Source organism: Somniosus microcephalus, chromosome 31 (genome assembly GCF_052327205.1).
Source record: "Somniosus microcephalus isolate GS21.2 chromosome 31, FLI_Smic_1.0, whole genome shotgun sequence".
NCBI classification, from domain to species: Eukaryota; Metazoa; Chordata; class Chondrichthyes; order Squaliformes; family Somniosidae; genus Somniosus; species Somniosus microcephalus.
This window is the reverse complement of record NC_141017.1, coordinates 35,589,486-35,715,474: the sequence shown is the minus strand read 5'-3', so window position 1 is coordinate 35,715,474 and position 125,989 is coordinate 35,589,486. Positions and strand designations below refer to the sequence as shown.

The following is a 125,989-nucleotide window of genomic DNA, read 5'->3' as shown; positions in this document are numbered from 1 at the left end:
GAGCTGCGATTGGATGCATACTGGAGCGTTCGCGATGCTCGGGACGTCGTGAATAGCACGTTTACGGAGTTGGACACACCGCAGGTAGAGGTTGGACAGGCAGAAAGGGAACGGGTGACCAACAGGCAGAGTACTAGGTGCAGGCAGGTAGTGCAGGGGTCCCCTGTGGACATCTCCCTCTCAAACAGATACACCACTTTGAGTGCTGTTGGGGGGGATGGCTTATCAGAGGAAAGCAGCAGCAGCCAACTTCCTGGCACCAGGGGTGGCTCTGCTGCATAGGACGGGAGGAAAAAGAGAGGTAGAGCTATAGTAATAGGGGATTCTATTGTAAGGGGAATAGATAGGCGTTTCTGCGGCCGCAAACGAGACTCCAGGATGGTGTGTTGCCTCCCTGGTGCAAGGGTCAAGGATGTCTCCGAGCGGCTGCAGAACATCTTGGAAGGGGAGGGTGAACAGCCAGTTGTCGTGGTGCATATAGGCACCAACGATATAGGTAAAAAGCGGGATGAGGTCCTAAAAGCGGAATATAGGGAGTTAGGAGGTAAATTAAAAAATAGGACCTCAAAGGTAGTAATCTCAGGATTGCTACCAGTGCCACGTGCTAGTCAGAGTAGAAATAGAAGGATATTTCAGATGAATACGTGGCTAGAGGAAAGGTGCAACGGGGAGGGATTCAAGTTCCTGGGACATTGGAACCGGTTCTGGGGAAGGTGGGACCAGTTCAAACCGGACGGTTTGCACCTGGGCAGGGTTGGAACCGATGTCCTAGGGGGAGTGTTTGCTAGTGCTCTGGGGGAGGGTTTAAACTAAAATGGCAGGGGTTTGGGAACCTGAGCAGGGAGACAGAGGAAAGGGAAACAAGGATAAAAGCAAAAGATAGGAAGGAGAAAAACAAAAGTGGCAGTCAGAGAAATCAACGGTTTAAATCAAACATGGCCACAGTAAATAATAATTCTAATAGGTCTAAGAGCGTTAAAAAAACAAGCCTGAAGGCTTTGTGTCTTAATGCGAGGAGCATTCGTAATAAGGTGGATGAATTGGCTGCGCAAATAGAAGTAAACGAATATGATTTGGTTGGGATTACGGAAACGTGGCTCAAGGATGGCCCAGGCTGGGAACTCAACATCCAGGGGTATTCGATATTCAGGAAAGATAGGCAAAAAGGAAAGGGAGGTGGGGTAGCATTACTGGTTAAAGAAGGGATTAACACAATTGTAAGGAAGGATATTAGCTCTGATGATGTGGAATCTGTATGGGTAGAATTGAGAAATACTAAGGGGCAGAAAACGTTAGTGGGAGTGGTATATAGACCTCCAAACAGTAAGGCGGAGGTTGGGGATGGCATTAAAAGGGAAATTAAAGAAGCGTGCAATAAGGGCACAGCAGTCATCATGGGTGACTTTAATCTACATATAGATTGGGCTAACCAAATTAGTAACAGTACTGTGGAGGAGGAATTCCTGGAGTGTTTACGGGATGGTTTCCTGGACCAGAGATCAGGCCATCTTAGACTGGGTATTATGTAACGAGAAAGGATTAATTAGCAATCTTGTTGTACGAGGCCTCTTGGGTTGGAGCGATCATAATATGATCGAATTCTTCATTAAGATGGAGAATGAAGTAGTTGAATCAGAGACTGGGGTCCTAAATTTAAATAAAGGAAACTACGATGGTCTGAGGCGCGAGTTGGGTAGGATTGATTGGGGAATGTCACTCAAAGGGTTGACGGTGGATAGGCAATGGCAAACATTCAAAGACCGAATGGATGAACTACAGAAATTGTTCATCCCAGTTTGGCATAAAAATAAAACAAAAAAGGTGACTCAACCGTGGCTAACAAGGGAAATTAGGGATAGCATAAGATCCAAGGAGAGGACATATAAATTGGCCAGAAAAGGCAATAATCCTGAGGATTGGGAGTAGTTTAGGATTCAACAAAGGAGGACAAAGGGATTAATTAAGAAGGGGGAAATAGAATATGAGAGTAAGCTTGCAGGGAACATAAAAACTGACTGTAAAAGCTTTTATAGATATGTGAAGAGTTAAAGATTGGTGAAGTCAAGCGTAGGTCCCTTGCAGTCAGAATCAGGGGAATTTATCATGGGGAACAAAGAAATGGAAGACCAACTAAATACATATTTTGGTTCTGTCTTCACAAAGGAGGACACAAATAACCTCCCAGAGATGCCGGGGAACATAGGGTCTGATGAGAGGGTGGTACTGAAAGAAATCAGTATTTGTAGGGAAATGGTGTTAGGAAAATTGATGGGACTTGTTGAAGTTCGAGCAAGACTCAGACGCCTGGTAACTGGCAAACAATACCTTTATTTACTTGTACAAGGGGAGAGCAGTACAATCAAAGGTTGATACTTACAACTCCAACGAACGTTTGCAAGAGGCTCATATTTATACATTGGAATAAACAAGTTCCAGATAATCACGTGGATATTACATCATTGGTTTAGCAACACTAATTTCTTTAAAAACAACTTTCATCAAACAAAGCCTATTCTTTCAATTCCGCTTCTTATCCCTACTAATCTAACCACCTGGATCACAAGTTCCTATCTTGTCTTACCACAGCGTGTGCCTTTCTGAGGTGCCGAATAGTGATTGGATGCCGTACAATAGCTAGTTGACCATATCCTGCAGTGATTCAATCTTCTACCTAAAAGTTAAGCCCTTGTGACCTTTATTGTTCCTTAATACTAAACCACAGGCCAATGAGCAGGTGTCCCTCTTCCTTCTTACTTCAGTTGGCAAACTGCCAGTTCAGCTATGCTTGTATTTTTCGAAGCTGAAATTCCTCTTTGATCCCATTCCGAAACTAAAAACATCTATTATTACTTTGTGCAATTCATTCCTATGCGAAGCCATTTGCAAAGCCATTTTGTTAGCTAGATTGTTGGCCATTTTATTTACATTTCCACAGACTGAAGGCCGATAAATCCCCTGGGCCTGATAATCTACATCCTAGGGTACTTAAGGAAGTGGCCCTAGAAATAGTAGATGCATTGCTGGTCATTTTCCAGAACTCGATAGGCTCTGGAACAGTACCCATGGATTGGAGGGTAGCTAATGTTACCCCACTATTCAAAAAAGGTGGTAGAGAAAAAGTGGGGAATTATAGACCAGTAAGCCTGACATCGGTAGTGGGGAAAATGCTAGAGTCCATTATAAAAGATGTAATAGCAGAGCACTTGGAAAGCAGTGGCAGGATCGGACAAAGTCAACATGGATTTACAAAAGGTAAATCGTGCTTGACTAATCTACTGGAATTTTTTGAGGATGTAACTGGTAAAATGGATAAGGGAGAACCAGTGGATGTGGTGTATTTGGACTTTCAGAAGGCTTTCGATAAGGTCCCACATAAGAGATTAGCGTGCAAAATTAAGGCACATGGGATTGGGGGCAAGGTATTGACTTGGATAGAGAACTGGTTGGCAGATAGAAAGTAAAGAGTTGGAATAAACGGATCGTTTTCCGAGTGGCAGGCAGTGACTAGTGAGGTACTGCAAGGATCGGTCCTAGGACCCCAGCTGTTCACAATATATATTAATGATCTGGACGAGGGAATTGGATGTAATATCTCCAAATTTGCAGACGACACAAAGCTGGGTGGGAGGGTATGCTGTGAGGAGGATGTCGTGAAACTCCAGTACGATTTGGACAGGTTGGGTGATTGGGTAGAAACATGGCAAATGCACTATAATGTGGATAAATGTGAGGTTATCCACTTTGGTGGCAAAAACAGGAAGGCAGATTATTATTTGAATGGCAATAGATTGGGAGAAGGGGAAGTGCAAAGAGACCTGGGTGTTCTTGTGCACCAGTCGCTGAAGGTAAGCATGCAGGTGCAGCAGGCGGTTAAGAAGGCAAATGGTATGTTGGCCTTCGTAGCAAGAGGGTTCGAGTACAAGAACAAGGATGTCTTGCTGCAATTGTACAGGGCCTTGGTGAGACTGCACCTTGAGTATTGTGTGCAGTTTTGGTTGCCTTATCTGAGGAAGGACGTTCTTGCCATGGAAGGAGTGCAGCAAAGATTCACCAGGCTGATACCTGGGATGGCAGGAATGACGTATGAGGAGAGATTGTGTCAATTGGGCTTATACTCACTGGAGTTTAGAAGATTGAGAGGGGATCTCATCGAAACCTATAAAATTCTGTCAGGCCTGGACAGACTAGATGCAGGAAGGATGTTTCCGATGGCCGGGGAGTCCAGAACCAGGGGTCATAGTCTAAGGATAAGGGGTAAGCCATTTAGGACTGAGATGAGGAGGAATTTCTTCACCCAGAGAGTGGTGAACCTGTGGAATTCTCTACCACAGAGGGCAGTGGAGGCCAGGTCATTAAATATATTCAAGAAGGAGTTGGATATATTTCTTAAGGCTAAAGGGATCAAGGGATATGGGGAGAAGGCAAGGACAAGGTACTGAATTTGGATGATCAGCCATGATCTCATTGAATGGCGGAGCAGGCTCGAGGGGCCGAATGGCCTACACCTGCTCCTATGTTTCTATGCCCAGTGACTCCCCTCCTGTTAGCCTGCTCTTCCATATTTTCTTTCCTAGTTTTAAGCCGCTCCTTAAAACCTACCTCTTTGACCGAGCTTTTGGTCACCTGCCCTAATATCTCCTTATGTGGCTCGGTGTCAAATTTTGTTTGATAATCGCTCCTGTGCAGCGCCCTGGGACATTTTACTATGTTAAAGGCGCTATATAAATACAAGTTGTTGCTGTTGGTTTCTTTATATCCTGTATTTCTCTGGGCTTTCCTTTCCATTTTCACTCCTTCCTCTCCACTCTTGCCTTCGTTTTACGGAACATCCTCTGTGAACAGCGAGGCCTGGCCGTCATCCTAACCTTATCCTTCCCTCAGCTTAACTCCCAACATTAACACCCATCGATGCAGTAGCTCCCAAGCCCAGGGCTGACCTGATCGAAGTCTATGAGGTTACGATAGGGTAAACGCAGAGCGGGGGTGCAGGGGGGGGGGTAGAAATTGGTCACGGGCGGTGGTGCAAAGCGGGGGGGTATTGGACCGGCCGCCCGTGATACGCTGCGCCTGATCTTCAGTTGTGTTGCGGTCAGTATGGAACTGAAGATCAGACGCTGCGTATAACGGGCGGCCGAGCCGATACCGCCTGCTTTGCGACTCTGCCCGGGACAAATTTCTACCCCACAATGTTACCTTTGTTGGGGGGGGGGGGGGGGGGGGAAAGAGACCAAAACTAGGGGCCATAAATGCAAGATAGTCATTATGCCTTACTCTTGCTTTTCGCCCACACCCCTTTTTTACCGTAAACCCAAGATTTACGACGACACTGGCCCTGGAGCTTGCAACCTTTACCCTTGCCCTAGCTTTTAACCCTCACCATCGCCAGGGTCGTACCCCTAAGCCAGGCATTACCCCTAGCCTTAGCCCCAGTTCCAACATTAGCTCCCAGCTTAACCACAACCCTAAGTTTCACAACCTGCTCTCAGAACATAGAACAGCAGCTCGATATGGCTGGGTCATGTGTGTGTTGCAGTCTTGGTCACCTGGTGGTGAATACATATAATGAAACAGGCCAATCGGCCCAACTGGTCCGTGCCGGTGTTTATGCTCCACACGAGCCTCCTCCCACCCCTCTTCATCTCACCCTATCAACATAACCTTCTATTCCTTTCTCCTTCATGTGTTTATCTAGCTTCCCCTTAAATGCATCAGGTGAGAACAGCTAACTCCGCACAGACCGGGGACTGAACGTGACACCCTTCCTTCCTGACCTACTGGCCACAGAAGTGGTGCCTTTACCTCTACTTCTTATTTAATGCTTTGTTTTCAAATGGCCTCCCAAAGATTCTTCTTTAAGATATAATTTGGAAATTGTAACATAGAATTACATAGAATTTAAAGCACAGAAACAAGCCAATCAGCCCAACTGGTCTGGACCGGTGTTTATGCTCCACACGAGTCTCCTCCCACCCCTCTTCCTCTCACCCTATCAGCATATCCTTCTATTCCTTTCTCCCTCATGTGTTTATCCAGCTTCCCCTTAAATGCATCCATACTATTCGCCTCAACCACTCCCTGTGGTAGCGAGTTCCACATTCTCACCACTCTCTGGGTAAAGAAGTTTCTCCTGAATTCCCTATTGGATTTATTAGTGACTATCTCATATTGATGGCCCCGAGTTTTGGTCGCCCCCCACAAGTGGAAACATCTTCTCTACATCCACCCGATCATAATCTTAAAGACCTCTATCAGGTCACCCCTCAGCCTTCTCTGTTCTAGAGAAAGAGCCCCAGCCTGTCCAATGCTCTCAGGAGCTGTAGCAAGGAAGCAGAGGTTGTGTCCCTCCAATACCAAGCAGGTACAGTCCGTCTATGCAACCCAGAGGCTAGCCGCCACCTGAATTCAGATGTGAAGGTAGATACTTGGGACCCTGCAGCCACCAACGCTGGATCAAGCCTGATTTCAAATCATTAAAAACTCTATAGGGGTGAATCGCAGCAGGGATTTCCCCGCTTGACCACCTTAACTTCACTGGAAGAACCATGGAAACAGCACAAACACCATTTTCCAGGGATTTTGCAGGTTTTCCTCCGGGCTGTGGAACATAAAGACCAGCATGGATCAGTTGGGCTGAATGGCCTGTTTCTGTGCAGTACATTCTTTGTACTTCAGCTGCCTAGGCTCTGGGGTTCCCTCCTTAGACCTATCCCCTCAAATGAGACGCTCGAGACCCTAAGCTCTGGAATTCCCTTCCGTCTCTCTCCTCCTTTAAGACGCTCCTTAAAACCTACCTCTTTGACCAAGCTTTTAGTCACCTAGCCCAGCGTCTTGTGTGGTTCGGTATCAAGATTTGTTTGGTGATGTCCTGTGGGACGTTTTACTGCATTGGAGGCGCTATGTAGATGCAAATTGTTGTTGTTGTAATTGGACAGCTCTTTCCAGAGCTGCGGATTCAATGGGCTGAACAGCCTCCTTCTGTGCTGTATGATTCTATGAACTAACCGAAGATAACGGAGGCGAGTGCTTGATGCGGGAAACCCTCAGGAGAATCTTGAGACGTGACTATCTTGCCTGGAGAGATGGCATCGGGAGACAGTAGCGGGAACCGGATACAAAAAAAGGCCAGCACGGCGACTCTAAACACTGCTTAGCCCAAGTTCGCAGAAAACTTGCCTCCCAAAGCATCTCATATGATGCACAAAGGTGTGAAAAAACACCAAGGATCCAGCCCAGAATGAGATGCTTTAGCACAGTTGCTGCGAGACCACCGGATTGAAGGTGTGAACATTGAAAGAAACAGCAACCCAGCCAGTGATGTTGCTGTGCATCGTGACAAGGTAGTTTCATCCCAAGAACACGCCTGTGTGTCTATCTCTCTGATGCTACTTAAAGTAAGTCACTCTATAAGGACATGTTCTTGCCATGGAGGGAGTGCAGCGAAGATTCATCAGGCTGATACCTGGGATGGCAGGAACGACGTATGAGGAGAGATTGGGTCGATTGGGCTTATATTCGCTGGAGTTTAGAAGAATGAGAGGGGATCTCATTGAAACTTATAAAATTCTAACAGGACTAGATGCAGGGTGTTCCCGATGGCAGGGGAGTCCAGAACCAGGGGTCACAGTCTAAGGATAAGGGGTAAGCCATTTAGGACAGAGATGAGGAGGAATTTCTTCACCCAGAGAGTGGTGAACCTGTGGAATTCTCTACCACACAAGGCAGTAGAGGCTAATTCATTAAATATATTCAAGAAGGAGTTAGATATATTTCTTAAGGCTAAAGGGATCAAGGGATATGGGGAGAAAGCAGGGACAGGGTACTGAATTTGGATGATCAGCCATGATCTCATTGAAGCAGAGGAGGCTGAGGGGGGACATGATTGAGGTGTACAAAATTATGAGGGGCATAGATAGGATGGATGCTGAGGAGCTTTTTCCCTTAGTAGAGGGGTCAGTAACTAGGGGGCATAGATTCAAGGTAAAGGGCGGGAGGTTTAGAGGGGATTTGAGAAAGAACTTTTTCACCCAGAGGGTGGTTGGAGTCTGGAACTCACTGCCTGAAAGGGTTGTGGAGGCAGAAACCCTCACAACATTTAAGAAGCATTTGGATGAGCACTTGAAATGCCATAGCATACAAGGCTACGGACCAAATGCTGGAATATGGGATTAGACAGGGCTTGATGGCCGGCGCGGACACGATGGGCCGAAGGGCCTCTATCCGTGCTGTATTACTCTATGACTCTATGAATGGCGGAGCAGGCTCGAAGGGCCTACTCATCTTCTATGTTTCTAGAAGCATTATTCTCATCCTTGTTTGCAAATCCCTCCCTGGCCTCGCCCTCTCCCCGTCTCTGTAACTTCCTCCGGCCCTATAACTCTCCGAGGTCTCTGCGTTCCTCCAATTCTGGCCTCCTGTGCATCCCCCGATTTCCATCGCTCCACCGTTGGTGGCCGTGCCTTCAGCTGCCTGAGCCCCAAGCTCTGGAATTCCCTCCCTAAACCTCTCCGCCTCCAAGACGCTCCTTAAAATCTCTCTCTTTGATCGAGCTTTTGGTCATCTGTCCCAATATCTCCTTACATGGCTCGGTACCCCATTGTGTTTGAGAACGCTCCTGTGAAGCACCTTGGGACGCTTTAGGTTAAGGGTGCTAAATAAATGCAAGTTGTTGTTATACCATATAATGGACAATGTATTACTCTGCGGCTGAATAGCAATGTGTAACTAGGCACATCTCCTTATGACAATGTACAATTACTGCGCCTTCCTTGGGTCAATTAGAGGTTGACTGCCCTCAGTAGATCCTTGGGTCATGTAAGAGGTCAGGCTGCTCATTATATTGCTGGGTCTTTTTTTTTAAACCTTCTTACCCTATTTCAATTCTTGTATCGTAAGATCATTCTCACGGTTGAGTCCCCGTACATGCATCTTTCGAGAGCCGAGAGATCTTTCAGAAATGTGCCCAGAGAACAAGTAGACATTTTAATTTGATTAGGCACTTTACAGCCGTCCGAGCTCAACACCGAGTTCAACAATTTCAGACCATAACCTTGGACACATTTTTTCCGACGGCAGCTGTTGCTGATTCTGCTATTTCCATTTACACCTAGACCCATCTTTTGTCTTTTAATCTCTCCTGCCTTCCACCCCATCACAGAACGTCCCTTCTGTTCTTTCCTCCCCTCCCCCCACCTCCGCACTTGCTTAAAACCCGTTAGATCTCTTAACCTTTTCCAGTTCTGACGAAGGGTCATCAACCTGAAACGTTAACTCTGCTTCTCTCTCTCCGCAGATGCTGCCTGACCGGCTGAGCGCTTGGTTTTATTTGAGATTTCCAGCATCTGCAGTATTTTGCCTTTGCGAATATTTTAATTGCTTGATCATTGAGCATAAATCCGCCGTCAATAGGGAAAGACACTTTATAAACCGCAGGATTTCTTGGGCCATCAGTTCCCCATTTGACACATGGTGAAGAAGCGTTCACATGCAACCTACCATCAGAGATCAACACTAAAACCTTACTAGAAAGAGCTGCAAGGAATTTAACGTGTCTTTTATTAAGCAGTCAGATCACAGAAGATAGGATCAGGAGTAGGCCATTCGGCCCCTCGAGACTGCTCCGCCATTTAATGAGATCATGGCTGATCATCCAAATTCAGTACCCTGCCCCTGCCTTCTCCCCATATCCCTTGATCCCTTTAGCCTTAAGAAATATATCTAACTCCTTCTTGAATATATTTAATAAGTTGGCCTCCACTGCCTTGTGTGGTAGAGAATTCCACAGGTTCACCACTCCCTGGGTGGGGCATAAACCAGTTGGGGTGAATGGTCTGCCTCTGTGCTGTAGACTCTATGTAATATTGTGCAAGTTTGATTATTACACCCTTTTAATATCTATCTGCGTCAGTCACCATCCGTGCATTGTTCAGTGTGCAAATAAACTCCATGTATAGTCATTTTAGCCTGTGAGGACTGAACTAGTGACAGATTATTTTGCACTTTCAGAAGTGACCAGCAGAGCAGGGGAGGGCATCCCATGCACTGTCCAGTCAGTGTTTCACCATTATGGGTTACCACCCTGGGCAAGCTACCCTGTACACGGCGGTGAATACAGGACGCACCTTTTGGTTCACTGTGCGTGCTTACGGAAACTACAGCCTGGTCGAGGACACGCGAGCGAGTGCTGGGAAGAGCCGGACCCACAACAGGAGCTTGTACACGGAGATTGAACAAATGAAGAATAACTGGTTTGAGGGACAAAATTTTAGGAAACAATGATGGGACACTCCAGCATTATATACAAAAAAGATTTATTGTCTTTTGCACAGTACATTGTTAATTATTTCCCAAACTATTTTTTTTCCTTTAGCTTAATCAATCAAAATCTGCTACCTCAAAAGTTAATTTCTGTCCTACCTAATATTACCTTACCAAGTTTGTTCTTTGCAACTGACCCTGTTCCTGGGTGGCAGATGACTGCTAACTACGTCCAGTTCAAAACAGAAGCAGGGGACACTGGCCAACCATTGGAATGGATTGGAAAAGCGCTCCTCTTGCCTTTTAATTCAACACAAATTTTAAACTGGGTGCTCATGTTTACCCAGCTGATGTCTGGTGATGAGAGTTAACTCAGTTGGAGTTCCAGCATCCAAGGGGTCAGATTATATATCAATCTCAGAGGCCACCGTCCACTAAACACACAGCACAAAGTTCAGATATGTACAACCAGCTCAACTGATGCAATGCGCGCTTGCAAATACCCTGCGGGTGAAACTCTCAGGAGTTCCGGTCAAACTGCGAGTTCTTGGTCCGTTACTGAACAATTTGCCAATCTGTCATATCGGTTCAGTTCAATTAAACAGGCACTGACCTTTATCAAAATTGGCGTGGCTTAGATGGAAATCCTGCTTCTGTAGCGGCAGATACTAGTGCGGCATCGTAACCCGGACCCTAACTCACCGCCCGCGTCCCAATCGAGGACGCTGGTCCCAAACTCTGCTGGAAACGAGGCGGAACCCTCGAGTGGTACGAAAGGAGGTGCTTCAGGGTGGAGGGAGTCATGCCTCATGCAAGACTTTACACAACATGGCAGCAATATAAAAAGCACCAACAGCCGGAATGTGAACAAAAAGTAACTTCGTTTTAAAGTCAGGACGGGACCTCACTGAAAATTACAACAGAAAATTTGTTTATTTACAATAACTAAACTTTCCCCAAGGACCTCATTATCCAACTTATGGTTTTAGAATTTTTTTTTAAACCGTCATGTCACTGCAGTATCTCAGAGATATCACACTCCGGTGCTTTGGCTAAGCTTTGGTTCCTGTTTAAGACAGGAACGTCTCCCGAGATGCCCCGAGTCTGTGGGGAAGGCCGGGAGGGGGGTGGAATTACAAAATTAACATTTTCCATTCAAAAGGCTGGTTGGAGAAGCAACTGGAGGTGGGGTTTTTTTGTAGAGCAGGTGGGCTGGGATCAATAAAAAAAAAAGGGCTCGTGGGCCTCAAGAGACTTTCCCCTCCATCCCTACACGTCCCTGTGCGATGCTAAGATAATGAATCAGTGCAGGTGTCTATGGCAGCATCCGGTCCACCTCGATAGTCAGCTTGCTTGCTGCAGCCTCATCGATTAACCAGTGCACTTCGCCGTTCTCCGGCTGGATACGGGCAGCAGGCAGCGGGTTTTCACTGTGGCCTTCTAGGATGTCCTGCGGGGCGGGAGAAAGACAATGGCGGATTATTTAGAAATCCAGTTGTAGGTCGCTTCAAATATTATTAACATCGGGGCAGTCTGCTCGGTTAATTAGCCAGCTACGAAAGCCCGGGAATTTTAATTCCAACATCTAAGAGAGTCTTTGGATTTGTGTTGCAAATTCAATCTCCGCCATAGCACGTCACCGAGACCATAGGGACATACAGACACAAAAAGCAAAAGGAGCTGGAATACAAAGGGGTGGAGGTTATGTTACAGTTTTATAAAGCTCTGGTTAGACCACATCTGGAGTCACTGCCTTCAGTTCTGGACCCCACACCCCAGGAATGTTATACTGGCCTTGGAGGGGGCAGCAGCACAGATTCACCAGAATAATGGGGCTAAAAGGGTTAAATTATGAGAACGAGGCATAGACTAGGTTTGTAGTCCCTCGAGTGTAGAAGATCAAGAGGTGATCTACTGGGGGTGTTTAAGATGATTAAAGGATTCGATCGGGTGGATAGAAACTATTTCCTCTGGTGTGGGGGGAGTCCAGAACAAGGGGGCAGAACCTTAAAGTTAGAGCCAGGCCGTTCAGGGGTGACGTCAGGAAACACTTCTTCACACAAAGGGTAGTGGAAATCTGGAACTCTCGCCCCTAAAAAGCTGCTGAGGCTGGGGGTCAATTGAAAATGTCAAAACTGAGATCGATAGACTTTCATTAGGCAAGGGTATTATGGGTTACGGAATCAGGGCGGGTAAATGGAGTTAAGATACAGATCAGCCACAATCGAATTTAATGATGGAGGAATTGAAGGGCCGAATGGCCTCCTCCTGTTCCGAGACAGCTTCTTACCTTTAATGCAGAAGCCTTACTCTCACCGGTCACAACAAAGACTGCACAGCGCGCAGCATTCAGCAAGGGCAGGGTCATGGTTATACGCTGCGCTGGAGGTTTAGGCGAATCACTGATTGGAGCAATGATCTTACTTTGTTCCTGTTCCAGAGCACATGGAACACTGCATTAACAGAGGCATTAAAACTTATGGGTTAGAATCAGCAGTTCTGCATCACTAAACCAATTGGAAAGATTTCAAACGCTTTTCTTAAGTCCTACCCCTCTCCCAATTATCTCGCCCTTGTTTAGTCTATTGAAAGAAAGAACTTGCATTTTTACAGCGCCTTTCACGACCTCAGGACGTCCGGTAGAACTTTACAGCCAATGAAGTACTTTTGAAGGGTTGTAATGTAGGGAAGCTGAGTGGCCCTGAGTGACACACGAGCAGCGGTCGAGGGACAGGGTCGATGGCCTGCTTCAACACCCAGCCAGCGCCGCTCTTCATGTCCCCCTCCCTCATTTTAGGGAAGAGTGTGGTCTCTGCCTTGTCGAGCCGTGGCTCACTGGGCGGCACTCTCGCCTCCGAGTCATAAGGTTGATGGTCCAAGTCCCACTCCAAAGACTCGAGCTCCATAATCCAGGCTGATATTTCGCTTGTACCAAGAGTGATAGCTGTCACAGACACAGACCCTCGGATGGGGCAATTGCAAAGGCCACGAACAGATGTCATCAATTTATTGCCTTTGAGGAGCTGTGGCTCAGTGGGTAGCATTCTCGTCTCGGAGTCAGACGGTTTTGGGTTCACGCCACACTTCAGGAACTTGAGCACAAAAATCTAGGCTGGCACTCCAGGTAACTGCCAAAAGGAAACAGACACTGCGGATAGAGGATCACTTCCACAACAACTCGGACCCCCGGCGCATGTGGCAAGGCATCCAGTCCATCACTGACTACAAGGGCAAAAACACCAGCCCCCCGGTTAGCGATGCCTCCCTTCCGGAGCTTAACAACTTCTACGCTCGCTTCGACAGGGACAACAGGGAGCCGGCTACCAAAGCCTTGCCACCCCCGGAAGACCAGGTGCTCACTCTGTCGACCTCTGACGTAAGGGGTGTTCTACGCGGAGTGAACACACGAAAGGCTGCTGGACCGGATAGCATCCCTGGACGGGTACTCAAGGAATGTGCTGATCAGCTGGCTGATGTCTTCACCACCATCTTCAATCTGTCATTGGCCCAGGCAGTAGTCCCTACATGCTTCAAGACCGCTACCATTATTCCTGTGCCAAAACAAACGGCTGTGACGTGCCTGAACAACTATCGACCTGTCGCACTCACACCCATCATAATGAAGTGTTGAGAGAGACTGGTCCTGGCTCACATCAAAGCCGGTGTTCCCGCCTCTCTTGACCAACACCAGTTTGCCTATTGTGCAAACAGATCAACGGAGGATGCAATCACAACTGCTCTACACTGAATCACTTAGATGGTAAGGAGACCTACATCAGAATGCTGTTCATAGACTACAGCTCAGCATTCAACACTATCGTCCCCAACAAGCTGGCCACCAAACTCCACACTCTTGGCCTGAACAGTTCCCTCTGCAACTGGACCCTGGACTTCCTAACAAACAGACCCCAGTCTGTCAAATTAGGTAACCACACCTCCCCCCCCCGACCCTGAACACGGGGGCCCCACAAGGATGTGTGCTGAGCCCCCTCCTCTACTCCCTCTTCACCCATGACTGTGTGGCTGTTCATGGTTCCAACACCATCATCAAGTTTGCGGATGATACCACGGTAGTAGGCCAGATCACCAACAACGATGAGTCAGCCTACAGGGAGGAGGTCCAGCATCTCGTGAAGTGGTGCGCCGATAACAACCTGGCCCTTAACATCAAGAAAACCAAAGAAATCATTGTGGACTTCAGGAAGTCTAAAGGCGGAAGTCACACCCCCATCCACATCAATGGGGCTGTGGTGGAAAGGGTGGACAGCTTTAAGTTCCTCGGAGTCCACATCACGGAAGACCTCTCCTGGTCCCTCAATACCTCCTCTCTGGTGAAGGCGGCCCAGCAGCGCCTATATTTCCTAAGGAGGCTGAAGGGATGTAACCTGTCACCCCTGATCCTCTCTAACTTTTACCACTGCACAATAGAGAGCATCCTGACAAACTGTATCACAGTATGGTATGGCAGCTGTAGCTACTATGACCGGAAAGCCCTGCAGCGGGTAGTCAAAACTGCCCAACGCATCACCGGCACCCAGCTATCGACCATAGAGCACATATACCAGAAACGCTGTTTACGGAGGTCACGGTCCATCATCAAAGACCCTACCCACCCCAGCCACAGTCTGTTCGCCCTCCTGCCATCTGGGAGACGCTACAGATGCATTTGCACCCGTACGACCAGATTTAGGAACAGCTTCTTTCCCAGGGCTGTCATCCTACTGAACTCCACAAATAAACTCTAAAGCCTGCACATCTGCCAATGCACTTTATTATGGTTATGTTTATGTTAATGTATTACAAGCCAAATGTATGTTGAATGTTTAAATGTCTTAATCTAAATGTACACTCTCGGGAGCCGCAAGCCTACATTTCGTTGTACTGCACTTGTGCACTAACAATGACAATAAAAGTTGATTTGAAATTTGAGGTACAGTACCGAGGGAGCGCCGCCCTGTCGGAGGGGCAGTACCGAGGGAGCGCCGCCCTGTCGGAGGGGCAGTACCGAGGGAGCGCCGCACTGTCGGAGGGGCAGTACCGAGGGAGCGCCGCCCTGTCGGAGGGGCAGTACCGAGGGAGCGCCGCACTGTCGGAGGGGCAGTACCGAGGCAGCGCCGCACTGTCGGAGGGGCAGTACCGAGGGAGCGCCGCCCTGTCGGAGGGGCAGTACCGAGGGAGCGCCGCCCTGTCGGAGGGGCAGTACCGAGGGAGCGCCGCCCTGTCGGAGGGGCAGTACCGAGGGAGCGCCGCCCTGTCGGAGGGGCAGTACCTAGGGAGCGCCGCCCTGTCGGAGGGGCAGTACCGAGGGAGCGCCGCACTGTCGGAGGGGCAGTACCGAGGGAGCGCCGCACTGTCGGAGGGGCAGTACCGAGGGAGCGCCGCACTGTCGGAGGGGCAGTACCGAGGGAGCGCCGCCCTGTCGGAGGGGCAGTACCGAGGGAGCGCCGCCCTGTCGGAGGGGCAGTACCGAGGGAGCGCCGCCCTGTCGGAGGGGCAGTACCGAGGGAGCGCCGCCCTGTCGGAGGGGCAGTACCGAGGGAGCGCCGCCCTGTCGGAGGGGCAGTACCGAGGGAGCGCCGCCCTGTCGGAGGGGCAGTACCGAGGGAGCGCCGCCCTGTCGGAGGGGCAGTACCGAGGGAGCGCCGCCCTGTCGGAGGTGTCGTTTTTCGGATGAGACGTGCTGCGTTTCCCACATTACAACAGTGACTACACTTTAAAAGTTCTTCATTGGCCATAAAGTGCTTTGGGACGTCCGGAGGTTGTGAAAGGCGCTATAGAAATGCAAGTTCTTTCTTTCTATCCCACTGCAACATAGTTGAGATTGGTACGCTGTGCATCTGCTGCATGAGGAGCATGAGGAACAGGTTTGAATTACTAGCAGCCCACGGTACAACATACATCACTGTGTGAGACAAAGAGTTTGGCTCTTTATTAAAACTTCTAAAAGGCAGGAAGCAGCTCCTGCTCCCAAGTTAAGAAGTGTGAGGAAAAGTAAAACACCGGGATTCCTGATTACTATCTGGGAACCTTTGCTAAAAGTGCGTGTGGGCGAAAACAGGATGGGCTTCAACTGGATGCCTTTTGTTAGCTGGTCGAATAATCTGCTAACACTCAATGCCCAGGCTCGCAGGTGTAGAATGGCCACTCGGGGGAGATGGCACCACCCCTCGACCTGGAACCCCGCCCCTCCCCAAATCGAGCATCACCGTCTTCAGCAGAGCAGTGAAGAAAACCCAGAAAAAAATTATTTACAGCACAGAAACAGGCCATTCGGCCCAACTGGTCCGTGCCGGTGTTTATGCTCCACACGAGCCTCCTCCCACCCCTCTTCATCTCACCCCTATCTGCATGTCCTTCTATTCCTTTCTCCCTCGTGTGTTTATCGAGCCTCCCCTTAAATGCATCAGTGCTATTCGCCTCAACCACTCCCTGTGGCAGCGAGTTCCACATTCTCACCACTCTCTGGGTAAAGAAGATTCGCCTGAATTCCTTATTGGGTTTATTAGTGACCATCTTATATTGACGGCCCCTAGTTCTGGTCTTGCCCGCATGTGGAAACATCTTCTCTACGTCTACCCCTTTCATAATCTTAAAAACCTCCATCAGGTCACCCCTCAGTCTTCTCCTTTCTAGAGAAAAGAGCCCCAGCCTGTTATCGACCAACCTGCCACCTGAAGTTTGATTCTACACTCAGTTTAAATATGAATACGAGCTGTTCAGTCTGTGATCTTTTTTCCTCCCATTTGTGTGTACTTTCCCTTCCAACGCAATTGTGTTCAAATTACCTGCAACAGGGGGTGGTTTGGGAAGAGAGAGCAAGTGTGCCCATCGGGACCTATCCCCAGGATGAGCAGGTCAAACACCGGCATGCTCTCACCTGGAAACAGCTGGAACAGAAAACACAAGCACAGCGTTAGCACAAAGCACCCGACCCAACAGCACAAGACGCAAGAACTCAGCTGCAGCCGCTTATAAAGGAAACGTCACGACCAAATTAAAACGTAGGCGGAGTAGAGTGAAGTCCGCAAGCACCGCACCACACGTTCAACCAGTAGCTTGAACGGCAACGGTGCGTGCAAAGTTCCAATGATGGGCCTCTGCAGGATAAAGTGAGCTCGGGAGCATGTTCCATGCCAGGCCCTGTTCAGTGATGTTTCAAATATCACCGCACAGAGCACGTAAAGAAATGCCATCAGATGTCAGTGGCTGTTTGGATTGGATTGTTGGGTTATTGAGAAGAGCCAACACTGGGATTTTTATTGCAATGTGAACGCGGTTTTGTCTGTGCGAAGTTGATTTTGATCATGTCTAAACCATCGTTTGACTGAGAAAGCTGCCCCTATCCCATCCTTGCACACCGCAGCACTGTGACTTGGTTCCCTGTCCTTCAATTGGAAACAATGCCCACGATATCTAAACATCTATATTCACTGTGGGTATCCCAGTGAGGATGTTAACATAGGGTGTAATCCAATCATTAATACATTCTTATCCGACTGCCAATATTTTGCAGATCATAGAATGATACAGCACAGAAAGAGGCCATTCAGCCCATCGTGCCTGTGCCGGCTCTTTGAACGAGCTCTCCAATTAGTCCCACTACCCCCTGCTCTTTGCCCAGAGCCCCTGCACATTTTCCCCCTTCAATTATTTATCCAATTCCCTTTTGAAAGTTACTGTTGAATCTGCTTCCACCGCCCTTCAGGCAGCGCATTCCAGATCACAACAACTCGCTGTGTAAAAAAATCCTCATCATCTTCTGTGTTTTTTTTTTGCCAATTATATTAAATCCGAGTCCCCTGGTTACCGACACTCCTGTCAGTGGAAACAGTTTCTCCTTATTTACTCTATTAAAAACCCTGTGTGATTTTGAACACCTCTGTTAAATCTCCTCTGAACCTTCCGTGCTTCAAGGAGAACAACCCCAGCTTCTCTTAGATCTCAGATCCTTAATGCACCTAGAATCAGAGAAATTTACAGCACAGGAGGCCGCCATTTGGCCCATCGTGTCTGTGCTGGCCGAGCTAGCCAGCCTAATCCCACTTTCCAGATCTCGGTCCGTAGCCCTGGAGCTTACGGCACTTCAAGCGCATATCCAAGTACTTTTTAAATGCGGTGAGGGTTTCTGCCTCTACCACCCTTTCAGGCAGTGAGTTCCAGACCCCCACCACCCTCTGGGTGAAGAAAATTCTCAACTCCCCTCTAAACCTCCGACCAATTACTTTAAATCTGTGCCCCTGGTTATTGACCTCTCTGCTAAGGGAAATCGGTCCTTCCTATCCACTATCTAGGCCCCTCGTAATTTTATACACCTCAATCAAGTCTCCCCTCAGCCTCCTCTGTTCCAAAGAAAACAACCCCAGTCTATCCAATCTTTCCGCATAGCTAAAATTCTCCAGCCCAGGCAACATCCTCGTAAATCTCCACTGCACCCTCTCCAGTGCAATCACATCCTTCCTGTAATGTGGTGACCAGAACTGCACGCAGTATTCTAGCTGTGGCCTAACTAGTGTTTTATACAGTTCAAGCATAACCTCCCTGCTCTTATATTCTCAGCTAATAAAGGCAAGTATCCCGTATGCCTTCTTAACCACCTTATCTACCTGACCTGCTACCTTCAGGGATCTGTGGACATGCACTCCCAGATCCCTCTGAACTTCTCAGTACCATTTATTGTGTATTCCCTTGCCTTGTTAGCCCTCCCCAAAATGCATTAACTCATACTTCTCCGGATTGAATTCCATTTGCCACTGTTCTGCCCACTTGACCAATCCATCGATATCCACCTACCCAAATACCACATTCCCTCACCGGTTACGAATATCGCTTCCTCTCTGCACGCGCGCACACACACAGAGACAGACACAGACACTAGCCTCCCAATGTGAAGAGATAGGAGGCCTCGGTTTCCTGGCTATACCAATGCACTGGAACGCTTTACATCATTCCAATGTTGTTCAGTACTGTACCTCTCGCAATCTCTCCGCATACTTGTCCGCTGCTTCCTCCACAGAGAGCATGGGGTTAATCGCGACCACATGATTATTAGGAATGGAGATCTTGGAGAATAGATGTTTCTGAAAAGAGGTAATGCAGTGGTTAATGCGACAGATACCGGCTCAGCCAGGCGCGGGACAGCAGGTTACAACATAATACAGCAGGCAGAAATCATTCTGTTCATTTAGTAGCCAACCGGGGCACCCACTCATCAAATTTGGAAGCTCTACTTATGCAATCCGGAGTGTAGATATTCTCTCACTCTGCCCTTTCTGCCTACCAACAGCCTGCCGTGTCATCAGAACATAATCTATTGATGGAGACCAAAATAAAACGCAAATGTTAGAAAGCAACAACAACTTGCATTTATATAGCACCTTTAACGTAGTAAAATGTCCCAAGATGCTTCACAGGAGCGATTATCAAACAAAATTTGACACCGAGCCACATAAGGAGATATTAGGGCAGGTGACTTGGTCAAAGAGGTAGCTTTTAAAGAGCGTCTTAAAGGAGCAAAGTGAGGTAGAGAGGCGGAGAGGTTTAGGGAGGGAATTCCAGAGCTTAGGGCCCAGGCGGCTGAAGGCACGGCCGCCAGTGGTGGAGCGATGAAATTTGGGGATGCGCAGGAGGCCAGAATTGGGGGAGCGCAGAGATCGCAGGGGGTTGTGGGGCTGGAGGAGGTGACAGAGATAGGGAGAGTGCGAGGGCCATAGAGGGATCAAACCCGAAAGTGTTGGAAATACACAGCAGGTTCCAGCAACCTGGAACATTTAACCTTTTCTCTTTACAGATTTAACTGCTGTGAACTCTTGTTTTATCACCTGTTGACACCCATGTTTAAACTGCAAATTTGATCTGCAGATATTAAGGGCTGGGTTAATAGCTTTCCTCTATGGGTGGGCAGGAGAAAGGCGAGCAGGTTCTCTTTGGCATTGAGTTGACTGCCTTCCCAAGATGACACACCTGGTAATGGGAGTTTGGAACAAACAGTATTCTTATTTGGTAAAGGAGGCAACTCGATCAAGGCAGGACCACAGTGCTCCAGGGCAGTCAGTGACTGACCAGCTAGCCCAGCTCATTAACAGAACCTCCTGGTTGGGTGGGTAGACTTGTCATTGGATCCTGGTGTCCTGCCCACTTGGCTCCACAAGCCACCACCCCGAGGAGACGGGATGGCCCTAACTGGACGAGGGACAGGAAGCTGGGAAATGCTCCATGTGATTATTGCTTGTTAAAAAGTCCAACAATTGCCCTGTGCACAAGTGGGGGTCTCGAAGCTTTGGCGCTTGCCAGTCTGCATCTTAAAATTCTCTGGGGTTACGCAAGTGGAGCGACCCTACGAGAGTGTGCACTCCAGATCAGGAAATGGAAACTCGACAGATGTGGACTGCTCAGTACTTTTACACACACAAACACATCACTTAAGATGCATCCAAACCAGACACCCAACTGACCAAATAAAATTCCGCAAGAGAAACGTCACCGACTTGAAGATCTTCTCAAGGTCCAAGATACAGCCAACTGGGCTCAAGCACTAACTGCCTTGTTAACCACGCTTGGTACAATTGGTTTGCCCCATCATCCCAACACAATTCTAACATACATGGCAAGTATATCCCGTCTGCTCTCAGGTGGATGTAAAAGATCCCATGGCACTATTTCGAAGAAGAGCAGGGGAGTTCTCCCCGGTGTCCTGGGCCAATATTTATCCCTGAACCAACATCACTAAAACGGTCATTATCACATTGCTGTTTGTGGGCGCTTGCTGTGCGCAAATTGGCTGCTATGCTTCCTACATTACAACAGTGACTCCACTTCAAAGAAAGTACTTCATTGGCTGTAAAGCGCGTTGGGACATCACGAGGTCGTGCAAGGCGCTGGAGAAATGCGAGCCTTTCTTTTAAATGAGCAACAATAACAAAGACCACAAAATGCCTGTTATTTTTACTTCTATTAAGGAAACTCAAAAGGGGAAGAACCAAGGGTCGATAATGCAGGACCAAATCACAGTAGGAAACATTAGGATAGATGGTGGAGATAATTCTAGGGGCTCGGTGACACTAAGCTGGGATTTAAACACCTGTAATTCAGAAAGGGAAGACTGTGATGAAAGGAGTTCCCCAATGCCATGAGTTCCCAGGAAATAGAAGAACAGAAGAATTAGGAGCAGGAGTCGGCCATTCGGCCCCTCGAGCCTGCTCCGCCATTCAAGAAGATCATGGCCGATCTTCGACCTCAACTCCACATTCCTGCACTATCCCCATAACCATTAGCGTCGAAAAATCTATCGATCTCTGTCTTGAATATACTCAATGACTGAGCCTCCACAGCCCTCTGGGGTAGAGAATTCCAAAGATTCACCACCCTCTGAGTGAAGAAATTTCTCCTCATCTCAGTCCTAAATGGCCGACCCCTTATTCTGAGACTGTGACCCCTGGTTCTAGACTCCCCAGCCAGGGGAAACATCCTCCCTGCATCTACCCTGTCACGTCCTGTAAGAATGTTATACTTTTTAATGCGGTCACCTCTCATTCTTCTAAACTCTAGGGAATATAGGCCTCGTCTACTCAATCTCTCCTCATAGGACAATCCCCCCAATCCCAAGAAAGAATGAGTGTCTTCAAAAAGGTGAGGACGAGTGGGTAGGACAGGGTATTCGGAGGCAAGAGAGACGAGAAAGTTCAGAGGAGCACCGGGCACAGCAGGTTTGATAAGAGGAATAATGAGGATGGAAGTTAGAGGCAAAAGAATTGCTCATCACACACTCACTTCGTAATTACTAAAAGATGCTCGGTCGCTTGTTTCTGAAGCCAGATGTGGCGTCAGGAAGGGAGCCAAAGCCAAGCACTTTCCATAGTGAGGAAGGAAAACTTAAAATTGAAAGCAGATGGAGTCAACCCAAGCCAGACTCCCGCGCCCCTGGTGGCTTCCTTCGGGACAGGTTCAACCATTCAATTGGGGATGGACACGTGTCGCATGGATCCTAAACCTGCAGGCACCTTGAATTCATTTTTACAAAAGCTATCAGCAGTCTTTACAGGATCATCAATAACCCCACCTTTCTTGATTCATCAATTCCCCAGCCTTTCCATTAATGCTCCCAACTCCAGCCCTTCCAGGATTGTTAGCACCATAAGGCCACTTTTAAACCAGATCATTCATACCCCTAACCCTAGTCTTCCCCACATCACTGACACTGCCGGCCCCAATCTTTTTTTGATTAATACTAACCCTGATCTTAATTGGACCGTGAATGTCCAACCTCAGTCTTTCCCAGATCATTAATACGCCCAACCTTTGCCGGACCGTTAACGCCCTCCAACCTTAGCTTTTCCTGGATCATTAATTCCCAACTGCAGCCTACCCCAGATCATCAATACCCCAACCCACAGTGTAAAGATCCTAAACCCAGTATCAATACTTTATTATTAATACCCTCAACCACAATATTAATGCCCGGTATGTAATGCACAAACCCCAATATTAGCACCCTTGCATTAACACTCCCAACCCCATTGTTCATACCCCATCCCATTTCTAGTACCTTTGACTGAATCAGTAATATAATACCCCGATACCATGACCCCGACCCCATTAGTATGACCCAACCCATCAGTATGTCCCCTGACCCCAATATCATGACCCCGACCCCACCCCTCAGATTAAACCCTGACCCCACCCCTCAGATTGAACCCTGACCCCACCCCTCAGATTGAACCCTCTGACCCCATACCTGTGACCCCCCGACCCCATCCCTCACTGTGACCCCCTGACCCCACCCCTCAGATTGAATCCCGACCCCACCCGTGACCCCCTGACCCCACCCCTCAGATTGACCCCAACTCCACCCCTCAGATTAACCCCCTTGACCCCACCCCTCAGATGGACCCCCCTGACCCCACCCCTCAGATGGACCCCCCTGACCCCACCCCTCAGATGGACCCCCCTGACCCCACCCCTCACTGTGACCCCATGACCCCACCCCTCAGACTGACCCCTGACCTTACCCGGTACAGGCCGCAGGTGCTGTCCGGACTCTCGAACGGGACGAGCCGCTCGTCGCAGAAGCCGAGCACCCACTGGCTGCAGTCGGCGCCGGGCTGGCGGGCGGTGGCTGCGGGGAGCTCGGCCGCCAGCAGTTGCACCAGGCCGCCGCCCGACACCGACACGGCGAAGCGGCCGCGGCTGCCCACCGCCTGGCCGGCCTGCTCCAGCACCAGGTGGGCCAGCGCCGGGGCCAGCTCCCGGGCCGAGGGGAAGACACGCACCCGCGGTCTCGACATGGCAAATGGAGCCGGGCGAAGGAGCTGCGCCAACACGACGCCGGATTGGCCCAGCTGGCCGTCAATCAACCCCGCCCTCAGCTCCGATTGGACAATCGCCACGTCAATCATCTCCTGTTTGGCGAATAGATATTTGATTGGTCGAGAGGCGGGACCAGTCTGACGTACTGGAACAGCAATAGAGCAACACCCGCCTCTGATTATCTCCGATTGGTCCATCTCATTGTCAATCTCCACACATTCAGCTTTGATTGGACAGTCTCAACGTTACTCATCGCCTTCCCTTTCTCTGACATTTGATTGGTTCAGAGGCGGCCGTCCCAACGCCCAGCTCCAATCTGATTGGTGCTCATACATCACCAGAGCAAGACCCGCCTCTCATGATCTCCGAGTGGCCCATCCCGTTGTCAATCACCCAATCTTCACCTCTGATTGGACAATTGTAACGTCAATCAGCTCCTTTCGGCCAATTGTGACATCTGGTTGGTCGGGAGGCGGGTCCAATCTGATTAGGTGCCTCTGATTGGCGGACACGCATGTCAATCATAATTTCTTGGGCTCTGATTGGTGTATTGAGAGCAGCAGTCAGTGCCATCCACCTCCCTATAGAATGACAGAGAAACAGGCCATTCGGCCCCACTAGTCTGTGCTGGTGAATCATAGAATGGTTACAGCACAGTAAGAGGCCATTCGGCCCATCGAGCCCCTGCTGGCTCTCTACAAGAGCACTTCAGCTAGTCCCACTCCCCCGCCCTTTCCCCATAGCCCTGCAAATTTTTTTCCTTCGGGTACTTATCCAACTCCCTTTTGAAAGCCACGATTGAATCTGCCTCCACCACCCTTTCAGGCAGTGCATTCCAGATCCTAACCACTCGCTGCGTAAACAAGTTTTCCCTCATGTCGCCTTTGGTTCTTCTGCCAATCACCTTAAATCTTTGTCCTCTGGTTCTCGACCCTGCCTCCAATGGGAGAAGGAACATAAAAGTCCCGTTGTCTTGTTGTTCATGCAACATATCCTAGCTAATTGCAACACTAACGCATACTGAAAAATGTCGTGGCTTTTGTGGAAACAATCTTTGCATAAATTGAGTCTCAGGATAGAACTGAGCAAAGGAATGTTCAAATACTTGGCAACTGAAGACTTCTCCAAGCACGGACCCTAGATATTTTGCCTTCTTCTGTTATACACTTTCATTTAAATTAGGAATGAAAAAAAAAGTTTAGATGATAATACTTTCTCTCTATCTACTCTGTTTAGACCCCTCATGATTTTGAACACCTCTATCAAATCTCCTCTCAAACTTCTCCACTCCAAGGAGAACAACCCCAGAAATTCCCTATCAGGTAAGGATGAACAAGCTGGGTCTCTTTTCTCTTGTAAAGAGAAGGCTGAGGGGTGACCTAATAGAGGTCTTTAAAATCATGAAAGGTTTTGAGAGAGTGGATACAGCGAGAGTGTTTCCACTTGTGGGGAAGAGAAAAACTAGAGGCCATCAATATAAGATAGTCACCAAGAAATCCAATAGTGAATTCAGAAGAAACTTCTTTACCCAGAGAGTGGTGAGAATGTGGAACTCGCTGCCACAGAGAGTGGTTGAGGCGAATAGTATAGATGCATTTAAGGGGAGGCTGGACAAGCATCTGAGGGAGAAGGGAATAGAGGGTTACGCTGATAGAGTTAGAGGAGGAAAGACGGGAGGAGGCTCGAGTGGAGCATAAACGCCGGCATGGACTGGTTGGGCTGAATGGCCTGTTTCTGTGCCGTATATCCGATGTAATCCTACCCAACACCAGTCTCCTCCCATTCCATCTACCTCACCTCAGCCTTTCAGCATGTCTTTCTATTCCCTTTTCTCTCATACACTCATCTAGTTCAAGGCTGAGATCGATAGATTTTTGGACTCTAGGGGAATCAGGGGATGTGGAGATCGGGCGGGAGAGTGGAGTTGAGGTCGAAGATCGGCCATGATCTTATTGAATGGCGGAGCAGGCTCGAGGGACCGTATGGCCGACTCCTGCTCCTATTTCTTATGTCCCCTTTGAAAGCATCTCGGCTATTTGCCTCAACCACTTAATACTGCACTCCAATACTAGTACCCTTGACCAATGTTCCCTCCAATTTTTTTGGGGGGGGCGCGGCCCACTCAAATTTCCGTGCATGCGCGGTTTTTCCATTGTAAAGCCGTTGAGCGGCCTGCCGTTCCAGACCACGCCCGCACAGCTTACCGGGAACATGGCCCTCGCCCAGTATTAACACTCCACACCATTCATCACTACCTATGTGTCGCGAGTTCCACAGTCTAACCACTCTCTGAATATTGACATTTCTCCTTGTTTCCCTATTGGATTTATTAGTAACTATCGTGTACTTATTACCCCTAGTTTCGGATTTTCCCACTTTTTACAGCATGGAGACCAGAACGCTGCACAGTACTCTGATTCATTTTTATTGAGGTTTGAGATTTATTCTGCGGGGGGGCGGGGGAATGGAGACTGTACTTAAAATACACAGCGGGTGAGTCAGCACCTGCAAAGAGACAATGCGGGTTCAGGTTTGGGGTGTCTGCAGCAGGAACAACAACAACGTGTATTTATACAGCGCCTTTAACATAGTAAATCGTCCAAAGGCGCTTCACAGGAGCGTAATTAGAAAAAATTTGACACTGAGCCACATAAGGAGATATTAGGACAGGTGACCATTAAGGAGCGTCTTAAAGGAGGAGAGAGAGGCGGAGAGGTTTAGGGAGGGAATTCCAGCGCTTAGGGCCCAGGCAGCTGAAGGCACGGCTGCCAACGGTGGAGCGATTGAAATCGGGGATGCGCAAGAGGCCAGAATTGGAGGAGCGCAGAGATCTCGGAAGGCTGTGGGGCTGGAGGAGGTTACAGAGATAGGGAGGGGGGCAAGGGTCGTGGAGGGATTTGAAAACGAGGATGAGAATTTTTAAATCGGGATTTAGTAACCATGGTTTTGCTGTTGCAGTTGCTTTGCTCTACAATAAATTGTGCTGAATCAGATGGGAGGGTTGACAAGTGCACTGGTGATGTGATTAGGCAAAGTCAACTAAACTAAACACAACCCTTGACATGCAAAATGTTGAGCCGTTTAGTCCTGAAATGGCTATCTACATTCGTTATTGCAGTGAAGACGCTGAATTACTGTGTGTATATCTATATCTATATTTATATATGCTTAAAAAGATTATTCACTACTGTGGTTAGTCCAGTCAACAGAAACATACCTCTTCCTGTAATGATTCTGCAATGCATTGAGCTAGCATTGTTCCTGCATTATTACAATGGTAATGTTGTGAATACAGTCCTGGACCAGCAACCCAGAGATTGCAAGTTCAAATCCCACCCACAGCAATTTCCGAAACTGAATTTGCTAAATCTGGTCAATTGTGACCTGGCATCAGAGAACAACGAAAAGCTGTTGGACCATTGCAGCCACTCCCAAGACCTGGGTGCCAGACTGGTGCTCCAGCGCAGTCTGACGGAGTGCTGCATTGGTGGACGTCCTGTCTTTCAGATAAAACGTTAAACTGAGGTCCCAGGTGCCTGTTCAGGTGAACGTATAAGATCCCACGGCACGTTTGAAGAACAGCAGCTCACCAATATTTCTCTCTCTCTCTCTCTTAGGCAGTCCCTCGGAACCGAGGATGACTTGCTTCCACATTAAAAATGAGTTCGCAGGTGACTGATGAGTCCAATGCGGGACGTCCAGTGTTGGGGCGTATGCACTGATGACCGCAGCGCACTGGCTAGGGTGAGCCGAAGAGTCATGAGGCGCTCGTTTATACCACTAGGAGAGTCTCTGAGACGCCCAATACCCCTCAACTAACACCACCAAATTAGACTAACTAGTCTTCAGCTTATTGCTGGTCATTCATTCTTTATCTGTAATCACTAAATTCTTTTTTTTTAAGTTTGAAATTTGACCTAATCTTCCTATTCAGTGGATGGAGCTCGATGCAGTCCTTTCCCTTCACTGGGATGCACTCTCGCCCGAGACAGAAGGTCGCGGGTTCAAGCCCCACTCCAGAGACTAGACCACATAATCTAGGCTGACACTCCCTGTGCAATACTGAGGGAGTGCTGCACTGTCAGAGACGTTAAACCGAGGGTGCAGAGGAGATTTACTAGCGTGGTGCCAGGGACGGTTTTCAGAAGCTGGGATTGTTCTCCTTAGAGCAGAGAAGGTTAAGGGTGGGGGGGGGATTTAATAGAGATGTTCAAAATTGTGAGGGGTTTTGATAGAGTAAATAATGAAAAACTGTTTCCACTGGCTGTTGGGTCAGTAACCAGAGGACACAGATTTAAAATAATTTGCACAAAAGCCGGGGGGTAGGAGAAAGATAAGAATGGGCCGAATGGCCTCCTTCTGTGCCGTTATGACTCTATGACTATATTTTTTACGCAGCGAGTTGTTGTGATCTGGAACGCGCTGCCTGAAAGGGCGGTGGAAGCAGATTCAATAGTAACTTTCAAAAGGGAATTGGATAAATACTTCAGAGAGCCGGCACAGGCACGACGGGCCGAATGTGCTGTACGATTCTCCACATTGAGTTGATGACCCTCCATCCATAAATGACTGAAAAGGTTTTGGCAAAAAAATAAAATAAAACCACAACTAAAAAAGTAAAATAAAACTTGTCCGATTAAATGAGGCGTTGCTGCTCAGCAGGGTGGGACGGGCGGTGATGCACGAACCCGATTCTCCCTCCACACATTAGGTCTCCAATCCCAGTTGCCTCACGATGGCGAAAATGCAAATCAGGCAGTTTCGCACAAGGAGAAAGGGGGGGAAAAAAAGCAAAAGATTTATCTCCAGCCCAGTCATGATTACCTCCTCATGCCTGACCTCACAAAACCTCTTAATGTCTCTTCACTTCTCTTTTGTTCTCTCCCAGCCTCCAAACTGGCCTGTTAATTTGTTCCATTTCCTGTGCTTTTTCAGTCTTGACGAAGGGTTTCGACCTGAAACGTTGACTCTATTTCTCTCTCCACGGATGTTGCCGGGCCTGCTGAGTTTTTCCAGCATTTTCTGTTGTTATCTCACAAAATGCTCTCCTGAATAGCAGCGTTGAGATGGAAACTGAAGTGGGGAAAGAGTTAAACTGACATCGCTGGCAGTTTCACTGAAGGTGTAAGAAAGACAGGTGCTAACATGAAAGATCACATCCATAAAGATGCGGTCAAAGATAGCTGACCTTTGGAGAGTATAAAACAATTAAATGGAGACAGGATGTCCAGCATTTCAACTGCCCGTAAGAACTTTATTACCTAGGGTACATTCCAAGGTATCTTTTAATTAGCATTCAGCAGTTTGAGTGATTGATTGAAGAGGCAGCTTATACATGTTTATATTAAGATTCGTAACCAATCCGTGAAGGCGCCTGTGGGCCAAGATCCAATCAGGTGGCAGGAATGAATTGTGCATGAGGTGGCCATGCTTATTGTAATGTATAAAAATGTAGTGTTTTCTGTAACAATTTGGAACGGTCTGGCTAAGACAGTGCAGGCTGTTTCCCCACCGGTGCAATAAAGACAACTTGACTATCGATCTAAAACCTTGTGTCGAGTGTTGGTTTAAAATATTCCACAACAGAAACCCATTACCTCCATTCGCTGGTCTTCTGCTGATTAACAGCAGCTACAGTGAAGGCCCCCTTTGCAGGCCAATGACCCTTAGTTCCCATAACTAAAAAGGAGGGAATCCAGTGCCACCAAGATATGTGGGGTCTCTGCTGCAGTCGGGTCTCCCAGCCGTCCCATCCTGTGAGGTTACGGAACGTCGGTGAGAGCAGGGAGATTGTGAGTCCGCTGCGGATGGCACTCCTCCCATGGCAAAGTGTCTCGAGTGGTATTATTGGCCGAGGCCTGGTAGCGCGGTTGTCAGCTTGCCCTCTGGGCTGCTTGTTGAGAAGTCTCATAAAAAGACTTTAACCTCATGATCCGGGCCCATGAATGCGCGCACTGTAACAATCTGCAGGAAGTTTCATTCACAAATAACTGGAGCACCGGAGGAAATGACAAAGCAGTTCTTGGCAGGCTAGAATTTGTTCATTGCAGAAACTCAGTGATTGATTCAGCAGAGAATGCGGACGGCTTAAAGGCTGAATTTGCATGGAAGAGAAATAAAAATGCGGTTGATAAAAGAAATCAAAAAACAGCAGTAAGGTTTTTCCAGCTTAGTACTAAGGGATGGGGTTGCTGAAACAGATCCACTTGGGATCCCGATTGTAGGAGAGAGTAGCTTTAAAAAACTTTTAGGAATCTGATAGGCTGCTTCTTCAAGTAAGCCACAGCCAAATAAATAAGTCTGGTGGCAATGGATCAGAATTCTATTGGTTTCCTCAGGAACATTTGCGTGTCTGATTCTGAACAGCAGTGACGTAACTTCCCAACGCACATTAGGTGAAACAGCGATTTACTTGTACTTCTCGCAATTCAGTGTACTGTATTCGCTGCTCACGATGCGGTCTCCTCTACATTGGGGTGACCAAACGCAGATTGGGTGACCGCTTTGCGGAACACCTCCGTTCAGTCCGTAAGGGTGACCTCGAGCTTCCGGTCGCCTGTCATTTCAATTCACCGCCCCATTCCCACTCAGACCTCACCGTCCGTGGCCTCTTGCATTGTTCCACAGAAGCTCAGCGTAAGCTCGAGGAACAGCACCTCATCTTCCGATTAGGCCCTTTACAGCCCTCTGGACTCAACATAGAATTCAACAATTTCAGATCATAACCTCGGCCCCTATCATATATATGTATATATTTTATCCACACTTTTTGTCTGTGTCTTTTTTTCTTCTCCCCCACCGGGCAGCTGTCTTTCATTCTGCCAACACAATTCACACTTCATCTCGAGCCATCCTTTGTTTCTTAACCTGTTCCATTACCATCTCCTCTCACCTTGAATATCTCTCAATGTCTCTTAACCTCTCCTGCCTTCTACCCTATCACAGACCTTCCCTTTTGTTCTTTCATCCCCTCCCCCATTTCCCAGCCTCTTCACTTGCTTAAAAATCTGTTCCACTTCCTGCTTTTTTCCAGTTCTGACGAAGGGTCATCGACCTGAAACGTTAACTCTGTTTCTCTCTTCACAGATGCTGCCTGACCTGCTGAGTATTTCCAGCATTTTGTTTTTATTTCAGATTTCCAGCATCTGCAGTATTTTCTTTTTGCACATTAGATGGGGAGTGGTGAACACGGAGCAGGGGGCAAGGGAGGTGTGAGCGTGAGCTGCCAAATACAATGAACAAAGCTGCATTCGTATAGCACCTTTCACAAGCTTCAGGTTATCTCCGGTCCCCGCTGCAAAGCTCTGTTCCCTCACCACCGACTCCATCCCTCGCCCGGGCCACTGTCTGAGGCTGAACCAGACTGTTCGCCACCTCGGCGCCCTGTCTGACCCCGAACTGAACTTCCGACCCTACATCCTCTCCATCACCAAGACCGCCTACTTCCACCTTCGTAACATCGCCTGGCTCAGCTCATCCGCTGCTGAAACCCTCATCCGCGCCTTTGTTACCTCTAGACTCGACTATTCCAACACACTCCTGATGGCCTCCCACATTCCACCCTCCGTAAACTTGCTCATCCAAAACTCTACATCCTAACTCAGAACAAATCCCGTTCACCCATCACCAATGTGCGCTCCCTAATTTTTTTTTGGGTGCGCGGCTCCTTTAAGGGGCTGCGTAGCCCATTCAAAGTTTTGCGCGTACGGGACATTGGAAAAGCCGGTCCCAGGCTAAGCGGGACTGGCAGAGCTGCGCAGCTTAGAGGGAACGTTGCCCATCACCCCCTGTCCTACATTGGCTCCCGATCCGGCAACGCCTCGATTTTAAATTTCACATTCTTGTTTTCAAATCCCTCCGTGGCTTCACCCCTCCCTATCTCTGTAACCTCCTCCAGCCCCATAACACTCAAGAGATCGCTGCACTCATCGAATTCTGGCCTCTTGCTCATCCACGATTTCCATCGCTCCACCATTGACGGCCGTGCCTGCAGCTGGCTAGGCCCTAAGCTCTGCAATTCCCTCCCTAAACCTCTCCGCCTCTTTTAAGATGCTCCTTAAAACCTACCTCTTTGACCGAGCCACCTGTCCTGATTTTTCTTTATATGGCTCAGTATCAAGTTTTGCTTGATAATACTCCTGTGAAGTGCCTTGGGACGTTTTACTATAAAAATGCAAGTTTATTTGAAGTCTAGTCACTGTTGTAAAGTACGAAACACAGCATTTACCTGGTTTATTTAAATAAAACGACCTGGATCTCAGTTTGACAAGAGTGTGTATTCAGTCTGCTTTTCAAAGGAGAATCACGTGGCAGTGACTGGAGCAGAGTCAGGGTCCTCTGTTGCAATCCCTGGGTGTCACTATCCTTTACCTTAATAGTGGGCTGGTTTAAGGCACACTCCGGATTGTAGGGGACGCGAGGTCCACTTACAAGAGTGAGCAGTGTCGCTGAAGACAAATTAATATCTCGTGCAAAAACCCCAAAATATGACACTGGAACAAATCTAATGGTGAAATCTAACCTTTGGTTCATTAGGTGCAACCTTCTCCAATACTTCAGCAATTCAGGTACCATTCCATAAATAGAATAACCCTCTCCCCCCACACACACACATAGAATATTTAAGGCACACAATGTTTAATCGCACTTCCACCAATAAAGACAAAATACAGGATACAACACTCTAGAAAGCAGCACTGCAGTGTGTTCACAGGTCTGAGTAAGAGTGACTAGGCTGGTTAAAATCTGCTGAGGAAAATCAAAGGAGAGGGAAGCCAATCCTAATCAGACGAAATCATTCCCTTTGTATTACGCTTCACTCTTATTGCTTTTAAGCATCAGGGTTTCTCAACTTGTATATTATTCCTCCAGTCAGAACACCCTGTGCTTATTCATTCAAGGAAACTAAGTGGCTTAAACACATTCTCCCTGCTAATAATGACATTTGTGCTTCTGCCATCGTTAAAATACGAACCCATCGTGAAATTGAAGTGCATTTCAGCTCTGACCAACCCCCACACCAAATCGGCAAGACACTTCCAATAGTTTTCGCACAGCAGTAGAGCATGGAAAACATAAATGACAATTCCTATGAGTTTTTAAATATTCCTCGGGACGAGTAAGGTCACATTCTGTAGATTAAGAAAAGACATTTCTCACAAGGGAGTTAGGTTTTAGAAATCACTACGAGTGTCTCATCTGCGTTTTGACTAGCGTCGCATTAGCTTCGTGAATTACCAGCACTTGGTTGGAGTTTTAAAAAAAAGCTAACGATTCAAATTTGCTTCCCCTCATTCCCGCTGTACGGTTTCAGACCCCGACGCAAGCATAATTCACACGTTCCGCTTGCTCAGTGGACCCAAAGGTATGCTTCTAAAAATATTTTGCACTAATAAGTGTTGCTACTTATATCCCCAATTAAGTATTAGTAAAGGAGACGGCGCAGGTCTGCCTCGCAATCCTGGTTCTGCTGCGTGGGTCTAGGCTTTCTGACCACCCCCCTCCTCCTCGCCCCACCTTGATAGAAACATAGAAGATAGGAGCAGGAGTAGGCCATTCGGCCCCTTGAGCCTGCTCCACCATTTAATGAGATCATGGCTGATCATCCAAATTCAGTACCCTGTCCCTGCTTTCTCCCCATATCCCTTTAGCCTTAAGAAATATATCTAACTCCTTCTTGAATATATTTAATTAATTGGCCTCAACTGCCTTCTGTGGTAGAGAATTCCACAGGTTCACCACTCTCTGGGTGAAGAAATTCCTCCTCATCTCTGTCCTAAATGGCTTACCCCTTATCCTTAGACTGTGACCCCTGGTTCTGGACTCCCCCGCCATCGGGAACATCCTTCCTGCATCTAGTCTGTCTAGTCCTGTTAGAATTTTATAAGTTTCAATGAGATCCCCTCTCATTCTTCTAAACTCCATTGATTGAGGCGAGTCTCAGGTGAGATAGGACCTTTGCCCTCCCTTCCCCTCTCAGAGATGTCCTGCTGACCCTGGCTGTATTTCTGGCCTGGGGCAAGAGGGCGACGGGCTGGAGGTCAGAGACTTGCTGCATGGAGGGCCTACCAAAGCAGGTGTAAAGCTGCCTGGTAATTCTACCACCCCCACAAGAAAAATAATGCCACTGATGGCGCCATGTACAGCTCCCTTCAGGAGCACTTGCCCCTCTGCAGATTTGGCCCTTTTTGGAGGGGAGGTGATGGAGAGACGGGGCCACAGTTTTGAGACAAATTATCTACAGGTCTATACTACGGTTCCTAAATATAACATTCAAACCCTTTCCCACCGTGGACCCACGCTGGCCCTCATTTCCACAATCTCATCCTGCTGCTCGCTCCTCTGGTTCAAGGCCCATGGGCCCCAGGCAGCAGCTCACTTTACTGACCCCATTATTTGAGGAGTGGGTGAAAGAGGCAGACGTTTAAAAAAAATGGAGAAGATATCATTCATTGCACCTCCTCCCCCCCCCCGCACCCCACTTTTTTTTTTATAGCAGGTTTCATACAAAAGTGAGGATGTTTAAAGTGCGGCCAGACAATGAATAGGAGGAAGCACAGGGTGCTGATGTAACCGGGCGATTCAGAACAGGTGGTCCCCAGGTCTGTCTGGAGATCTCAATTAGAGTAGCAGCGAGGGTGCAATAGATGACCACATTGACCCCAGAGCTAGGGGACAGTGGGGTGGGGTGGGGTGGGGTAGGGGGAGAAAGTCAGGCAGGGTTTTCCGCTCCTCCTCATTATCCAGTCAATCCTGCCGGAAAGCAGACAATGGAATTGGGCTTTGCACCGATCAACAGCACTCGATATAAACTCACAGGTAGAACGTCTATTGTGGCAGGGAGTTGGGGGGAGGCGTTCGTGGAACAGTGAATCGTCCCGAGTTGGTGTCTTCAACAGAGGAGAAAAAAAGACAGGGACACACACACACACACGAGTGTTTTATACGTCACCTCTGATCTGTTCTAACTTAGCTGAGGTAATGGTACAGTATGATCCAGGGCATGACGTACCAAGTCTATTTACTGATGGTGGCAGTGGATGCTACTTGAAGCTCTCTCCCCCAGAACTGATGACCTCAGTGCAATTGCCGTTTCAGGTGTCGCTGGGTCTTTTATTCGTAGCATCTAGGCCATGTCAGAGCTTGCAATCAGTGCTGTTTTGCTCATCTGACATTGTCTAGCGAAGCAAATTCATTCTATTGGGGGGGGGGGGGGGCAGGAGTGAGACAGTTCCCCCCCCAGCATCTTTCGAGCAAGGGAGAGCGCGCCCCATTGAACCCTGCCCTTTAGTTCCTCCCAGTCAGCGAGCGTCCAGCGTGGCACAATCGGAATCGGAGTCTCACCGCGCGGGGAACCGTAGGCAGCCGCACACCTGCGGTACACATCCCACCCCTGCGGCACAGTGCTTTGCAGCCACCCCGGGAGTGATCCCCCCCCCCCGGAGCAGGCGGGGGGACCTAGCTGGGCGTAGGTAGGTTTGTGCTGGTGAGGTGATGAGATTAATGAGGTTACCCTGACTTAACACTTATACATTATTACTTCAAGCTTAGTATTCAGCTACGTTTTGTCCATTTCTGGAGTTTCTATTTAGCGTCTGCTAACAGAAAACGGGGATTTTTTTTAATGGGGAAAAGATGCCCTCTAAAGGATGCACTTATACAGCGTTCCCCCATAATTTAGTTTTGTGTGCACGGTCCCTTTAACGGGCTGCGCAGCCCATTCAAAGTTTCACGCTTATTTCACGATTGGAAAAGTGGGTCCTGCGCCACGCAGCTTAACGGGAACTTTTAACGCTATATCTAGTGTGTGGCTATAGCTATAGGAACACACGGGACTAGCTGGCGAGAACGTTGGCCAGGAAATTCAGCAAACGATTTCCTTTGACTGTTTCCATTCCCAGCACAGGTAAGGAAAGTGCTTTAAATGTGCAGTTTGCGGCGCTGGGCATTAACAGCCTAACCGTTGAGAGAGAGAGAGAGAGGTCTTCTGTTGCACGTTACTGAATTTTGAATGAAGCCCCCGTGAGCCAACGACTTAATCTTGAACAGAAAGCTGTGCCATGACGATAGCAAAATACTGCGGATGCTGGAAATCCGAAATAACAACAGAAGACGCTGGAAAAACTCAGCAGGCCAGGCAACATCCGTGGAGAGAAATTAGAGTCAACGTTTCAGGTCAAAGACCCTTCGTCAGAACTGAGAAAAAAAAAGCAGGAAATGAAACAGATTAAAAAGGCCAGTTTGGGGGCTGGGAAATGGGGGAGGGGATGAAAGAACAAAAGGGAAGGTCTGAGAGGTGAAGAGACATTAAGAGATATTCAAGGCGAGACGAGATGGTAATAGGACAGGTAAAGAGACAAAGGATGGCTCTAGATGAAGTGTGAAATGCGCTGGCAGAGTGAGAGACAGCTGCCATGTGGGAGAGAGAAAAAGGGGGAAGGGCACAAACCAAAAAGGTGTGGATAAAAAATATATAAAAATATAATAGGGGCCGAGGCTATGATCTGAAATTGTTGAACTCGATATTGAGTCCGGAAGGCTGTAAAGTGCCTAATCGGAAGATGAGGTGCTGTTCCTCGAGCTTACGCTGAGCTTCCGTGGAACAATGCAAGAGGCCGTGGACGGTGAGGTCCGAGTGGGAGTGGAGTGGTGAATTGAAATGACAAAGCTGTGCCACGTGATCTCAAAGCAGCACAGTTAAAGCACACACAAACACACACACGGGTAATACAGGTCAATAAAACACGGTCTCCCAGGCACTCGAGTCCACACAATTTCATTCCCCTCTCCCGTCCAACTCTACTGCCTTAACTGTGCAAAAAAAAACAATGCCCCCCCGCCCCCCTTTTCAGTCACAGGGCACAAAGCCAAGTTCAGAGGTCATAGTGGCAGGGGGAAGGGAACACGCAGCCACAGTAATGCGAGTTCAGAGGGCACAGTTAATACAGGAAATATCTGTAGAGAGAGTGCAGATTTAACAAGGGATGGCTGGCGGGGGGTGGTGGAGAGAGAGAGAGCGAGAGAGAGAGAAGGGAACGTTTTCAATCCCGATTGAAGCCAGCGTGACTGTAGAAATAGTTGGCGACTATTGCTTTAGTGAATCATCGCAACTCCTTGAGCACGCGACACGTTCGCAGGACACTCTCGGCCGCCTAGGATGCTCTGGAGCAGGAAAAGAAAAAAAAGCGACTCGCATAAAGTTTATTTAGCTCGAGGGTTCCCGTTTCCGAATCGGACCCGTCCGTTCCTACTCCACGGGCGTTAGTAGGTAGTGTAGTGCTTATTCCAATCGCTGAATTTTAGCTATGGCTCTGGGAAGACGGGGTCACTGGGAGCCCAACCCCCGGAGCCGTTCCAATAGTTACTTTGAGAAACCAGGAGTTCGACGTACATGACAAATGGCACACCAATAGGTCCGCGCCCGCTGTTAACAGCTGGGCAAATAGTGTTTCATTCCACAGGACTTTACTTCTTTCTCCTCTGGGCACAGGTTTTGTTCCCGCACTGCTCGGAGCCAAGCTCTTCCCCCATTTTATCGTGTGATTTTTTTTTTTTTAAATGTGTGAGCTTCCCAGAATTCGATTTCTAAACTATAGATGGTAATTTCCAGCCAGGATCGTGTCGTAAACCTTCTTGTCCAGAGGGATGTACTTTCCCAGCTTTGAATCAAGGAAGTAGAGTCTGTCACTCGTCTGAAGCGGGTCAAAACCCTCTTTGCGTAACCTGGTCTTCTGGATTTTGAAAGTACCTGGAACAATACAAAGGTCTGATTACCTGGCTTTGGTCTTCTTCATTCTCTGATTAAAATTCAAACATTCACATCCTGTTGGATGCAGTCACTTCCAGAGTGAAGATCATCAGGTAGTTGCTATTATTAAGAAAAATCTATCCCTAAACAATCACAGGGTCGCCACTAAAGCAGAATTTGAAATAAAAGCAGAATATGCGAGGGTGTATGTTGTGTCTCAAGGGGTTTTATACCCTTACCTATATAACAATTAAGGAGGCCGGGGTGGAGAGTTTAGTTAACGGCCATTTTATTTACAATGTGCTTCTTCACTCAATGCACTACATTTCCCATAGTGCATTGCAAATCACCACTACGGTATCCCATGTGGGACAATTCGAATACACATTCAAAATACACAACAGTGTACATATCAGGAAAGGATGAACAGGCTGGGTCTCTTTACTCTTGAAAAGAGAAGGCTGAGGGGTGACCTAATGGAGGTCTTTAAAATTATGAAAGGTTTTGATAGAGTGGATACAGAGAGAATGTTTCCACTTGTGGGGAAGAGCATAACTAGAGGCCATCAATATAAGATAGTCACCAAGAAATCCAATAGGGAATTCAGGAGAAACTTCTTTACCCAGAGAGTGGTGAGAATGTGGAACTCGCTACCACAGGGAGTGGTTGAGGCGAATAGTATCGATACATTTAAGGGGAGGCTGGACAAGCATCTGAGGGAGAAGGGAATAGAGGGTTATGGTGATAGTTAGATGAGGAAAGACGGGAGGAGGCTCAAGTGGAGCATAAACGCCGGCATGGGCTGTGTAATGCTGGAAACAATCCGCAGGCCAGACTGTATCTGTGGAGAGAGAGAGAGAAACAGAGTTAACGTTTCCGGTCATTGATCTTACATCAGAACTGCTGTTTTCATCACCAGTTCTGCTGAAAGGTCAACGACCTGAAACGTTAACTCCGTTTCTCTCTCACTAAGAGGTGTTTAAGATGATTAAAGGTATTGATAGGGTGGGTAGAGAGAAACTATTTCCTCTGTTAGAGGGGGGGGGGGGGGGGGGGGGGAAGTCCAGAACAAGGGGGCAGAACCTTAAAATCAGAGCCAGGCCGTTCAGGGGTGATGTCAGGAAGCACTTCTTCACACAAAGGGTGGTGGAAATCTGGAACTCTCTCCCCCAAAAAGCTGTGAGGCTGGGGATCAATCGAAAATTTCAAACGGAGATTGATAGAGTTTTGTTAGGCGAGGGTATTAAGGGTCACAGAGCCAAGGCGGGTAGATGGAGTTAAGATACAGATCAGCCGTGATCTAATTGAATGATCAGGCTCGAGGGGCCGAATGGCCTCCTCCTGTTCCTAATTAACCAGCGCGTTACCAGAGGAAATTAAAGCCCAGCCAAGGGCCTTACAATTACCAGGGCAGAAACGGGGCCTGCTCCCAGGCCTCTGCCTCATCTGCTCTTGAAGAATGAGAGGTGATCTTATTGAAACATATAAGATTCTGAGGGGGCTCGACAAGGTAGATGCAGAGAGGATGTTTTCCCTCGTGGGGAAATCTAGAACGCGGGGGCACAGTCTCAGAATAAAGGGTCGCCCTTTTAGAAATCAGATGAGGAGGAATTTCTTCTCTCAGAGGGTCGTAAATCTGTGGAATTCTCTGCCCCAGAGAGCCGTGGAGGCTGGGTCATTAAATACATTTAAGGTGGAGATAGACAGATTTTTGTAAGATAAGGGGGTGAAGGGTTATGGGGGAGCTGGCTGGGAAGTGGCTTTGAGCCTAAGATCAGCCATGATCTTATTGAATGGCGGAGCAGGCTCGAGGGGCCAAGTGGCCTATTCCTGCTCCTATTTCTTATGTTCTTATGTTGAAACAGACAGGAAGCAACTTGCCTTTAAGCCTGTCTCTCCCATCCTGGGAAGCACCACCACTCTGGCTCGCCAAAGCTGAATTTGTCATGCTCTGTCACAAGAGACCCATTCAGGGTGGTGAGATGTGTTGCTCTCCCTGGCGGGACTGCAAGATACATGCACCTTTGTCAAGGCAGAAGTGAAAATGGACACCAAATACCCCAACCCCACAGAACTGCCTCCGGCGGGGGGGGGGGGGGGGGGGGGGGGGGGGGGGAGTATCCGACACAGGCAGTGAGTTACGTACTTGTGGTGTCGACAACAGCGAGGATCCGGAGGAACACTGGCCTGGCGTACGAGGGCAGCACCTTCAGCAGGTTCTGGTAGAAGAGGTCAGGGTTAATTTTGTTCTCGGGGTCGGCAATCGCAGCCATCCCAGCCTTCCCTTCCACACCTGGCAAGAGAACGGAACACAACAGAAACGTCAGCGGAACAAAAAGCCAAAAAAAATCTGAAATCAAAACAGAGAATGCTGGAAACACTCAGCAGGCCAGGCAGCATCTGTGGAGAGAGAGAAACAGAGTTAACGTTTCGGGTCGATGACCCGTCGTCAGAACCGGAAAAAAGCTGGAGATTAACGGTTTTTAAGCAAGTACAGAACCAGGGACTTATTTACAAAATGTTCATCGCCAGCACCTTCCAACTCTGATGAACGGTCATCGACCTGAGACGTTAACTCTGTTTCTCTCTCCGCAGATGCTGCCTGGCCTGCTGAGCGGTTTCCAGCATTTTCTGTTGCCTGACTTCAAGGGCTGGTTTGCCAGAGCTTGCACGCTGCAGTTTGGGTGCCCCTGCTTTATAGGAGAGGCAACACTGGAGAAGAGACGAGCGTTGTAGCCCAGGGGGGCCGGAGCGCCCTCGCTGCCTACCTGGCACTTCCACCCCATACACCGCCACGTCAGTCAGATTCAGGAGGTGACTCAGGCTCCCCTCCACCTCCGTGGTCGAAACGTTCTCCCCTCGCCACCTGAAAGTGTCGCCGCTTCGGTCCTTGAAGTACATGTAGCCGAGCTCGTCCATAACCAGGACGTCACCTGTGAGCCGGGTGTGAGGGCAAGGGAAGGAAAAAAGAGGCACCAAAATTAAACAGGAAGCAAGCAAAAAATACAATTCAAGCTCAGGTTCCTTCAAGTCCTGTGGCAGATGGGAAAGATCAAAGAAACGAAGGAACTCGCACAGATATAGGAAATCCCAAGTACTTCACAGGCAAGAATTACTTTTGGAGTACAACTGTTGTGATGTAGGGAAATGCAGAAGCGAATTTGTCCCTCAAACAGCGACAAAATAAATGACCGGTTATTCTCATTTTGTCGGTGTTAGTTAAAGGAAAAATTGTTGGCCAGGTCACTGGGAGATTTCACCCATTCTTCGTCGAATAATAGAAATATAGAAGATAGGAGCAGGAGTCGGCCAGTCGGCCCCTCGAGCCTGCTCCGCCATTTAATGAGATCATGGCTGATCATCCAAATTCAGTACCCTGTCCCTGCTTTCTCCCCATATCCCTTTAGCCTTAAGAAATATATCTAACTCCTTCTTGAATATATTTAATATAGAAACATAGATATTTAATATAGAAACATAATGCCATGGGATCTTTTACACCAATTTGAACAGGAAGGCTGGTTCGTTGGTTTGATGTCTCATCAGTTCTGCGCTGGGAGTGTCGGCCTAGATTTTGCGCCCAAGTCTCTGGAGTGGGACTTGAACCCACGACCTTGTGACCCGGAGGCGAGTGTGCGGCCCGCCGAGCCACGGCTGAACACCTAGGTAGTACGAGGGAACACACGTGTATAAATGCTTTGTGCCGTCCCCTGTACCTTTACAGCGGCCGTTACCTGACAGATAGGCGCAGTCTCCTTTCTTAAACACATTGTACGCAATCTTCTTGGTCGTGGCGGTTTCGTTGGCGTAGCCGTCGAACCGCCGAAGGGGGTCCTGCTGGTTTATCCGGCCGACCAACTGGCCGGGCTCGCCTGTTTAACAAAAAGAGGAAAGGGTCGAAATCAACTGCAGAATCCACACGGCCCAGAACCATGGGCCGAAGCGACAGAGGCCTGCTGCGTGAGCTCAGACTGCGGCAGCCCATCCACGTACACAGCGAGCAAATTAAGAAAGACTTGCATTTATATACCGCCCTTCATGAACTCAGCATGTCATAGCCGATGAGATACTTTTGGAAGTCTAGTCACTGTTCTGGTGTAGGAAAGGCGGTAAGCAATTTGCGCACAGCAAGCTCCCACAAACAGCAATGAGAAAATGACAAGACCACCTGTTTTAGTGATGTTGACAGAGGGATAAATGTTGGCCAGGACACCGAGGAGAACTCCACTGCCCTTCATCAATTAGTGCCATGGGATCTTTTACATCCACCCAAGAGAGCAGACGGGGCCTCGATTTAATATCTCATCTGAAAAACGGCACCACTGACAGTGCAGCACTCCCTCAGTACTGCCCCTCCGACAGTTCAGCGCTCCCTCAGTACTGCCCCTCCGATAGTGCAGCTCTCCCTCAGTACTGCCCCTCTGACAGTGCGGCGCTCCCTCAGTACTGCCTCTCCGACAGTGCGGCGCTCCCTCAGTACTGCCCCTCCGACAGTGCGGCACTCCCTCAGTACTGCCCCTCCGACAGTGCGGCACTCCCTCAGTACTGCCCCTCCGACAGTGCGGCACTCCCTCAGTACTGCCCCTCCGACAGTGCGGCACTCCCTCAGTACTGCCCCTCCGACAGTGCGGCACTCCCTCAGTACTGCCCCTCCGACAGTGCGGCACTCCCTCAGTACTGCCCCTCCGACAGGTCCCCTCCGACAGTGCAGCGCTCCCTCAGTACTGCCCCGCCGACAGTGCGGCACTCCCTCAGTACTGCCCCTCCGACAGTGCGGCGCTCCCTCAGTACTGCCCCTCCGACAGTGCGGCGCTCCCTCAGTACTGCCCCTCCGACAGTGCAGCGCTCCCTCAGTACTGCCCCTCCGACAGTGCAGCGCTCCCTCAGTACTGCCCCTCCGACAGTGCGGCACTCCCTCAGTACTGCCCCTCCGACAGTGCAGCGCTCCCTCAGTACTGCCCCTCCGACAGTGCGGCACTCCCTCAGTACTGCCCCTCCGACAGTGCAGCGCTCCCTCAGTACTGCCCATCCCACAGTGCGGCACTCCCTCAGTACTGCCCCTCCGACAGTGCGGCGCTCCCTCAGTACTGCCCCTCCGACAGTGCGGCACTCCCTCAGTACTGCCCCTCCGACAGTGCAGCTCTCCCTCAGTACTGCCCCTCTGACAGTGCGGCGCTCCCTCAATACTGCCCCTCCGACAGTGCGGCGCTCCCTCAGTACTGCCCCTCTGGCAGTGCGGCGCTCCCTCAGTACTGCCCCTCCGACAGTGCGGCACTCCCTCAGTACTGCCCCTCCGACAGTGCAGCGCTCCCTCAGTACTGCCCATCCCACAGTGCGGCACTCCCTCAGTACTGCCCCTCCGACAGTGCGGCGTTCCCTCAGCACTGCACTGGGAGTGTCAGCCTAGATTTTTGTGCTCACGTCTCTGGAGTGGGACTTGAGCCCACAACCTTCTGACTGAGTGACGAGTGTGCTGACACTCTTTCCCCCCCCCCCAAAGCCACGGCTGGCACCTAAACGAAGGTATAACACCAGCATTCTGACATGGCCGTACTGTCGGGCCCACATTTCTTTCTCTTTGCTTGTATGGGCCGAGGCTTGGCTGGTGGCATTGCCTCACATCATACTAAGTCCTCTTTCAGACTAGAAGTTAAACCGAGGCCCCGTCTTCTCTCTCAGGTTGATGTTAAAGATCCCACTGCCACTGTTTCGAAGTAGAGCAGGGGGGAGTTCTCCCCGGTGTCCCGGCCAATATTTATCCCTCAATCAACATCGCTAAGACAGATGATCTGTTCATTATCACATTGCTGTTTGTGGGAACTTGCTGTGCGCAAATTGTCTGCCGCGTTTCCTACATTACAACAGTGACTACAATTCAAAAGTACTTCATTGGCTGTGAAGCGCTTTGGGACGTCCTGAGGTCGTGAAAGGCGCGGGAGAAATGCAAGTCTTTCTTTTTTTTTGTTTCTATCTCTAGTTCCACCTCCGCCAATGTTATGGAACTCCAGGAACATTTTGTGTCCTACCCTCGTCGTGTTTGAGCGGTAGGCTTGCTGCGACGGCGATCTCTGCGGGTTATATAGACTGGAGGGACCGAACCCCTTCAGGGCTGTAATGAGCTGCTGTACAAGGAGCAACAATACAACCGTCGCTTCTGTGCACGTGCCTCACACCTGGATCCAAACAGCAAAAGCCCTGCAAGGAAGCACAGGGAATGTGGAGGAAACTTCAGCGTGTACAGGGCAAGGCTGGGCTTGATGTGGAATCTGTTCAGATACCAACAGTAGTGCACTACCTCATACCGCCTTCAATGGTAATGCACACACCAGATGCAATTCTGCTTCGCTCCAGTAGATGGGGACAAGCTCACACACGAAGGTGAAAAAGGTGCATCGCACCAGTCTTTCTCGTCGTTCAGTCCCTGGTTCGAATGCAGCCCAGACCGATGGGCAAATGCTCCCACTCTGTTCTGGCTGTAAGTGAGATGAGGTTGTGCAGGCTTAAACCCAGTTCCTAATGGAATCTGCAGGACAGAACTAGTGACACAAGTTAATTCTCTCACTGGAAGAAGCTATCAAGGATGAATCATAGAAAGTTACAGCACGGAAGGAGGCCATTTCGGCCCATCGTGTCCTCGCCGACCAACAAAGAGCTATCCAGCCTAATCCCACTTCCCAGCTCTTGGTCCGTAGCCCTGCAGGTTAGAGCATCCCAAGTGCACATCCAAGTACTTTTTAAATGTGGTTAGGGTTCCTGCCTCTACCACCCTTTCAGGCAGTGAGTTCCAGACCCCCACCGCCCTCTGGGTGAAGAAATTTCCCCTCAAATCACCTCTAAACCTTCCACCAATTACTTTAAATCTGTGCCCCCTGGTTTTTGACCCCTCTGCTAAGGGAAATAGGTCCTTTCTATCCACTTTATCTAGGCCCCTCATAATTTTATACACCTCAATAAGGTCTCCCCAGTCTATCCAGTCTTTCCTCATAGCTAAGATTCTCTACTCCCGGCAACATCCTTGTAACTCTCCTGCTTGGTGTAGGAAGTGGAAATGGCACTTTTGTGGCTGAGGAGAGGTTTGCATTGCACCTGGCTGGACTATACCTGACTGGAGAGTACGTTGGAGGGGGGCACCGATGGCAAGCAACCGTCTAGACTATCATACCCGGAAACAGCAGCAATCAATGTTTCCGCTAATCCGTGCGGCCGTCTGCAAGGTCCCGCGCAGGCCGCTCTCCGGCTTTTCCACTGTAGACACCGCGCACGGCCAAAGATTTGAATAGGCCGCGCATTGGGGAGAGGCAGGCCGCGCAGGAGGCAGTGCCGCTTACAGGGGGGGGTCATTGGCAGCAACGCCTTCTCCCACACAGAGAATCCCCCCCACCCCCCTGAGATGCATTAGCAGGCGGCGGCGGAGGCTCTCGGTGATTACCTGGTTTGCAGGTGATGCAGAGTCCATTGTGACCTCGGATAAGCTCGAGGGTGTCTTCGTTGACCTTCAGCAGGCGGATGGGGTAGACCTGGGGCAAAATCCGACTGTTGAACCCACAGGCCCCTACCTACAGAGAAACAGGTAGAGGTAGCATTTTGGTTTAAGCACTGAACTGATTTACAGGTTAAGTAACTCACGGGTAGGGTAGCATAGAGGTAATGTCACTGGACTAGTAATCCAGAGGCCTGGACTAATTATCCAGAGTTCAAATCCCATTACTGGGGAATTTAAATTCGATTAATAAATAAATCTGGAATAAAAAGCTAGTGTCAGTAATGGTGACCATGAAACTACGGGATTGTCGTAAAAACCCATCTGGTTCACTAATGTCCTTTTTAGGGAAGGAAATCTGCTGCCCTTACCCGGTCTGGCCGGTATGTGACTCCAGACCCACAGCGATGTGGTTAACTCATAAATGGCCTAGCAAGGCGGCGGCTCACCACCACCTTCTCTAGGGCAATTAGGAATGGGCAATAAATGCCCACAACGAATAAATAAAAAATACAGCAATGCCAACGTCACGTCACTGCCAACAGGGCAGAGGCTGCCTGCTGTCATTTCGCCTCCCTAATTTCTAAATGACCCTCAAAATCCCCCAATTTTAATTTAAAAAAAAGACAGATATTGATACCACTGTGTCAGCCAATGAGTTGGAGGCGGCGGGGGGGGGAAGGAGCAGGATTTATGGCTTCAATTTACAGGGTCTCCGAACCGATGACGGAAACTGCAGCAAGCAGAGTCTCCCGGGTGCAGCAGGATTATTCCTCCAGCAAGATGCAGTGAGTGGAGGACAGTTACACAATATAAATGACGTGTGTAAAATCGATCCCAGTCACGTACAGCAACGCGGTCTCCAGGCGTGATTGGCGGGGGAATTACCCAATCACCGCCATTCTGGCCGGGAATAGTGATGTCACTATATGCAGCCAATTTTTTGGGGGTGGGGGAAGCAATGTTCCTTCAAATTTTTTTCCGTGCACGGTCCCTTTAACTGGTTGCGCGACCCATTCAAATTTTCGCGCATGCCCGGTTTCTTCCATGTAAAAGCCGGTGAGCGGCCTGCGCGGGACCTCCAAACCATTGCACAGCTTAGCGGGAACGTTTAATAGGGGGAGGGGGGGGTTGTTAACATTTAATAAGTTGTAGGGAGTCACTGCTATGAAATGGAACACTTCCTACTTCTTTCCTCCCCATTCGGGGCGGTCAAAGGGTGAAGCAAGGCTCCCGTTTCCTTTAGCCAATAATCTTCTCTCTTTCGATAGCAAAATACTGCGGATGCTGGAAATCCGAAACAACAACAGAAAACGCTGGAAAAACTCAGCAGGCCAGGCAACATCCGTGGAGAGAGAAATAGAGTCAACGTTTCAGGTCTGTGACCCTTCGTCAGAACTGAGAGAAAAGGCAGGAAATGAAACAAAAGAAAGTTTGGGGGCTGTGAAATGGGGGAGGGGATGAAAGAAGAGACATTAAGAGATATTCAAGGTGAGACGAGATGGTAATAGGACCGGTAAAGAAACAGACAATGGCTTGAGATGAATAATCTTCTCTCTTTGGTGGACGCGGTACAAAGCTTCACCCAATGGCCGGGGAGCTCCCAGGGCGAGGCGGCGGTAAGCGGCTCGGTACCCACCTTGCCGTCCAGGTTGGCGATGGCACAGTTGCACTCGGTGGCTCCGTAGAACTCGGCCATCTGCTTGATGCGGAAGCGGCCGGTGAAGGACTCCCAGACCGAGGGTCTCAGGCCGTTGCCGATGGCAATGCGGACGCGGTGCTGGGCCTCGGCCTGGCGGACCGGCTGGTTAAGGAGGTAGCGGCAGATCTCCCCGATGTACTGGACAATCTGGAGAGCAATCAATCACACGTTACATTCAGACACAGAGGCTAATGGAATGTCAAACTTTTTTTCTCAAGGGGGGCTGCAACACAAAGGGGTAGATGTTGTGCTACAGTTGTATAAAGCGCGATCAGTTCTGGACCCGCCCCTCAGGGAGGATATATTGGCCTTGGAGGGGGAGCAGCGCAGATTCACCAGAATGATACTGGGGCTAAAAGGGTTAAATTGCGAGGACAGGGTGCACAGACTGGGCTTGTATTCCCTCGAGTGTAGAAGATTAAGGGGTGGTCTGATCGAGGTGTTTAAGATGATTAAAGGAGTTGATAGGGTGGATAGAGAGAAACTATTTCCTCTGGTGGGGGGAGTCCAGAACAAGGGGGGGCATCACCTTAAAATTAGAGCCAGGCCGTTCAGGGGTGATGTCAGGAAGCACTTCTTCACACAAAGGGCGGTGGAAATCTGGAACTCTCTACCCCAAAAAGCTGTGAGGCTGAGGGGTCAATTGAAAATTTCCAAAACTGAGATTGATAGATTTTTGTTGGGCAAGGCTATTAAGGGTTACGGAACCAAGGCGGGGAGATGGAGTTAAGATACAGATCAGCCGTGATCTAATTGGATGCCATTAGGAAGGCAAATGGCATGTTGGCCTTTATTGTAAGGGAGTTGGAGTATAAGAGTAAGGAAGTCTTGCTCCAATTGTACAGGACCTTGGTGAGACCACACCTGGAGTACTGGGCACAGTTTTGGTCTCCTTATCTGAGGAAGGATGTACTTGCCTTAGAGGAGGTGCAACGAAGGTTCACTAGATTGATCCCTGGGATGAGAGGGTTGTCCTATGAGGAGAGATTGAGTAGATTGGGCCGATACTCTCTGGAGTTTAGGAGAATGAGAGGTGATCTCATTGAAACATACAAGGTTCTGAGGTTTGATACTAAGAGGTTGTTTCTACTGGCTGGAGAGTCTCGAACTAAGGGGCATAGTCTCAGGATAAGGGGTCGGCCATTTAACACGGAGATGAGGAGGAATTTCTTCACTCGGAGGGTTGTGAATCTTTGGAATTCTCTACCCCAGAGGGCTGTGAATGCTGAGTCGTTGAGTATATTCAAGGCCGAGATCAATAGATTTTTGGACTCTAGGGAAATCAAGGGATATGGGGATCGGGTGGGAAAGTGGAGTTGAAGTTGAAGATCAGCCATGGTCTTATTGAATGGCGGAGCAGGCTCGAGGGGCCGAATGGCCGACTCCTGCTCCTATTTCTTATATAAAAAGGTCCGGTTCCCAGCAGTCCTGCTGCTGTGGGCCAACGTTAGCAAGCGGGCAGGAAGCGAGCCCACCCAAAGAGGGCGAGGAGGAGGAGGTGCGAGCGCTGTGCAGGACGCCGGCGGTGCCATGGATTGGGAGCCCCCCAGCACGCACGGCAGAGCGAGGTTGCTAAACACTCACTGTGCAGTTGTACTTCACACAGTCGTCCCAGAATCGGCTGGCCGAGAACTTCTTCTTGATCACGACAGTCAGGCCGTGCACCAGGCACTGTCCCACACCAACTATATTGCCTGCCGGCACAACAGAACAGACGCAAGGTTTAAGGATTGGCCATGCACTACCTACAACAAGTCGGTAACAGACAGACATAGTGCAGGCTACGGGTGGAGTGTGATTGGTGCCCACGAGGATCAGTAACAAAATCCAGTGAGGAAGCCAGCGCACTTTTCTCTCCTGCTGTCAATGTTTTTGGGCTGCTTCATACCCCATCAATCAAAACTCTCCCCCATCTCTGTCACCTCCTCCAGCCCTACAAATCCTGAGATCTCTGCGCTCCTCCAATTCTGCCCTCCTGTGCATCCCCGATTTCCATCGCTCCACCATTGGCGGCCGTGCCTTCAGCTGCCTGGGCCCTAAGCTCTGGAATTCCCTCCCTAAACCTCTCCACCTTAAAACTGACCTCTTTGACCAAGCTTTTGGTCACCTGTCCTACTATCTCTATGTGCCTTGGTGTCAAATTCTGTTTGTTAACGCTCCTGTGAAGCGCCTTGGGACGTTTTACTATGTTAAAGGCACTATATAAATGCAAGTTATTGTTGCTCCCTCAGAAGGCCCCGGATTTGCCATGCACTCCCCCCGATGATAATTTTAAGTAAATGATGTTAACACAGGTTCCTTAAGTGAATCCTCTTCCTCATGACATAATTTTAATTAAAAATTGACATCGGAGGGTTACACAGCTTAAACTCTGATGAATCATTCGTCTCTTAACTCTGTACAGACAGTGACAGACCTGCCGAGGGTTTACACCACAGTCCGCTTTTATTTCAGTTCGCAGATTTTATTTTTATATCTACACCAGAACTTAAGAAGTGGTATCAGCCACAATTCATAGCAGGCGAGATGTAATGGGGGATTGACAGGGTAGATGCTGAGAGGTTGTTTCCCCTGGCTGGAGAGTCTAGAACTAGGGGGCATAGTCTCAGGATAAGGGGTCGGCCATTTAAGACTGAACTGAGGAGGAATTTCTTCACTCAGAGTGTTGTGAATCTTTGGAACTCTCTGCCCCAGAGGGCTGTGGTTGCTGAGTCTTTATATATTCAAGGCTGAGATCGATGGATTTTTGGACTCTAGGGGAATCAAAGGATATGGAGATCGGGCAGGAAAGTGGAGTTGAGGTCGATGATCAGCCATGATCTTGTTGAATGGCGGAGCAGGCTCGAGGGGCCGTATGACCTAATTCTTATGTTCTTAATCACATCCAAGGTGGCTTAAACAGGTAAACAAAGAGCTCACAGACTGAAGGAAGGTTCACAGCTGCAGCGTAGCACCTGTCTGTGTTACAATATTTAATGATTTGTGAAGGGGTCTCTCTCGTGTGGCACCATTTGGCATTCCGGCACTAAAAGAGGGGGCAACACCCAAGGTAGCTGGGCGCGAAGCCCTGTGCTACAGAAACTCAACATCTCAACCTAATAAACAATGCACAGGTGTATACTTGGTGAATGCATTTCAAAAAAGATTTCAAAGCCCTCCTGACTGAATTACATCAAAGGCAATGTAGAGGCAAACTGATCAGCTGGAATTCTGAAAGAGAGACAGGACCTGCCATCAAAGGAAGTAGCAGACACAAAGAGCCCAGTGTGATTCTCCTGGCCTGTCCTACTATTTGAGAAATGTCATACTCTACTCTCTCATGCCACACAATAGCACGAGGCGTCAGCTGTGGCTCAGTGGATAGCACAGGACGCTTCTGAGCCAGAAGGTTGTGGGTTCAAGTCCCACTCCAGACCTGAGCACGTAATCTAGGCTGACACTCCCAGTGCAGCGCTGAGGGAGCGCTGCAGTGTCGGAGGCGCCGTCTTTCGGAGGAGATGTTAAACTGAGACACAGAGCAGGTTCACTGTAGGCTGATACAAGTGAGAAATTGGAATGATCGATAAAAAAAGGGCTGAGCTCTTCTGTCCTTAAGGTGACTTTCCTTCCTTAGGTGCCTCAGCATCGAACCTTCAATTGATGATTCTGTTGGGTGGGTCAAGCTCGGAATGTGGTTTGGGGACTGGGGTGGTGGTGAAAGACACGGTGTGCTCTTACATTAACCCACTACGCCACGCCACCTCATTCCACAACACAACCCCCGCACAAATTAATACGGCAATGGAAAAACCGCAAAACCGTGAAGGTCAACGTGACCGTGTGTTACCTGCTGAATGATACAGTGGCAAGCAGTCATAAATAATGTCATTGTGCCTCATTCGGAATCCGTAATAAGCAAACGCAGCCATCCTATAGTACCTGTAACCAAGGACACCGGGTAAGTAATGAGTGGGGTGGAGGGGGAAAGGCACAGCTGTATATCGCACAGAGCAGGCCAGTCACCGTGTCCCTGTAGCCCACACAACATGGCAAAGATTGACACCAGGAAGTCATGAACAAGCTCTTCACAATTTTCACTTGAAGGGACAGGAAAGAGAGAGGGGGGGGGGGGGGGGGGAGAGTAAGATATACATAGAAACATAGAAGATAGGAGCAGGAGTAGGCCATTCGGCCCCTCAAGCCTGCTCCGCCATTCAATGAGATCATGGCTGATCATCCAAATTCAGTACCCTGTCCCTGCTTTCTCCCCATATCCCTTGATCCCTTTAGCCTTAAGAAATATATCTAACTCCTTCTTGAATATATTTAATGAATTGGCCTCTACTGCCTTCTGTGGTAGAGAATTCCACAGGTTCACCACTCTCTGGGTGAAGAAATTCCTCCTCATCTCTGTCCTAAATGGCTTACCCCTTATCCTTAGACTGTGACCCCTGGTTCTGGACTCCCCCGCCATCGGGAACATCCTTCCTGCATCTAGTCTGTCTAGTCCTGTTAGAATTTTATAAGTTTCAATGAGATCCCCTCTCATTCTTCTAAACTCCAGCGAGTATAAGCCCAATCGCTCCTCATACGTCATCCCTGCCATCCCAGGTATCAGCCTGGTGAATCTTCGCTGCACTCCCTCCATGGCAAGAACATCCTTCCTCAGATAAGGCGACCAAAACTGCACACAATACTCAAGGTGTGGTCTCACCAAGGCCCTGTACAACTGCAGCAAGACATCCTTGCTCCTGTACTCGAACCCTCTCGCTATGAAGGCCACAGCAACGCCCAACCCACTAGTGGCTCCGGGCACCACCAAGCCACCCAGACCAGAAGAACTCTTGGTCCGTGCCCGGTTAGCCAGACTCAGCCAGGCAGCAGGTGGGGTGTTAAAATTGCCCCGGACACCCCATGGGTTGCTAGGAGGCTTCCTCCTCCTGACCAGCTCCTCCTCTGATTGCTGCTGGCCAATGCACAGGCGGCTCCCGAGTGAGGGCAGGAGTGGGCTCAGCTGTCACGCCTTTCACAGTCAAATAGCCCACCAACACTCGCACGAAGAATGGGCAGGGGGATGAGGTACTGGAGGGCTGCTGGCAAATCTGGACCCATACAACAAGAGTTAGCTTCATCGGGCAAGGAAGAGAGGAGGGGGATAAGTTAATGCAAACTGGATATTTGCGAGAAGCATCTTGCAATTCCTGGATCCAGAGCAGTGACTTTAAAATCAGAATTAGGCTTGTTCTTGGTCCAGTAAAGCTCTGACGCCAACTGCTGGTGTAGCTCACAGGGTGTTTAGTATCTGGGCTATAATGTATTTACTTAAAAGAAAATGTACCCCCCCCCCAACAGCTCTCTCTCTCTCTCTCTGTCCAATATAGATGCAGGATCAATTAGCATAATAGCACTCTGCTCCCATCACCTCGGGCAAGTACATTCACAAACATCACGATGCTGTGAGCACTGTGCGGCTAACACAGGCTACAGAATTTAACACCAGCTCTGGTGTAGGGCTCCCGCCTACACAAACTAGGCTTGTATTCCCTGGAATTTAGAAGATTAAAGGGTGATCTGATCGAAGTTTTCAAGATATTAAAGGGGAACGGAGAGGGTCGATAGAGAGAAACTATTTCCGCTGGTTGGGGATTCTAGGACTAGGGGACATAGTTTAAAAATTAGAGCCAGACCTTTCAGGAGTGAAATTAGGAAACACTTCTACACACAAAGGGTGGTAGAAGTTTGGAACTCTCTAAATAGATTTTTGATAACCAAAGGTATTAAGGGATATGGGCCAAAGGCGGGTGGATGGAGTTAGGTCACAGATCAGCCATGATCTCATTGAATGGCGGAACAGGCTCGAGGGGCTGAATGGCCTCCTCCTGTTTCTATGTTCCTTCACATTGCCACGTACTAAAAATCTGCACAAAGATGCAGTTTACTGTCTTGGTGATTAACGCGTTTGTAATTGTTACTAATCATAGAATGATACAGCGCAGGAGGAGGCCATTCGGCCCATCGTGCCTGTGCCGGCTCTTTCCCCAGAGCCCTGCAACATTTCTCCCCTTCAAGTATTTATCCAATTCCCTTTTGAAAGTTACTATTGAATCTGCTTCCACCGCCCTTTCAGGCAGCGCGTTCCAGATCACAACAACTCACTGCGTAAGAAAAAAATTCTCCTCAGCTCCCTCCCTCCCTCCCCCCCCCCGGTCCTTTTGCTGGAGCAAAATCTTGAGAAGTCACAGCAAACGCAGCCACTGCCCTCTGCTCTGCCATGCAGTCCTGGTACGCACCTGCTGTGCACGACAATGGCAGCCTTGGGCATACCCGTGGTGCCAGACGTATAGATGTAAAACAAGCGATCTACAAAAACAACAGAGAGAGAAATCAAGTTTGGTGTTATTCGCGTCTAGTTAAGATTTCCAGCATTCCCACAGAACTTTCCCCTTTTCGTCTCCCCATACCCCTTTAATTCGAATTATATGACAATTACGGCATGTCAGCTTTTGGAACAGGGAAGGAGATTGGCCCTTTTCTCACAGACCCCAGCTCTCAACTATTACACGGAGGAATGCCTACAGTTCGACCTGTGACGGCCAATTCAAAACCAAAGCAAATCACTCAAACATCAGTCCAAAGTGGAATCAGTCTTTCAAAGCTCAAGGACCAGTAAAAGAAACTGCATAAATCAACCAAGAACTACAAGTTTTAATTATCTATAATACACTAATAGTCTTCATATTATTACATATAATATTGTGTACAGTTTTGGTTTCATTACCTAAGGAAGACTGTACTTGCCTTGGCGGGTGTGCAATGAAGGTTCACTAGACTGATTCCTGAGATGGGGATTGTCCTATGAGGAGAGATTGAGTTTATATTTCCTCGAGTTTAGAAGAATGAGAGGTGATCGCATTGAAATGTATGAAATTCTTAAGGGGATGCTAGGAGGTTGTTTCCCCTGGCTGGGGAGTCTAGAACCAGGGGTCACAGTCTCGGGGTAAGGGGTCGGCCATTTGGGACCGAGAGGAGGAGAAATTTCTTCACTCAGGGTTGTGAATCTTGGGGATTCTCTACCCCAAAGGGCTGTGGATGTTGAATTGTTGAGTATATTCAAGGCTGAGATCGATAGATTTTTGGACTCTAGGGGAATTAAGGGATATGGGGATCGGGTGGGAAAGTGGAGTTGAGGTCGAAGATCAGCCATGGTCTTACTGAATGGCGGAGCAGGCTCGAGGGGCCGACTGGCCGACTCCTAATTCTTATGTTTTAATGTTATTGTAAACAACGCTGCATTTGAATTTCTCTTCTCTTCTGGTTTTACAGATTTATTAATAGAAATGCACAAAAGTTAAAAAGCCACATGTATGTTGCTTCTAGGATCCAGCGATTCTTGATCATATTTAGTCAGTCTTATGTACAAGGGAGGAAACGAAACCAGTCCCTGACACTCTCAGACACAGGACAACAGCAGCAATTAAACCTTCAGACGCACAAACTCGCACTGCTGCAATAACCAAGCAGATGGCACTCTATACAATAGGAATCAATGTAGCACGAATTAGCCCTCGGTCACAGCGCTGCACTGGCCAATGCTGGTCACGTGCTTTTCTCACTCGCTAGAGGGGAGACGCGTTGTCACAGCGCCGAGGAGCGCTGATTGGGCTGCAGTGCACCAGAGTGACCTGAGGAACAGACGAGCCCCTCTGCTGATTGAGCCTTTAGGGAGCCCTGTATGTCGCGAGAGCTGCTGTTGACATCTTGGGAGGATTCGGGATGCAATTTTCACCCCTCTACCCCTGCTCCTGCAGTCCAGCTTGCTGGGTTTTGGGGGAGAGCGAGTGAGCTGCTCGGCTCACTCCTGCTTCACAGGCTGGAAGTGGCAAAACCGCAGAGGGAAACGAGAGCGGTGGGGGGGGGGGGGGGGGGAAAAAGAGAGGGCGGATTGTCGTGATGATCTGCTGAAAGGAAAAGTTGTTGTACTAATACCCGAAGTCGTGCACATTCAAGCTATCCGACATGGAAACCTGATCGTTGCGGAGCTGGAGTTACTCAAACACTGCACTTCTGCCACATGCGGGTCAATGAGTGCAGTTAACCATCCACATCAGCCAGTCAAATGGTACAGCTACATATATTTACAGCACAGCAGCCATTCGGCCCATCGTGTCTGTGCCAGCTCTTTACTAGAGCAATCCCAAACTAATCCAACTGCCCCGCTCTCTCCCCATAGCCCTGTATCAATCCCAAACTAATCCCATTGCCCCGCTCTCTCCCCATAGCCCTGTATCAATCCCAAACTAATCCCATTGCCCCGCTCTCTCCCCATAGCCCTATCAATCCCAAACTAATCCCACTGCCCCTCTCTCCCCATAGCCGTATCAATCCCAAACTAATCCCACTGCCCCGCTCTTTCCCCATAGCCCTGTATCAATCCCAAACTAATCCCACTGCCCCGCTCTCTCCCCATAGCCCTGTATCAATCCCAAACTAATCCCACTGCCCCGCTCTCTCCCCATAGCCCTGTATCAATCCCAAACTAATCCCACTGCCCCACTCTCTCCCCATAGCCGTGTCAATCCCCAAACTAGTCCCACTGCCCCACTCTCTCCCCATAGCCCTCATCAATCCCAAACTAGTCCCACTCTCTCCCCATAGCCCTGTTTCAATCCCAAACTAATCCCACTGCCCCTCTCTCTCGCCACAGCCCTGTTTCAATCCCAAACTAATCCCACTGCCCCACTCTCTCCCCATAGCCCTGTGTCAATCCCCAAACTAATCCCACTGCCCCACTCTCTCCCCATAGCACTTATCAATCCCAAACTAGTCCCACTCTCTCCCCATAGCCGTTTCAATCCCAAACTAATCCCACTGCCCCGCTCTCTCCCCATAGCCCTGTATCAATCCCAAACTAATCTCACTGCCCCACTCTCTCCCCATAGCCCTTATCAATCCCAAACTAGTCCCACTCTCTCCCCATAGCCCTGTTTCAATCCCAAACTAATCCCACTGCCCCTCTCTCGCCACAGCCCTGCATCAATCCCAAACTAATCCCACTGCCCCGCTCTCTCCCCATAGCCCTGTATCAATCCCAAACTAATCCCACTGTCCCGCTCTCTCCCCATAGCCCTGTATCAATCCCAAACTAATCCCACTGCCCCGCTCTCTCTCCCCATAGCTCTGTATCAATCCCAAACTAATCCCACTGCCCCACTCTCCCCATAGCCTTGTATCAATCCCAAACTAATCCCACTGTCCCACTCCTCCCCATAGCCCTGTATCAATCCCAAACTAATCCCACTGCCCCGCTCTCTCCCCACAGCCCTGTATCAATCCCAAACTAATCCCACTGCCCCGCTCTCTCCCCATAGCCCTGTATCAATCCCAAACTAATCCCACTCCCCCGCTCTCTCCCCACAGCCCTGTATCAATCCCAAACTAACCCCACTGCCCCGCTCTCTCCCCATAGCCCTGTATCAATCCCAAACTAATCCCACTGCCCCACTCTCTCCCCATGGCCCTGTATCAATCCCAAACTAATCCCACTGCCCCACTCTCTCCCCATAGCCCTTATCAATCCCAAACTAGTCCCACTCTCTCCCCATAGCCCTGTATCAATCCCAAACTAATCCCACTCCCCCGCTCTCTCCCCACAGCCCTGTATCAATCCCAAACTAATCCCACTGCCCTGCTCTCTCCCCATAGCCCTGTATCAATCCCAAACTAATCCCACTGCCCCACTCTCTCCCCATAGCCCTGTATCAATTCAAAACTAATCCCACTGCCCCACTCTCCCCATAGCCCTGTATCAATCCCAAACTAATCCCACTGCCCCGCTCTCTCCCCACAGCCCTGTATCAATCCCAAACTAATCCCACTGCCCCGCTCTCTCCCCATAGCCCTGCATCAATCCCAAACTAATCCCACTGCCCCGCTCTCTCCCCATAGCCCTGTATCAATCCCAAACTAATCCCACTGCCCCACTCTCCCCATAGCCTTGTATCAATCCCAAACTAATCCCACTGTCCCACTCCTCCCCATAGCCCTGTATCAATCCCAAACTAATCGCACTGCCCCGCTCTCTCCCCACAGCCCTGTATCAATCCCAAACTAATCCCACTGCCCCGCTCTCTCCCCATAGCCCTGTATCAATCCCAAACTAATCCCACTGCCCCGCTCTCTCCCCATAGCCCTGTATCAATTCAAAACTAATCCCACTGCCCCGCTCTCTCCCCATAGCCCCGTATCAATTCCAAACTAATCCCACTGCCCCGCTCTCTCCCCATAGCCCTGTATCTCCCTCAGTTTCAAACATTTATTCAATTTTCTCTTTTTAGATTTAATGGTCTCTGCCTTCACCACTTCCTGTCGTAAGTCAATTCCATGCTCCAACAACCCTCTGTATTATGAAAACTCTCCTAATCGATCCAATTAAGTCTCTTCATAATTTAAAAAACCTCTATTAAATCTCCCCTTACCCGTCCCTGTATATAATCCCAGCATCTCAATTCTTTCCCCGTAACTGCAGCTTCCCATCCCTGGAACCATCCTTGTGGAGCTACACTGTACAGTAGAAAACAACCGGCCGTTCATGGGGTGATGTCAGGAAGCACTTCTTCACACAAAGGGTTAGTGGAAATCGCAAACTCTCCCCCCGAAAAAGCTATCGAGGCTGGGGGGTTAATTGAAAATGTCTAAACTGAGATTGATAGATTCTTGTTAGGCAAGGGTATTCAGGGTCACAGAACCAAGGCGGATAAATGGAGTTAAGATACAGATCAGCCATTACTACAATTATATAGGGCCCTGGTGAGACCACACCTGGAGTACTGTGTACAGTTTCAGTCTCCTTACCTAAGGAAGGATATACTTGCCTTAGAGGCGGTGCAACTAGACTGATCCCTGGGATGGGGGGGGGGGGGGGGGGGGGAAATTGTCCTATAAGGAGAGATTGTGGAGACTAGGCCTATAACCCCTAGAGTTTAGAAGAATGAGAGGTGATCGCATTAAGAATTTTATATGTTTCAAAGGGCTTGATGGAGTAGATGCAGGGAGGATGTTTCCCCTGGCTGGGGAGTCTAGAACCAGGGGTCACAGTCTCAGAATAAGGGGTCGGCCATTTAGGACTGAGATGAGGAGAAATTTCTTCACTCAGAGGGTGGTGAATCTTTGGAATTCTCTACCCCAGAGGCCTGTGGAGGCTCAGTCGTTGAGTATATTTAAGACAGAGATCGATAGATTTTTGGATACTAAAGGAATCAAGGGATCGGGTGGGAAGGTGGAGCCGAAGTAACATGATCTTACTGAATGGTGGAGCAGGCTCAAAGGGCCACATGGCCTACACCTGCTCCTATTTCTTAATGTTATAACTGAATGCCAGAACAGGCTGGAGGGGCTGAATGGCCTCCTCCTGTTCCTAGAAAACCAGTGCCGGGCCAAAAATGTGGTCAGCTTCAGGCCTTTTAGGGAACAAGTGGTTCTTAAATTTGAAAGAAGTCCCGCCGCGACCACGGATGAGCCAAAATGTTTGAGCTCACAAGCAGGAAGCATTTTTTTTTTTTAATTTCAAGGGCTCACGCTCTCTTTCTCTCTCTGTGCGGCCCTCCTGAACGGACCTGACCATCGTTTCGGTTATACGGTAGTCTCATTGGATTGCTTTACGTGAAGATTGCACCGTTTGCTGGTCATGTGAAGAGTCAGAGAGGAAAAAACAAATCAGCCTGCTTGCAAGAATCCAATTGTTAACGGACTAATTTCAGAAGAGCAGCTATTTTTAAGCCATCTGACATCTGGTGTGTGATAAATGACTTTCCCAAGCCCCCAAGTAAAGTCTGCCATGAACAGAGTTTGACTGATTAGCTCAGGCTCAGTTTGATGATCGTTTGCCTCTAACAATTCTTCACCACCACCCCACCTCACAAAATGTTCTTCTAGTTATTCTGCATTCACTGCTCTCCTTTCCTCCCTTAATCTCTACCTTCATGTCAACTCCCCCGTCCATATACACACCCACGCCCTCGAGCTCATCCTCTCACGTGACCTCGCTAGTCCCTCTGTAACCATAATCTCCGACCATTTCCTTGCAATCACTCTCTACCCATATTCCCCTTCCCCCTCCTAAACCCACTACAGGAAACTTTTTACCGGCACCTAAATAACCGGAAACCTCTCTTAACCGGCAAAATTCAGGAGTAGGTTCAGGTTAAGTTTTACTTCATATTAGTGGCCGTGTAACCGGGGTTCCTGCACCTGTTGCCGTGCAACAGGGACGCCTGGATCTGTGGCCGTGTACGGGGCTCTCGTACCTTGGTAAGTATACCTCTCCGTAATCCGGACTTTTTGATCAACCGGCACCACGCCGGTCCCGTCGGTGCCGGATAAAAAAAACGTTTCCTGTACTTTCCGCATCCGTCCCGGGTAAAAAAAAAACTCTCCCTCAAGTCCCTCACCACTTAAAACCTACCTCTTTGACCAAGCTTTTGGTCATCTGCCCAACATCTTACGTGGCTCGGTGTCAAATTTTGTTTTTCTTTTTGATAACGCCGTGGGACATTTTATTACGTTAAAGGCGCTATATAAATGCAGGTTGTTGCAGTTATTGGCAGCTCTCTAGAACAGTACTTCACTAAAGTAACCACTCATACCCTCACAAAACACAAAGATCAAAAACTAAGGAGACAATCTTGCCGACGTTAAATGAATCAATTCTCAAATGCATACGGCTGCTCGCGGAGCTTGATTTTATTAATGTCAAGATCTGACAGGGCGCAATAATGTCCAAAATAACCTCGATTACATCACTCATCTCCTGCATTAAGCACAGTCTGAGGTCTGAACAGCAACAGCGGGCGCTCAAAACATGCCCCTTTTTACATATTACCGAAAAGCTTCACTTTCAGGATGAAGCACAGTGCCGCAGCGGGGGGTCTCAGTCAATGGGTATCTGGATGAACCGCTTCATTAACTGGCGGGCTGGAGGAGGAGAGAAACGAGGTGGACAAGTTTAACTCGTTTCCGGTTCTCCCCTCCTCCTCGCTACATCACCAGAGAGGGGAGAGTGGGACGCCACTGGGAGGCTAAAAGACTTCCATTAATACAGCACTTAGCACATCTCAGAACACCTTACAGTGCTTTATATACAACCAATTACTTCAAAGTGTGGTCACTGCCGTGCGCGCAAACACGGCAGCTATTTTGCACACAGCAAGATCCCACAAACCTCAGCAGGCTGAACGATCGGTTAATCTATTTTTGATGGGGTTGGTTGGCCAGGACACTGGAGGAACACCTTGTTCTTTGAATAGTGCCATGGGGTACGGAGTCAAGGTGACTAAATAAAAAACCCCATCTCTTTTCCTTCAGATTCAACAGTAACTTTCAAAAGGGGAATTGGATAAATACTTGAAAGGGAAAAAATTTGCAGGGTTTGGGGAAAGAGCAAAGGGGAGTGGGACTAATTGGAGAGCTCTTTCAAAGAGCCGGCACAGGCACGATGGGCCGAATGGCCTCCTTCTGCGCTGTAAGATTCTATGATTCGTGATTTCTGCCAGTACCAAAGAATATTCTTATATAAGAGGCATCCCAATAAGCCTGGCACAAAGGGTTCTTAAAAAGAAATAAACGCAGATTATTTCTCATTGAACAAAGGGCGAGAATTTCTGTGCACAAGTGGATAGATGCTGGCAATGCTCTCTGGAGCTTCAGGCTAGGGTGGAGGGTGGGGACTGGGGAGGTTTAGTTCAGGATTCTCTCTTGTGCCTCAGCGGCGATGCTGTGACTCAGTTTAAACTTGCTCCTCGAGTGGGGCAAAGGTTACCATTCCCCCAGCAGTAGGAAGTAGGTGGAAGGTTGCATCTTGAGCGTACACCCTTGCTCATGTGAATTGCTGTTTATGGATGTGATTCAGAGCGTGATAAGGCTTGATAAGCATAATCTGCTGAGCAAACAGCCTAAGTGGGAAAAAAAAACAAGCACAGGGCAATTTCCTGATCTCTCCGAGCTGTCCTGTGTGTTATGGGTAAATTCAGAAGCTTAAATAAAAGGAAAACATACACACACTGAGCACCCCACCCTCTCTAGTGGATCTGGAGTTTAGAAGAATGAGAGAGGATCTCATTGAAACTTATAAAATTGTAACAGGACTAGACAGACTAGATGCAGGAAGGATGTTCCCGATGGCGGGGGGAGTCCAGAACCAGGGGTCACAGTCTAAAGATAAGTAAGCCATTTAGGACTGATATGAGGAGGAATTTCTTCACCCTTCACCCAGAGAGTGGTGAACCTGTGGAATTCTCTGCCACACAGTGCAGTTGAGGCCAACTTATTAAATATATTCAAGAAGGAGTTAGATATATTTCTTGAGGCTAAAGGGATCAAGGGATATGGGGAGAAGGCAGGGACAGGGTACTGAATTTGGATGACAGCCATGATCTCATTAAATGGCGGAGCAGGCTCGAGGGGCCGAATGGCCTACTCCTGCTCCTATCTTCTATGTTTCTATGTTTCTCTCATAGGTAGTTTGAGCTCTGAAGTCCTGTTGTGATGTTTAGCTTCTAACCTGGCATATTGCTTTAAGGTCACTGCTCAAGTACTGGGAATCTAGGTAATGGTAGCTGCTTGTAAATCCCGGAGCGAATTAGAGGTCAGTTCATTTGTTTGTACATTTCAGGCTCCAGGTTAGCAAAACACAGGATAAAATTGCTGGCTTACTCGCTCGTTTGTTTTTGAAGATCGTTTTTGCATCCAGAACCAAAGCACAATGCCTGCAGTGTGACAGACTCGCGCTCGGCGCAAGTCTCTGTCGTATCAACTCGATCTTCTTCCTTGGCATGGTTCACAATGAATTGGACGACATGTTGGTTTACATAAACGGGGGATGTTTTAGCGGCCAAACGTGACTGGGGAAAGCATTGCAGGAAGGGACGCGATACTTGTAGGAGCTACATGCAAGGCCTTTAATAGATCGGCGCATTACCCGCACGCTCTGCTGCTGTCCTCTCTCTGTTAGATGCGGGATGGCGGGAGGAGGCGCTGCTGAGGGCGCGGGCCCGCATTTTCTGGTGGAGAGTAATGTTTCCCGCTAACCTGCACAGTCATCTGCAAGGTCCCGTGCGGGCCGCTCACCGGCTTTTACATTGTAGGTGCCACGCCGGCACAAAAATCTGAATGGGCTGCGCTTACGGGGGACACGGGGTGGGGGGGGGAGAGGGAAGAGAGTGCGGGGAAATGGAAGCCCACAAACGACCAGATTTACGGAATTTCATTCCACAACGCATCATGCTGGGATTTGAGCTCCTAACGCCCAAGGCCTGGAACGCTCTGCCTGAAAGGGCAGCGGAATCAGATTCCATAGGAACCTTCAAAAGGCAATCGGACGTGTACTTGAAGAGGACGAGGGCCAATTTGCAGGGTTATGGGGAATAAGCTGGGGTGCGGGATTAAATTGGACAGCTCTTTCGAAGAGCCGGCACAGGCACGACGGGCCGAATGGCCTCCTCCTGTGCTGTAAGATTCTATGATTCTAACTTCTGGGCTGTTCGTCCAGTTCCATAACCACTGGGCAACCATACCCTGTATATCTTTTAAAGTTCTTCCTAGCACTTACTGTGGCTTTACCAAGATAAAAGCAAAGTGCCGTGAAGAACTCGGAGTTGGCCATGGCTGGGAATGTGGCTACGGCACGAGGGTTTAAGGGTGGGGCAGGAAAAGGACACCTTGGGAAGGGGGGTTACACAACGAGCAGGAAAGGGCATTCCAGGGCGCAGGCTGAGGAGCGGGAGATACACCAGGAGAGGTGGCAGGATGGGGCGGAGATAAGCCCAACCTTTTCGAGCCCTTGGGTGGGTGGGTGGGACTGTAGGGCACAGCACCACCTAGCCTGGTAAAGGAGCTCGGGGGGGGGATTGAATCAGAGGTAAGTACAAGGTGCGTGTCCACTTAACGCGATAAAGTCTTGTTCATGCTCAGTAAAATTGGGTAAGTTCATTCAAAGCTTAATTGCCATTTAGAGTGGCGATCAAAAGTCCAGCTTTTCTTGTGAGAAAGACAACGAAGAGCCTGCAGACACTGTGGCTCTTACGTAGCGTGTTCCTGGGGAGTTTTTCTGTTAATTGCAAGTGGGTGCCTTTCTTTATTTATACTTTTTTTTTCAAAGTGCAACAGAAAAATTGCAATAGTGTGCAAGTTCTAAAGTAAGTACACATATATGCATAATAACAGCAGAAAATGCTGGAAAAACTCAGCAGGCCAGCAACATCTGTGGAGAGAGAAACAGAGTCGACGTTTCGGGTCGAAACCCTTTTTCAAAACTGGAAAGGAAATGAAATAGATCGAAAGGCCGGGCTGGGAGAGAACAAAAGAAGTGAAGAGACATTAAGAGGTATTCAAAACCAGACGAGATGGTGATGGGACTAGTGGAGACAAAAGACGGCTCTAGATTAGGTGTGAAATGTTTTGGCAGGATGCGTTGTGGAATTAAATACGTCGACTCTATTTTCTCTCCACGGATGTTGCCTGGCCTGCTGAGTTTTTCCAGCATTTTCTGCTGTTATTTCGGATTTCCAGCATCTGCAGTATTTTGCTATCGCGTACATGCATAGATTTGTTTGTGCAAGCAAAAGCTCAGATCTCGGCGCTCCTCCAATTCTGGCCTCTTGAGCATCCCCCGATTTTTATCGCTCCACCATTGGCGGCCGTGCCTTCAGCTATCTGGGCCCTAATCGCTGCAATTCCCTCCCTAAACCTCCATACCGCCTTGAAGATGCTCCTTAAAACCTACCTCTGACTAAGCTTTAAGAACGTAAGAAATAGGAGCAGGAGTCGGCCATTCGGCCCCTCGAGCCTGCTCCGCCATTCAATAAGATCATGGCTGATCTTCGACCTTAACTCCACTTTCCTGCACTATCCCCATATCCCTTGATTCCCTTAATATCCAAAAATCTATCGGTCTCTGTCTAGAATATACTCAACGACTGAGCCTCCACAGCCCGCTGGGGCGGAGAATTCCAAAGATTCACCACCCTCTGAGTGAAGAAATTTCTCCTCATCTCAGTCCTAAATGGCCGACCCCTTATTCTGAGACTGTGACCCCTGGTTCTAGACTCCCCAGCCAGGGGAAACATCCTCCCTGCATCTACCCTATCAAGCCCTGTAAGAATCTTGTATGTTTCAATGAGATCACCTCTCATTCTTCTAAACTCTAGAGAATATAGGCCCAGTCTACTCAATCTCTCCTCATAGGACAATCCCCCCATCCCAGGAATCAGTCTGGTGAACCTTCGTTGCACTCCCTCTATGGCAAGTATATCCTTCCTTAGGTAAGGAGACCAAAACTGTACACAATACTCCGGTCACCTGTCCTAATATCTCCCTACGTGGTTCTGTGTTAAATTTTGTTTGGAAACCCTCCAGTGAAGCACCTTGAAACGTGTTATTCCATTAAAGGCGCTGTATAAATGCAAGTTGTTATTGTTGTTGCTGGGCAGATCCAGGCGTGAAAACACGCACTTGTGTGCAAGATATCGCCATCCAGATCCTCACTCATGCACAAGTAAGCGATGTACAGATCCAGCCATACACACAGCGACACTGGTGCATAAGCCCTTTCTCACGCACACAAACACAATGCTGTTTTTCAGACTCACATTCAGAGGCGGCGCCATTATTCAAGTCTACACACACACACACACACACATACACACGATAATGCTATTCAGTTCCTGCTCTATAAAAGATCAGTGCTGCAGCTTTGTAATAAATGAAACAGTGTCTTGTTAACTGGCCAATTAACATATGAATCTGCTGAATAGCATCAGAGTGACATTAATACATTGAAGACTGGTACAGTGTCTCGTAAGGAGAGACTTGCACACTCGTAGGTTTAATGTGTCCAAGGAGTTTACTGACCACTGTGGCCAGTTATCCAATAATAAATTAAGAATTATTGAAGCATCGCTGGGTTGTAATTTCCCAGTTATAGATAAACTAAACACATTAGGCCTTACAGTAAACTTGTACAGTTAAAACATTACATCCCCCAAGAAACTTAACAAACACTGTCCTAAGTCACACCAAGTCCCGTTCACCACTCACCTCCTGTGCTCGCTGACCTACATTGGTTCCCGGTTAAGCAACGCCTCGATTTTAAAGTTCTCATCCCTGTTTTCAAATCCCTCCATGGGCCTCGCACCTCCCTATCTCTGTAATCTTCTCCAGCTTCACCCCCACCCCCAACCCCGAGATATCTGTGCTCCTCGAATTCTGCCCTCTTGAGCCTCCCTGATTTTAATCACTTGACCATTGGCGGCCGTGCCTTCAGCTGCCTGGGCCCTAAGCTCTGGAATTCCCTCCCTAAACCTCTCCGCCTCTCTACCTCCTTTAAGTCGCTCCTTAAAACCAACCTCTTTGACCGAGCTTTTGGTCATCTGCCCTAATATCTCCTTATGTGGCTCGGTGTCAAATTTTGTTTTGGGGAACACTCCTGTTAAATGCGCTACATAAATAGAAGTTGTTATTGTTGTTGTATATCATCGGCCTGTTTTTTGATGAACTAGGCTAGCATTGTTCATAGGAAGGTCGCAGTATAAGGAACACCAGACCCCGAGGGTAGTTACACGCCAAGGAGCTGGCTTCCAGCAGCCCGTTATCTACCGCCAACATCACAACAGTACATTACAGCAACTAAAGGCATCTCCACTTGTAGCAAATACTGCCGAGGGTAGGGCTGCATCACGTCAGTGGGAAAACTGGCTCCAGAGTCATCGACCTGACATGTTAACTCTCTCCACAGATGCTGCCTGACCTGCTGAGTGTTCCCAGCATTTCCTGTTTTATATTTCAGATTTCCAGCATCCGCAGAATTTTGCTTTTTATAAAGAATATTAGTATTTACATTCGGGAAATAATGCTGCATTAAAATAATCACCCATGAATCCTATGGCCGGAGGAGGAGAGGGGGCGAATTTGGAGGCCGCGCCGAGCAGAGGGTCCAGGTGTTCTGTGGCAGCTGCAACTTTACTCGGATCCCAGCTCCCACTGCAGAACCGCCGAACGTTTTTCCCCAGGAATCCGTTCACTTCCAACAGGGCTGGAATACAAGCACAGGCATAAAACAAATCAGCTGCAGCTCCGCCAGCAACAAGTCAGTTCTTCTACACGTTGCAGATACGCCGGGTTTAGTGCTTTACCTTCGCGGTGCTTCAAAGGGCAGCGCACTTTAAATTGCTGCGACATTCCGCGACAGGACAGGTCCGAGAGAGATTGAAAATACCGCCTGTACAGAAATAGCGCACATCTGGAAACACCCGAGAAGTTTTTTTTTAAATTCGCTTATGGGATGTGGGCGTCGCTGGCAAGGCCGGCATTTATTGCCTATCCCTAATTGCCCTTGAGACGGTGATGGTGAGCCGCCGTCTTGAACCGTTGCAGTCCATGTGGTGAAGGTCCTCCCTAACAGCACTGTGGGAGCGAGTTCCAGGATTTTGACCCAGCGACGATGAAGGAACGGCCGATATATTTCCAAGTCAGGATGGTGTGTGACTTGGAGGGGAACTCGGAGGTGGTGGTGTTCCCCGTGCGCCTGCTGCCCTTGTCCTTCTAGGTGGTAGAGGTCGCGGGTTTGGGAGGTGCTGCCGAAGAAGCCTTGGCGAGTTGCTGTCAGTGCATCTTGTAGATGGTGCGCACTGCAGCCACGGTGCGCCGGTGGTGGAGGGAGTGAATGTTTAAGGTGGTGGATGGGGTGCCAATCAAGCAGGCTGCTTTGTCCTGGATGGTGTCGAGCTGCTTGAGTGTTGTTGGAGCTGCACTCATCCAGGCAAGTGGAGAGTATTCCATCACACTCCTGACTTGTGCCTTGTAGATGGTGGAAAGGCTTTGGGGAGTCAGGAGATGCCATCTTTCATTAACACCACCCCCCCCCCCCCTCCCATGTATGAAGATCAAACTTCACAGATTTGTGTCCTAAAATGACACAGCACAGGAGGAGGCCAATCGGCCCATTGGCCTAGAAATTGGGTTGGGGCGCCAAGGTGGCGCAAAAGTCGGCGAAGCGCAGGATTTAGCGCAGCGATCGGAGTGATACCGATCGCCAGATATTCAGTTTCATTGCCCCTCGAGGGACACGGGGCGAGGCTCGAGGCGCTCCGCGTCCCTCTTAGGGCGCTGAAACTGATTATCGCAGCGCAACGTGCCGCAGCGTGCACGCTGCGGCACTGCAGGCCTTCCTCCCACTGTTAAGGGGGAGGTGCCTGCAATAGCGCGAGCCCCGATCGCAAGTGCCGGCAAATGAGCCCGGCACCAAGGAGAAGTGCCGGGCTCTCGGGAAACAGCCGGCAATGCCGCCCGGGGGGGGGGAGGGGGGAAACAGGGAGGCCGGGGACGGAGGTGCTGGCAGGCGGCTGCCGGAAAAGCGGCCGCCCCGCACCTCCACCTTAACTTGCACCGCTGCCGGCACAGTAAGGCCCCGTGAACCGGGCGCGGGTAGCGAGCGGCGCAAATGCGGCGTTCGCTACCAAATATCGCGAACAGGGCATGAATGGGGCGCTGCGCACACCGATGACGTCATCGGTGGCGGCGCAGCGCAAACGTCTAACGCCACCATTAGCGCCCCTGCTGAATATCGCCGCAGACGCAGCCAGTGGCGCTACAGCCACTGACTGCCTCTTTAGGCGCTAACAGGTGGCGCTACTCACCCAATTTCTCCCCCATTGTGCCTGTGCCAGCTCTTTGAAAGAGCTCTCTATTTAGTCCTACTCTCCATAGCCCTGCAACTTTTTCCTTTGCAAGCATATATCCAATTCCCTTTTGAAAAGTTACTACTGAATCTGCTCCACCGCCCTTTCAGCATTCAGAATCTCCTGGACTGAAGTAAAAGATCCCGCGGCCACTATTTGGCAGGAGACCAGGAGCGTTCTCCCCGGCCAACATTTTTCCTTAACTAACATTCACTAAAACAGTCAATTATCTCATTGCTGCTTGCTGTGCACAAATTGGCTTCAGCGTTTGCCTAAATAACAGCGACTGCACCTTGAAAAAAAATGTAATGAATTGTCTGGAAAGTGTTTGTCATAAATCGCAACTTCTACAAGAAGTAACTCAGGAAGTACTACTGGACAGCCAGCTGAGGGCACCGTCCGAGGAGTATAAATACTCGGGCGTGGGCCCAACTTGGCCAGAGACAATCTGGAAACAGGAAGCTAGTGACTACTAACTAGACCTCCATGTTTTGTTACAAGTCGTTTAAAGCCTTGCTTTATGTTCAACCAAGTGCGTAGTGAGTCTTTATTACGTCAGTGTTGTTCCAAGAATGTGAAAGGCTCTGGAAATACAAGTTCTTTCTTTTTAACTGCATACAGATGCTGACTCACCATCGCTCATCTCTGCTCCAAAGATAATAGCTTTGGCTCCTGACACGGACAGGCAGTGAGTAAGCGCGTCCTGACGAAGGTTGAAGTTGAGCAGGGCGCCCTCCACTCCGATCTTCGCCATGCCGAGCCACAAGCCAACGTACTCGGGCCTGCTCTCCATGAACAGCGCGATGACATCACCCGGCCGATAGCCCTGCTCGTGCAGGAAGTTGCCCACCGCATTGGAGTACTCGTCGAGCTCCCGGAAGGTCCACTTCTCGTCGACTCCTTCGTAAATGAGGGCCACTTTATCCGGGTGTCTCCTCACCGTCTCCTGAAAGATCTTCGGGATGGTGTTGTCCTCTCGCTGGTGTTTCCTCACGGCTAACTTAACCCGCAGCAGCAGTAACAGGCCGCTGCCAAGGAGGAAAAAAAAAATCACAGGACATTAATTTTGTTCTGATTGCATTCTCTTTGGAACTCGCGAAATCACCAAGAACCAAGACGGGTGCTCGAGTCAGAAACATGATCTGTAGTTTGAACCTGTTGAGAATTCCCTGATAGATAACCCTGGTTTCTGATGCCAATCTTTCACTGTCACTTTATAAAGGGACACTTAAAAATAATTTGCATTTCTACAGCACCTTCAGGATGTTCCAAAATGCTTTACAGTCAATGAAATACTTTTTTGAAGTGTAGTCACTGTTGTAATGTTGGAAATGCGGCAGCCAGTTTGCGCACAGCAAGCTCCCACAAATAGCAATGTGGTAATGGCCAGATCATCTGTTTTAGTGATGTTGATTGAGGGATAAATATTGGGCCCAGGACACCAGGAATAACTCCCCCTGCTCTTCTTCGAAATGGTGCCACAGGATCTTTTATGTCGAGAGGGGGCAGACGGGGCCTTGGTTTAACGGCTCATCCAAAAGATGGTGCTCCCTCAGCACTGCACTGGGAGTGTCAGTCTAGATTTTTGCGCTCAAGTCCCTGGAGTGGGACTTGAACCCACAACCTTCTGACTCAAGAGGCGAGAGAGCTGCCCACTGAGCCACGGCCGACACACAGGTATAAATCCCACCGGCACGCTGTTCCTTTTCCCTGCATCCTGGCTCGGCTGCTGTCTGTACTGAGCCACAGAGATCAGGAGGACCCAAGTTCAATTCCTAGTCTCGGACCATTGCCGAGGATGATATGGAGCTGGAGGAGGCCATTCAACCCCCTCGAGCCTGCTCCGCCATGCAATTAGATCATGGCTGATCTGCACTTTAACTTATCTGCCTTAGTTTCATATCCCTTAACCAACAAAAATCAATCGATCTCAGTCTTGAAAACTCCTACTGCCCCAGTCTTTTTTGGAGGTGGCGGGGGGGAAAGAGTTCTACCAACCTCGGTGTGGAAAAGTGCTTCCTGCCTTCACTTGTGAATGGCCTGGCTCTAATTTTAAGATTATGCCGCCTTTTCCTCAATTTCCCCCAATCAGAGGAAATAGTTCTTTAGTATCTACCCCATCAAATCCGTTTAACATTTCGATCAGATTACCCCTCAATCTTCTATCCACGAGGGAATACAAGCGATGATCTTCTGCTCTTTCTAACCTCGGCCCTTCACCAAAGTTTCTTAATAAAGTTACAGTTTCCTCCATGCAGACTGTACGGCAGTGATAAGGCAGCCACTCACCACAAGCCACTCTTAATAACCTGAAACAATGTTATAAGCGATGCCGTTTCGTTTGAGCAACGCTGGCACAGGGTTGTCTGGTGATGGGCCAGGAAACTTTGCTCAGCGCTGCACTTAAACCCACAGCTTGCCGCCCAACAATAATGGCTCGCATTTCACGAGCCTTTAGGAGGGGACGCACGGCCGCGTAAACTCCAGTTGGCATGAACTCGCGTAGCCTTTGGTCGGAACCCGCGCCCCCCTCATTGGAAAAGGCCACTAAGCTTATTAATTTTAAAAAAGTTGTTTCCTGCTCATAAGCTTCCTTTGGCAAGCTGCCATTGACCAGATTAGACTTTTAATTACAGTTTTTCTACAAGACCTTTCCAACGCCTGGCTGCTGAACTTACCCGGTGAACAAACCGTTCCAAAGACCGACCTATCGAACCTAGCTCGCACAGATTTAGGTGTCCCAGCTAGAAGACACACTTCAGCAACAATCTGCATTTATATAGCGTCTTTAACGTAGGAAAAGGTCCCAAGGAGCCTCGATAGAGTGGATAGGAAGGACCTATTTCCCTTAGCAGAGGGGTCAATAACCAGGGGACACAGATTTAAAGTAATTGGTGGAAGGATTAGAGGGGAGTTGAGGAGAGAATTTTTCACCCAGAGGGTGGTGGGGGTCTGGAACTCACTGCCTGAAAGGGTGGTAGAGGCAGAAACCCACCATCACATTTAAAAAGTACTTGGATATGCACTTGAAGTGCCGTAACCTGCAGGGCTACGGACCAAGAGCTGGAAAGTGGGATTGGGCTGAATAGCTCTTTTTCGGCCGGCACGGACACAATGGGCCGAAAGGCCTCGATCTGTGCCATAAATTTCTATGATTCTATGAAGACGCTTCACAGGAGCGTTATCAGATAAAAAATGAAACCGAGCCAAAAAAGGAGATGTTAGGAGGGGCGGCTGAAACCTTGGTGAAAGAGGTACTTCTGAAGGAGGGTCTCAAAAGAGGAGAGACAGAGAGGTTTAGGGAGGGAACTCCAGAACTTGGAGCTTAGACAGCTGAAGGCACGGCCGCCAATGGCGGGGCAATGGGTGTTGGGGATGTGCAAGAGGCCAAAGGTGGAGAAACGCAGAGTTCTTGAAGGGCTGGTGGCGGCTACAGAGATAGGGAGGGGCCGAGGCCATGGAGGGATTTGAACATGAGGATGAGAGTTTGAGGCAGTGGTGGAACTAGGAGCCAATGTTGGTCAGAGCACAGGGGTGATGGGTGGGCGGGACTTGGTGCAGGGCACGACTGACGACAGTGGTTAAAGGACTTTTCAAGAAGTTTGAGGTTGGGTGGATGGTAAAGTACAGCGCAGGAAAGTGCAGAGGGACGACTGTAACCAGAGGCGTTTTTATATGTGAGAGAGCAACATCTGGGCAGCAGCCCCCGAGTTTACATTATTAAAGCCAGCTGCCTTATCCCACTAGGAGAATACTTAAAATCTTTCTTCATTTTAGGTTGGAGGTAAAAATTGATGCACTAATAATCCTCACCACACAGAGTGCAAAAAGTCCTGATTTTAGTAACATAGAAGATAGGAGCAGGAGTAGGCCATTCGGCCCCTCGAGCCTGCTCCGCCATTCAATGCGATCATGGCTGATCATCCAAATTCAGTACCCTGTCCCTGCTTTCTCCCCATATCCCTTGATCCCTTTAGCCTTAAGAAATATATCCAACTCCTTCTTGAATATATTTAATGAATTGGCCTCTACTGTCTTCTGTGGTAGAGAATTCCACAGGTTCACCACTCTCTGGGTGAAGAAATTCCTCCTCATCTCTGTCCTAAATGGCTTACCCCTTATCCTTAGACTGTGACCCCTGGTTCTGGACTCCCCGGCCATCGGGAACATCCTTCCTGCATCTAGTCTGTCTAGTCCTGTTAGAATTTTATAAGTTTCAATGAGATCCCCTCTCATTCTTCTAAACTCCAGCGAGTATAAGCCCAATCGACCCAATCTCTCCTCATACGTCATTCCTGCCATCCCAGGTATCAGCCTGGCGAATCTTCCATGGCAAGAACATCCTTCCTCAGAGAAGGTGACCAAAACTGCACACAATATTCAAGATGTGGTCTCACCAAGGCCCTGTACAACTGCAGCAAGACATCCTTGTTCCTGTACTCAAACCCTCTCGCTACAAAGGCCAACATACCATTTGCCTTCTTAACCACCTGCTGCACCTGCATGCTTACCGTGTAAATCACAGGGGTACAACATAGGAAGAGGAGGAGGCCATTCAGCCCCTTGAGCCTGTTCCACCGTTCAATTAGATCATGGCTGATCTGTATCTGAACTCCATCTACCTGACTTGGTCCCGTATCCCTCAATACCCTATCAAAAATCTATCAATCTCAGTTTTAAAATTTGCAACCGCCAGAGTTCCAGATTTCTACTACCATTTGCATGATGATTTTTGATTTTGGGGAGCATTTTTGCAGTGAATAATGGCGTCTTGACGCTTTAACCAGCTGAGGCAATGTCTAAGCTCAGGGTGTCCCTTCGATGCAGTACTGCATTGTCGAAGGTGGCCTCTTTCAGAGATGTTCAAACCAAGGCTCCGTCTCCCTGGTGAGGCGGACATGAAAGCGCCATCTGTACTATCCGAATATGATCAGCGAGTTCTCAGAGAATTACAGCACAGAAACAGGCCATTCGGCCCAACCAGTCCATGCCGGTGTTTATGCTCCACTCGAGCCTCCTCCCATCTTTCCTCATCTAATTCTATCTGCATAACCCTCTATTCCTTTCACCCTCATATGTTTATCTAGCTTCCCCTTAAATGCCTCTATACTATTCACCTCAACCACTCCCTGTGGCAGCGAGTTCCACATTCTCACCACTCTCTGGGTAAAGATTCTTCTGAATTCCCTATTGGATTTCTTGGTGACCATCTTATATTGACGGCCTCTAGTTTTGCTCTTCCCCACAAGTGGAAACACTCTCTCTGTATCCACTCTATCAAAACCTTTCATAATTTTAAAGACCTCCATCAGGTCACCCCTCGCCACCATTCCTCCTTCGAGCAGCACCAATAAAACCAGATTAACTGGCCGTTCCTCGCACTTGCTGCTTGTGGGACCCTGTGCACTAACCGGGTGTCGCAGTTTCCTTTACTCTCAATTACAAAGGAGTCAAGAAACTGATGCTTCAGAGGGGGCTGTCCCACAGGGCCATTTAGAGGCTGAATTGCGTGGTTAGCGAGCTTCCTGCAGCTGCACTATGCTGCTCACCGCCGGTACTCGTCAGTGCAAGAACGGGCAGACTCGGAGATCGTTCCTAATTAACTTGACTTCAGGCAACCTTTTAAACTGTCGAGGAGAAAGGGGAAAAAAAGAGAGAATTCTAAAATATAAATGACAGCACAATGCTGGCTTTGGGCCGCACCGACAAGAGTCTGTCTCGGATGCAGCGTAACGTGCCCATGTTATCATATACAGGAAAATCTCGTTTAAATGGCACCTAAATATCTGGAATTATCTATTAACCAGCAAAATTCTCACTCCGAAAACAACACCTCAATAACTGGCAATGTTGCCGAGTCCGAGTCTCCCGCGGTGGTTGAGTTAGTCAGTGGGGATAGTTCTCCAAACTGCCACTACTCGGCTTCTTGGCGCTGTCGGAAGTCGGAACACCTCAATACCCCTGTAACAGGAGTCTGACTCTCCCGCGCTGCCGGGAGTCTCTTCTGATCCGCCATTTTACAGGGGTACTGTGTGTCTCCCACGCTGCTGGTAGTCACTGCATTGCATTACCCTTAACTGGCAGTACTGTACTTAATCAAGCATCTTCCACCATCCATTTAACACAACATTCTGTAGGTGAGTACCCAATTACTGTGTACTGCACATTTCTTGATTTTTTTTATTTTTCTTTGTTAAAAATAGCCTCGGTAGGTAACCCTCCCCGTCATCCGAAGTTTTTGATCAACCGGCAACAAGCTGGTCCCGTCGATGCCGAATACCAAAGAGTTTCCTGTATGTATATTATATATATATATGCACAGCAATACGGTACAAGAGGCACAGGAGGAGGGAACTCGGCCCAACCTACACTTGATTCAGCCAGGTTTAAAAGCAGCAACGTCGGCAGAATTCGGGCAGTTTAGCTTTTGCTTCGTTAAACGATTGATACCGAAAGAAAGACTTGCATTTCTATAGCGCCTTTCACGACCACCGGACGTCTCAAAGCGCTTTACAGCCAATGAAGTACTATTTGAAGTGCAGTCACTGTTGTAATGTGGGAAACGCGGCAGCCAATTTGCACACAGCAAGCTCCCACAAACAGCAATGTGATAATGACCAGATCATCTGTTTTTGTTCTGTTGATTGAGGGATAACAGGACACCAGGGAAAACTCCCCTGCTCTTCCAGTAGTGGCCGTGGGATCTTTTACGTCCACCTGAGACGGGGCCTCGGTTTAACGTCGCCTTATCTGAGGAAGGATGTTCTTGCCATGGAGGGAGTGAAGCGAAGATTCACCAGGCTGACACCTGGGATGGCAGGAATGACGTATGAAGAGAGATTGGGTCGATTAGGCTTATGTTCGCTAGAGTTTAGAAGAATGAGAGGGGATCTCATTGAAACTTATAAAATTCTAACAGGACTAGATGCAGGAAGGATGTTCCCGATGGTCGGGGAGTCCAGAACCAGGGGTCACAGTCTAAGGATAAGGGGTAAGCTATTTAGGACAGAGATGAGGAGGAGTTTCTTCACCCAGAGAGTGGTGAACCTGTGGAATTCTCTACCACAGAAGGCAGTAGAGGCCAATTCATTAAATATATTCAAGAAGGAGTTAGATATATTTCTTAAGGCTAAAGGGATCAAGGGATATGGAGAAAAGGCAGGAACAGGGTACTGAATTTGGATGATCAGCCATGATCTCATTGAATGGCGGAGCAGGCTCGAGGGGCCGAATGGCCGACTCCTGCTCCTATCTTCTATGTTTCATCCGAAAGACGCTCCCTCAGCACTGCACTGGGAGTGTTAGCCTAGATTTTTGTGCTCAAGTTTCTGGAGTGGGGACTTGAACCCACAACCTTCTGACTCCGAGGCGAGGGTGCTACCCACTAAGCCACAGCTGACCCAGTCAAAAAATGAAGATATTCGGACAGCTGACCAAAAGCTTGGTCAAAGAGGTCGGTTTTAAGGAGCGTCTTAAAGGAGGAGAGAGAGGCGGAGAGGTTGAGGGAGGGAATTCCAGAACTTAGGGTCTACATGGCTGAAGGCACGGCCGTCAACGAAGAATGTGGGGGAACATGCAAGAGGCCGGAGCTGGGGGAGTGCAAAGTTCTTGGGACGATTACAAAACTTAAGAGTTGTGAAACATCCTATAATTAATGCTGATTCACTGCAATATATCACAACCCTGTCAACCCTTCTAATCCTACAGCAAATTTAACCACTTGGTCAACACGAACTTCAATAAAGTATTGAACAGCATGCATTCTGAGGAGGGGTACCAGTTTTTTTTAATTGCTGCGGCTGTTGTTTTGAAGAGATAATCACCCTGCACTGGCTATTTATCATCAGAACGGAGTTAACAGCAATGAACAGACTGTTCCTTTTACAGGAATGCCGTCGGATCAATAGGGAAAGGTTAATACCACAGCAAGGGGCCCATTAAAATGACAGCTCTGCACAATGGCGGTGTGTTTGTCTACAGCCACAGTGAGTTGTAGGACCTGGGGATAGACCTAAAGAGAGAGAGAGAGTGTCAAAGGTTGAGTCAAACTCTTGGGATTAGTTAGATGACCTGTCTCTAAGTTTAATTTAAGCACATGCACAGGACCAGTGACCCCACCTTGAGGTTTTAAAAATATAAAATAAGACAACTACAACTTGTATTTATATAGCACCTTTAACATAGTAAAACATCCCAAAAGCTTCACAGGCGCATTGTAAAGTAAAACTTGACACCGAGCCACATAAGGAGATATTAGGGCAGATGAACAAAAGCGCGGTCAAAGTGGTAGGTTTTAAGGAGCGTCTTGAAAGAGGAAAGAGAGGTAGAGAGGCGGAGAGGATTAGGGAGGGATTCCAGAGCTTAGGGTCTCGGCAGTTGAAGGCACGGCCGCCAATGGTGGAGCGATTAAAATCGGAGATGCTCAAGAGGCCAGAATTAGAGGAGCGCAGATATCTCGGGGGGTTGTGGGGCTGGAGGAGATTACAGAGACAGGGAGGGGCGAGGGCCATGAAGGGATTTGAAAACAAGGATGAGAATTTTGAAATCGAGGCGTTGCTTAACTGGGAGCCAATGTAGGTCAGCGAGCACAGGGGAGATGGGCGAACCGGACTTGGTGCGAGTTAGGACACGGGCAGCCGAGTTTTGGATGACCTCAAGTTTATGGATAATTAACACTCAAGGTGGGGTTACCGGTCCTGCGCACGTGCTGATCTGTTCCAAGCTGGTACAAAAAAAATCAAATTGAGGATAACTCCCCAATGGAATTAAGTAAAGAATTTCTACAGCAAAAGGAGTTAGTAGCTCAAATTTGCTTTCCAAATATTTAGTACAGAGTACTGTATCGGTTTGGGACATGGTCCTTTTACCAAGTCTAAATCCAATCAAAACCAATACAATGAAAGAATCCTCTCTCCAAAGCTGATTGAATTTATCACTCTTAGTTAGGGAGCAACATGGTCAAGGTGCAAAAAGTGCCTATAATTTAATCTAGGAATCTTGAATCAGATAGACCACGACAACAGCTGATGTGGAACATTTTAAAATGTCACAACAAGATTAGGAAAAGGACAAGGAACAATTTTGAAGAGCTATGGGGCGGGGGAGGGAAGAGCAGGGGGACTAATTGGAGAGTTCTTTCCGAGAGCCCGGGACAACAGGCGCGATGGGCCGAATGGCCTCCTTCTGTGCTGTATGATTTTATGATTACAATTAGAGGAGCTGGGAGGGGGGCGGACTACTGACGAGGGAACAAAGTAAACATGACAGAACAAATACAAATCAGTTCTGGGAAAGGACACCCAACGTACGTGTTCTGTAAAAGAGAAATAGGAGGCTATGCAATACTGTCAATCAGACACGAATACAGAAAGGCGCTCACACCCCTCAGTGAAATCACACAGTGCAACTTACAAGAGATCTCTCGGCGCAGTTTTTAACACTATTCGAATAAACCTCCATCCCCCACTTCCTAGATAGATGCCAAAGCTAGCAGCAATACTCCAGGTCCAGGAAATCCCAAAGAGTTGCATCAATCCCAGAGATCCCAGGGATACACTGCAACTGGCCACATTGCGCATCCTGTCCAGAGATCGCCTGTTAAAAAAAAATTCAACGTAATTAACAACGGGACTGTCCAACAGAGACATTTTTTACCAAAAGCAACGATTCGGCTTCGATACTGTTAACGCTAACCGGCAATCGGTTATCAGAGCAGCTGCTAGTTAACCAGGTTAACATTAGGGTTACCAGCTCGAGTAACATTGGAAATAAGCGAGACTCAATTAATCTGGAAATAGGCTAACAGTGGCCGGCGTGGCCGTCTTGTGTAAAGTACCTACAACAAACAGATTCAGGAATCAACAGCGTACACGGCCGAGAGAAGCTGTAAGTGGCACTTTGTGCATCCTGTACACAGGCCTCGATTTTAACACCCACCCCCAGCCCCCGCTCGCCCGGCGAAATTGATGCCCGGGAGGGGTTAAGATTGGGCCGAGTCGACTCACTGTACAGGGGGGTCTCTTCGTTCCCACCCGGTGCCATTTCACCGTCGCCGATTTCCGAGTGGGCCGAGTGCCAGCTCTGAACTCCAAAGTCCTGTCCCCATGACGTGATTCCAGCGGGGAGGACAGACCCGGTGTCAAACCAGACAGCCCCGAATCACGGCCCCCCCCGCGAGGATCCTCGGGCCTTGCCTCTCCCTCTCGGTGCCGAGGGCCGTTCCTTTGGGACCCCGATTTCCCCGGACCTGAAGTCAGGCTTGCCGCTTTCAGGAGGGAGGCTGCCCGATCTTATTTAAAATGAGGCCCAGGAGTTAAAATGGCCCTGGGACCTCGCGCTGAGCCCTCCGTGGAGGGTTTCCCTCCTGCCCCGCACCGACACCCATCCAGAGTGCACCCCCCTCCAGTAAAAATCAAGGCCACAGTGTGAATGCTACATGCTTGACTAGAATGCACAAACCCGACTGCATTGTGCAATTGCTTTCCTTATCATAACCTACCTAAAACACTGATCTTGACCGAGGAAAGACATTTTGCAATAAAGTATTAGCTATCTCCTTTAACTGATGGGCACCAATAGCTGTAGAATTATGCCTAGGCAGAAATGGTCTTGCACCCTTTGAAACATTATTGCTTTAGTCCTGATACTAGTTGAATTCCCCAATATTGTCCTTACCCTAAAGGTGTCAGCCGTGGCTCCGTGGGTAGCACTCTGGCCTCTGACTCTCAAGGTTGTGGATTCAACCTAAAATCCAGGCTGACACTCCCAGGGCCAGTACTGAGGGAGTGCTGCACTGTCGGAGGCGCCCTCTTTCGGATGAGGCGTTCAACCGAGGCCCCGTCAGGTGGACATAAAAAGATCCCACGGCACTGAAAAGCAGGGGCGTTCTCCCCGGTGTCCTGGGGCCAATATTTAATCCCTCAACCAACATCACGAAAGCAGGTGATCCGGTCGTCATCACATTGCTGTGTGTGGGAGCTTGCTGTGTGCAGATTGGCTGCCGCGTTTCCCACATTACAACAGCGACTCCACTTGTGAAAGACGCTGTAGAAATGTAAGTCTTTCTTTCCTTTAAGCGTTGTGTAATGAAGATTATTACATGGGTTTTGCTCAACTGTGTTTGGGAGGATGGAGAGGAACTTCAGATGCTCTTCTCTAAACTTCCACCTGAGGTTATTCCCCTGTCCTTACTTGGGGATGGTGGTGCAAACTACACGTGATCTTTAGAAAGGATAGCGTTCAATAGCGCAATATATTTCTTAAGGCTAAAGGGATCAAGGGATATGGGGAGAAGGCAGGGACAGGGTACTGAATTTGGATGATCAGCCATGATTGCATTGAATGGTGGAGCAGGCTCGAGGGGCCGAATGGCCTACTCCTGCTCCTATCTTCTATGTTTCTAAACTGCCCATCCGGAGTCCATGATTGAAGGTTAAAAGGCAAGCGCTTTGGGGCAGAGAGCGGCAGAAACACTTTTTTTGTACACAAGGGGTTTTTAGGCTGTGGTGCGTATTACCGGAGTCTATCATTAAAGCAGAGACCAGGTCAACATTTAAGAACAGGGGCTGGATAGGAAGTTGAAGGAAAGGGGAAGAAAGGGATATGGGAACAGAGCGGGATTAGGATTGCTGCTCACGTGGAACAGAAACACCAACACTGACTGGTTGGGTCGAAAGGCCTGGTTCCGTGTTGTTGCAATGTTTATGCCGTGCACCTAAATGAAAAAGTAATCGGCTGGAACAGCCACTCCAGAATCCAAAAGCAACACGTCTTTCCACTTTTACACTGATTTAGAAAGAACCTTCAACAGCAGATCACTTAACCCGGTAGAACAGTGGGTGCGGGCAGACACCAACCGACCAGATACACCACGCAGTTCAGGAGCAGAAAGGGGGAGCACTGTACTTTGTATAGTTCTTATATTTTGTGGGGGGGGGGGGGGGGGGGTTACTTATAAATATTCAAAGCCATTCTCCTGTTAACAACAGAAAACACTGGAGAAACTCAGCAGGCCAGGCAACATCCGTGGAGAGAGAAATAGAGTCAACGTTTCAGGTCGAAACCCTTCGTCAGGACTGAGGAAAAAAAAGCAGGAAATGAAACAGATTAAAAGGCAAGTTTGGGGGCTGGGAAATGGGGGAGGGGATGAAAGAACAAAAGGGAAGGTCTGGGAGAGGTGAAGAGACATTAAGAGATATTCAAGGCGAGACGAGATGGTAATAGGACAGGTAAAGAAACAAAGGACGGCTCTAGATGAAGTGTGAAATGCGCTGGCAGAGTGAGAGACAGCTGCCATGTGGGAGAGAGAAAAAGGAAAAGGCACAAACCAAAAGTGTGGATAAAAATATATAAAAATATGAGAGGGGCTGAGGTTATGATCTGAAATTGTTGAACTCAATATTGAGTCCGGAAGGCTGTAAAGTGCCTACTCGGAAGATGAGGTGCTGTTCCTCGAGCTTACGCTGAGCTTCCGTGGAACAATGCAAGAGGCCGCGGACGGTGAGGTCTGAGTGGGAATGGAGCCGTGAATTGAAAAACCGGTTAACAAGTTTGTTCAAGAGGCTGTTGGCGATGCGGGAAGAGAAGGAACAGCATTGTTACAAAGCACCAAGAAACCTGTTTATTTAACTCACTAATATCAAGAGGCTGGAGGCAAATTACCCATTTAGCTGTAATGCTAACTTGGTTTTATGATGTTCTTAGCTCACCCCCGTCAAACCAGTCCCACTAATACCAACAACACCAGTGGCAGGCAATATTTCACCCTAAAGTTACACAGCTCAAAATGCTTTACTGCAAACCGAGGTGACAACACTGATGTCATTGAAGAGACTCTTACAAGTCATCAAACGATACTGGGGGCAAATTCCACAACCCAAGTGTTCACATCAAACATTCAAACTGTTTAAAAAGAACAAACTCCACAATAGGAACCTATAACAGCATCACTCTCTGTTTGATCTCAGCATTCAGAATTCCATGTTAGTTTTAAAAAGAATTAAATGGCTAGAAGATGGAAAGTATTGCACCCGTCACATAGGAGGCCATTCGGCCCATCGTGCCTGTGCCGGCTCTTTGAAGGAGCTCTCCAATTCGTCCCACTCCCCCGCTCTTTCCCCATAGCCCTGTAAATTTTTCCCTTCAATTCCCTTTTTGAAAGTTACTATTGAATCTGCTTCCAGCGCCCTTCCAGGCAGTGCGTTCCAGATCGCAACAACGTAGAAACATAGAAGATAGGAGCAGGAGTCGGCCATTCGGCCCCTCGAGCCTGCTCCGCCATTTAATGAGATCATGGCTGATCATCCAAATTCAGTACCCTGTCCCTGCTTTCTCCCCATATCCCTTGATCCCCTTAGCCTTAAGAAATATATCCAACTCCTTCTTGAATATATTTAATGAATTGGCCTCAACTGCCTTCTGTGGTAGAGAATTCCACAGGTTCACCACTCTCTGGGTGAAGAAATTCCTCATCTCAGTCCTAAATGGCTTACCCCTTATCCTTAGACTGTGACCCCTGGTTCTGGACTCCTCCGCCATCGGGAACATCCTTCCTGCATCTAGTCTGTCTAGTCCTGTTAGAATTTTATAAGTTTCAATGAGATCCCCTCTCATTCTTCTAAACTCCAGCGAGTACAAGCCCAATCGACCCAATCTCTCCTCAAACGTCATTCCTGCCATCCCAGGTATCAGCCTGGTGAATCTTCGCTGCACTCCCTCCATGGCAAGAACATCCTTCCTCAGATAAGGCAACCAAAACTGCACACAATACTCAAGGTGTGGTCTCACCAAGGCCCTGTACAACTGCAGCAAGACATCCTTGTTCCTGTACTCAAACCCTCTCGCTACGAAGGCCAACATACCATTTGCCTTCTTAACCGCCTGCTGCACCTGCATGCTTACCTTCAGCGACTGGTGCACAAGGACACCAAAGTCTCGGAGTAAAAAAAATTCTCCTCTCCCCTCAGGTTCTTTTGCCAATCACCTTCAATCTGTGTCCTCTGGTTACCGACCCTCCTGCCACTGGAAACGGTTTCTCCTCATTTACTCCATCAAAACCCCCTCTATTAAATCTCCCCTTAACCTTCTCTGCTCTACGGGGAACAATCCCAGCTTCCCTAGTCTCTCCACGTAACCCAAGTCCCTGATCCCTGGTACCACCTTCTTCTTCGGCAGTCCCTCGGAACCGAGGATGACTTGCTTCCACATTAAAAATGAGTTCGCAGGTGACTGATGAGTCCGATGCGGGACCTACAGTCTCTGTCACAGGTGGGGGCAGACGGTGGTTGAAGGGGCGGGTGGGTGGGGTGCTTGGGTTGACGTGCGCTCCTTCCGCTTGGCTTCCGCTTGCTCCCGGCAAAGAGACTCGAGGTGTTTGGCGCCTTCCCGGCTGCTTCTCCTCCACTTTGTGCGGCCTTGGGCCAGGGATTCCCAGGTGTCGGTGGGGATGGTACACTTTTACCATTAAGCGGCTCAAGTTGTGTCGGGACTTCCAGCGTCCCCGGCTCATTGCCCACCTCGGCCATACGCTTAGAAGCGAGCAAACGTTCAGATCCTACCCACTCAGCCGGATCGGCTGGCACCATTTAGTCTCCTGATCTAACCAACACCAATCAAAAAAAAGCCCCGACAGACCCGACAACCGAGCCTGTGTAAGCGCACCATTCTGAAACAAGCAACACTCTCGAGCACAAAAAATAAATCACTCGAGGAATAAAATGCCCCATTGTTTCAGCTCATGGGAGCCTTCTGTTGAGATGTAAAGATTTTTGCATTTCACAGATTGAAATGAGAGGCCAATCCTCCCTTCGTCTTAAAACGGAGAAATTCCAGGAAAAGTCTCTGGATTTGACATTGCGTTGCGAAGTGTAATGACAGCCGTTCCATTTCGGTCATCCCTGCCTATTTAAATTGAGCATCAACCCAGCCAGACAATAAACAGCCAGCACCTCAAACATGCATCACATTCGTCTCTTGGTCCCGAAATGCAGCTTTGAAGTTCGCAAGCGAAACGCTGTTCTAATCAAGAGAAGCTGAGGAGCTGGTGACTTACCAGAAACATCAATTCTGTAACGGTGTGTTAAGAATTCCTTCACCCCTGCCGTGCTCAAACTGCGAACTGGTGCGATGTCTCCGGAAGCAATTTCTTTTAATGGGCTGCTGGCACTCGCTGGCAAAACTGGGGGGGGGGGGGGGGCAGCTCAGAGTGAAAGCAAGACTATCTCACCTCCCATTTGCACGCAGCAACTTTGCTGTTTGGATCTGTGTCGCTCGGCACAAAGACGCTTCATTGTGGTTGTGCGGAGCAGCTCACAGGCAGCGTTCCAGTGGGGCGCTGTTCCATTTTCAAACAAGCGCTGAACTCACTGGAAGCCTTTTCAGCAAAGCAGAGACAAAGTTCTGGGCAAGGCCCCCCCGCCCCCCGTTCACAGGGATGTACTTAAAAGCGGAAAGCAGAATTGAATCCAAATGGGTCCTATCGCCACACTTTAAAAAAAAACAAATCAGCTGCTTTCAAGTCTACAGTATCCCAACAACCTACCTCTCCAAGCTGACTGCCCTCTCTGTGCTGGTGGGACCGCTCAGTATGCCAATGAAACTGAGCTCAGAAGCACAGCTCCAGTTACCTGCTAATCAATACAGGGGAGGAATGTGAGACAAAAGCAAGGCATCAAAGGGTTCAGAGTAACACACAAGGGCAAAGCTCAAGAGAGAGACACCTGAACCAGGGGATGAGATTACGATGACTATGATCCCCAATGTGCAGAATTCTTTTATGATTTTGGAGCTGGCCAAGGTGAGCAATGTTCATGCTGGGGGATGGGGAGTTTGCAGTACCAGGTATCTGGCACAAGCATCAAGCGCTTCCAGTAAAAGTAACCAACGCTGGCATTTTCACAACGTTACAACACTGTTGCAACACGAATGCCACCACATCACACATTTATTAACACAGAGGGGACAACGGTACAGTATTTCCCAACAACAGGGCAAGGGTTACCAACACCCCTTCAAGGTGTTCACCGAATCTAGCCAGACGTCCCACACATCTTTGTTCTCCAATCGAGAATATAAACAGGATAGAAACTTATAACAGGGAAACTATGTGTGCTTACCCCAAAGGTGCAGAACTTTGCTCACAGCATTATTGGCCTTGGGCTGTAAGCTAGAGACTTTATTAATAGAGAACCCAGGTGAAGGTGCAGAGCGCAGGGCGACACCTGTTAGTTAGTTAGGGGTGCAGGAGAGAAGCTGAGGAAATAAATTAGCAGTACTTAAATCCAGGTTTTATAAAGTCTGCAGTTTCTGGTAAAGAATGGCGTTAAAGTGGAATATTGTGCAATGAATCTTGCTTGGGACATAATGCAGGAAGGCGAAAGTGTGCACAGGATTACATACATACTATTATTACATTATGACTCTATACCCACAACTTAAGAGGAATGAGAGGCAAAAGTCAGACGGGGAATGGCCATAGCTACATCAATAAATCAGATAAAACACAAGAAATGTTGCGATGTGGGGAGCGAGCGAGTGAAGTAGAGAGGCGAGAGCTGCTACACTTATTAGATGACAGGCTTTCTGCTCGGTCTTATCTGGGGACGGACAAAAAGGTCCCCAGATATGGGTGCAGCATTTGAGCCTTGGGGGGGGGAAGCGCTGTCCGACAGTCTTGTGTAGCAGCAATACAGAACGCAAAGCAGCTAACGCTTGCTGTGAGCATCAGCAGCATCAATTACTCACAGCTCCCTCAGACACCAAGATTAGCAACAAAAGAGAGAAGCGAGATGAAAAAGAGGAGGCAGATAGAAACATAGAAGATAGGAGCAGGAGTCGGCCATTCGGCCCCTCGAGCCTGCTCCGCCATTTAATGAGATCATGGCTGATCATCCAAACTCAGTACCCTGTCCCTGCTTTCTCCCCATATCCCTTGATCCCTTTAGCCTTAAGAAATATATCTAACTCCTTCTTGAATATATTTAATGAATTGGCCTCAACTGCCTTGTGTGGTAGAGAATTCCACAGGTTCACCACTCTTTGGGTGAAGAAATTCCTCCTCATCTCTGTCCTAAATGGCTTACCCCTTATCCTTAGACTGTGACCCCTGGTTCTGGACTCCCCGCCATCGGGAACATCCTTCCTGCATCTAGTCTGTCTAGTCCTGTTAGAATTTTATAACTTTCAATGAGATCCCCTCTCATTCTTCTAAACTCCAGTGAATATAAGCCCAAGTGACCCAATCTCTCCTCATACGTCATTCCTGCCATCCCAGGTACCAGTCTGGTGAATCTTCGCTGCACTCCCTCCATGGCAAGAACATCCTTCCTCAGATAAGGCGATCAAAACTGCACTCTCATTGCACTTCCCCTTCTCCCGATCTATTGCCGTTCAGATAATAATCTGCCTTCCTGTTTTTGCCACCAAAGTGGATAACCTCGCATTTATCCACGTTATACTGCATCTGCCCAATCACCCAACCTGTCCAAATCATACAGGAGTTTCCCGGCATCCTCCTCACAGCACACACACCCACCCAGCTTCGTATCGTCTGCAAACTTGGAGATATTACATCTAGTCCCCTTGTCTAGATCATGAATATATATTGTGAATAGCTGGGGTCCAAGGACCGATCCCTGCGGTACCCCACTAGTCACTGCCTGCCACTCGGAAAAAGACCCGTTTATTCCAACTCTTTGCTTCCTGTCTACAGATTCCAAAATCCTTTTAGAAACATTAGTTGTGCCTCCTTAAAAGAAAAAAAGGTAAGTAGGTGGTGGTGGCAGATGTGGTTTGCTTTGGTCCTGGCTGCCCAAGTCTGCAGCAGCCAGTGGAGTGGGACAGCGACAACCTGCCTGCTGCAGGTATGGGGCGCCGCCAGGCCTGCAACATGCAGCTGTTAATTTTCAGTGAAATCAAAATAAGCTCCACTTATAAAGCAAAAGACCTGACTACACCTGAGGGTATGGATGGTAGGACTAGAGAGCAGAGGAGAGGGCTCCAGACTGGCTTTACTTTCTCTTGGTTAAGAAACTTAGTGAAACCCTAAGGCACAGGCCATGGAAAAAAAAGACTTGCCTTTCAGGACAACCAGACACCCCAAAGCGCTTTACAACCAATGATGTATTTTTGAAGTGTAGTCACTGTTGTAATGTAGGAAATGCAGCAGCCAATTTGCGCACAGCAAGCTCCCACAAACAGCAATGTGATAATGACCAGATCATCTGTTTTAAGTGAGATTGGTTGTGGAGCAAATATTGGCCCACGACACCGGGGATGACTCTTCATCAAAATAGCGGCCAGGGGATCTTATACGTCCACCTGAGAGCGCAGCCTTGGTTTAACGTCTCATCCGAAAAACGGCAACTCCGACAGTGCGGCACTCTCTCAGTACCGCCCCTCCGACAGTGCAGCGCTCCCTCAGTGCTGCCCCTCCGACAGTGCAGCGCTCCCTCAGTGCTGCCCCTTCGACAGTGCCGCGCTCCCTCAGTACTGGCCCTCCGACAGTGCGGCGCTCCCTCAGTGCCGCCCCTCCGACAGTGCGGCGCTCCCTCAGTGCCGCCCCTCCGACAGCGTGGCGCTCCCTCAGTGCCGCCCCTCCGACAGCGCGGCGCTCCCTCAGTACTGCCCCTCCGACAGTGCGGCGCTCCCTCAGCAATGCCCCTCCGACAGTGCGGCGCTCCCTCAGTGCCGCCCCTCCGACAGCGCGGCGCTCCCTCAGCAATGCCCCTCCGACAGTGCGGCGCTCCCTCAGTGCCGCCCCTCCGACAGCGCGGCGCTCCCTCAGCAATGCCCCTCCGACAATGCGGCGCTCCCTCAGCACTGCCCCTCCGACAGTGCGGCGCTCCCTCAGTACTGCCCCATCTAATCTGAGCGGCTAATATCATAATAATATAAATATAATAACAATATCATTATAATGAACAAATCCCAGCGCCTCACCGACCGCTCCGTTTCCAAGGTTGCCGTTGCCCACTGCGCCTGCGCCTCTTCCTCCCTCCATGCCCGCCGCCCATTGGCTGCGAGCCGGCCGCCTGCCCCGCCCCTCTCCCGTTGCATTGTGGACATTGTAGTTCCCGGGCCCCGGCGGCTGTGCAGCTCCACCCGCCCTGCCGAACTACAACTCCCGGCGGCCCCGCCCGCCGCTGCTGCGCGCGCATCCCCCTCCGCTCCTGCTCTCCGCCGCCCAGAGGAACTACAACTCCCGGCAGGCCTGGCGGCGCCCCTTTACCTGCAGCGGTCAGGTTGTCCCTGTCCCACTGCACTGGCTGCTGCAGACATTGGGCAGCCAGGGCCTGAGCAAATCACATCTGCTACCACCACTACCACCACCTGCTTACCTTTTTTATCTTTTAAGGAGACACGACTAATGCAATAATCTAAGCATGATTGCAGCAAAAATAAACCAAACCAACAAATAAAAACTTATATAAAACTTAAAACATTAGCAGGAACGGTAAATGCTGGAAACGCTCAACGGGTCAGGCAGCGTCTGTGAAGAGAGAAACAGAGTTGGCGGTTCAGCTGGAAAAAGTTAGAGCTGTAACATGGGGATTACATTGGATATACGGCACAGAAACAGGCCATTCGACCCAACCAGTCCATGCCGGTGTTTATGCTCCACTCGAGCCTCCTCCCGTCTTTCCTCATCTAACTCTATCAGCATAACCCTCTATTCCCTTCTCCTTCATATGCTTGTCCAGCCTCCCCTTAAATGCATCTGTGCTATTCACTTCAACCACTCCCTGTGGTAGCGAATTCCACATTCTCACCACTCTCTGGGTAAAGAAGTTTCTTCTGAATTCCCTATTGGATTTCTTGGTGACTATCTTATATTGATGGCCTCCAGTTATTCTCTTCCCCACAAATGGAAACATTCTCTCTGTACAGTGTCAGCTGTGGCTCAGTGGGCAGCACCCTCACTCCTGAGTCAGAAGGTTGTGGGTTCAAGTCCCACTCCAGAGACTGGAGCACAAAAATCTAGGCTGACGCTCCCAGTGCAGTACTGGGGGAGCGCCGCACTGTCGGAGGGGCAGTACTGAGGGAGCGCCGCACTGTCGGAGGGGCAGTACTGAGGGAGCGCCGCACTGTCGGAGGGGCAGTACTGAGGGAGCGCCGCACTGTCGGAGGGGCAGTACTGAGGGAGCGCCGCACTGTCGGAGGGGCAGTACTGAGGGAGCGCCGCACTGTCGGAGGGGCAGTACTGAGGGAGCGCCGCACTGTCGGAGGGGCGGTACTGAGGGAGCACCGCACTGTCGGAGGGGCAGTACTGAGGGAGCGCCGCACTGTCGGAGGGGCGGTACTGAGGGAGCGCCGCACTGTCGGAGGGGCAGTACTGAGGGAGCGCCGCACTGTCGGAGGGACAGTACTGAGGGAGCGCCCTACTGTCGGAGGGACAGTACTGAGGGAGCGCCGTACTGTCGGAGGGGCAGTACTGAGGGAGCGCCGTACTGTCGGAGGGGCAGTACTGAGAGTGCCCCACTTTCAGAGGTGCCGTCTTTTGGATGAGACTTTAAACCGAGGCCCCATTTGCCCTCTCAGGTGGATGTAAAAGATCCCATGGTACTATTTTGAAGAAGAGCAGGGGAGTTCTCCCCGGTGTCCTGGGGCCAATATTTATCCCTCAATCAACATCACTAAAACAGATTATCTGGCCATTATCACATTGCTGTTTGTGGGAGCTTGCTGTGCGCAAATTGGCTGCCGCGTTTCCCACATTACGACAGTGACTACACTTCAAAAGTACTTCATTGGCTGTAAAGCGCTTTGAGACGTCTGGTGGTCATGAAAGGCGCTATAGAAATGCAAGTCATTTAATGTTATTGTGTCTGATGTCACTTTAATCCTGCCTTCCACTCCCACTCTGATCTCTCCGTCCTCGGCCTCTTGCACTGTTCCAACGAAGCTCAGCGTAAGCTCGAGGAACAGAACCTCATCTTTCGATTAGGCACTTTACAGCCTTCTGGACTCAACATAGAGTTCAACAATTTCAGATCATAACCTCGGCCCCCATTTTTTCAGATGACAGCTGCCGATCATTCTACCATTCCCATTTACACCTCCTCTAGAGCCATCCTTTGTTTCTTAACCTGTCCCATTACCATCTCCTTTTGCCTCGCACCATCATCCCTTTTGTCATTTAATCTCTCCTGCCTTCCACCCTATCACAGACCTTCCCTTTTGTTCTTTCCTCCCCTCCCCCCTTTCCCCGCCCCCACACTTGCTTAAAAACCTGTTCGATCTCCAACTTTTTCCAGTTCTGACGAAGGGTCATCGACCTGAAACGTTAACTCTGTTTCTCTCTCCACAGATGCTGCCTGACCTGCTGAGTATTTCCAGCATTTTATGGTTTTTCTTCAGATTTCCAGCATCCGCAGTATTTTGCTTTAATGTTACTGAGTGTCGACCTGACACTCTGATCCCCACCAGGTGCAAAAGGTTCTCTCCAAGTGCTGCTTGGTTTTTTGAGTGTTTCCAGCATCTTTCTGTTTTAGTTATTGAACCACTCAGTTTATGCCCCCCCCCCCCCCCAATTCAGGCTCGGTGTCAATTTATGTCCTATGAAGCCCCTTGGGACATTTTACGACGTTAAAGGTGCTATGCAAATGCAAATTGTTGTTGTTGCCCGATCAGCTTATCCACTCAGCAGTTGTATTGAAGAAACCACCAACTTCGCAACTTCAATTCACAGAATCATAGAATGGTTACAGCACAGAAGAAGGCCATTCGGCCCCTCGAGCCCGTGCCGGCTCTCTGCAAGAGCACTTCAGCTAGTCCCACTCCCCCGCCCTTTCCCCGGAGCCCTGCAAATTGTTTTTCCTTCAGGTACTTATCCAATTCCCTTTTGAAAGCCACGATTGAATCTGCCTCCACCACCCTTTCAGCGCATTCCAGATCCTAACCACTCGCTGCGTAAAAAAGTTTGTCCTCATGTCACCTTTGGTTCTTCTGCCAATCACCTTAAATCTGTGTCCTCTGGTTCTCAGCCCTTCTGCCAATGGGAACAGTTTCTCTCTATCTACTCTGTCCAGACCCCTCATGATTTTGAGCACCTCTATCAAATCTCCTCTCAACCTTCTCTGCCCCAAGGAGAACAACCCCAGCTTCTCCAGTCTATCCACGTAACTGAAGTCCCTCATCCCTGGAACCATTCTCGTAAATCTCTGCACCCTCTCTGAGGCCTTCACATTCTTCCTAAGGTGTGGTGCCCAGAATTGGACACAATACTCCAGTTGGGGCCGAGCCAGTGTCTTGGTCTGTGATGAGTTAATAAGGACAGCCCGGTTGATCTCTCAGCGCCCCTGGTTGGGGAATGAGCCCTATCCAGCTGTGCCTGCTGGAGATGTGTATTTGTTGACTGGATAATTCACCTCTCTCTATTGCCAGGTTGTGACTGCCTGGTGGTCACCACCTTTGCCGTAACGGCATTGTGACTTTGCCTACATTGTTTTGGCTTGACAGGGTAGATGCTGAGAGGATGTTTCCTCTAGCTGGGGAGTCTAGAACTAGAGGGGTCACAGTCTCAGGATAAGGGGTCGGGCATTTAGGACCGAGATGAGGAGGAATTACAACTAAAAGCCTCTGAAAACTTCGTGGAGCTCGAGAAACGAGGACGTGTTCTGCAGTGCCACCCTGTGGCCACAGCATGGTTCCACAATGTCAACAATCATCACTGACTGTCACAACCACTTACATTTATATAGCGCCTTTAACGTAGTAAAACATCCCAGGGCGCTTCACAGGAGCGATTATCAAATAAAATTTGACTTCGAGCCATATTAGGAGAGGTGACCAAAAGCTTGGTCGAAGTGGTAGGTTTTAAGGAGCGTCTTAAAGGAGGAGAGAGAGGCGGAGAGGTTTAGGGAGGGAATTCCAGAGCTTAGGGCCCAGGCAGCTGAAGGCACGGCCGCCAATGGTGGAGCTGTAGGAGTCTCTGCACTCCTAACAAAGAATCTATAACTTACTGGAAGTTAACAAACTGAATTTATTGTCTAAGAACTTTACAAAACAAGAAACTACAGGAGAAGCTCAAAACAGGTCTTTTCTCTTTCAACCCACACGAGGACTGGCTGGTCCCGCCCTCTACCTCTGACGTCATGACGTCATCACGTTTCCCGCCGGAGGGGACGTCACGTGACCCACGTGATGACGTCATCGCGTCAGATCGCGATGTTGTCGATCTAGCTCTGTTTAACCAGAGCCAACTTGAAAGGTAATAACATTGGTTACAGACAATTATGTAAGTCACTTAGTGGTTTTGCCACATACGCCCCCCCAGAATTATCTTTAACGAAAAGAGTCAATCGCTGAGGAGGTCGGACAAGTCTGTTGGACCGACTCCGAAATTCCCGGAGGGGAAAACGCTGAGCCGGCGGCGAACTGGTAGGCGGTACGGCGGTGTCAGGTGTGGTAGCGGCCGGCGGCTGGCCGCGGCGCGGAGGCTGCGCCAGCTCGATCAGTCGTTTGAGGTCCAGGTGCGCAGGCTTGAAGCGATCGACAGAGATGTGATCCGGTTTGCCCCCGACGTCAATCACGAAACTCTTGTCCCCTGCCTGCAAAACCTTGAAGGGTCCGGCATATGGCGAGCAGGGTACGATGGCCGTCCTGGCGCACAAACATGAACTTGGCTTTCGACAACTCCCCCGGGACATTGGACGAAAGCAAACCGTGCCGTGAGGTCGGAACTGGACGGAAACAGCGGGCCGCATCCCGGAGGGTCTCTTTTTGTGTGGCCGCGTAGGTAACGGCAGGAATTCACCTGGGACTCGAAGCGGTTGCCCGTAAACCATCTCCGCCGCCGACGACTGGAGATCTTCCTTCGGCGCCGTGCGGAGTCCTAACATCACCCACGGTAGTTTGTCGACCCAGGATGCATCCAGCAGGCTGGCCCTGAGCGACACCTTCAAGGAGCGGTGGAACCGCTCGCACAAGCCGTTCGCCTGTGGGTGATAGGCCGTAGTGCGGTGGAGTTTAACGCCCAACACGGAAATCACCTCGTTCCACAGTTCGAACGAAAATTGCGGCCCCCGATCCGACGAAATGTCCGCAGGGACACCAAAACGGGCTACCCAGGACGAAACGAAAGCTCGAGCAACGTCCGCAGATGTGGTGGTCGTCAGGGGAACTGCCTCCGGCCACCTCGTGGTGCGATCCACCATCGTCAAAAGGTACGTAAAACCCCGGGAAGGTGGGAGTGGTCCCACTAAGTCGATGTGAATATGGTCAAATCGCCGTTCCGGGACCTCGAAGGTGGCGAGCGGGGCTCTGACATGGCGCTGCACCTTGGACCGTTGACAAACAACACAAGTGTTCGCCCAGTCCCTGACGTCCTTGCGTATTCCCCTCCATACGAATTTGGAGACCAGCTGTTTTTGAGATGCCCGCACCCCGGGGTGCGATAGGCCGTGTAAGGTATCGAAAATCGTACGACGCCATTTAGACGGGACGATCGGACGGGGTGCACCCAGCGAAACGTCGCAGAACAGAGTGGTACCTGCAGAATGGAAAGCCACTTCCCTCGGCTGGAGGCTGTTTGGAACCGAGCGAAAACCCTGGGTCTCCGGGTCGTCCGCTTGGTCAACCGCCATCTGTGTGTAGTCAATGCCCAATTGGACGGCCTGGACGGCGGCGCGGGATAGGCAATCGGTGACGACGTTGTCCTTACCGGCCACATGTCGGATGTCGGTGGTGAACTCCGATATGTACGTCAGCTGCCATTGCTGCCGAGCCGACCATGGTTCCGCAGACTTGGCCATTGCGAACAGCAATGGCTTGTGGTCGACAAACACGATGAAGCGTCATCCTTCGAGGAGGAAACGGAAATGGCGGATGGCCAAAAACAAAGCCAACAGCTCTCGGTCGAAAGTACTGTACCGGCGTTCATGCCGTTGTAGCTGGCGGCTAAAAAAGGCCAGGGGTTGCCACGCGCCATCGACCCACTGCTCCTGGACGGCCCCCACCGCGTAGTCTGACGCGTCCGTCGTGAGAGCGATGGTGGCTCCCGGCAGGGGGTGTGCTAACATGGTCGCATTGGCAAGTGCGGCTTTCGTCTCCTCGAAAGCACGATCCATGTCCTGTGACCATTCCACAGGGTCCTTTCCCATCGTGCCCCTGAGGGCCTCATAGAGCGGACGCATGAGCTGTGCAGCCCTGGGGATGAAACGATGATAGAAGTTCACCATCCCCAGGAACTCCTGTAAAGCTTTCACGGATTTCGGTTTCGGGAACGTCGCAATTGCCTCCACCTTGACCCGAAGTGGCGTTGCCCCCGTGGGGGTTATGCGGTGGCCCAGGAAATCCAGTTGCGATAGGCCGAAGCGGCATTTGTCCGAGTTAACGATGAGGCCGTGCTGCTGAAGCCGTCTGAAAAGGACCCGAAGGTGCTCGAGGCGTTCCTCCTTGGAGGTGCTGGCAACCAGAATATCGTCCAAATAAACAAAGAGAAAATCAAGGTCCTGCAGGACTGAATCCATGAGGCGCTGAAACGCCTGTGCCGTGTTCTTAAGCCCAAGGGGCATTCGCAGGAATTCAAAGAGTCCAAAGTGGGTAATTACCGCTGTCTTTTCGACATCCTGAGGGTGCACCGGCACCTGATGGTAACCACGGACGAGGTCGATTTTGGAGAAGATGGACGTCCCCGCCAAATGTGCTGCGAAGTCCTGTATATGGGGAATGGGGTAGCGGTCGGGCGTCGTTATGTCGTTGAGGCGGCGATAATCCCCATAGGGCCGCCATCCCCCGCCGGGTTTGGGGACGATGTGGAGCGGGGAGGACCAGGGGCTACTGGACCGACGGATGATCCCCATTTTTTCCATCACGGCGAACTCCGCCTTTGCTGCCGCCAGCTTGCTGGGCTCTAAACGTCGCGCCCTGGCGTAAATGGGCGAGCCGGTAGTCGAAATATGGTACTCCACCCTATGCTTGACGGTCGGAGCCGAAAAGTTGGGCTTCGTCAGCTCGGGGAAATCCTCGAGGAGCCGGGCGAAATCATCGGGCTGCAGCCGCGCACATGAAATCGTGTGTGACGCAGCCGTGCTGCGCGTCCCCGAAATATCGTCGAGCGTGGCGGTGCGAACAAGGCGTCGATTTTTCACGTCCACCAACAGGCCTAAAAAGTCAGCACCCAACAGGGCCTGTGAGATTTGAGCGGTGATGAAATTCCAGCTGAAAAACTGTCCACCAAAACATACTCGGACGAGGCGCTTCCCGCAAGTGCGGATCGAACCCCCGTTGGCCGCTTGCATAGGGGGACCATGGCTGCCGGAGCGAAGGTCTATGACCGAGGCGGGCAGTATGCTGCATTGCGCCCCCGTGTCGCATAGAAAACAACGGCCGGAGATGGAGTTGGTTATGTAGGTGAGATTCTCGGAAGCACCGATCGCCATCGCGGCAGTGGGGGAAGTACCAGGACCGGCGTGCATGACTCGCGGCGGTCTATTCGACGGTCTGGTAACGAAAGTGCACGGCGAGCGGCAGCAGCGGGCCTTCGGGCCGAAACGAGCGTGGTAGTAGCAGAAACCGGTCGTCGGAGGCGCCTTTGTCGGAGCCGGGGCCGGGCTTTTCGTGGCGGGGCGTTGCGCGAGGGCGCAGTATTGTTGCCAGACCACGTAAACCTTATCCGCCTCTTCGGCGAGCGCGACGCAGTCTGCGGTTTCTGCTCAGCCGAGGGTCGCCTGTACTTGCTCAGGAAGTTGAGTAAGGAACAGTTTGCGAAACAGAAAGCACTGGGGCTCGGACCCCAGGAGAGTCAGCATATGACTCATCATTTCCGAGGGTTTGGAGTCTCCTAACCCTGGTTGAGCCAGTAAACGGCGAGCGTGCTCCGCTTTGGTGAGACCAAATACCTGCAGCAATCGTGTCTTGATGGCGACATACTTGTCAGCAGTCGGAGGACTCTCCAGCAGGCTGATGATTCTCGACGCCGTCGAGCTCTCGAGGGCGGAGACCACGTGGAGATATCTGGTCTGATCCTGAACGATGTTGCGGAGCTCAGATTGCGCCTCGGCTTGCACAAACCAAGAGGCTGCCTGTTGTTCCCAGAATTGGGGGAGCTTCAAGGCCACTGCATTGGCCTCCATCACTGGCCTGTGTTCGGCGTTCACCGCGAAAAACGATCGCGAGGAATCGGGGTCACCAATGTAGGAGTCTCTGCACTCCTAACAAAGAATCTATAACTTACTGGAAGTTAACAAACTGAATTTATTGTCTAAGAACTTTACAAAACAAGAAACTACAGGAGAAGCTCAAAACAGGCCTTTTCTCTTTCAATCCACACGAGGACTGGCTGGCCCCGCCCTCTACCTCTGACGTCATGACGTCATCACGTTTCCTGCCGAAGGGGACGTCACGTGACCCACGTGATGACGTCATCGCGTCAGATCACGACGTTGTCGATCTAGCTCTGTTTAACCAGAGCCAACTTGAAAGGTAATAACATTGGTTACAGACAATTAATGCTAGAGGTAATAACATTGGTTACAGACAATTATGTAAGTCACTTAGTGGTTTTGCCACAGAGCGATGGAAATTGGGGATGCACAAGAGGCCAGAATTGGAGGAGTGCAGAGATCTCGGGGGATTGTGGGGCTGGAGGAGGTTACAGAGATAGGGAGGGGGGCGAGGGCCAGGGAGGGATTTGAAAACAAAGAACAAAACTTTGAAGATTTGTGTCAGTCAAGTGGTTCATCAGCAACTTGAGAAGTGCAAATGAGGCGTTATTGCAGATGCATGTGATTGGCTGGCTCAGATCGCTTGACTCAACTACATCTAAAGCGTGCATTTTGATTGGCGGTGATTGAAGCCTACAAGAACCAACGCCGAGGGTTGGCTGTCTGCTCTGTCAGCCGGCTGTATGTGGCCTATGTACCATGTGTGTCGACAGTTTCAACCCAGTGCCGAGTGGACACTGGGCCTATCAAAGGCCCTGCAAATGGGGTCTAAAAAAAAATGATTCAACTACCCTTGTCAAAAGGGTTAGACATTTCAGACAGAGTTCACCAATCAGGGTCGGATAATATTGCATCAAAAACCAATTGAGCAACAAGTTGCTGGTTGGAGAAAGTAAAGTTCAAGCCAAGGCCACGTCAACTTGCAGATCAAACCGGACGATAACGGGAGCAAAGTTTCCTGCTCATTTCATGGACGCTGAAGATGTTTAGCGGAGTTGGAATTCTCGGCCGCTTTCTCTTCCTCTGGGTTTTCTACCCGTTCCTCTGGGCCGCTGAAGGTGAGCACTGAGTCCTTTCCGAGTCACACCCGCACTTTTTAAACTAGCGTCGATACAACCCGCGCATCAGAGACAGCATGACGCACAGTCGACGGTACATCGAGTGAAGGTAGCTCGTTGAGGGATTGAGCCAAGTTAGGACTGCAGCCAAAGCACTTTAACATTATCCCAACCCTGTGATGTGCTACTGCCTTGGAACGTCCTCTTGAATGAATTATTCGGTGTATTATGTAGATATCCGGGGTGGAAAATGCTTTAGTGTGAGCCCTTAAACCAGCACCTTTTCGCATGGATGTATAAGATCCCACTGGACTTTTTCCAAAGAAAAGCAGGGAGTTCTCCCGATGCCTTTGCTGGCATTCCTGCACCAAGACTACCAATATCAGATGGACTAGTCATTCATTAAAGAAAGAAAGAACTTGTATTTCTATAGCACCTTTCACAACCTCAGGACGTCCCACAGCACTTCACCGCCAATGAAGTACTTTTTGAAGTGTAGTCACTGTTGTAATGTGGGAAACGCAGCAGCCAATTTGCGCACAGCAAGCTCCCACAAACAGCAATGTGATAATGACCTGATCATCTGTTTTAGTGACGTTGATTGAGGGATAAAAATTGGCCCAGGACACCAGGGAGAACAGTGCGGCGCTCCCTCAGTACTGCCCCTCCGACAGTGCAGCGCTCCCTCAGTACTGCCCCTCAGACAGTGCAGCGCTCCCTCAGTACTGCCCCTCCGACAGTGCAGCACTCCCTCAGTATTGCCCCTCAGACAGTGCAGCGCTCCCTCAGTACTGCCCCTCCGACAGTGCGGCGCTCCCTCAGTACTGCCCCTCAGACAGTGCAGCACTCCCTCAGTACTGCCCCTCCGACAGTGCGGCGCTCCCTCAGTACTGCCCCTCAGACAGTGCAGCGCTCCCTCAGTACTGCCCCTCAGACAGTGCAGCGCTCCCTCAGTATTGCCCCTCAGACAGTGCAGCGCTCCCTCAGTACTGCCCCTCAGACAGTGCAGCGCTCCCTCAGTATTGCCCCTCAGACAGTGCAGCGCTCCCTCAGTACTGCCCCTCCGACAGTGCGGCGCTCCCTCAGTACTGCCCCTCCGACAGTGCAGCACTCCCTCAGTACTGCCCCTCCGACAGTGCAGTGCTCCCTCAGTATTGCCCCTCAGACAGTGCAGCGATCCCTCAGTACTGCCCCTCCGAGAGTGCGGTGCTCCCTCAGTACTGCTCCTCCGAGAGTGCGGCGCTCCCTCAGTACTGCCCCTCCAACAGTGCGGCACTCCCTCAGTACTGCCCCTCCGACAGTGCAGCGCTCCTTCAGTACTGCCCCTCTGACTGTGCAGCGCTCCCTCAGTACTGCCCCTCCGACTGTGCGGCACTCCCTCAGCACTGCCCCTCCAACAGTGCTGCGCTCCCTCAGTACTGCCCCTCCGACAATGCGGCGCTCCCTCAGCACTGCACAGGGAGTGTCGACCTAAATTCTGGTTGTTGTGAAAGGTGCTGTAGAAATGCAAGCCTTTCTTTCACTCAGAGGTGGATATCCAGTCACCCTTATATATGCGACAACACATTGCTGGTTGTTGAATAACTTCTGTGTCTTTCTGAAAGTCTTCATTTGTTTGATTCTTCTTTCCAGCAACACCAGACTATCACCTGAATAATGTCTTGAGCATCATCAAGGAGTTGGAAGATCATGTTCCTGCATTCACTATTCTCAACGTAACAGCCATCCTCCGAGATCTGCAAACGTCCAACCAGGATTACCATCACCTTCTCCTCGGTGAAACCTCAACACCTTCTGCCTCGCTGCAACTCCTATCTGAAGACCAGCGATCTTTCATTAAAGAGGTCATGAACCATCAAGTCGGCTCTTTGGCGGAACGTGGCGTGGTCCTCACTCCAGATGGAACGACAGTCGCTGTCGGGCATCTTGTTGTGGGAATTGAAGCCGGACTAAAGAGAAAAGTAGAGCACCGTTGGCCGGCTGGTGCAGGGGACCGCCCAGTCCCAGTCGATAATCTTTACGCGCTGACGTTGGCCAAGGACCTAGGGTTGGCATTCGTGGCCCATCACATGAACAGAAGCCAAGTGTTACTGGGACCTGACGGTTGCTGGGACAATGTGACTGCTCCTCAAGCTTTCACTGGGACGGGTCCATGGTCCCTGGCCACAAATGCTTTGATTAATGGAGGCATGGATGGCTTTATCCTGGGGAACTTCTTAACAGAACTCCGAGCTCCACTGCCCAAACTCAGCACAGTGTTGAACGATTACTATGGCGAGGTTCAGGGGCAAGCGGGCTTAAAAGCAAACGCGCGTCGGAAGAACTTTGCAGCAAAGGTTGACCTCGGTGATTTTACCAACCAGGTTCTAAGTGCAGTTTACCTGTACAACCACATCAGGAATGGTTCAATTCTCCAACATCTCGACTACAACATCATCAGAAAGATATCCGAGCAAGGAATTAAACAGTTTCATCATAGTTACCTCGGTAAGTCAACTATGGAAATAACTGGCACGCCCTTCAAAAAAACAAGTTAAAATAAAGCTCGTCAAGGATTTATTCAAAACACTCCCATTCTGTAATAAATTTCCTGGGACATTGCCCATGGTGAGTTAATAAATAATGTATGCAAGATTGCGAAGGAATTGAGGGAGCTTAGAAACTCGCTCCAAAGTGTCACCTAGTGGCCAAAGCCTGCAACTACACCATGACCGTTGACATAGAAAAACTGAATAGGAAGTATTGACAGGGCAATCTACTGTGGTACATGCTGACAGAAAAGTGGGACCAAAAGCTGTGCTAACAGAAAGTAAGGCCAGCTCGATAAGGTCCCGCATAAGAGATTAGCGTGTAAAGTTAAGGCACATGGGATTGGGGGCAAGGTACTGACTTGGATAGAGAACTGGTTGGCAGACAGGAAGCAAAGAGTTGGAATAAACGGGTCTTTTTCCAAGTGGCAGGCAGTGACTAGTGGGGTACTGTAAGGATCGGTGCTAGGACCCCAGCTATTCACAATATATATTAATGATCTGGACAAGGGAACTAGATGTAATATCTCCAGGTTTGCAGACGACGCAAAGTTGGGTGGGTGTGTGTGCTGTGAGGAGGATGCCGAGAAACTCCAGTATGATTTGGACAGGTTGGATGATTGGGCAGAAGCATGGCAGATGCAGTATAAATGCGAGGTTATCCACTTTGGTGGCAAAAACAGGAAGGCAGATTATTATCTGAACGGCAATAGATTGGGAGAAGGGGAAGTGCAACGAGACCTGGGTGTCCTTGTGCACCAGTCACTGAAGGTAAGCATGCAGGTGCAGCAGGCAGTTAAGAAGGCAAATGGTATGTTGGCCTTCGTAACGAGAGGGTTCGAGTACAGGAACAAGGATGTCTTGCTGTAGTTGTACAGGGCCTTGGTGAGACCACACCTTGAGTATTGTGTGCAGTTTTGGTTGCCTTATCTGAGGAAGGATGTTCTTGCCATGGAGGGAGTGCAGCGAAGATTCACCAGACTGATACCTGGGATGGCAGGAATGACATATGAGGAGAGATTGGGTCGATTGGGCTTATACTCGCTGGAGTTTAGAAGAATGAGAGGGGATCTCATTGAAACTTATAAAATTCTAACAGGACTAGACAGACTAGATGCAGGAAGGATGTTCCCGATGGCCGGGGATTCCAGAACCAGGGGTCACAGTCTAAGGATAAGGGGTAAGCCATTTAGGACAGAGATGAGGAGGAATTTCTTCACCCAGAGAGTGGTGAACCTGTGGAATTCTCTACCACACAAGGCAGTTGAGGCCAATTCATTAAATATATTCAAGAAGGAGTTAGATATATTTCTTAAGGCTAAAGGGATATGGGGAGAAGGCAGGGACAGGGTACTGAATTTGGATGATCAGCCATGATCTCATTGAATGGCGGAGCAGGCTCGAGGGGCCGAATGGCCTACTCCTGCTCCTATCTTCTATGTTTCTATGTTTCACAGAAGTGTTTTAAAAAAATATTATGTATAGATTGGTGTTTTTCTAATATCGTGGTACCTTGACCTCCCATGGATATCTATGGGGTCGGAGCCCCTCAATGCTGTGCCACTCAGTGACGGAGAGGAGACCCACGTGTCTCGGTCGGTCCCCTTGAAACAAGTGGGCTGCAGGTCCGGCCAATGAAACTGGGTAATTCCTGGACCCCAGGAGGGAACTGTGATCGAAGGCGAGCATTTCGATTACCGCCCCAACTCTGCCCCACACTCCCTGTGAGTGTAAACTCCTGCTCGGAGTGTGGGGAGGTGAAATTACCCCTCTGGCTGGTCAGAAACAAGCTTTAGGCTTTAATTTAATTGCAGGTTTCAAATGACATGCACAAAGATTTGAGTTTCGATTTTACTTGCAATACCACTTGTATTGAAGCCAATGGAATAAAAATAAGACACGATATACAGCACCAATTATTTCACTTCTAATCTTTCTTCTAAATCTTACACTGACATTTTGTGCTCATTAAAATGAGAGATGTAAGTGTTAGGAAATGGAACATGCATCCACTTTCAGCACCCAGTGTCAGTGCCAAACTTGTTCAAACTCAGCGAGCTGTCCCCATTCTGCCAGCATGGCATTTTCATTCCCGACACCATCTGTGCCTGTGGCTTCTTTAAGTAAGATTGCCAAATTAGTGACGAGCTAAGGTTAGTATCTCGTTAACCTGTCACTTTAATTCTCCGCTCCACTCCCACTCTGACCTCTCCATCCTCGGCCTCTTACATTGTTCCACTGAAGCTCAACGTAAGCTCGAGGAACAGCACCTCATCTTTTGATTAGGCACTTTACAGCCTTCTGGACTCAATATCGAGTTCAACAATTTCAGACCAAAACCTCGGCCCCTATCATTTTTTTTCCTTTTTTTTTCTCTCTCTCACATGGCAGCTGACATGAATCAACTGAGCGGCCTGCGGGTGGCGCTGTCCAGGGAGAGTATAAATACTCGGGCACAGGCCCAGCTTGCGCAGGACATTCTTAACAGGAACTAGTGAAGGACACAACTCGACCTCCATGTTGTAAAACAGTTGATTAAAGCTTTGTTTAACGCTTAGACCAAGTGCCTAGTAGTTTTCTTATGTCAGCAGCTGTCGATCATTCTGTCATTGCTCATCTAGAGTCATCTTTTGTTTCTCAACTTGTCCCATTACCATCTCCTTTTGCCTCACACCATCATCCCTTTTGTCATTTAATCTCTCCTGCCTTCCATCCTATCACAGACCTTCCCTTTTGTTCTTTCCTCCCTCCCCCCTCTCCCTGCCCCAGCACTTGCTTAAAACCTGTTACAGCTCCAAACTTTTCCAGTTCTGATGAAGGGTCATCAACCTGAAACATAGAAACATAGAAGATAGGAGCAGGAGTAGGCCATTCGGCCCCTCGAGCCTGCTCCGCCATTCCATGAGATCATGGTTGATCATCCAAACTCAGTACCCTGTCCCTGCTTTCTCCCCATATCCCTTGATCCCTTTAGCCTTAAGAAATATATCCAACTCCTTCTTGAATATATTTAATGAATTGGCCTCTACGGCCTTCTGTGGTAGAGAATTCCACAGGTTCACCACTCTCTGGGTGAATAAATTCCTCCTCATCTCAGTCCTAAATGGCTTACCCCTTATCCTTAGACTGTGACCCCTGGTTCTGGACTCCCCCGCCATCGGGAACATCCTTCCTGCATCTAGTCTGTCTAGTCCTGTTAGAATTTTATAAGTTTCAATGAGATCCCCTCTCATTCTTCTAAACTCCAGCGAGTATAAGCCCAACCGACCCAATCTCTCTTCATACGTCATTCCTGCCATCCCAGGTATCAGTCTGGTGAATCTTCGCTGCACTCCCTCCATGGCAAGAACGTCCTTCCTTAGATAAACAGTGACTCTGTTTCTCTCTCCACAGATGCTGCCGGATCGGCTGAGCGGTTCCAACATTTTCTGTTTTTATTTCAGATTTCCAGCACCCGCGATATTTTGTTTTTGTATTAGTATCTCGCTACTTGGGAGTTAGGTTGAGACTATCCAATCTCAGCTTCCCACTGTGATGTGCCAAATAATTGCCTGAATCCATGAGGTTAGCTTAAAACTAAAGGCTTTTATTAAGTAAGAACATGGCATCAAGTTAACACAGGGTAGCCATCATTCATCACCGACCCAGCCCTTGGTAGAACATTCCAGAAGAGGGGCGGGGCTAGGGAGGAGTATTAGTGGTTACACCGGTGGAACATTCCAGACATTAACAAGTACAACAACAACAACAACAACAATACAAATGCCAGAACACAGAGTTATTTCATCACATTCACCCCCTGCTATAGATTCAGTCTGTCAGGAGGTCTGATAATCCTCTGGGAACGACGTAACTCTTGCTGAGGCTCCTCCCGGAGTACTAACTCCGGTTCATTCGAATTCCCAGAATCATCAGTATTTTCCACACTGAGGGTTTGTGTCTCTGAAGGTCCAATACCACGACTGAAAACTCTACTCTCAGAGTCGAACTCTTTTCGAGCTCCAGCAGGTGCAAGATCTTTAATAGAGACCGTATCCTCTTGCCCATCCGGATATTGAATATACGCATACTGGGGATTAGCATGGAGGAGTTGTACTTCCTCCACCAGTGGATCAGTCTTGTGGCCTCTCACATGTCTGTGCAACAACACAGGGCCCGTGGTCGTCAACCATGTGGGTAACATTACTCCATTAGTAGCTTTTCTTGGAAAACGAAACATCCTTTCATGAGGGGTGGCATTCGTCGCTGTACACAAAAGAGACCTTATGGAATGCAGCATGTCTGGCAGGACATCCTGCCAGCGAGAGGTCGGCAGGCCTCACGACTTCAGAGACAGTACGATAGCCTTCCACACTGTCGCATTTTCTTTCTCGACCTGCCCATTACCACGAGGGTTATAGCTGGTAGTTCTATTCGTTGCAATCCCTTTCGATAGCAAAAACTGTCGCAATTCTTCGCTCATAAAGGAAGAACCCCTATCACTATGTATATAGTTATAGGTATGCCAAACAAGGAAAACAGTTGGCAGAGGCATTTAATTACAACAGCACTAGTCACATCCGGACAGGGGATAACAAAAGGGAACCGAGAGTACTCGTCTATAATATTAAGAAAATAGACATTACGGTCGCACGATGGAAGGGGACCTTTAAAATCGAGACTCAAACGCTCAAATGGTTGAGTTGCTTTAATAAGATGAGCTGGCTCGGACGGCTTATAGAAGCGGGGTTTGCATTCAGCACAAACATGACAGGTTTTGGTCATTGTCCGGACCTCCTCAATAGAGTAGGGTAGATTGTGGGACTTAATGAAGTGGTTCATTCTGGTAACCCCAGGGTGGCAGAGTGCGTCGTGGAGACTTTGAAGCTTATCTATACCTAGACTAGCACATACTCCTCGTGACAAAGCATCCGATGGCTCATTAAATACTCCAGGCCTGTACTGAATATCATAGTCATATGTTGACAGTTCTATTCGCCATCTTAAAATCTTATCATTTTTGATCTTGCCTCTCTGCTTAGTGTTGAACATAAAGGTCACGGATCGCTGGTCAGTAATGAGCGTAAAACATTGGCCAGCGAGATAATGTCTCCAATACCTGACTGCTTCGATAATCGCCTGTGCCTCCTTTTCCACTGAAGAATGTCGAACTTCTGGTCCTTGCAATGTACGAGAGAAGAAAGCTACTGGTCTACCAGCTTGGTTAAGAGTTGCTGCCAACGCAAAATCAGATGCATCACTTTCCACTTGAAAAGGGATCTTCTCATCCACGGCACATACCACTGCCTTCTCAATGTCCCGTTTGATATTCAGGAAAGCCTCCTGAGCTTCCGTCAATAGCGGAAAAGACGTTGACTTAATAAGAGGTCGGACTTTATCTGAGTAGTTAGCCACCCACTGGGCATAGTACGAGAAGAATCCCAGACACCTTCTTAAAGCTTTTACAGTGTGAGGTAAAGATAATTCCTTAAGTGGGAGTAATCTTTCAGGATCTGGCCCGATTACCCCATTCTCCACAACGCAACCAAGAATACACAAACGAGTAGTATTGAAGGTACACTTGTTTTCGTTGTAGGTCAGGTTTAACCTCTTTGCAGTCTCTAGGAATTTCAAGAGATTTTGATCATGCTCCCGTTGGTCGCGCCCACAGATAGTAACATTGTCCAGGTACGGGAATGTTGCTTCCAACGCGTATTCATCCACCATACGATCCATCTCCCGTTGGAAGACGGATACCCCATTCGTCACTCCAAAGGGCACCCTAAGGAATTGGTACAGGCGCCCATTAGCTTCGAAGGCCGTATAAGGTCGGTCTTCTATTTTAATGGGGAGTTGATGGTAGGCAGACTTTAAATCAATGGTGGAGAACACGCGGTACTGAACTATCTGGTTCACCATCTCATAAATACGAGGCAAAGGATAGGCGTCTAATTGGGTATACAAGTTTATAGTCTGGCTATAATCGACCACAAGTCTTTTCTTTTCATTAATTTTAACCACCACCACCTGGGCACGCCACGGGCTATTACTGTGTTCGATGATTCCCTTCCGTTCAAGCCTTTCCACTTCCTCTTTTATAAATGTTTTATCTTCTGAACTGTACCGTCGACTCTTAGTCGCTATAAGTCTACAATTAGGAGCAAGGTTCGCGAACAAAGAAGGCGGACTTACTTTTAAAGTAGAAAGGCCGCAGACTGTGAGTGGAGGCTGAGATCCTCCATACTTAAGGGTAACGCTCTCATGCTGACACTGGAAGTCCAAGCCTAAAATTAAGTTCACACACAACTGAGGTAATATGAGGAGTTTAAAGTCCTTATACTCTGTATCCTTAACGGTCAATGTGACTTTACAATATCCAGTTACCTCCAAAGTAAGGGACTTGGACACCATCACAATTTCACTTCGAGTAGGATACACCTTCAATGAACAGGAGTTAACAAGGTTGGGGTGTATAAAACTTTCAGTACTGCCACAGTCTATCAAACACCCAGTAGGACGACCATTAATCTTGATGTCCATCATAGATTTCGACAAGGAGCACGGTATGGTCTGGTCAACTGTAGCCAAGGCTAGAGTAAAACGATAGGCGGCAGCAGAGAAGACATCGGGTACAGGATTACCCTTACACACTTTACTAAAATGTCCCCGTTTCTTACATTTAAAACAGGTAGCCTCTCTGGCTGGGCATCTTTGCCTGGGGTGTTTAGATTGGCCACAAAAATAACACTTAGACCCATGGGGTACAGCCACAACAATAGGATTAAGTGGAGGCTCCATTGGTGTTATGGATGCCTCCATACTCGGAACACATGAGGCTGAGAGAGACACATGGGCTGATGCATACACTTCTAAGTTCTTCTGGGCTACATCTAACGATCGAGCAGTAGCGACGACCATTTTTAAAACTAACGAGTCGTTCTCGAGGAGTCTCTGTCTAATATAATTAGATCGGAGGCCAGATATGAAAGAATCATGGATGGCTTCTTCCTGATACACTATGGCAGAGACAGCCTTGTAGTTGCAATCCTTAGCCAAAGCCTTAAGGTCCTGCAGGAAATCGTCCAGAGATTCCTCGGGTAATTGCCTGCGAGTAGACAAAAGATACCTGGCGTATACTTCGTTAACCAACTTAAGGTACTGGGCCTTAAGGGCTGCGAGGGCCTCTTCATATGTAGTAATATATTCAATTATCGAGTAAGTTTGATGACTTACCAAGTTGGTTAGAAGACCCAACTTGTTAACCGTCGAATTGACCGATGCGATGAAGTGTTCAAAACATCGAAGCCAATGCGAAAATTTCTTCGACACGTCTGCCGAATGGGGATCGATATCCAGACGCTCTGGTTTCAAAAATCGATCCATCTTCCAAAAGTTGTTATTAATAAAATTGATGTGCCAAATAACTGCCTGAATCCATGAGGTTAAAGCTTAAAACTAAAGGCTTTTATTAAGTAAGAACATGGCATCAAGTTAACACAGGGCAACCATCATTCATCACCGACCCAGCCCTTGGTAGAACATTCCAGAAGAGGGGCGGGGCTAGGGAGGAGCATTAGTGGTTACACCGGTGGAACATTCCAGACATTAACAAGTACAACAACAACAACAACAATACAAATGCCAGAACACAGAGTTATTTCATCACAGACTGACAAGGAGAGAAGGCTCCACCCCATCAACTAGCCTGGGTTCAAACTGCGCTTCAGGGAGGTGACCCCCACTCAATCGCCCAGCCCAACATGCTAATGGCCTGGAACCTGCGGCCAGCTTCGCCGTCATTACCACCGCAAAATCCGGGCCAATTTATTCTTCTTCCACGTTTACTCCGTCTAGTTATACAGACAGGCATCGCAAAAACCGATTGTTCCGGGGAGGCTTGTCGTCTAACCCGCTCCTCGGCTTCTGCTCAGAATCGACGGTACATCACAGGAAAAGCCTTTTTCATTCGTGCGGCCAGAATGACCCTCAACCAAACCTAACTCAACAGGACAAAAAGAAAATACTGCGGGTGCTGGAAATCTGAAATAAAAAGAGGAAATGCTGGAGACACTCAGCGGGTCAGGCAGCGTCCGTGGAAAGAGAAACAGAGTTAACGCTTCAGGTCGGTGACCCTTCATCAGAACTGGAAAAAAGCAGGAAATGGAACAGATTTTTAAGCAAGTGTAGGAGCTGGGAAAGGGGGGAGGGGAGGAAAGAACAAAAGGGAAGGTCTGTGATAGGGTGGAAAGCAGGAGAGATTAAGAGACATTAAGAGATATTCAAGGCGAGAGGAGATGGTAATGGGGCAGGTTAAGAAATAAAGGATGGCTCTAGATGGAGTGTGAATTGCGCTGGCAGAATGAAAGACAGCTGACAGGACTGGACAGACTAGATGCAGGAAGGACGTTCCCGATGGCGGGGGAGTCCAGAACCAGGGGTCACAGTCTAAGGATAAGGGGTAAGCCATTTAGGACAGAGATGAGGAGGAATTTCTTCACCCAGAGAGTGGTGAACCTGTGGAATTCTCTACCACAGAAGGCAGTGGAGGCCAATTCATTAAATATATTCAAGAAGGAGTTGGATATATTTCTTAAGGCTAAAGGGATCAAGGGATATGGGGAGAAAGCAGGGACAGGGTACTGAATTTGGATGATCAGCCATGATCGCATTGAATGGCGGAGTAGGCTCGAGGGGCCGAATGGCCTACTCCTGCTCCTATCTTCTATGTTTCTATGTTTCTGCCATGTGGGTCAATAGGGGTCAGTCTGACTCTGTGCGTTAGTGTAAACTGGGCGATAGCGAATCAGCCGCCCGCTTTACATCCCTTCCCACTTTTAGTTCCATTGACTTAAGAGGTCTCCCCATATTGTCTTGTGCCATGTACATCTGCCTTACTACTACTTTATTTACTTTTTGCATCAATCTCCTTTGCCATTTGCCCGGAGCCAGTCCCGACCTCATCCAATGTCCACGCACCTTCCAGCAGGAGGCACTAGCTGCCAGTCTGGAACGGGAACCCCGACTGATGGCACCAAGAATGCTGCCCTGGTCTGAGACTGGCCAACTCAGCAGCAGCTGGTGGTCGGTCTAACCCGGGAGTTCCAGGTCCCACCCTAAAAGGACAGGGGCAGCACTGCCGGCCCGGCCTGACCCTGCCGTGACCCCAGCCCAACTTCCTGTGTCGGGGGGGGGGGGGGGGGGGTGGTCATTCCGTATTCACAGCTGGATTCCCGTCAGCAAGTTAGGAGCCCACCAGAGAGACCACAGCCTGCTGCTGCAGCTCCTGAAAGAGCCGGTGTTATGTCTGACATTGGTGATAGATACTCGATTGCCTTGGCCTGAGCACATGGAGTTTGATAGTGCTGTTATCATTGTATTGTGTATAGGTATTCGATTGCTTGTGCCTGGGTGTCTGTGTGTGGCAGCCATTATAAAAGCAACATGAACTGAACTCTGCTTACGGTCTCTGGATTATCTTTGCAAACGCAACATTTGGCGACAAGGATGGCTGAAATCTCTCTTCCACCACCTCCTCCCTTCCTTGCACTACCCGGTGAGCCCCCGATCCCATGGGTTCGCTGGTTACAGTCCTTTGAAACCTATCTCATTGCTCTTGGACTAGAAACTGTGAGTACGGCTCGGAAAAAGGCACTGTTATCCCATTGCTTGGGAGTGGAGGGCCAGCATGTTCTTGGGACATTATGCACAGCAGACTCAATTCAAACATATGATGAGGCTGTGGCTCTATTAAGCACACACTTCTCTGCCCCACAAAGTGCCCTCCTGCGGCGATTCATTTTTAAACAGCGTCACCAACTCCCCGGCGAGTCGGTGCATCAATACGTGGCTAATTTGAGGGGGTTAGCTAGCTCGTGCAAGTTCGGTGCACTACAAGATGAGATGGTGCATGATCAACTAATAGAGCACACCAACAACGTGAGAGTGCGTGAAAGACTGTTACTTGAGTCCGACGATCTGTCGTTGTCACAGGCAGTCAACATTGCCTTTCAAGTGGAGTCTGCAGCCGAATGTGCAGCGAAACTAGCACACACACCCAGTGACAGCGCCCTCGGCTCCGACAGCCCTGGCACTGTAATGCTCGCGCGACGGCAGTAACGCGCACTACCGCGGCAACAGTGTGGAAACTGCGGATCTCGTTCACATGTTACCAGAGCGCAGAATTGCCCCGTGCGTGGCCAAGCCTGTCGCAATTGTGGAAAACAAAATCACTTTGCCAATGTCTGCCGCTCTGCCCCGGTTGCTACAAATGAACACTCTCAGTCCTCAAGCACTATAATTCACAATGTGAGCTCTGGGCCAGTAGTGGCTTTCAAGTCATGCACAATTAACCTGAATGATGTATGCATCCCTCTGTTGTTGGATACCGGTGCCAGCGTCTCACTGCTGAATGTGGACACATTCAAATGCTTTTTCAGCTCCTTGCCACTCTCTGTGCCCTCCTCTACCCTTTGCAGGTATGGTAATTCGAAAATTGGACTGGTGGGCTCAGTCAACCTCACTGTACGCTATGGAACAAAAGTTTTGCCAGATTTTTGTTTTCATGTGGCACGCCAAGGAGCTAACTGATGGGACTGGATCTTTTCACTGACCTGGGTTTTTCTCTCTTGGACACCGGCGGGTCTGCGATTCTACACGTCGCCTCACCGTGGCGCCAAACATGGCCAGCACTCTTCGAGGGTCTGGGCTGCCTGACTGCCTTCACCCACCAGCCCATGGTTGACTCCACCGTTACCCCTGTCATTCAGCCACTGCGCCGCATCCCGCTTGCTCTCTGTGACGGGGTCACAGCTGAACTAAAGCAGCTACTGGAAGCCGGCGTCATCGAACCAGTTGATGCCTCCCCATGGGTCTCCAACCTGATGGTCGCAACAAAAAAGTCAGGTGGTCTACGCATCTGTGTCGATCTTCGAGCAGTGAATAAGGCTGTAATCCCTGACAAGTATCCACTGCCCACGTCAGAGGAACTCACAGCGCAGTTCTATGATTCCATCCTGTTCTCGAAACTGGACCTTCGACAGGGCTATCTACAGGTTCCCCTCCACCCCAGCAGCAGGGACCTCACTGCTTTTGTGACACATGCTGGCGTCTTTCGGTACACCAGGATGCCATTTGGACTTAGCTCTGCACCCAGCTGCTTCCAAAAGGTGATGTCCTCTGTGCTCGCGGGCATTCTTGGGGTGGCCATCTACCTGGATGACATCGTCGTGCATGGGCCCTCGACCTCCACTCACGACGAACGCCTTCACAGAGTTTTTACAGCTCTAGCAAAACACAAGCTCACACTGAATGGCGAAAAGTGTGTCTTTGCTGTTTCAGAGATCGAATTTGTGGGGTTTCGGTTGTTGGCTGACTGTATATCTCCACTCCAGTCAAACGTGGATGCCATTCACAGCATCCCAGAATCGAGCTCTGCAGCACAGGTTGCCTCCTTCCTTGGCATGACTGGGTACTACCTGAAGTTTTTGCCCCAGTACTCAGCCACCACAGCCCCACTGCGCCAGCTCCTGCGAAAGGATGAGCCCTGGGTGTGGTCACAAGCCTGTACGGAAGCTGTTCGCCTCCTCAAAACGCAGCTCACGTCGCCTCCAGTGTTGGCTCACTTTGACGTCGCCAGCCCCACCCTCGTCACCTGCGACGCGTCCGCTGCAGCTGTGGGGGCGGTGTTATTGCAGATACAGAATGGAGTGGAGAAACCAATTGCCTTTGCCTCCCGAGCCCTTAGCCCCACCGAACAGAAGTACTCAGTAGGCGAGCGTGAGGCGCTGGCGTGCGTCTGGGCATGTGAGCGGTGGCACCTGTACACGTATGGCCGTGCCTTCACCCTGCGAACCGATCACCAGGCTCTCACTGCCCTGCTGTCGACATCCGGCACGGGCCACAGACCACTGCGTCTACACCGCTGGTCTGACCGCCTCCGCCAATACAATTTCAGTCTCCAGTTCATACCAGGACGTGACAATGTTGTTGCAGATCTGCTCTCCCGCACTGTCTCTGCCCCAGCCCCACTCGTCGGGTCTGAACATGTGGAACAGGATATCGTCCAGATGCTGCACACGCCTCTCCAAACCACAGTCTCTCTCCAGGAGCTCAAAGAGGCCTCTGAACAGGATCCGGCCCTCTCCCAGCTGTGCACCTTCATCAGAGATGGCTGGCCTCGCAAGGTGTCTGAGGAACTGTCTGCCTACTCCAGAGTTAAAGAGGAGCTCTCCTGCTGGAATGACTCCTGTGTTGCACGTGGGCTCTGCACTGTGGTCCCAAGTGCCCTTCATGCGCGTGTTTTATCCATGGCGCATGAGGGCCTCTTGGGCATAGTGAAGCTCAAACAACGATGCCGAGACCTAGTGTGGTGGCCGGGTATCGACAGGGGAATCGAGGCCCTGGTCAAGGACTGTGCAGCCTGCCTTGTAAGTGGCAAGACTGGCCACCAAGCTCCCCCACCCCTGCAACCCCTTGCCTGGCCCCCTCAGCCCTGGGAGCACCTGCAGCTGGACGTCTGCGGGGAGATCCATGGTGTCCCCCACCATCAACGGTTCCTAGTGGTGACCTATGACCTGCACTCAAAATGGCCAGAGGTCACTGCCGTGGGCTCCGTCACCTCTCGGGTCATCATTGATATCCTTGAGTCCCTCTTCTCCCGCTGGGGGCATCCAAAGGTCATCACCACAGACAATGGCCCCCAAATGGTCTCTTCGGAACTCTCCCCTTACCTTGTGAGCAAGGGCATCCGTCACATTCGCACAGCGTACTACCACCCCGAGTCAAATGGGGGGGGGGGTGGAGTGTTTTAACCAGACACTGAAAAATGACCTCAGAGCACACCTAACCCAGGGGTGTACGTTTGACAAGGCCCTCCTCCACACACTGCTGCACTACAGAGCCTCCCAGCATTCCACTACAGGGGTCTTACCCGCATCCCTCATGCTAGGCCGTGAGCTCATGCTGCCCCTTGGCAGGCTCCGCCCCTCGCTAGCTCAGAGCCCTGCTCCACCGGCTCAAGCCACAGTCGCTAGACAGCAGGAGAAGATGAAACTCCGCTTTGACCAGTCGAAGAGGGCCAAGGCGCCCAACATCTCAGTCTCTGATTGGGTCAGAGTCCGCAGGCCTCACCGTAATAATAAGATGGCGTCATTCTGGTCCTCCCCTCTCCAAATCAGCTGCCAACTTGGACCAGCCACTTTCTGCCTCACTGACGGCTCTCGGTGGCATGCCAGCCGCCTTCGGAAGGTGCCAGCACCCCCTGATGCGGGATTATACGGACCTAACCCCCAAGCCTTACCCCCAGAGTGGCAGGATGCACATGTGACTCAGCCAGCCAACCCCCAAGCAGATATTGTGCCTCAGCCTGTTCCTCAGCAGTCCCCACTTCGGCCTGCTCTTCACCAGTCCACACCTCGGCCTGTTCGTACACGTTCTCGCCCTGGCCACCTACAGGACTTTGTCACTACATTTCATGTTTGAAATTCTGTGAGGGGGGAGGAAATGTTATGTCTGACATTGGTGATAGGTACTCGATTGCCTTGGCCTGAGCACATGGAGTTTGATAGTGCTGTGATCATTGTATTGTGTGTAGGTATTCGATTGCTTTTGCCTGGAAGTGTCTGTGTGTGGCAGCCATTATAAAAGCAGCATGAACTGAACTCTGCTTACGGTCTCTGGATTATCTTTGCAAACGCAACAGCCGGGAGTGACATTATAGGATCCACAGGGGCCTGTGAAATGGAGCAGCGTCGGCCCACACCCGGGCCTTCGCCAGTTAAGCGATCGGAGGAAGGGGAGGCCTCCTGTAGGCCCTCCGCCTCCATTTGCGGAACGCGGGGGTCAAGTCCCATCACCGGCCCCCGGTCCGGCCACCATGAGTTTCCAGGCTGTCCTGGGGAGCAGGAGGAACAGGGACGGGCGGGAGAGAACTGGATTGGAAAACCTGGAACTTGCATATGTTGGGCGATGGAGGAGGAGGAGGAGCGGGGACAATTCACGTTGCCCGATGATGCCCTCATTGGCACCACTTTCCCGCCCGATTACGAGCAGGTGTAGAATTCAGCCCCAGTTCTTCTACACTCAGCTCCACACCACATAGCGAAGTTACACAGAATCTACAGCACATACACAGGCCATTCGGCCCAACTGGTCCGTGCCGGTGTTTCTGCTCCACACGAGCCTCCTCCCGCCCCCACTTCATCTCACCCCATCAACATGGGGAGCGGGCGGGGAAGTGAAGCTGAGGTAAAAGATCAGCCGTGATCTTTTTGAATGGCGGAGCAGGCTCGAGGGGCCCTACGGCCGACTCCTGCTCCTAATTCGTATGCTCTTAACATGTGTCAGCTGTGGCTCAGTGGGCAGCACACTCGCCTCTGAGTCAGAATATTGTGGGTTTAAGTCCCACTCCAGGGACTTGACCACAAAAATCTAGGCTGACACTCCCAGTGCAGTGCTGAAGGAGCGCTGCACTGTCGGAGGTGCCGTCTTTCAGATGAGACGTTAAACCGAGGCCCCGTCTGCTCTCTCAGGTGGACGTAAAAGATCCCACGGCCACTATTTTAAAGAAGGCGAGTTCTCCCTGGTGCCCTGGGGCCAATATTTATCCCACAACCAACATCACTAAAACAGATGATCGGGTCATTATCTCATTGCTCTTTGTGGGAGCTTGCTGTGCGCAAATTGGATGCCGCGTTTCCCACATTACAACAGTGACTGCACTTCAAAAAAAGTACTTCATTGGCTGTAAAGCACTTTGGGACGTCCTGAGGTTGTGATAGGCTGGAGAAATGCGAGTCTCTCTTTGTTTCTAAGGTGTCCGTGATTCGCTCTTTCTTTGCTCCCCAGCGTCAGCGTGTCTTTATTCTTTGCAGAATGCCCCGCCATTATTCCTCGCTGTATGTGGGCCGCCAAGGCCTACAAAGGGAGGCCCGTGTACTTGGCGCTGCCCCTACGCTTTGTCTACATCCACCATACCTACCAGCCAAGCCGACCCTGCACCAATTTCTGGGACTGCGCGGCGGACATGAGGAGCATGCAACGCTTCCACCAGGACGAGCGGCAATGGCACGACATCGCATACAAGTAAGGAGCCTGCTTCACTTCATGTCCTGAGGGATTACAAAGTATTAACAGCACAGCAACAGTCCAATCAGCCCTACTGGTCCGTGCCGGTGTTTATGCTCCACACCAGCCTGCTCCCACCCTACTTCATCTCACCCTATCATTATGACCCTCTATTCCTTTCTCCCTCAAGTACAAAGGGATCTGGGGGTCCTGGTGCATGAAACACAAAAGGTTAGTATGCAGGTACAGCAGGTGATCAGGAAGGCCAATGGAATCTTGGCTTTTATTGCAAGGGGGATGGAGTAGAAAAGCAGGGAAGTCTTGCTGCAGTTATACAGGGTACTGGTGAGGCCACACCTGGAATATTGCGTGCAGTTTTGGTTTCCATATTTAAGAAAAGATATACTTGCTCTCGAGGCGGTTCAGAGAAGGTTCACTCGGTTGATTCTGGAGATGAGGGGGTTGACGTATGAGGAAAGGTTGAGTAAGTTGGGCCTCTACTCATTGGAGTTCAGAAGAATGAGAGGCGATCTTATCGAAACATATAAGATTGTGAGGGGGCTTGATCGGGTGGATGCGGTGAGGATGTTTCCACTGATGGGTGAGACTAGAACTAGGGGGCATAATCTTAGAATAAGGGGCTGCCGTTTCAAAACTGAGATGAGGAGAAACTTCTTCACTCAGAGGGTAGTAAATCTATGGAATTTGCTACCCCAGAGAGCTGTGGAAGCTGCAACATTAAATAAATTTAAAACGGAGATAGACAGTTTCCTAGCAGATAAGGGAATTAGGGGTTACGGGGAGAGGGCAGGGAAGTGGACGTGAGTCTAGTTTCGGATCAGCCATGATCCTATTGAATGGCGGAGCAGGCCGAGGGGCCGTATGGCCTACTCCTGCTCCTATTTCTTATGTTCTTATTATGTTCTTATATTCTTATCTAGCTTTCCCCTTAAATGTATCAATTATCTATTACAGTTGGCATAAGTACCTTTCAAAATGTAAATGATACCCTTGGTATCCAGCATTTCTAAGGAGGCGGGAGGGGGTAGAAAATGAAAGGGTCGTCAAGGCAGGAGATTGAAGCTGGACCACGGTCCATGGTCCATGTCACTTTGGGCAGGAGGAGTAGCTAATGTTCTTCCCTGTAAAGTCTGTAGGTATTATGGCGAATTAATACACAGACTACAAGAGTAACAGGACTTTACTATTCGAAGGTCAGGGCGAATCTGCCCAATAAATCCTGACACAGCACTTATATACCGGTGTGGTCACTGTCGGTATTACAGTATACAGCAGCCAAGATAAAGTAGTGCCACACCTAAAATAGTTCTCTTAAAGGTAGAACAGTTACATACACTACAATCCTCCCTTTTTAGCTTACAACATACTTATTCCCCATTAACATAACATCATAACATATATAAAACTTATGCAAAACAGTTCACAGATTCAGTCTCTCTGGAGGCTTCCTGACTCTGTCCGGATAACGCCTCGGTGGTGTAGTAGTTTTCGGCGGGGTAGTAGGTTCTTCTGGCAAGGTCGATTCGGCTTGAAGGACAGTGTCAGGTTCATCTGATTCCAGTATTACCAGATCGGAGGTAGGTGCTCTGGGTATCTCTGCTTCAACATTAGCCGTGTAAGGTTGTGGAGTAGGTTGATCCTTTGTGGATGACCCTATGATCTGGTCAACATGGCGCCTTATTATGCTGTCACCAATGTCCACGGTATACATCAACGGCCCTAGCCTTTTCCCAATAGTTCCAGGCTGCCATTTCTCGGTACGGTAGTCCCGGGCCAAAACTTGTTGACCTATCTGAAAGGATCTAGTTGGCCTTTCATTCATGCCCTGAAATTGCCGGTTCTCTACGTCCCTTCTGATGTTTGGCTTAATCAAATCCAGCCGGCATCTTAGTCTTCTATTGAAAAACATCATGGCGGGAGTTTGGTTTGTGACCGCATGTGTTGCATTCCTGTACGCCAACAAGAAGTTATCTACCTTATGTTGTAGGTTGATGTTTTCATTACCCATGGCCTTTATGGCTTTCTTGAAGGTCTGGACAAACCTTTCAGCTAATCCATTGGTGGCGGGATGGTATGGGGCTGACGTGTAGTGCTTGACCCCATTCCTTTTTAAGAACTTCCTGAATTCTTCGGACACAAATTGCGGTCCATTATCAGAACAGATCTGTTCCGGCAGCCCATTCCTGGCAAATATGGTCCTTAATACTGTGATGGTTTTTTCCGTGGTGGTGGAGGACATCTTTATTACCTCCGGCCACTTGGAGTGTGCATCCACCGCGATTAGAAACATTGAGTCCATAAATGGACCAGCAAAGTCGACGTGTACCCTTTGCCAAGGAGATGAGGGCCACTCCCATGGATGCAGAGGAGCTTGTGGTGGCGCGTTTTGGACCTTCTGGCATCCTAGACAGCTCTTGGTTATTTCTTCGATGTCTCCATCAATACCTGGCCACCACACAAACGCTCTTGCTAGGTTCTTCATTTTCACTCCACCCAGATGCCCCTCGTGAAGCTCCTTTAGCACCTTATGCTGAAGTTTGGGTGGAATCACCACTCTTGATCCACACATCAAGGTTCCTCGGCACACTGACAGCTGTTCTTTTCTTTGCGAAAATGCGGGCAGCGTTGGTTCGCCATGTGCTGGCCATCCCTCCACTGTTAAATCGTAGACTCGTGAGAGAGTCGGGTCATTTCTTGTTTCATTTTCGATCATCGAATTTGTTACTGGTAGACATTCCACTATGGATGAGTGGAACATCTCTACCGGGTCCACTGTAGCCGCCTCTTCTACTACTGGCAACGGTAGGCGCGATAACCCATCAGCATTTCCATGCTGTTTGGACCTTTTGTATTCGATGTCATATTGGTGTGCCCCAAGTAACACGGACCACCTCTGTAGCCTTTGCGCTGTCATAGTGGAAACGGCCTTGTTAGGGTTGAATATGGACCCCAACGGCTGGTGGTCTGTCAGTAATGTGAACTTCTTGCCCTGCAGGTAATGATTGAATTTCTTTACTCCCCACACAAGGCTGAGGGCCTCCCTATCTATCTGAGCATAATTTCGCTCAGCGGAGGTCAATGATCGGGACGCAAATGCGACTGGCCTTTCCGAGCCATTTGGTAACTTGTGTGAAAGTACTGCTCCAATTCCATAAGGGGAAGCATCACAAGCTAGACGAAGAGGTAACGTTGGGTTGAAATGAGCCAACACTTCCTCAGAGGTAATCAACGCCTTGCTTCTGCGAAAGGCCTTCTTACAGCGCTCGCTCCACTTCCATGGTACTTCTTTCTGCAACAGAGCATTCAGCGGATGCAGCACCGTGGATAGATTTGGCAGAAACTTGTGGTAATAATTAATCAACCCCAGAAACGATCTCAACTGTGATACATTTTCCGGAGCGGGGGCCTTCACGACAGCTTCTATCTTGTCAGGTGACTTGTGCAGCCCCTCTTGGTCAATGACATGACCGCAGTACGAGATCCGTTTCTGGAAGAACTCACATTTCTGGCGATTAACTCGAAGGCCATATTCCTTCAACCTGGTGAGCACCAGTTTCAAATTTGTGAGGTGTTCCTCCTCGTCTTCTCCCGTAATCAGGATATCGTCCAAGTAACACTGCGTGCTTGGAATACCCTGTAAGACCTGCTCCATGGCCCTCTGCCAAATTGCTGGAGCCGAAGCTACTCCAAAAACCAGTCTATTATAACGATACAAGCCTCTGTGCGTGTTGATTGTGAGATACTGGCGCGACTCTTCCTCGACTTCCATTTGTAAGTATGCTTGTGCCAGGTCTATCTTGGTGAAGTGTTTCCCGCCAGACAATGAAGCAAAGATATCCTCAATCCGCGGAAGCGGGTATTGTACCGTGTGAAGCACTGGATTAACTGTGATCTTGAAGTCTCCGCAGATGCGGACCTTTCCCGGTCCCCCTGGCTTGTTACTTGATGAAGACTTCATGACGGGAACAATGGGCGTGGCCCACTCACTCCAGTCCACCTTAGACAGTACCCCTGAACGTTCAAGCTCTTCCAGTTCTGCCTCCACAGCAGGTCGTATCGTGTAAGGTACCGATCTGGCTTTGAAAAATTTTGGGCTTGCATGTTCTGCAATCTTGATTTTTGCTTTAATTCCTCTCAGTGTTCCCAGTCCTTGCTGGAATACCTCTTTAGCTTCATCCAATATTCTGGACAACCGTTCAGGTTTGACATCTTCCTTTCCGGAATCTACCGTCATTGTGTTTAGTGAATGCCAGTCTATCTTTATTTTCCTGATCCACTCCCGTCCCAGAAGTGGTGGACCTCCCTTGGGCAGCACATACATGTCCATCCCTTGGTGATCTTTGTCCTTGTATCTCACCTTGACTTTTATCTTTCCGATGGGGTATACTTTGTGCCCCGTGTATGTCTGCAATACTATCTCTGTATCCCGTAGGGGAATATGTTTGAATAACTTTTTGTAATCTTGCTTATTCATGACCGTCAACGCCGATCCGGTGTCCACTTCCATCTTCACTTGGACTTTTGCAATCTGTAGTATGACCCAGATAGTTTGTCGGTCAGCTTCTTTACTCACATTGTGAATCCTCAGACTACCCAGTTCCTTGCTGTTGGAGTCTGAGTCCGAATTCTGTTCATCTGGACTCTTCCCAGTCACCTTATGTACCTTTCTGTACTTCTTCTGCGGTGACTTATTATTGCTGGTCTTCTTTCCTGACCGGCATACCTTAGCTATGTGACCAAGCTTGCCACATTTTCTACATTCCTGGTTTTTAAACCAGCATTGGTTCTGGTCGTGTGTTGTCTTCCCACAACGATAACATTTCGTTGTACCCGAAGTCATTTGATCCACACTGAGTACCGCTGTCTTCCGCTGCATTTCCGCCGTGCCTCTCGCTGTGGCTTCGTGCGATGCTGCAATAAGGACAGCCTTATCAAGTGTAAGATCGTTCTCTTCGTGCAGTCGTTTTTGTGTTCCTTCCTTCGACATCCCGCACACGAACTTGTCTCTCAGTGCCTCTGCCAGATTTACCCCAAACTGACAGTATTTTGCTAGCCTACGCAGTTCAACCAGGTACTCCGCGTTGCTTTCCTCTTTTCGTTGCGTTCTCACGTAAAATTTAGATCGTTCCGCTAACATCAGCGGTGCGGGGTTAAAATGATCCTTCAGGACAGCAACAATATTAGCGAAAGACTGATCCGCCGGTTTAGCTGGTGATAGAAGATGCTTCAATAATCCGTATGTCTTCGCACCCATTGAGTTTAGTAAGGTTAGAGCTTTGTCATAATTTGCTATCTTATTGACCTTACAATATATCTCGATGCGTTCTACATACGTGGCCCAATCTTCCACATCGGAATCGAAACCGTTGATGTTACTACGCTTAGGCATCTTCACACTCTTCCTGAGAAACAACAACGAAATATTTCTTTAACTTTTTTTTTTTCAAAATGGCGGTTTCCCGCGCTTGTCTTCTTTCCCCGCCCACTTTCAAAATGGCGGTTTCCCGCTTCTGTCTTCTTCCCCGCCTACTGGCGGCTTCCCGCGTTTCTTCCCCTGGCGGAAGGGGTAAGCTTTTCCCTCGGGCGACGACCGCTGGCTTTCGGGGTTCGCAGCCTGCGCGTCGGCTTCAGTGCGTTCCTTGTTCCCTTTTCTCGGCAGGGCAACCGGCGCTGGGTACAACCCGTTGACGGCGAACAGTTTCAGCCGCTGGGCTGGATCTCGCTCAGTCTCCCTCGCTCGGGCTCTGTCTCTCCCGCTCACTCGGGCTCTGTCTCTCCCTCAGCGGCTTCCAATCGCGCCTCCCAGCCCTCTCGCAGTCCGGTGCTTTCCTCCCCGGCTGCGGCTGAGTTCTCCGCGATTTATTTATTTTTATATCTTCCCGCGCCTTACGATCCCGGTCGCAGCGCTTCGTGGCCTCGGTCGCTGCCCGGCCTTTTTCACTCCAATCACGCCTCCCAGCCCTCTCGCAGTCCGGTGCTTTCCTCCCCGGCTGCGGCTGAGTTCACCGCGGTTTATTTATTTTTATATCTTCCCGCGCCTTACGATCCCGGTCGCAGCGCCTCGTGGCCTCGGTAGCTGCCTGGCCTTTTTCGCCGGTCGCGGTCTAGCTGTCTCACGACGCCGTTGCGTCTCCCAGCCCGCTTGTACCGCGGCTTCCGTGCTCCACGTTGCCCCAGTCTCAGCGCCTCTGGGCCCGACTTCTGTCCGGCTCCTTTCCCCTAACCGTGGTCGAGTTCACCGCCCTTATCCTCCGTTTATTTTTTTAAATTTTCCCTTTACTCACAGTCACCGTGGCCGACTTGCTTCTCGTGCTGATCGGCTCACTCACCACCGTGGCAGAAGGGACAATCAGTGCCTGTTGCTGATGGAAGGCTTCGTGTCTGAATTCTTCCTTCTTCCTTGCTCTGCAGACTCGAGTTTTCTCTCAGCAGAACGACGAGGGCGGGTGCCTCTTCTCGACGCTCGTTAACTGCTTCGGAAGTATTGTTGCCGCAGGGTAAGATCGAACTCGTCGCCACTGTAAAGTCTGTAGGTATTATGGCGAATTAATACACAGACTACAAGAGTAACTTTAACAGGACTTTACTATTCGAAGGTCAGGGCGAATCTGCCCAATAAATCCTGACACAGCACTTATGTACCGGTGTGGTCACCGTCGGTATTACAGTATACAGCAGCCAAGATAAAGTAGTGCCACACCTAAAATAGTTCTCTTAAAGGTAGAACAGTTACATACACTACATTCCCCACCCCCCACCCCAAGGACAAGCTCCTAGAAATAGAGCTATTCATTGCCATGAATAAGTAAGCTCGTGTTCAGTAAGGTAAGGGATCTCGCGTTGGGGAATGAAACAGTTAGTTGGGCAAATGCCCCACCTGTACCCACCCCCCTTGCCTGGTCCGCAGGGAACCCCCCCAGTGAATGGGTTTGCATACAGGAAACTTTTTTTTATCCGGCACGGACGGGACCGACGTGGTGCCGGTTCATCAAAAATTCCGGATAACCGAATGCTATAGTAAAAGATACGGAGCTGAGAGCTCCGTATAAAGCAACAAACCCAACAGCTTCAGAACAATGGCCACAAGTTGCAAGCGTCTCTGTAGCTTAGCAACAGCTGCAGCCACACCCTTGCACAGCAACAAATGGAGGAAGGCAAGTAATAAAACTTACCTGAACCTACTCCTGAATTTTGCCGGTTAACCGAGATTTCCGGTTATTTAGGTGCCGGTAAATCGAGAGTTTCCTGTATTCACAAATCTTTGAAGGTGTCAGGGCAAGTTGATAATGCAGTTAAGAAAGCATATCGGATACTTGGCTTTGTAAATATGGGCATTGAATACAAAAACAAGAAAGTCATACTAAACGTTTACAAGACCTCTATCAGGTCACCCTTCAGTCTTCTCTTTTCTAGAGAAAAGCACCCCAGCCTGTTCAATCGTTCCTAACAGGTAGAACTGAGAGATTATACCTCTCAGGTTTCTGATGCAGGGTCTAGAGTACATCCAGTTCTGGATGAGCAAAAATTTTCTCCAATTAAATATTGGGAAGACCGAAGCTATTGTTTTTGGTCCCTGCCACAAACTCCGTTCCCGAGCCACCGACTCCATCCCTCTCCCTAACATCTGCCTGAGGCTGAACCGCACTGTTCACAACCTTGTTGTCATATTTGACCCTGAAATGAGCTTCCGACCACATATCCGCAACATAACTAAGATCACATACTTCCAACTCCGTAACATCGCCTGTCTCCACCCTTGCCTCAGATCATCTGCTGCTGAAACCCTCATCCATGCCTTTGTTACCTCTAGACTTGACTATTCCAACGCACTCCTGGCCGGCCTCCCACATTCCAACCTACGTAAACCTGAGGTCATCCAAAACTCAGCTGCCCGTGTCCTAACTCGCACCAAGTCCTGTTCGCCCATCACCTCTGTGCTCGCTGACCTACATTGACTCCCGGTTAAGCAGCGCCTCGATTTCAAAATTCTCATCCTTGTTTTCAATTCCCTCCATGGCCTCGCCCCTCCCTATCTCTGTAATCTCCTCCAGCCCCACAACCCCCCCCGAGATATCTGCGCTCCTCTAATTCTGCCCTCTTGAGCATCCCTGATTATAATCGCTCCACCATTGGCGGCCGAGTCTTCTATTGCCTGGGCCCTAAGCTCTGGAATTCCCTCCCTAAACCTCTCCGCCTCTCTACCTCTCTCTCCTCCTTTAAGATGCTCCTTCAAACCTACCTCTTTGACCAAGCTTTTGGTCAGTGCCCTAATTTATCCTTATGTGGCTTGGTGTCAATTGTTTTGTCTTAAAATACTCCTGTGCAGCGCCTTGGGACGTTTTACTACGTTAAAGGCGCTATATAAATACAAGTTGTTGTTGTTGCCCATGGAGCCATGATTAAGATGTGACAGGCGAAAATAAAATAAACCATTATCTGCTGTGCTAATTTCTGGAATGGTCTTTGTAGCTTTGTGGCAGGCTCCGATGGATACCTGTACGAAGGCCGTGGATGGCTCTGGCGAGGATCTCACACCAAAGGGCAAAACTCCAACGGGTATGGAGTGAGTTTTATCGGCAACTACACCTCCGAGCTTCCAGACCAGGCTGCAATGGAGCTGGTGAAAGAAAATCTCATGAGGTGCGCTGTGACTGGCAAGAGAATAGTCAGTGATTACACCATCCATGGGCATCGACAACACAGAGATACCTCGTGCCCAGGGGAAATGTTCTTCAATGAGATCAAGACCTGGGAGGCCTTTAAGGTAACAGTGCTTCCATTGGGCAATCTCTGGGAATTGTCATCATGTCAAGGGTCAATGGTCTTTATGAAAGGTTGGAGGACAAGCCATCACCATGGTTTGGGCCTTTGGTGTCTTGGGGTATAAACCCCGCCCAGCGCTTTTTTTTTGCTTCCTGATTTAACCCACAAGTGTCCAATTCCTATTTGTACCTCTTCAGTGACCTCATTAACCCATTTGTGTTAAAGGAGCACGTTAAGGAATGTTGACAAGTGCTGAGTGGCCTACTCCAGCTCCTCTTACTTTGCATAAGAGCCCAGAACACCTCAGCATCTTCCCAAATGTTGTATCTTGTCGCTCAGCCAGTGACGCCAATTCTTTGCATTTTTAACCACCTTCTACCCTAATCCTGCATTGATTGGCACAGCCTTCCACCACTAGGATGGGTTTGACTGTATCAACGTCTGGCAATGCGCGAGATCGGTGTAGGTGCTTGCAAGTCGCACTCAATGGAGTGCAGGTTCAATCTTTATTATTTATCGGTCACCCCTCAATTTCGGACTCCTTTCCTGCCCAATACCTGGAATGGGCGGGCTGTCTTATGAGGAAAGGTTGGACAGGCTAGGCTTGTATCTGCTGGAGTTTAGAAGATTAAGAGGTGACTTGATTGAAACATATAAGATCCTGAGGGGTCTGGACAGGGTGGATGTGGAGAGGATGTTTCCTCTTGTGGGAGAATCTAGAACTAGGGGTCACTGTTTAAAAATAAGGGGTCGCCCATTTAAGACAGAGATGAGGAGAAATCTTTTCTAACAGAGGGTCGTGAGTCTTTGGAACTCTCTTCCTCAGAGGGCGGTGGAAGCAGAATCTTTGAATAATTTTAAGGCAGAGGTAGATAGATTCTTGATAAGCAAGGGGGTGAAAGGTTATCGGGGGTCGGCGGGAATGTGGAGTAATCAGATCAGCCATGGTCTCATTGAATGGCGGAGCAGGCTCGAGGGGCCGAGTGGCCGACTCCTGCTCCTAATTCGTATGTTCATATGTTCGTATGTCCACCATCTCAGACCTCAGGTCTAGAAGTGAATCCCAAAAGGTTCACCGTGACAGCAACTAGATTGAGTCTCCAATAGTTTTGCAATAGACATTCTTTGGCATGAAGGCAACAGGAGAGTCTTCATTGATATACCTTGGTGTGAAGATAATGATACAGGGAATGAAGAGGACTGGGTTGAATCTCTGACCTCAGATCCAGCCTAGACTCATGATTCCCCTCTGTCTGTTGGCTGGCAGGATCCTGTATAAAATTAATTTGGGCAGCCCCGACCAATGTCCCCCCATAGTTGCACTGCCTCCTGCGCGGCCTGCCTCCCCCAATGCTCGGACTATTCAAATCTATGCGAATGCGCGGTTTCTACAATGTGAAAGTCGGTGAGCGGCCTGCGCGGGGCCTTGCAGGTGACCATGTGGCCGCGCAACTTAGCGGGAACAATGGTCTCGACCGAGCTGCTGGTTCCTCAGCACCAATTGGCCTCCAGAGAGGCTATGGGATGACTGGTGTGATCAATGGAGTAAATGCCATACTGGTGCAGCAGGGGGCGCTTTTTTGAGGTTGGGCTGAGGCCCGTTGCGGAGGAAAATACAGGAAGGTTTAATTCTGACCCTCTGATCTGTATCTCCCATAACAGGAGGTTGGAGAAGCCAACAGAACCACTGCGAGCACAGCTGGATTGCAACCACTGAAACGTAACCCACAGAGAGAAGCTCAAACATGAAGACCAGCCCTCAAACCAGGACCATCTACAGGATACACTGCAGCAACTCGCCAAGGCTTCTTCGGCAGCACCTCCCAAACCCGCGACCTCTTCCACCTAGAAGGACAAGGGGCAGCAGGCGCATGGGAACACCACCACCTCCAAGTTCCCCTCCAAGTCACACACCATCCTGACTTAGAAATATATCGGCCGTTCCTTCATCGTCGCTGGGTCAAAATCCTGGAACTCCCTCCCTAACAGCACTGTGGGAGCACCTTCACCACACGAACTGAAGCGGTTCAAGAAGGCGGCTCACCACCACCTTCTCAAGGGCAATTAGGGATGGGCAATAAATGCTGACCTCGTCAGCGACGCTCACATCCCATGAACGAATAAAAAAAGAGCTACATTGACACAGTCATGGCTACATGGCCACTAATAAACTCATTCATTTTAATGTGCAATTTGCCGAGTTTATTCACTATAATTTGGCTCAATTATTTTTTTAATATGTTAACATAAAAGGGAACCCAAATATCTTCTACCGGCATGTAAACAGTAAGCGGGTAGTAAGAGGCGGGGTGGGGCCTATTAGAGACATAGAAGGTGATATATGCTTAGAGGCGCAGGGCAAGGCTAGAATGCTCAATGAGTACTTTGTATCGGTGTTTACTAAGGAGGTAGATGCTGACAAAATATCGGTAGCAGTGGAAAAGGTAGAAGCAATGGAAAGGGTGAAAATTGATAGACAGGATGTACTAGAAAGGCTGGGTGTGCTTAGAAGTGGATAAGTTGCCTGGTCCAGACGGCTTGTATCCCAGGTTGCTAAGGGAAGTGGGGGTGGAGATAGCGGAAGGGCTTGTCATAATTTTCCAATCTTCCCTAGATGCGGGGGAGGTGCCTGAGGATTGGAGAGTGGCAAATGTGACACCATTGTTCAAAAAAGGGTGTAAGGACAATCCTAATAACTGCAGGCCGGTCAGTTTAACATCAGTGGTGGGTAAAGTTTTAGAAACAATGATCAAGGAAAAAATTAACGGGCACTTGGAGAGGTTTAAGCTAATTAAGGAGCGCCAACACGGATTTGTAAAAGGCAGATCGTGTTTGACTAATCTAATTGAATTTTTTGATGAAGTAACAGAGAGGATTGATGACGGGAATGCAATGGATGTTGTCTACATGGATTTTCGGAAGGCGTTTGACAAAGTACCACATAGAAGGCTGGTTAACAAAATTGAGGCTCATGGAAAAGGTGGGTCAGTGACAGCTTGAATAAGGAATTGGCTTAAGGACAGAAAACAACGAGTTGTGGTAAATGGCTGTTTTTCAGACTGGAGGATGGTAGACAGTGGTGTTCCCCAAGGGTCAGTGCTGGGGCCACTGCTTTTTTTGATATATATAAATGACCTGGATATTGGAATACAGAGTAGAATTTCTAAATTTGCCAATGACACCAAACTTGGGGGTATGGCAAACAGTGAGGATGATACCAATCGACTGCAACAGGACATAGAAAGGCTAGCAGAATGGGCAGACAAGTGGCAGATGGAATTTAATACAGAGAAGTGTGAGGTGATGCATTTTGGCAGAAGGAACAGGGAGAGGCAATATACACTTAATGGCCCAGTTTTAAAGAGTGTGCAGGGACAGAGGGACCTGGGAGTTAATGTGTATAGGTCCCTGAAGGTGGCGGAACATATTGAGAGAGTGGTTAGCAAAGCATATGGGATCTTGGGCTTCATAAATAGAGGTATTGAGTACAAAAGTAGAGAAGTTATGCTGAACCTTTATAAAGCACTGGTTAGGCCACAACTGGAGTATTGCGTCCAGTTCTGGTCACCACACTTTAGGAAGGATGTGAAGGCCCTTGAGAGGGTGCAGAGGAGATTTACCAGAATGGTTCCGGGGATGGGGGATCTTAGCTACAAGGACAGGTTGGAGAAGCTGGATTTGTTTTCATTAGAGCAAAGGAGGTTGAGGGGTGATTTGATAGAGGGGTACAAGATTATGATGGGTTTGGATAGGCTAGACGGGGAAAGGGTGTTCCCCCTAGTTGATGGTACAAGGACTAGGGGACACAGATTTAAGGTTTTGGGCAAGAGATACAGGGGGGATGTGAGGGAAAACTTTTTTACACAGTGAGTGGTGAGGACCTGGAACTCGCTGCCGACGGAAGTGGTGGAAGCGGAGACACTCAATGTTTTCAAGGGGAGACTGGATAGGCACTTGAGGGAAATAAACTTGCAGGGCTACGGGGATAGAGCGGGGGAATGGGACTGACTGGATCGCTCTACAGAGAGCCGGCACGGAGTCGATGGGCTGAATGGCCTCCTTCTGTGCCGTTATGACTCTATGACTCTATATAGGCCTAGAAATTGGGTATAGCCCCGCTTGAGGCGTTAGAACTGGCGCTGCGCAAAGTTTATAGCCAGACGAGACTTAAAGCCGCCTGGCGCGATATTGGGTTGCATCGCCCCCAAAGGGGATTGAGGCGCTAA

The 125,989-nt window shown here is 49.4% G+C and overlaps 3 protein-coding genes across 6 annotated transcripts; 1 reads left to right on the top strand and 2 right to left on the bottom strand.

Annotated features, from left to right (window-relative positions):
• Positions 1 to 10,288: 10,288 nt before the first annotated feature.
• On the bottom strand, positions 10,289 to 23,569 carry pgls (6-phosphogluconolactonase). The gene is made up of 5 exons (XM_085971783.1): positions 23,259 to 23,569; positions 19,224 to 19,331; positions 17,040 to 17,141; positions 12,545 to 12,685; positions 10,289 to 11,704 (listed from the first exon to the last, which is right to left on the bottom strand). Exons 1-5 carry the CDS (start codon positions 23,532 to 23,534, stop codon positions 11,570 to 11,572), a joined length of 762 nt encoding a protein of 253 aa, XP_085827909.1. The 5' UTR covers positions 23,535 to 23,569; the 3' UTR covers positions 10,289 to 11,569.
• Positions 23,570 to 32,176: 8,607 nt separating this feature from the next.
• Positions 32,177 to 86,182, bottom strand: LOC147097735 (long-chain fatty acid transport protein 1-like). 4 transcript variants are annotated; one of them, XM_085971781.1, is made up of 13 exons: positions 86,131 to 86,182; positions 76,602 to 76,784; positions 67,824 to 68,218; positions 65,384 to 65,545; positions 52,755 to 52,824; positions 50,312 to 50,403; positions 48,070 to 48,179; positions 46,423 to 46,632; positions 44,733 to 44,859; positions 41,038 to 41,175; positions 40,072 to 40,236; positions 39,450 to 39,596; positions 32,177 to 37,303 (listed from the first exon to the last, which is right to left on the bottom strand). In XM_085971781.1, the coding sequence occupies exons 2-13, from the start codon at positions 76,766 to 76,768 to the stop codon at positions 37,146 to 37,148; spliced, it is 1,941 nt and encodes a 646-aa protein (XP_085827907.1). In that variant the 5' UTR covers positions 76,769 to 76,784; positions 86,131 to 86,182; the 3' UTR covers positions 32,177 to 37,145. The 4 variants fall into 4 exon arrangements, with proteins under 4 accessions (XP_085827907.1, XP_085827906.1, XP_085827908.1 ...); XM_085971780.1 differs by having other exon boundaries at positions 86,127 to 86,172; XM_085971782.1 differs by lacking the exon at positions 86,131 to 86,182 and adding an exon at positions 82,729 to 82,881.
• Positions 86,183 to 95,229: 9,047 nt separating this feature from the next.
• LOC147097734 (N-acetylmuramoyl-L-alanine amidase-like) lies at positions 95,230 to 123,955 on the top strand. The gene is made up of 5 exons (XM_085971778.1): positions 95,230 to 95,409; positions 97,042 to 97,896; positions 112,787 to 112,997; positions 121,470 to 121,764; positions 123,426 to 123,955. Exons 1-5 carry the CDS (start codon positions 95,334 to 95,336, stop codon positions 123,510 to 123,512), a joined length of 1,524 nt encoding a protein of 507 aa, XP_085827904.1. The 5' UTR covers positions 95,230 to 95,333; the 3' UTR covers positions 123,513 to 123,955.
• The last annotated feature ends 2,034 nt before the right edge of the window (positions 123,956 to 125,989 follow it).

Coding starts and splice junctions, on each gene's coding strand:
- pgls (XM_085971783.1), bottom strand. CDS start 23,534: ATGTCGAGACCGCGGGTGCGTGTCTTCCCCTCGGCCCGGGAGCTGGCC. Junction 12,686..17,039: donor CAAACCACCCCCTGTTGCAG/GTAATTTGAACA, acceptor GCTCTGGAACAG/GAACAAAGTAAGATCATTGC. Junction 11,705..12,544: donor GTAAGGCTTCTGCATTAAAG/GTAAGAAGCTGT, acceptor CCCGCCCCGCAG/GACATCCTAGAAGGCCACAG.
- LOC147097734 (XM_085971778.1), top strand. CDS start 95,334: ATGTTTAGCGGAGTTGGAATTCTCGGCCGCTTTCTCTTCCTCTGGGTT. Junction 112,998..121,469: donor TGGCACGACATCGCATACAA/GTAAGGAGCCTG, acceptor TGGTCTTTGTAG/CTTTGTGGCAGGCTCCGATG. Junction 121,765..123,425: donor AGACCTGGGAGGCCTTTAAG/GTAACAGTGCTT, acceptor CTCCCATAACAG/GAGGTTGGAGAAGCCAACAG.
- LOC147097735 (XM_085971781.1), bottom strand. CDS start 76,768: ATGCGCAATGTGGCCAGTTGCAGTGTATCCCTGGGATCTCTGGGATTG. Junction 41,176..44,732: donor CTGCATCACCTGCAAACCAG/GTAATCACCGAG, acceptor TTTGTTAAACAG/GCGAGCCCGGCCAGTTGGTC. Junction 40,237..41,037: donor AGACTGCGCCTATCTGTCAG/GTAACGGCCGCT, acceptor CCCGGCTCACAG/GTGACGTCCTGGTTATGGAC.